The sequence below is a fragment of the Amblyomma americanum genome, chromosome 11 (genome assembly GCF_052857255.1).
Source record: "Amblyomma americanum isolate KBUSLIRL-KWMA chromosome 11, ASM5285725v1, whole genome shotgun sequence".
In the NCBI taxonomy this organism is placed as follows: Eukaryota; Metazoa; Arthropoda; class Arachnida; order Ixodida; family Ixodidae; genus Amblyomma; species Amblyomma americanum.
Genome location: NC_135507.1, coordinates 94,444,398 through 94,588,576, shown reverse-complemented (window position 1 = coordinate 94,588,576; position 144,179 = coordinate 94,444,398). Strand labels below are relative to the sequence as shown.

At 48.0% G+C, this 144,179-nt stretch overlaps 1 protein-coding gene across 1 annotated transcript; it reads right to left on the bottom strand.

The window, feature by feature from the left end:
* Positions 1-50,852: 50,852 nt before the first annotated feature.
* LOC144109808 (uncharacterized) lies at positions 50,853-118,980 on the bottom strand. The gene is made up of 5 exons (XM_077642596.1): positions 118,684-118,980; positions 111,467-111,692; positions 90,147-90,300; positions 55,131-55,246; positions 50,853-50,907 (listed from the first exon to the last, which is right to left on the bottom strand). Exons 1-5 carry the CDS (start codon positions 118,799-118,801, stop codon positions 50,853-50,855), a joined length of 669 nt encoding a protein of 222 aa, XP_077498722.1. The 5' UTR covers positions 118,802-118,980.
* Positions 118,981-144,179: the final 25,199 nt, after the last annotated feature.

Genomic DNA, 144,179 nt, shown 5'->3' with positions numbered 1-144,179 from the left:
TTGAACTCATATGGACCCCAGCTCACGCGGGGAATCCGGGAAATGAGGCTGCCCACCAACACACTCAAGAATTAGCCGGCCGAGCGGTGGCACAAAGTCGGGAAACGGTACCTTTCGGTGAGCCACTCATGTCGTGCCACGAACTCGCAGCACATCACAAAGCATTAAGAACACTCACACCACAGCATAAAACACTGACCAGACAACAACAGGTCATGTGGAGACAACTACAGATGGGGACCCTCCCCAACCCAAACTACATATCTAAATTCATAAATATGGATATTTATCCCTCCTGCCGCTATTGTGGTGACAAAATATAATTTCGACCATACAATCTTCCCCAGAATTATTGCCTGATCCCTCCAAAGAATCATAGGTTAAGCTAAGGTCCAGCGATGACCCCTTAAATCAGTCCAAGGCCGTCAAATGGGCCGGCGTCGTCAAAGGTCTCTATGGCCTGCGGCACGCTAGCTAACTTGTCTTAATCCCCTACGCTTGTGCGCAATAAAGTTTTGTCACCCTCAGCATCTCGTTTTCCTTCCCTTCAATTCGGCCGATCCCTCTTTCCGGGAAGGAGCGTCTCCTTCGCCCTCATCTCAGCGCCGGCGACTACAGCATTCCTCGGTCCCCTCCTTCCGCTCCCCCCCTTCCATGTTTCTTCCGAGAACGCGCAGTGCAGTCAGTGACTGTGTGACTCAGACAGTTCAAGGACATCCGGATTCCCACAAAGGGAAGATGTCGCAGTAGAGAGCGGCTAACCCAGAACACCCACTGCAGTCATACAGTTCAAAGGCGTCCGGGGTCCTATAAAGGGAAGGTGTCGCCGAAGATAATGGCCTTCTGAGAGCGAACTGTCACAACGGTGTCTACGCCAAAGCCAATTTACTGAATGAACGCCGACGGCCTATTGCTTCAGTGCCGCGTACCTGCCACAACGTTGCCAGCGCTAATGCATGCAGTGCATATATCTCACAACCGCCTCCTGGCTCAAAGCGCGATTGAGGTGTCCACTGACCCAGGGAGCCAGTTACGCGCGTTTCCTTTCCTTTCGTGACAATCTCAAAGGCTTACGACCACATGCGTATTTTGTGGGTCAGGAGGCTAGTAGTGCTTTTTGCGCACGGACAGAAGTTGATGAAGAAAACGACGTGCAATGCACAGCGCGAGAATGCGGCAATTAAACGCGAAGCGTGATTGGTTGCGGCGAAAGCATTGTACGGTCATGCAGTGGCCAGCGAAGCTGATCTGTCCGCGCCACCGCGGGTTCGGAACCCAGTCGCGGCAATAGTTATTTTACTTCTGCAGGTATCTGAGAGGTATCAAGGGTCAAAGGTAAAAGGTCGAGGCTCCAGTGACCCATTGGCTCTCAGAGCGACAGCTCTACTCAGTGCAAAACGCGAGTTTCAGTCCGGTGTGCGTGTAATACATTGAAGCGACCTTCGGACTTAACTATTCGATAGCAACAATCCTAAGTCAGATGCCGAAGCCTACTTCGACTATGGTCAATGCGATGGTGTCTCCACATTAAAAGCTGCTCGTTTTCAAAATGTTGCCCACGAAAACCCCCTCTCAAGCATACATTTAGCCCACCCCACCCCGAAATACGACCTTCATCGATTTGGACCAAAATCGATGTCCAGGCTAATTTTAATGCGCTAATTATTGTAGGTTAATGTAAGGTAAATTTAATGTAAGTTAAACCACTGTAATTTTTAGGATTGCTAGTGAAGTAGTGGTTTCGCACAAAAACCTCGTTAATTAGGAGTCCGATATTTCGACACACTGCGAAATTGAGGCTCACCATCCTGTTCCGTAAACGGTACGTATAATCTGTGGCGTGGCACTCTCGTTAATTCAGACTGATGGGGTAACTCACAGGTGCACAGGGCGGTGAAGATGGTGTTATGAGGATATGAGTAAGCGACTCAGAAGTGCTACCTGTACAGCACAAGCAGCTCTGATGTCCTACCGAGGTGTAAAGACGTGGTATACGCATAGATATGATCCCCAGTCGAGAAGATACGACGAAATGCTGTCTTGTTTTGTGCTGCGCTCCGCACTTTTCTTTCCTATCTTTGCTTCGCATCGCAGACCATGCTCTCAGCATCGTTCGTGTTATCGTGGAGACTGCAATCTGCTTTGCATTAAATCAAGTGTGTATATGCCAGTGTGCCTTTTGTTTCCCGAGGTGTGCATGCCTGTGTGTGTATGTGTCGGGAGGGGGAGGGGGACCTGTTGATGACCAGAGTGTCCTAGACAACATATAATTGTTTTTTTATTTGATACCTGAAATGCTCCTGTCATATATGGAGCATTTCGACGAGTTGCTCGCTGCGTTTACGAGCACAGTTACTGCCACGCAAATTTCACGGAGGAAGCTCTAAAAGATTCCATTTTCTGCATAAGGTTCAAGTGTGTCTCTTGATTATGTTTCTTTCTTCTAAACCCACTCTCGATAAATCGAAATTCAGTTATCTAGGAAATTTCGTGCGGCCCCATGAAGTCCGTATTAACCAGTGTTACTGTACCAAGATAAGGCACTCTAAGAGCACGTCCGCTATCCAGTACGAAAGGCAACTAAACACTGGCAGCAACACCACACTTTTTAGAACGAGTTACACTCGTCATTAGAAAAACAAATAAAAACGAAGTGCTATCATAAAGTGTAGTCGTACCTCAAAGACCAGCTCAGGTCGCGGGATTCAAGCCCCTCGCGAATGTACCGACCATTAGAGCAGCACTTTTGCTACAAGCTGAACAGGGTGGTATCACGCTTACGAGGTGGTGGGTTTGCATCTTCAGGAATAGTTGCATCACACAGCTAAGCCTAAGAGCGCTGACAGTGGCCCGCCTTATGGTGCGGCACCTGGTCGTTCCTGAACTGACCGTTTAGTGAGTTCGTCTCATACAGATACAATCTTGGCACCTGAGCTACCACTGTTCATATCCCGGAATAAACAGACAGATTGCAGCAGGGCCAATAGCATCGCTCCTACTTCGCGAGGCACCACCAGATAAAGCCCAACGGGCCACGACCCCTTTAGGACCATGGAGGGCCACCATCAAGAGCAGAGAAACTCCTTGGCTTCCGCTACGCTTGCATTTATTATTACCAAACAAAGCAATTTTAACTGGAAGGTGACTAGTTAAAAGCTATATATGTACTGGCCAAAGCGCGGCAAGTCGGCACGCGTGCAACACGCCTCTTAATTTGGGGTGTATAGTGTTCTTTCTTGCGCTTTTTCTTCAAGTGGATCCGATAGATAAATTTTCACGTCCACTCGCACCGCAGACCGGTCAGTTTACTCTCACAATGCCAAAAATTTCCACAAGCACAGCCCTAAATACGATCATGTCTCATTATTCACTGACAAAACATTTTATACCGCTAGCAGAAAACCAAGATCCATTCAAAGTGAATTTTGGTTGCAGAGCAAAAAATCACCCTAGAAAAACAGGTTTTTTTCCGTCTGGAGTAACCTTTTTCTAAGAAGACAGAACTGTACTTTTAAATAAGCACAGAAAAAAGTCAGCAGAAATTAAGAACAATAAAAACCGAAATGCAGTTCTTAGCTATCAGGCAAGCAAATGCCCGGGTTCCGTCGTGCATTCTACAACAGAGGTGTGAAGGCAAGGATTAAGGAAGGAGTACAAGGTCTGTATATAGCGAACCCTTATATTTAGCATTTATTGATTATGAGAAAGCATTCGACTCAGTGTAAACCTCAGCAGTCATACAGGCATGGCGGAATCAGGGTGTAGATGAGCCGTATGTCAAAATACTGGAAGATATATATAGGGACTGTAAAGCTACCATAGTCCTCCAGAAAGCCAGCAATAAAATTCCAATAAAGAAAGGCGTCAGGCAAAGGGACACGATCTCGCCAAAGCTATTCACCGTCTGCTTACACGAGACATTCGGAGGCCTGAATTGGGAACACGCGGGGACAAGAAATAATGAAGAATACCGAAAAATCTGCGATTTGCTCATGACATTGCCTTGCTGAGTCACTCAGGAGATGAACTGCAAATCATCATCAATAAGTTAGACAGACAGAGCAGCACGGTGGGTCTAGAAATTAACATGCAGAAAACCAAAGTAATGTTCAACAGTCTAGCCAGAGAAGAGCAGTTCACAATTGGCAATGAGGTGCTAGAAGTGGTAAAGGAATTCGTCTACTTAGTGCAGGTACTGACAGCTGATCCGGATCATGAGAGGGAAATAAATAGAATGATAAAAATGGGGTGGAGCGCATATGACAGATTACCTCAGGACATGAATAGCAGGTTAACAATATCCCTCAAGAGAAAAGTGTACAATAGCTGTACCTTACCGGTACTCACCTACGGGGCAGAAACGTGGAGGCTGACGAAAAGGGTTCAGCTCAAGTTAAGGACAACACAGCGAGCCATGGAAAGGAAAATGATAGGCGTAACGTTAAGAGACCGGAAGCGGGCAGAGTGGGTGAGAGAACAAACACGTGTTGATGACATCCTAGTCAAAATCAAGATGAAGAAATCACCGCCGGTCCTGAAGGGTAACGGAGGGGATTCCAAGAGAAGGCAAGCGTAGCAGGGGGTGGCAGAAGGTTAGGTGGGCGGATGAGATTAGGAGGCTTTCAGGCATAAGGTGGGCGCAGCTGGCAAAGGACAGGGTCAATTGAAGAGACATGGGAGAGGCTTTTGCCCTGCAGTGGGTGTAGTCAGGATGATGATGATGATGATGATGATGATGATGATGATGATGACAAGGTCTTGAGATTTTTAAAGAACTGATAATTTTTGTCCTTTCAATCACGGAATTTCGCAATTTACGCCAAAAGCTGTAGACGTCAATATTTACCGTGATGTATCTATGTTGAATTACAGTTGCGCCAAAGAAAATTAGTTTCTGTTCGATCTTTGATGCCGCCATTCTTCAATTCAAGATAACTAAACTTCTATTCAAGCACCGATTGGTTAAATTGAAGAAACACAAGAGGCGAAACTATGGGATACCACAATCGCACATATATCTTTTTGCCGTAATATACGTAAAAGATCAATCTAAACTGCAATAATTATCTAGAGAGCTTATCACATGCTTAGTGGGCCTCTTTCTAATATTTGGTGGCCAACAAGTAGATATGCTCTCTGCATGACTAGCTGCATGTCCATGGTAGAGAGAAGTTAGTCAGATAGTTCTTGATAAGGCAAGGTTCACCCTCCCCATCCTAACGCCATTCTTACTTTACACCCTCCTCCCCCTCACCGGGCCTTCCTCCTTGGAGTGAAGGCCCTATCTCCAGGATCTCTATGATCTCTACAAAGAAGACATGTTACACTATCCACACTTAATGATGATGTCTGGGTCCGCCCGAAATTTCCAAATAATTGTAAATTCCAGTCACTACAGCGTAATCTGCCATTTATTCTAAATAAGCATAAATGTGTGATGAGATGCGGCGTAAAACAACTGAGAATGTATTTTCTATTCAAAAAATGTATGGCTATGCGTGTTTACCTTTTCATTTGCAAGTGGTGTTTTTCATGAACATGTATGTATTCTATTTTTCTTTATATTTCTGTCTGCCTAAATTCTCTTGTTGGTATTGTGCTGTGTTCAAAACTATAAGTACATTTATTGTAGACACATTTTTTGGTTAATAATTTAATTGAATTTCTGCTAATGTATAACTCATTGTTCTTTGCATTTCTTGATGTCAATTAATATGGACACTACCTGTTGCTGTAAACCACTACTGCCTTGTAGAAGGGGTCATGGACCTAGTCAAGCTGTCGAGACAGCATTTAGCTCTTGACCCTTTCCAGGATCCATTATTTCTGGAAAAATAAAACAATTGAATTGAATTGAATTCAAACCTCGCCAATGATGAAAGCTTTGCCCAGACGAAGACAAGTCCTCTTGTCGAAACGCTGGCAAGCACCCTGAGGTTTTCCGTCCCTTGTTCACTCTGTGATCGACTACCCGCATGGTATTTCTCTTTATATAGCGTTTATAGGTTACCGGTTGAGGCAGGCGTTAAGAGTATTTAGCGCAGCTCTTGATACCAACCAGACCGCACGCGGTCACTGGCTGCAATGAATGCGTAATTAATCAGGCAGAAAAAAAATTAACCTTTTCTGCTAAAGTGTTCATGCATTCGAAGGTCACTGTTAGGTTCACGGTAGGTTTGTAGGAGTACACGGAAGCCACTTCTTTCTTATAGATGGCCGGAACAAACCCATCGTTGCAAAGCTGCAAAGAGAAGAGGGTTAAGAAAATCGGTTGCCACTCGGAAAAACTCCAGGGGCCTATTTTACACCCGCCGAAGCCAGGGTACTAAAGTCTATCGCTTCTTCTCGCAAACAAGTTTTTATCTTTCTTCGAGTGTCGAATAAAATCTCTTCAGAAAAAGGGCGAATATTTTTATTTCAGGCTGCGAATGTTGACAAATTTGTCTAATCGAGAGGCTCTTTTCTCAACTCGATCCTCATTGATCAGCCAGACGATACAAATTTCACACTAATGCTATTCTTTTTAGCACAGCGGCCGCTCTTGCTTTAGAGTAGAAGTGGCGATTTAGCCTCAGGATGCAACTTTACCTCTAACTGCAGGATCCTTACAAACGCTTTGGTTTCCTTATGGTGGTACTACGAAGGCGCTATCAGTATCCAAAATGCGCTGTGTCAACCGCTTGTCTTCAATGGCCAGTATGGTTTAGTATTAGCAGTTTTGGGAGAACAGTCGAAACGGCACATCTCCAAAGCATCAACGCAACGCCCCACGATATACACGAAGCGCGCTTCGATGTTCCGTTCGATGTTTCTTATCTTTAGCTATGTCTAATATTGTCCGGAGTGATGTCCCTAGCCCTTAGCATTTCCGTTCACTGTAGCCGCACTGTGTATGCGGGAAAATTTTCTTTATCTTGACAAAACATCAGAGCAGCTATTGACGGGCTATGAGCTCACAAAAATCGGGGAAGTACGACCACTGCTCATTGTACCAAAGCGAGAACCTCGTAATCAAGTGGGCTAATAAACTAAGTCGCCATATTTTGAAGGAAATTGTAAATTTTCAGGATTGACGTCCTGAACGGACACAGAGTGTTTAGGGACACCGTAGTGGAGGGCTCCAGAATAATTTAGACCACCCGTGGTTCTTTAACGTGCGTTGTGTGAGTGGGTGAGTGAATAAACTTTATTGCCATAATTATAATTACGAAAGCTTAGTGGGGCGGCCTCGTAGAGAACACGGGCGATTTTGTATTTGATCTTCAACGAAATTTGGCCACCGTGGCCGAGATCGCCCCCGCGACCTTGGGAGCGCCAGCCGAACGCCAAAGCTGCTTAGCCACCGCGGTGTGTCATATTCATAAAACTATGTATTTATGTTAAATGGGCCTATGTTCTGTCATGTGCGACGTGGTTGTAACGCATACGTGACAGCGTTGTTTTGCCTCGCATGATATGGTGAAATCCCAGCTAAATTTCCGCTCTTCCAGGAAACAAAATCTTCCGCTCCACATTTCAGATATATTTGCAAAATTAACAGGGTTTGTAATATTTTTTTTAGTGCCTAAGTAGAATATCCAGCTGCCAGACAGAACTTCCAGGCCCACGCGATGCCGAGCGCACTTTTGTTTTGATTTGCTGAAGCTGCAAAGAAGCGGCCGACAATATCTTGAAGGAGTCGGCAAGTTCCGCAGATCATTCACTATTTTCTGTCATTGTCCTATACTAGTATTCCACCGGACACACACAGTCAAAAATGACACCGTGTCACATCCCTGCCAACCTGGCATTCAGGAAAACGCTCGTGTGACACGTAAATTCATTGCAAGCATATTCCAACCATTGTTCTCCTCAGCATACTCTAGCATAAATACTCCTCAGCATAAATACGTGTGCCATATTTCCCGGTATTGCCGATAATCGCCTAATCACTTTTTGCCAGAGTGCAGTGCATGCCCTAAGGTGTAGTTTATGTATGCCTTCAATGGCAGTTTCTAAGGAAACGAAACTGCACCCAAGCGGCGAAATACAACCTGCTGAACTTTCAGGCGACGTCCAGACAAGCTACTTTAAGGCCACTCTAGGACGAATGTTTTTACTTTAAACACAGCTATATCCGGAATTCTGAATAACGCGGCAATTTAATGCATACATTTTGCGAGCATCCGAGATCAAACAGCCCAGTTACGAAGAGTGCTTTCGCATAGGTTTCGAAATGCTAGATTAACGATGAAACTGACCAGATAATTTCTTCATGATGAAAAAAAAATCTTTACTTGAGACCAATTTCAAGCCATATGGTACGTCAAGTGTTCTTGTATCCGGAATGGCTCCAAATGCACCAATCGCAGTAGTACAATGCGTAAAAAGCGAGCGTAGCTCCACTGACATCGAACAACCATATTGTAGTGAAGCTAAAATATGCAATATATATACTGATGCTCCAAAACCCAATAGCAAATTTATGACTTTTTGGTAATTTTGTACCCAGCAAGATGAAGAGAGTGGCGAGATCTGCACCATGGATAAACAGGCGTGTAATAAATTTAAAATGGAAAGCCAACGTATGCGATAAAAAACTGCGCCTAATGCCTTCAGCATAACTCTTTCTGACGCAATGAAACGCGCGAAATCTGCTTATTTTAGCACAACTCTTCGATGCTAAAAAATTTGAATTTCATGAAGGGAAGAATAAGCCCTGTGCAAGAAATATCTTTTTTACGGCACACTAAGAACTAGCCTCAAAAATATTGATCAGCCCTTTAATCGACAATTATAATGTTCTTTCCACGCCTTCTCGATCTTCATTTTCTAAACTTGCATTTTCCGCTTATCGGCTTGATCTTCTATGAATGAGTACATAGCATACTGCTTACCTTCAAAGCTAAATCTTTACTTGGACCTGAGTGCATACCAAGCGCATTCCTTCGGCCTTTCGCTGAACCATTGAGCAAGTTCATTGTCATCATTCCAGCTGCCTTGAAAACCCTGAATAATGGTGACCCGTTTTCTGTGTTCAGCAGCCAGCCCGTGTCTATATTACGTTCTTTTTGTTCATAGAACATATTGTAGCCAACTTCATTTTAAATTTTCTTTACTGAAAAAACATTTTGTTGATTAAGTTACAAAATCCTTTTAGACACTTAGATAGCCCTGATATCACTTTCTTGATTCTTTCGTGGAATATAAGCTTGCCAGGTAGACTTCTTTCTCTTGGGTTTCAGCAAGGCGTTCGACATTGTGCCTCAAGACAAATTGAGAAACACGAAAAGATTACACTACCTGCATTTCCTGTTCCTAGCGTGTGAGCTCGTTGAAACGGGTATAAGCAGTACGCAATTAGTAACAGCGAGGATTATTCAGGAGGATAGAACTTTCAGCTTTTTGGCCATTCTTGTTAAACGAAAGGAAACGCAACGTTAAACAGGAAGTCAGGAAAAAGACATAGACGGCTGGGGGCTACTACCAGTTCTGATGTTTAATGATAAATAACACGCAACAGGGAAAAAGTGTACACCTGCGCTTAGCGGTGCAATTACAGAAAAATTCAACATTTTACGTGAAAAAAGAAACACGAGACATTAACACGTGCAACATTAGAAAATGATATGGCAGCCAAATCAAATGAAGTTTCACATTGCTCATATAACAAAGGTTAACAGGCTTTCGTGAAAAACAGAACCGATGTGTCTGAAAAGCCAGCGTAGACTCAATAACACGAGTCTTGTCAGATTTTTCGAGTCGTTGCAGGCTCCAAAATGTCCTTGTCGTATACGCCTGCCCCTGCCGATGACTGAGCCCTCTTGAACTCGGGTATCACGCCCGCTTCTTGCAGCTTCTGTGATCTTACACGGCACTGCAAGACCAACAAGGAGCGTGGGTGCTACCGCGAGTTGGAGAGAACCATAGCCATCGGCTGGGAAAGAGAAGACTGGAGATGCAGCTCTTGGAGGCTGCAGCCATTCGAAAAATCGGATCACACTTTTGTATTGGCGAGCCAGAGGTGGCACTTAAAGATTAAGAGGCCCTGTTTTTTTCGACAGCGTGTTAACCGTTGCTTTCTGACCTTTGTTGAATTTCATCGCCTAGACTGCCATTTTATTTTCTAGTGTTGCACGGGCCATTGTCTTGTGCTCATTTTTTCTCTCTAATCATCATTCATTTTTCTGAAATTCTGATGTTCTGCGGAGGAGTGCACGTTATAGCTTCGGTGTGTTATTTCCATTAAGCACCAGAGTTGCGAGTAGCACTCGCCACATCTACATCTGTTTCCGCACCTCCTATCACTCGCTGGGACTGATGCTTAGGCTAGTTGGGATGCCATTTTCAAGAAGAACGTTACTGTTCTCTTCCTTCAATATGCGAACGGTCGTTCACTCTTTTCTTGATTCGCATGCAAGTCGATGACTGTATTCTCATTATTCTCGGAAAAGGCCTACTCTGAAACTCTCAAAAGGCTCTATATAAACTCTATAAAGAGAATAAAATTGATTTCATTTGCATGTTATATCACTTCGGTTTACAGCAAATTACTTGAAGTAACGGAACGTAGCCGGTGGGTAGTGGCAGAACAAAGAACGTTTATTGCCGGGTGTTGCTGGCTTATAAAGACCGGAAAGGTCACATGACACATGACTGGCATGATACGCGGCACGTGTGACAGTCTTGGCTCAAGCTATACATCAGCCTGCGTGCTTGATAACTTATCACGCGTACTTGATAATACTACATCCCTTCCCCCTAAGCTGGAGTAAGTGAGACGATCCGGTGGCTTCCATGGGCGTGTCGAGCGACGTGGTGGTTGGTCTTCAGCTTGAGAGCGGACTTCCCGTGTCTCCGTACCTTGATGATCTTCTGCCTCCTCAGAGCTACTTTGAGCTTCGTCAGGGGTCCGGACTGGGCTCGGCTTGCTAGGGGACGACCCCACGTCGAGCCGAGGCCTGAGTTGGTCCACGTGGCGGCGCTGCGATCCCTCCGGTGTTTCTAGAGTAACCATGCGCGCTCCCGTCGTGGACACCACAGTCGCAGGCATCCATTTCCGAGCAGACCGAAACTGGCGCGACCATACAGGCTTTCCTGGTTGATAACGTGTTGGTGATTTTGTCACTGCTGGCTCAGGTTCACCGGAATCATTTTCTGTGACCTTGATGTCCGTGAGTGAAGCCGTCAGCCTGGTTCTGGGACTGAAACCAAACAGCAGTTCCGCTGGCGATTTCCCTCGCTCCAAAGGTGTCGTTCTATAACGGAATAAAAATTTGATTAGTCGTTCTTGCAATGTCCCTGCTGAATTCTTTCGAAGCCCTTCTTTTACCGTCCGCACGGCCCGCTCCGCCAACCCATTTGACTGAGGCTGGTATGGGGCTGTTCGGACGTGTTTCACATGGCTTTCCTGCAAGAAACTAGACATGGTGGCACTTCTGAACTGTGGTCCGTTATCAGATACCAAGCAGTATGGTAGGCCAAACCGTGCGAAAATACCCTCAAGTACTTGAATGGTGGTCTCTGCTGTGGCGGTCTTTAAAGGTATGGCCTCCATCCACTTTGTCTCGGCGTCAACCAAAACGAAAATTTGGTAGCCATCGATGGGGCCTGCAAAATCCATATGCAACCTGTACCATGGTTTGTTGCTCGCTGGCCATGGAGACGGAACCTCAGCAGCTGGCATGGGCCAGCATTGAACACATTGAGGGCAACTTTGAACTAACAATTCGATGTCCCTATCTAGTCCAGGATACCAAAATAGCGCTCGAGCTGTGCGCTTCATGGCTGTGATACCGGGGTGACTGTTGTGCAGTTCCTTTAGCATGCTTCGCTGCGCCGCCCCCGGCAACACTACTCGATGGCCCCAGTATACCAGGTCGTGGCTGGCGGCGAGCTCGTTACGGCGAGAAAAGTACGGCATCAGGTGTTGCTGTGCTGCCGATAAGTGCCGTGGCCAGCCGCGTGAGATCCACCCCCTGATCCGCTGAAGCTTCTTGTCCGAGCGGCTTAGGTCCGCTAGTTGCCGAGCGGAAAAGGCCATGGAATTTAGGCCCCGTGTATAAAGCACGTATTCCATTGATTCTTGCCCTTCTCATTCACCCAAGCCCGGCAAGGGTAGGCGACTGAGCGCGTCTGCGTTAGCATTTAGGTGTCCTGGGCGGTACTCGAGATCATAATGGTAAGCCGACAGCAACAGGGCCCAGCGCTGGATTCTTCCCGCGGCCATGTGCGGAATTGGCCGTTCCCGGTGAAACAGCCCGGTCAGTGGCTTGTGATCCGTCACGAGAGTGAAATGATTTGCCAACAAGTAATCTCGAAACTTGGTAACGCCGAACACCAAGGCTAACGCTTCTTTTTCCAGTTGCGAATAATTCCGCTCAGCCGGCGTCAGAGTTCTCGAACGGAACGATATGGGGTGGTCCTTGTTCCCGATTCGGTGTGACAGCACCGCGCCGACCCCCACTGGTGAGGCGTCGCATTCAAGCCGCAACGGCTTTTCGGGGTCGTAGTGGACGAGAAGTTCCGCTTCCCCCATAGCGCGCTTGGCTGCCTGAAAGGATTTTTCGTGCTCGGCTGCCCATTGCCACCGTGCTCCTTTCGCCAACAGCCTATAGAGTGGAGCCAACGTGGTTGCAAGATTCGGCAAAAACTTTGCGTAATATGTGATCAAACCCAAAAAGGATTTTAGCTGGCTCACCGTCTCTGGTCTTGGTGCGGCGGTGATGGCTTCCATATTCTGAGGGGGGTGCAAGCCAGTTGCGTCGATCTTGTGGCCCAAGAACGTAACTTGCTTCTCGCGGAACCTGCATTTGTCAAGGTTCAACTTGAGTCCTTTGTCGCGCAGTCGCTCGAAGACTTGCCGGAGAGTTGAATCGTCGTTCTCCTTTTCAGCAATAATGATGTCGTCCAAGTACACCTTGACGCGAGGAAGACCTTGCAGAACGGATTCGAGGCGGCGCTGGAACAAAGCTGGAGCAGATGCGATGCCGAAAGCGAGGCGGTTGTATGCAAACAACCCTTTATGTGTGTTCAACACGGCCATTTTTCGTGCTTCGTCGTCCAGTGGAAGTTGATTATACGCGTGTCGTAAATCCAAAGTAGTGAACACCTCTCCGCCGTACAGAGATGTGAAGATGTCCTCAATTTTTTGCAACGGATACTGTTCCAGATGTGTCGCCAGATTCACGGTTAACTTGAAGTCTCCACACAGCCTAATATCCCCGTTTCGCTTCACTACGGGCACGACGGGCGTAGCCCACTCGGAAACTCTCACTGGTGAAAGCACTCCTTCTTGTACTTGGCGGTCGATTTCTGCAGACACCTTTTCCCGAAGCGCGTATGGCACCGGTCGAGCCTTGGGGAAGCGTGGTAGAGCGGCATCTTTTTTGTGTAGTTTCACGGGTGGTCCCTTACAGCAACCCAAACTCTGCTCGAAAACTTCTGGAAATTCCGTCAAAAGTTTCGCCGTCGTGGCGTCACCGTGTACTACATGTATGTTCGGCGACGCGCATTCTTCCAGTAGTGCCAGGCCAGCCTTACGGAAGGCCTGTATGGTGTTCTGGCCGCACAAAAGAGGCCCGTTGCAATCCACTACAACCAGCGAGCTGTCCACTTGCGTGTTACTGCATTCGACTTTCATGGCTACTCGGCCAAGAACCGGCAGCGGCCCCAGGAAGCACGTCAGGCGCAGTGAAGTCTTCTCCAGTGGCGGCCACCATTCGCGGTTATTATCGAATACCCTTCTTGGAATGACGCTGATAGTGGACCCTGTATCTACCAGCATGCGCAGGTTCCGGCCTTCCCAGATGAAATCCCTTTCAAATGGCCGTGCGGACAAGTTCCTACTGTCGTTGTGAGCCTCCAAAGCGTAGAGAATATCCTCGCTACTTCCGTCACTGCCGTCTAGCTCCTTCACCGCAAAGGTGCCTGAGCGGTTAGTACGACCGCTGGAGCACATCCTTGCCGGGTGACCCTTCATGCCGCCTCGTCTCCACTGAAGTAACGGAACGTAGCCGGTGGGAAGTGGCAGAACAAAGAACGTTTATTGCCGGGTGTTGCTGGCTTATAAAGACCGGAAAGGTCACATGACACATGACTGGCATGATACGCGGCACGTGTGACAGTCCTGGCTCAAGCTATACATCAGCCTGCGTGCTTGATAACTTATCACGCGTACTTGATAATACTACATTACTGATGTCAAGGAATTAAATACTGCGTGGAGGCAATAACGAGTAATTTATAAAAACTTGTTTCTCTTCCTTACAAAATTCGGTTCATTAGACCGTGAACAAAAAGATGCATCAGTTCAAGTTAAATGAAAAGGGTATGACACTTTTACAAGGGCTAAGCTACAACACGTGTGCATTGCCTTGGACCCGAATATTATCACTAACATAAACGTGCTTGAGAAAATAGCCCGACGCTGTCCGTTTCATTTTTTCCATATACAGTCGTACTGCTTGAATCTCAGTGTTACTACAATTGAATTGAAACCCACGCTACAGTCCGGCCGCGGACTTGTGTGATTGAAGTTTTTATATTTCTTATTGAGCATGAAGATGGATTGCATTCAACAATGATTCTAATATTACAGAGAATTCGACACCATCCGAAACTTTCACTCCCTTTCTTTCAAGGGAAGCTGAAGAACTTGTGGAAAAAAAAAAGGGTTCTCTACGTCATTTTAAAGCTTTTAGTCCGCTGAAAAAGAATAATCATTCATAAAGAGCGAGAATAAACGCAAAAAGCTGTTTTTTTAGAAGAAAACGCGCCCCATCGCCTCAGGGCGAACGCCGCTCTTGCCCGCGATTGGCCGGGACTGTCGTGACGTCATCCACGGGAATCTCCGGCCGGCACCGACGGCGTTGCTGCGTAACACGTTGCTTCACATGGCTTTTAAGGACTACGTTTTGGAAATTATGGATAATTCAAGGAGTGTTGAACAGTTTGGACTTTCACCATGCATGTTCGAGCCATCAGCAGCTTCAGAAAACGGCGGAACCAACGACGCCGCGGAGTGCGCCGGAAGCGAAAGTCAAGTCGCGACATTCTCATGTGTTGGAAATCACGACTGGATGGATGGATGAGTGACAGCTTTTATTTCCACCGGAAATGGAGATATCCCTTACTACTCACCGCCCCCGGAACGCAGGACTGGAGGGCGGGGGCCGGAGCCTCCATGAGTAAAGGCTAAAAAAGAGATTTTAACTCTTCGCGGTCTCAGCCACCAGGCGGATTGGCTTGTTTCTGCCGAGCGGGTTCTTCGCTGCGCAGCAGGGCTTCCCTGCTTTCTCTGCTATCAATATTTTCGTCGACTCCGCGGTAGTCAGCGCATTCCCATATTGTCTGCTTCCGGGTAACCGTACGTGGAACCGCCGAACTCTCGAAACCTGGACGAGCGCGCGCAAACCTATTCCGAAATCGTTGAGAACTGCAGACTAAACAGAAAACTGGTGCCACCGCAGAATAAGAAGATAAGTAACAGAGAAGCGACCGCATGGCGGCGCCTACAAGCCGGAAATTTCGTTAACCCAGTATGGGCCTTTCAATTCCTAGCAGGGTAACACAAAAACCAAATCTCGACTGATACGTATGTTTTCCGTGGGTGCATGCGAGTGCATATCTTTTCTGTAGCTGCACATGCAAGTGTCAATAAAAAAATGCAAATTTCGCCGAAAGAGAGAGAGAAAATCTTTATTTGGTCCATTAAGTGTTTAGCGTGCGGTCTTCGTCTGCATCGCTGCAGACTCTTGACCTTCAAAGCAGGGTTGGGCCCCTAGTCTAGGGCTCCACTGAGTCGCGCTGCTTCGCTTGCGTGCTGCACCATTGCCCTTTGGACGGCGAGCTCGCAGCTGGTGAGCCGGCTCTCCCACTGCTCCGCACTCGGGGTTTTGTGTTGGTGGAACGTGTAGTTTCGCTTACACTCCCAGGTTATATGGTAAAGCGTGGGCGTTGCCCCACACCACGGGCAAGTGTTCCTATACTGTGTAGGATACATCTTGCTAAGTATATGTAGGTTAAAGAATGTTCCCGTTTGCAGCCTCCGCCAACTAGATGCTTCTTGTTGTGATAGGCCCTTATGTGGCGGGGAGTATCTAATTATCCTGCCTCTTTGATAGTTTAGGTATTCTGAAAATCCGATCTCCACGGTAAAGTGCTGTCCCAGGGCGTATGGCCGCTCGGCTCGGTACGTGATCTCTCGAGCCAAGCTGTCTGCCCTTTCGTTTCCTTCTATCCCCGTGTGTGCCGGAATCCAGATTAATTTGTGGGTTGCTGTTTTTCTGAGGTGTACTGCTTCGCGGAGGATAGCTAAGGCAGCCCTGCAGATTCTACCTTTCGTATAGTTTCCGCGTGTCTCTTTTGAGTCCGTTAGGATGACCAATGATTCGTCTTTTCGATAGCCCTCAGCCGCTGCCAGCGCAACAGCGACCTCCTCCGCTTCCGCTATCCTGACGCTACGTGTAGTTGGGCAGGTGATTAGATTGCCTGCGTTATCAACTACCACCGAAGATGTCTTATAGTAGCTTTCGCGTCTATTCCATGGATACATGGTTGCATCCGTGAAGACTGTGTTTTCTAATTTGGCTAAGTACCTCTCCACATAATCTGCCCGCGCCTATCTCCTGGCCGCGTGCAGATTTGGGTCGATGTTTTTCGGAATGGGATTAACCTGCAGGGTTTTACGGATCTCGTCGGGTATATCGGCGGATCGATCGAGATGCCCCTTTGGGTCGCGACCCAACCTTGTCAGGAGCGCTCTTCCTGTAGCCATGTTTCTGAGTCATTGCAGCTGTGCTTCGTGTTGAGCTTCTGCCAGCTCCACAAAGGTGTTGCTGATTCCTAGCTGTAGCAGCTTCTCATTCGATGTGTTTCTTGGTAGGTGGAGTGAAGTCATGTATGTCTTCCTTAGGATTGTCTCTGCCTGTTCCGTTTCACTTTTGATTATGGGGTGGTATGGCAGCGAGTAGTAGACCCTACTGACTATGAGGCTTCGTACTAGTTTTAGCGTGTCTTCTTCTTTCATTCCATGTCTTCGGTTGGAGACTCTGGTTATCATTCTGCCTACCTTTTCGGCTGACTTGCCGAGCAGGCAGAGTGTGTGGCTGCACTTTCTGCTTGCTTGCAGCCACATCCCTAGGACTCTTATCATGTTTTTCTCCGGGATGTTTTGCCCCTCTAGTTTCACTTCGAGCGGAGCATCGGTGGGATGTCTTCCTACCCTCAGTAGTTCGGACTTTTGTGTAGAGCAGGCTAGTCTTCTTTTCTTCACGTATCTTTCAACGCATGTTGCTGCTCGTTGTAGCGGATCTTGCTTTTCCCCCAGGGATCCATGGTTCACCCAGACCGTGATGTCGTCTGCGTACATCGCGTGCTGGATGCCCTGGATTCTGCTGTCTTCTCGCTAGGCCGATCATCGCCACATTAAAGAGTATGATCGAGATGACCGAGTCTTGGGGTGTTCCTTTGCTTGGGGTGGTAAGAAGTCACTCCTCAGCTCCCCTAGTCCCACCGTGGCCGGTCTGTTGGTCAAGAAGTCTTTGACATAGTCATGGATTCTTCTCCCGCAGTTGGTGTTGTTTAGCCCCTCCATTATAGCGGTGTGGCCGACGTTGTCAAAGGCACCTTTTATGTCGAGTGCCATGACTACGCAAATTCGCCGAAACGTTGTTGTGTACCGCTGCTGCATACGAAGCCTGGCCACCAACTTCTTTCCGGCGACAGTCTGTGGGTGTCTTCTCCTGGTCCTGCGTCTTTTTTTCGCTGTTTTTTTTCTCTTGACCAACTTCTTGTGATGCCTGTAAACATGATTTAAAACATCTCAGGCACACTTACACGAGTCGCGCGAGGTAAAGCATTTGTTTGTTCATTTATTTATAGTAACTTGCCTAATTATTCCCGAAGGCCTTTTAGAACTACAAAAAAATGCCAAACTGGATGACTTGGAGTGGGTTCACTGTTGTATCGCAGCGCGAAGAGACGAGGCGACCGGGAGAAAGCTCCCCTGTGCGCTCTCCTTCTGTCGCATGTTCGAGCTACTCTTCAACCATGAAACTTCTGCACTTACCCCCATGCGTTGTTTTTTTTTGCATGCTGAACACGCTTTTGACCAATAATTATGGCTGCGTTTTGGTGCTCGCAGTGCCACTCATCAACACAAGTGTGCTGCGAGATAGAGTTGCTGCTGTTGCGTATCGAGATGACCAGCAGAATTACTTGTGGATAATATACATGTATGCGTAACGCGGCTGACAAGTTTGCCGTTCTGCCTCAAGGACAAAGTAGCATGAAATCTGCCGCCATTGTTGATTGTCGGCCATGACCAAGCGCTCATGAATGGAAATGTTTGCTTTGCTCAAGTATACTAGGCTTAAATAATCGATTTTTTCTTTAGTTAGGTGCAGCTTCGTGTGGTACGCGCTGATGAAAGATTAAGAGAACTGCTTGTGCTGCCATGAAGTGCAAGCAATCAGGAAAAAGCAAAAAGGCACACAGTGCGCAACGAGCTCAAAAGAGTTCAAGACTGTGTGCCTTAAAGACAGTGCTGGAAGTGGCCTTAGCTCAGCATGGATGTGAACCAGCTGGAAAAGGCAAAGAGTTTACGAACAGGTAAGAAAGTATTACAACGAAAAGGAGAAACATTGATGCACATACTTTGTGCAGGCAGTTTCGGCAGGCTGCGTACTACCAGATTGTCTGGTTAACATGGAAGAGGATGGGGGAGAACAACCAACGGATTCTACCAAGCCGTGTGCTGAGCGCTGTTCGAAAGAAGTGCCATACCAAAACTCGTTTATATACAGGCTTCAAGCATTACACGGAACGCACGAACAAGGGAAAGTAAACGGCACTGGCAGAAGATTACGTTGATCTGTGGCTCGCCAAAGCGCGGGCCTCAGCGGAGCAAGCGCAGCCGGACGGCCGGCCGACTCTACGTGAATGGCGTCACTTCCGCCAGTTCTCCCTCTCTGCCGTACCACCACCCGGCGCTTCCGGAAGCGACGAGGGTGTGCCGGCGGCTGGTTTTTAAGAAGCGATTGCAGCTCTGTTTGCGGACAGAATCGGGAAAAAATTTACACATGATTTTCAAGGTCTTTTCTTCCCAACCACAGCGTTTCGTACGATTTGAAAACCGTTTCAGCTTCCCTTTAATAATGGTAATGATTAGTAATATGTTGCATTACTAGTTATTCACTGTCACTGGCGCTATTGTTGCACTTCCTTTCTGGCTTTACGATATGTTTTTGTACCGTCCTTTTCATTGGGCCGTGAGGTGAAATGAATTACGGTTTATAGTTTCATCATCATCATTATCAGCCTGACTACGCCTGCTGCAAGGCAAAGGCCTCTCCCATGTTTCTCCAATTAACCCAGTCCTTTGTCAGCTGCGCCCACCCTATGCCAGCAGACTTCTTAATCTCATCCGCCCACCTAATTTTCTGCCGCCCCCTGCTACGCTTGGCTTCTCTTGGAATCCACTCCGTTACCCTTAAGGACCCGCTTTTATCTTGCCTTCGCACTACATGCTCTGCCCAAACCAATTTCTCTTTCTTGATTTCGACTACGATGTCATTAACACGCGTTTGTTTCTTCACCCGCTCCAACCGCTTCCGTTCTTTTAAGGTTACACGTCATTTTTCTTCTCATAGTTTGTTTAGTCGTCCTTAACTTGAACTGAACCCTTTTCGTTAGCATCCACGTTTCTTCCCCATAGGTGAGTAGGACATCCTTAACTGCAAACACAGGCGCTTTAAATATATATCACATCTCTCGATGTTTTCAATGCGTTTTCAATGTCCCGGATACTGATATAACTGACAAACGTTTTACACATGAATGTCGCAAATACTATCATGTTACCTCGAGCACTTTCTGGAAGGAGTCGCGTAGTTTGCACAGCCATTTATTAAAGTTCGACGTAACTTCACTTAAAATCAGGTGTCCCTCTCAGGGCACAGGTTTTTCAGCGCTCTTGTTCCTAATCTCCATCTACGATCTCCCATCTGCGACCTTCAAGAGACAATGAAGTCAGACAGGGTTTAACCGCTGTTATACCGAAAAGGGGCGAGCAATAGCTCTGGCAGACAAATGTCGGGGGTGCCCTGGGCCAATGTTTGGAAAGGACAAGGGCTAATTCAGGGGTCGCCAAAGTTTCGGCCATGGTCTATTATGATTGGACACCGATTTTTCTCTAAATCGGCCATGGTAAATCTGTCAAAGTCAATCTGTTGCTATACTGTGCTTTTCAAGGCTAAACCAAGGTCAAAACTAGCACATAATGGTGAACGACTTTTGCGCTGATTAGACCTAGCGCTCTAAAATAAATCGTTTTCTAGAGCGCCTAGCATTTTCAACGTCATCCGCGGTCGTGAAGACATCACCACGCTAAAAAATGACGTCGACAAATTTCTATTATGCTGTGCAAAATGAAATATTCTGCTTATTCTTTAGACAATGCCAGCCCGTGCCTTTCTTCAGTAAATACACCTTTAAAAAAAAAATACTCGGCACAGACACTTACGACTGCATACGTGTGCGAATACGAAAGCATTAATCCCTGGGTGCATTCACACCCACCCGCACACACCACTCACACAGTCATACGCGTATGACACCACCCGGAATGCTGAACGACGAATGGTTGCATCACAATTTTGAAATAAAAATTTGTTTTTGAGCAAAGGAAATGGCGCAGTTACTGCTCTACATCTCTGTGGATACCTCTACCGCGCCTTAAGGGAAGTGGTAAAGAGTCTGGAAAGGCATACAATTGAAGGTGCATATGTCGTCGGTTCGAATTGCTGTCACAAGCTAGCCTCCAACTTGACTAGCACATGTAAGCCATATGCGACGAGAAATCGTAAGACACCAAACTGAACGCTGTACGGCAAACGGTTGCGTCACGGGCTTGGTACGAATGTTGTCGGGAAAACTGTCGCCACATTGAGGTCGGCCAGTGGAGAATATATATAGACGAACGTCATTTATATGATTGTGAAAAAGTGGCGATGCTGGGGTTGATGTGTGCGTCGCCTGGCCGCTTGATGACGTCTCCCTATTTTAACGCGATAGCGTTAAGGGCCCTGTGTCGCAGAAAAACTGGTGTCGTCGGCGTCGGCCGTGAGCGAAAAATCCCAGAAGCAAAACCATAAAAAAATAGCGCGCAAGTAACGTCATCATGCGGCAAACACAGAAGACCCCCTCCTCGCAATGTACGGCGCTGCCCCGACAGATGGCGCGCCACTCGCCCGCTTCTCCCCTTGGTCTCGGTTGTGGTGATCGTGGTTGTTGCTGTGATGTGGGGAGGGGGAGAGAGATACTGGTCCCGACGTCTGCTGGCCCTTTGGGCATCACTCTTGGGGATCCCTTCATCTCGTGTGAGCGCATTGGGTCCGTGTGGGGACCGGTGCGAGGATGCCCCAATACCCTTGCGTGTGATAAGTTTTCTCGCTCTCTCCCCTTCCAGCGTGCGTCACTAGAACCCTCGTGTTTACGCGACGCGGCTCCTCTTTCCGCTCACAGCGCGATTCCTATGTGCAGCGTCCTATGCGGGACGCCTCTGACGTGATCGCTGTGCGGTAGCGCGTCGTGGTGGGAAAGCTTCCCCTGCGATGTGTGCCGTGCTGCTGGCGAGGAGTCATGCGCCTGCGCGGGGCTCACAAGCGAGATACAAGCGAGATAGAGGACGATTTCATCGAGGCGTCAGCCCCGTGACAGCGTCCGCTTTCATGGCATGTCGCGGCCCGGCTGTCCCTGCCGGTCACGACGTTTCGCTCGCGTAGATCGTATCTCCCTCCGAGGCACCGAGTTCCTTGGTTCGTTCCGCTTGCTCTATAGATGAAGCTGTGCTGTGGACTTAGAAGTGTTGTATTATGAAAACTGAGTCATTGTGCGACTCAAGAGCAAGCCGAGCGAATTAGTGGGCGGTGCTAACGGGGTGCGATAACGCTATCGCGTTCCACTCTTAAAGGCGTCCAACTTATTTGCCTCCATCGCCGAGATTTTCTGTGCCATCTGCGAATACAGATACACACACACACGCCACCGGCGTTTCTCGTAACGAGATCAGTAATGTTTTCGCATTAAAACAACGCATACATAATAAACACGAATCTGCCAGCATATCATTTTTAATAGGACCACCTCAAAATTTAACTCCCATGCTCAAAATATGCGTTTGCTTGCATGGGAATATATTTAGAATGCACTCGCATCAAAGTTTTTGCGGTATGTAAGTGGGTACAAAAACTACATTGTCTGGTTTCATTTGGTTATGAAACCGCGGTAAAAAATTCCGCTTAACTTCCCGCAAGAGTTTACTCAATGGGTCCTCATCAGGCATAGCTGCTTGAAGTTGGTTCCACCTTATTTACGCGTAAGTGTGAAAGGATCAGGAGCGCGCTTAACTAACCAACCACCAGGGTTTCCTCATCTGAGTGAAGACCCTATTCGAACCCCACCAGGGATGAACGCCTTGCCCCTTGTCGAAACGCTGTCGAAAAGATGCCTCTTGTCGAAACGCTAGTAAGCCCCCTGAGGCTTTCCTCTCCCTTGTTCACTTTGTGAGTGTAAACAACTGTTCTCGGCACGCTCATTCAAATACCTTACAACGCTTATAACGGTCTTGACAGCCTGGCTCATGTAGTTCGCACAGCCGTTTCATCACCGCGCCATTCCACCCTTATCCAAAAATCGCTCGAAAATCTCGCGAAACAACTACTCGGAGTTGACTGCTGCCTTCGCTTCACTCGGAACGCATCTGTGATATCTGGAATCCCAGCTATTAAGCAGTCCGCTTCATTTCCTCAGTGCGAGCCACCTACTAAGTATCGTCCCGGTATCGGACGGTTAGTAAAGCCTGCCATATTTGGTTGCATTTTTTTACTGGCGGCTTGGCTTCAGACTTGTCTTGACCTGTAGAGAGTGAGTGGTGTCTGGGACAATCAAATCATTCCTCTATTTTGTCGAACATTTAATTTCTAAGGCAAATTATTGTCTCACACGTCAGCCACAAAATAAACGCTTTTTCTATGAGGGTAGATTTTTACAGTATTTGGAGACTGTTTGTAGAAGGTGATGGGAATAAGCACTGAATTACTGGCGGGCTTGGGGCAGTAGTAGAGGAAAGAATAGAAAAATAAAATGAACTCGTTCTTTTCTTAGATTACATATATAGCGGAACGCCAGCATAGGGGATAGACCTGCCGCCGTGTCAGCTCGACGACTGCGCGCGCGTGGTCACGTGATTGAGCGGTTAGATTTTGCACGACGCTGTAGCAATTTGAGCACATGACAGGCCGCCATCTTGAAATCTCGAGCGGGCAAGAAACGTTCGAATGCGAGTAGTAAGAGCTAACGCTCTTTAAAAGTTGCCGACGTTAAAACGCAAATGCTTTCGCATTTTTAAGTACAGCATACTCCTGTGCTATAAAAAATTTGTGTTCAATGCTTAAAGCTTATTGACCAAAGGGTGTATGAACCCCACGGATGCAGTCGCTAATTTAAGATTTCATTCGTTCAAGCAACTACGGTGGCCCTCTTTACGAGCGATATCTGGCCCTTAGGATTTCTTTTGAGCAGGGCAGCCTCCCCCAGGTTAGGATCTGGGAATGTAATGGGGGATAGGACATCATTTTTCAGGCAGACCAATCGCATGTGGTAGCGATCGGCAATTTTCCCACAGTACCGATAATTTGGCCTGTAAACTTTGAGATAGCAGGCGCGTAGCCGGAAATGTGTATGTTTGTATCCTTCTTTGATGTGTTAATTTCTTCGTCCTTGGTTAATTCTTTCTCGGGTTGGGGAAATTCTGTTTGTTCTGCACTTTAGCTACTGTACCTGCCGCCGCTGATGGTTAACCGAAATTCACTAGGGAGAGGCAACTGTCGTGCAATGAACGTAGCTATGCTTACGATAATGACAACGATTACTTTCTAACCTTGCTTTTCGATGTCCAAGTTTTCACTTTTACAAACAGCGGCCCCACAATAAACGGATATGCTGGTGGCTGGGCGCACATGGTAAAATAAAAACCCACGAAAACACAGCGTTCGCAATTACCCACGAAGAAGTGAAAGAAAACAAAAATCGAACCATTTCCTTTCATCTGCCTTGGATTTTATGTAAACCGTCTTTACTCACCAGTGCTGGCGGAACGTCGAAAGTGGCGTTATTTTGTTCACAAGGCTGGTAGAATGAATAGTCTTCGTCGTTGGTACCAGTCACGTGCTTCGGTTTATAAAGACGGGACCTCATAGTAAGGGAGGCAGCGCCGCTTATGTTGAGGTCCCTTAATGCGTATGTAATTATAAACTCTGAATAATACTTGACAGGAAGAATGAAAACGGGAAAAGTTACGTAAAGACAGGATTTAGTATGCACTGCATTGTCACACCAAACTGAAATAAGTAGCATTGTATATGCTGTCCCTTTCTTAATTCAGCTCAGCCGTCCTTCCCCAACCCGCCGCGGTGGCTAAGTGGTTAAGGCGCTCGTCTACTGAGCCGGAGTACCAGATTGAGAACCCGACCCCGGCGGCCGCGTTTCGACGGAGGCGAAATTCAAAAGGCGCCCGGTGGTGGTGTAAACTTTATTACATACAGGGGAGTTTAGGACGCACAGGTCCTTGGGCCCCCGCACGGCCCCACTGCACTCAAACGTTCATGTCCCAGAGGCTCATGACGCTGGCAGCCCGGCCTGTGGCGATGGCTTGCTTGGCCGGGTCCTCGGAGCGCAGTAGGGTCTCCTAAGCCTCCAAGTGGTAAGGTGCTCCAGGCCCCGCGGGGGAGGATCCACCGGGCAGAGGAAAAGGATATGACCGAGAGTAGCTTTGGGGTGGTGGCAGAGGGTACAGGAGGGGCTTGTGGGGACTTGGTGATAGCGCGAGGGTAAGGTGCGTGTTTGGAGCCGCCTCCAAAGTGTCTGATGATAATTGTCGAGGCAGGGATGGGGTGGGGGTACAGCCGACGCTCGGCTTTGCAGGCCTGCGTCAGTTCACTGAAGGAATGCATGCGCTCCCGTGAAAACCCCAGATCAGAGGCCGCCGGTGCCCGGTTGAGAGAACCTCGGGCTAAAGCGTTGGCAGCCTCGTTTCCGGGATTCCCGGAGTGGGCAGGCACCCATATGAGATCCATGTGGCGGGGCGGGTGTGCGGCGAGGGAGTTCAATATGCGAAATGCAGGGACGTAAACTCTCCCGCGGGCGAAATTTAGTATGGCAGTTTTGGAGTCCGATAGTATATACCGGGCCTCCGTGCGCGTGATGGCTAGGGCAATAGCGGCCTCTTCAGCCTCCTCCGAAGTGGCAGTGGGGGATATGTGAAGGGTAGCAATCGGTTGAAGGGAGGGGTTCGTGATGGCTACAACCGCGTCCTCGCCTGTGCATGCGGCATCCACCCAAACGGCATCCGGTTCCATGCCATAGTTTTTGTGGAGCGCCCGTGCGCGAGCTCTGCGGCGGGGTTCATGGTAGGTGGGGTGCATGTTTTTAGGGAGAGGTTTAATAAGTAGTTCGCGGTGAATGTGGTGGGGTACCGGGAGCTGTGTGGGATCCGTGGCTGGTATCCTGATGCCGAGGGTGTGTAGGATGTGTGTGCCGGTGGTGGTTCTCGCGAGACGTATGTATTCTGCCTGTCGGTGGGCCTCGATAAGCTCACCTATCGTGTTGTGTAGGCCTAGCTGGACGAGTTTTTCGGTTGAGGTATTTAGGGGTAGGCGCAGTGCTGTCTTAAATGCTGTTCGGATCATGGCATCCAGGGTGGAGATTTCAGTGGCCTGGAGTTTCAGGTAGGGGAGCGTGAAGAGAAAGCGGCTGAGGACGAAGGCATGAATGAGACGACATATATAGGTCATGCTCCTTCATGCCCCGGTGGTGTCCGGAAACACGGCGGATTAGGTGGGATATCGACACCGCCGTCTGCTTCAGTTTCTGGATGGTGAGTGTTTTTTCCGTTGTTCTGGATGTGGAGGCCCAGTACCCGGAGAGTGTGTACCTCCGGGATAATAATAATAATAATAATAATTGGTTTTTTGGGGGAAAGGAAATGGCGCAGTATCTGTCTCATATATCGTTGGACACCTGAACCGCGCCGTAAGGGAAGTGATAAAGGAGGGAGTGAAAGAAGAAAGGAAGAAGAGGTGCCATAGTGGAGGGCTCCGGAATAATTTCGACCACCTGGGGATATTTAACGTGCAGTGACATCGCACAGCACATGGGTGCCTTAGCGTATTTCCTCCATAAAAACGCAGCCGCCGCGGTCGGGTTCGAACCCGGGAACTCCGGATCAGTAGTCGAGCGCCCTAACCACAGAGCCACCGCGGCGGGTCCGGGATGTACCGGTTTTCCAGTTTCACGGTTATGGGGCTTTGGGGCAGTTTCGGGTTGTGGGGCGGAGTGTGAGGAGCTCCGACTTCTCCGGAGAGCATGAGAGTCCGATACTGGGCGCATGTGTTTGGGTGAGGGTAGCTGCCGACTGCAGAGTATTCTCTATGTCTCCATCACTGCCATGGATGATCCATAGAGTGATATCATCAGCATAGGGTGTATGCCGAAGGTGAGGGATAGTTAGTAGTTTGTGGGCTAGGGGGATGAGTGTGACATTGAAGAGGAAAGGGGAGAGGACAGATCCCCGGGGGGTGCCAACCCCTCTAAGTGTGTATGGGCGGGATGTGTGGGGACCGAAGTGAATTTCGGCCGTGCGGTTAGTAAGGAATGCTTGAATATAGGTGTACATGCGTTCACCTATGTTCAAGGGAGAGAGCGCCGCCATGATCGCTTTATGGTCTAGGCGATGAAAGCCCTTGGAGAGATCCAAGGCGGAGACAGCTTTTGTGTGGCCCGGTATGAGGAGCCCGTGTGTGCTGTGAAATATCAGTGCACGTTAAAATGCCCATGTGGTCGAAATCATTCCGACAACCTCCACAACGGCACCTCTTTTTTCCTTTAAGATTTGAATCCTTCCTTCCTTATGGCGTGGTGAGGCTGTCCACCGAGATATGTGAGACAGTTACTGCGTCACTTCCTTTCCCCAAAAACTAATTTTCATTTTTCATTTCTTTCACCTCTGTGTTAGCGCTTAGCGCACAACAACTTGGAATGTGATAAATTCCAGCGGTAATGAAAATAACAAAAGGCTGGCCCGAGGAGCCCAAAAACGACGCGTGAATGCCTAGCGTCCACCAAAGAAATTATTTTACCTTTGACCTCTGGTTAGGGCGCTCGACTTCTGATCCGAAGTTTCCGGGTTCGAACCTGACCGCGGCGGCTGCGTTTTTATGGAGAAAAAACGTTAAGGCGCCCGTGTGCTGTGGGATGTCAGTGCACGTTAAAGATCCCCAGGTGTTTAAAGTTATTCCGGAGCCCTCCACTACGACACCTCCTTCTTCCTTTCTTCTTTAACTCCCTCCTTTATCCCTTCCCTTACGGCGCGGTTCGGGTGTCCAACGATATATGAGACAGATACTGCGCCATTTTCTTTCCCCAAGAACCAATTATAATATTTGTAACAATATTTTACCTCTGACAATATCAACCTTTTGCAGCCACTTCAGTGTGCAGGCGTCAGCGTGAATATATGGATGCCGGCATACTACATGTAACCTCTCGATTTTCTCATTTCAAATTGATGCGAGGCCTCAAAAGCCGACATTTTCTTCTGGAACCCGTTAATGTGCATTGAACCTCTCCGAATCCATTTCGTCTTAAGACCTTTTACTCGCATCATGCTGGGATTATTTGTGCCAAATATACTGCACATCTCGCCGTATTGCCCTTGTTTCAGGCCATAAAGCAATCTGCTTTTTCCATCGTCTTTGTGCTCCTACAAGAGCCGGCTTGTTTAGGTGATTATTCCAGCTTCGCGTGGAAGTTGCTGCGCTGAAGTGCAGCTTTGCATCAGGAGACGCGTGAACACATTGCGGTAGCTGAAGAACACAACAAAGCTTCGTCAGTACTAGGAACAACCGAAAGAAAGAAGCAGACCAAAGTGGAGGAACATGTTGTAAAAGTAAAACTCTTGTTTGGTCCGGTTGACTCATGCTTGAAGACGCAATGAAAACGGCGCGACGAAAGAGGACAAAAGTAGAACACAGGCGCTGGTCCTGTCCTGTGTGTTCAACTTTTGTCCACATTCCTCGCGCCGTTTTCATTACATGTTATAAATATCAGGCGCGCTGCGTCCCGTCTAAATGCCGCAGCAGACCCTGTCTTGACTTCATAGCTCTAAAGACAGCTAGGATCAATTTTAGAAGTTCAGCCATATATGCTATTCGATGCTGATGGACGCCGCTTGGGAAATTCCTAAGCCTTTAACAGCAAGAATTTTAGAGCGAAGGCTCTTGTCTTCGCACTACAACACCCAAGGTAAAGTTTGGTGCGCGCTTAACCTTGAGCCGACGGAGCGGAGGTGTAACAAGTGACGTCATACCACGTGACTAGCTGTGGAAAGGCGCCGCAGCTGCGCTCGCTCGGAGCCTCGCCGCTGCTGTACCACGTGACTAGCGGGGGTATAACAGCTGCATCCCAGACTCTCGGCCGCTCAGTCTGGCCATGTATGAGGTGCGTGCCAGATCTACTCTAGCGCCAAACCATGCGTAACCATGCTTAGCAGAGCTTTAGCTCGTATTACTAGGTTTAACCAGCGCTATATCTGTGCTGGTTTTTTCCATCGAGTTTTATAGAAGGGTTTTTGCCAGGAATCGCAGTTTACCCTTCCTTGTGTCCAAATCACCGCTGCTCCTCTCGTGACTCTCACCACGAATGTAAACTAGGCGAGTGCCCACCTGTCTCAAAGAGTGAAATGTCACCCTCCGAGTAAAGATGCTCCTTGATTTTTGCTTTTTCATTTATTCATTGACGCAGCCACATTTAGTCGCAGCGCACGGGACTCCCCGGGCTTTCCCCATGCTGACCTCTCGCTAGTCTCATCAGGACCGCTTTCGCATTAGCTTCTGTGCGACGTTCATGTCACAAGTATGCGTTTAAAACATATGCGCATGGACCAGTTATGCGAAAGGGAACTTAGCCTTAAAGAACGAGGATTTTTGACAAACCTTAAATTTATCGCCCTCTGCTCAGTAAGGATGTTAATTTTTCAGCCTTGATATCCCTCTTGATGAGAAACCGCGAACTAGGACAACCACAAAAGGAAAACGACTACACAAGCAACTTTCACAAGAGAAATATTTATTTCACACGCACCAATAATTATCAAACATCGAATAAAACAAGAAGCGAGTGCCAAAAGCTGTTAAAACCAAAAATCAATCTAGTCGTGCAGTTCTTGCTTTCTTCATTCTTCGTATGTTTAAAATTGCATGTTTTTCATGAATGGCAGTTCACAAACATCCCTCCAGAGAAAGGTATATAGTACAACAGCTGTGTCTTGCCAGTACTCAGCTATGGGGCAGAAATGTGGAGGCTAACCAAAGGGGTTCAGCTTAACTTAAGGACACCGCAGCGAGTCAGGGAAAGAAAAATGATAGGTGCAACGTCAAGACACCGGAAGCGGGCAGAGTGGGTGAGGAAACAAACGCGGGTTAATGACATCCGAGTCAAAATCACGAGGAAGAAATGGGCTTGGGTGAAGTCTAGAGTCTGACAGAAACCCGTCCGGTCGCGAGGGTACATCACGAAAGTAGATGGGATGATGTGGAACATGACGTTGATTGTGAACAAGGCTTCCGTGGGGAAGCCGAAACGTCATCCCATCCTTTCTTTTCGTCGGCGCCCTCTATTTTCGTAATGTACCCTCCCGTACCCCCCGTGATGTGCCCTCCGTCCTTTCATTAAATGGGCTTGGGCAGGGCATGCAATGCGAAGACAAGATAAGCGCTCGTGGATTCCAAGAGAAGGCAAGCGTAGCAGGGGGCGGCAGAAGGTTAGGTGGGCGGATGAGATTAAGAAGTTTGCGGGAATACGGTGGGCGCCAGTGGCAAAGTACAGGGTTAATTGGAGAGAGATGGGAGAGGAATTTGCCCTGCAGTGGGCGTGCTCAGGCTGACAATGGTGATGATCTTTTCAATAAAATAGTTTAGTTATGAAAAAAGGCTTCTGTCGTCTTTTTTCTTTTTGCCGGCCCCATCCTGATTTGCACTTTTTCCTCAAAGTGAAAAATGTACAACTCGATCAACTCTCAGTTTTCTGCTTTATGTTCATATTAACAAGACTTAACGAAGGGACGAGTTTTCTCACCGTCTTCAAAAAGTGTTACGAGCTCTTTTCATGGCCACCTCTTGTCCTTTATTTCAAAACATCCTTAGTGGATGGTTATCACGTTCATGCTCTTTTGTCCCAGTTTGTGCCTCAGGCGCACTCTTTTTGCGTTGCGAAAAAATAATTGTCAGCGGCTTAAGGGCACAGGGTAAGGTAAAATTAGAAAAAAATCGTTTTTTTTTCTTTTGGAATTTTAGAAGTTCAATTCTTTCTACACATGTTCCATGATCGCACTTTCCTCAGAAAGCCATATTTACGGCTGAAAAACGCTTTTTCCGAAACCAAGTAGTGAGCGGCCACGCCCCCTTTCAGGATTAACGTCAATTTTTTCAACCAAAAAGTCCACCACCTGATTTCAAAACTTGTCTAAAATCAGCTACATATAAAAAATTGTCTGGCAACTATTGTACAGCTCCTCTTTTTTAGCCAAGACAATCCTGAGACGCTTTGCACGTTTTTTCCACGTTTCTGCAACCTTCATGCAGCTGCGTCCGAGTGCTATCCCTTTCGATCAGTATTGTAAATTGTGCCGGTGTTGGTTGCTGCTGATAAGTTGAGATGCCCAGGGCAAAGAAGGCCTTCGTCAGGCGTGAATTTCACGGCAACCGCTACGCTCATCGTGAAAAAGCAAAAGGATGTCAACGACCGAATGAGATCCCGAACGCCGAACGCGCCAGCTCCTCGACATCGAAGCTTTCAAGATTTTCTCTGTGCTTCCAGGAAGAGGATGTGCTACAGAGCAGCAGCCAATATGCCTTAATGGACATGGACGGCATTTGTGCCGCAATTACACAGATTTGTGTGCGCAGAGAGTGCGGTAGAAGTGTTGAGCTCATCGAAATTGTGACAAAACGGGTAGGTGTTGCAAGCGTTTACCGTTTGAACTGTGAAGTGTGTAGTGCCGCACAACGATTTGAGACGTCGAAGAAAACTACTTCTGCCCTCTATGAAGCCAACCTCAGGTTAGTGTATGCCTTGAGGTCCATTGGTAAGGGAATGGCTGCAGGAAATATACTCTGTGCTATGCTAAACCTTCCTAAGCCGCCGACAAAGTTTGCGAAATACAATCAAGAGCTTCTAGGTCACATCGAAGCTGCTGCTCAGGAGTCGATGAAAAGGGCAGCTGACGAAGCTGTGCAGCTGAATGAGGGGGATAAAGACATCGGAGTTGCTCTTGATGGAAGCTGGCAGAAGCGAGGCCATACTTCCAATAACGGCATAGTCTCTGCGACCAGTGTAGACTCTGGGAAAGTGCTGGATGTGGAGGTTTTGTCTAAACGTTGTCCAAAGTGCAGCATCAAGGGTACAAACAGTGACCCCCTTCGTAGAGAGGTGTGCCAATTCAACTACCAAGGCACCAGCGGTAGAATAGAAGTCGCAGGAGCACTGAAAATTTTCGGCAGGAGTGAGGAGCTTCACGGCGTTCGATACGTCAAATACCTTGGGGATGGTGACAGCAAGGCTTTTATGGCTGTGAAGGCACAAATGCCATATGGTGATTCCGTTGAAATATCCAAGGTTGAGTGCATAGGGCACGTGCAAAAAAGGATGGGCACAAGGTTACGAAGGCTAAAAAAAGGAAACAAAGCAGGAAAACTCTCTGATGAAAAGAGCCTCTCGGGCCGAGGCCGACTGACTGATGCAGTAATAGACAAGCTCCAGACGTACTATGGTTTGGCCATCAGAATAAATGTAGGAAACCTGGATGAAATGCGAAAGGCCGTTTGGGCAACCTTCTTCCACTTATCGGCCACAGACGATGACCCATGCCATGGACTTTGCCCAAAGGGACCTGATACGTGGTGTGCCTTCAACAGAAGTCAGTCTGAGGGCAAGCCATTTTTCCACAAGGAGAGTTTGCCTGCATCTGTCTTGGAGGCTATCAAACCCATTTATAGAGAGCTATCGAAGGCTGAGCTCCTAGAGAAGTGCCTGCATGGGCGAACTCAAAATGCAAATGAGTCGTTCAACCATGTTGTTTGGGAACGCGCGCCAAAGAATGTGTTTGTTAGGCTTCGGACCCTACGGATGGCAACACTGGATGCTGTTCTTTCATTTAATGAGGGTAGCATCGCACGGGCCAACGTTTTGAAGGCGTGTGGATTGAACCCAGGGAGCAACACCATCAAGTGGCTGAGGGAAGCTGACCATAAGCGCATGTACTTTGCGGACCGAGCAACACGACAGCTTACAAAAGAGGCCCGACAGTCAAAACGACAAGCCGAAAAGCGAAAAAATGACGGCGACAGTGACTACGAAGCAGGGGGCTATTAAACCAATTACTATGGAGGCGTTTCTGTGAATAAAAAATGGTTTTTCACATCTTTTTTCTCTTTACGCTTTATTATCTCAAAACAGTGTTTTTTCTTACAAAGGTACCATTATTTCCAATGCCTTTCAAGACAGACGGCTGATTTTTTTTTTGCAATCATCTTCATAAGTGTTGCCAACTACTGAACTAGAATTAAGCAATTTCACTGAGCAGTTTTTCTGTTATGAATTTTGAAATGCGCAAAGAAAGGCCAGATTTGTGTACTACCGGAAAAAATTTTATTAAAAATTGAATTTTCAACACATTTCAAATATTCTAGTTCAGTAAAAAGAGCACAAAATTTGGCAAACAATGATATATGTATTATTAGGCTACTGTTATTAGTTAGTGAGAAACATGTACCTCAACATGGCCTAAAATGCATGGGAAGTATAGGGCTTACCCTGTGCCCTTAAAGCTTTTTCGCATTTTAGCACCAGGTGGCGGTTCATTTCAGTTTAGCGCCAGGAAAGATGCGCTGCGTGAGGCATGGTGTTCCAAATGCCGCTCCCGTGCCAACTCGACAGACTGACGCAGAAGGCCGGGAGCGCTAACTGCAATGGATCCAGACGAAAGTTGCCGGATTGCTAGTAGGCTCCGGCCTCGCTTTATAGTAGCAGTAAAGCCCACTGATAATGAAACTAGCCTCACTCTCCTGCACTCCCGCGCTTTCCTCTTCGATTATTCTCTCCCGCCGGCAGTGCACGCTGCGCACGGCACGCTTCAAAGCCATCGCGTACTCGCCTGCTTGATGTGTTCGGTAGCACACGTGAGCGTGCCTAAGTATGCATTTTTCCTTGCTCTATTTTTATACCCAAATACTAGAAAGGGAAGTGACATGCTTTACTCTACCACAAGCCACTTTCATCACTTTCGTGTTTGAGCAATGAAAGCATTAAACGTGAGCGCTTGCAGCATGAACACTCAAAGCATGAACACATGGAGCATGATGAAAACTCTACGTCCTCCTGAATACAGCAAAGTTTTTACTAACATAAGTTTTACGTCAAGTTAGTTTGTATGTTCGTCAATATTTCTCGGCACACTGACTCTCCACTAAATGCAGATTTCACCTAGCACTGCGTTTTCATTAAAATGCTATTGTTCGCGGCGCACTTCTTTGTAATCAAGTGAAGCAAAAAATACGGTAATTTAATTAGAGATCTGAATTTGGGCAACACGGTGACCGTTTTTGTTGAATTCACGGCGGGAAACAGACTCCACAGTTCATGTTCACTTCACACGCTCCCGTCCCTGCCGTGTTTCTTTCGTCCTGGTCTTTTTTGCGCTGTGAAGTCAACATGACAATTAAAGACGACACTTCATGAGCGAAGTTTAAGATACACTATAGTGGATGAAAAATGCGGGACATTTTCTTTAATTCGCGTTATGTATTTTTTAGCATTTTTAAGACCTAAAAATTTAAGCTTAGCCCCTCGGAGTGGTGCACATGCAGCGGCTTAATTGGCTGGTCAATACAAATTTCATGAATTCCTGAAAAAAAAAATAGTTTTATGCTCCAGGTTTCGTTTGTTTTTGTGCTGAATACTGCAGAATTGAGTCTGGCCAAGGGTTTGGCTTAAAATTTCTGGATGATTGCTGGTGCCAACCGATGATTAGATTAAGTAGAAGAAAGATGATGTTCCATCGATGACTTATCTAGGCTGGTTCCACGAAGGCATTTGAAGAGTGCTTCAAAGGCCCGTGGTGAATCAGTGTTCAGCCCTGTAAAGTACGACCAGAAACGATATAGCCATTCTGTGGCGGAGTCGGCTTCACGGAAAGAACTCGTACTATTTTATAAATTACCGACTCAAAGAATATAATCTTATTTTGAAAACATCATTCAATGGATGTGGCATATCATAAAGACTTCGCCTGTCATGAGTCAAAGCTCGCCCTAGAACGCATGTTTTCTGTGACTGAATTCTCACGTGGCGTTTGTCCTTGTAATCATGGTAGAGTTGCACGCATTCGCGACGGTCGAAGGAACGTTCTAATCGCTAAAAAAAATTAACATCCAGTATCAACAATCGTCAGGCAATGTTAAAACGTCATTAAAGCTACTACACTAGACCCCTGGGGCACACGGCAGAGAGACAGCTGTTTACGCTACGGAAATCAACATGTTTTCTTTTCAGCGCCAAATCAGACGTATTTGCAATCAAAAGAATGAACGTTGATGCATACGTTCTTCGCAGAAACCCATACTGAGGTACAAAAATTAAAGCGGTTATAATACGCGCATTATGTACACCAGCAATGGCGAATAGAACACACAGATTATCAGATGAAAAGGATACCGTGTGAAAATGCACACCACGATCAGTGAATTAAGCAAGACTGAGCTTCTTGATTATCTCGCAGGAAGTTTTGAGTATACGCGCTAGTTTAGGTACCAATAAATGCACCGTACCGTGCAGAGGACGGTGGCCTTTGTCGGAACGATGTCCTTAAAGGCGATATTTTGGATTCACTTTTTTCTTAAGCTGACGATGTTTTTTTCCTCGAGGAATCGCGAACAGTACGAAGTCATTTTCACGCCGGCTTCTGCACCGCGATGCGCCGCAACCGAGCATAACGCAGCACAAAAAGTAAACTCCGAATTGCCAGTGCGTAACTCAACGGAGCTCGACCCGCAGCAGAGGCAGACACCCTGTTTAATAAACTTTCAACTTCAACTTCAGCATGAAGCCGAAGAAAAGCAAAACGCAAGCAAAACGACCCTTTCGCGCTCTTTTCGATGGCGACATCTTAGAGGCCAATCATTAGCCTCGTAAACATGGGCCCGACGTTTCGGGTTGGGTCGGGGGTCGAGTTCAGCAAGGTCAACCCAAATCGATGACTGTGTGTTTGCGTGAAATCGATACTAGCGAGTCGACTCTCGCGGCACGCACTGCGAGGCGCGACCCCTCGAGTAGTAAATCGGCTCCCGCTTTTGTTCTCCCCTGCAGAAAATGCTTTCCCCAAGCGTGAAAAGAGGATTAGATGTGATTTGCGGAGAGGGCTGCTAGTCAACCCACCCTATGCATTCGGGCTGGCCCAGCCCCACACGACGGTCGCTTAGCTCCACACCCTAGCGGATATATGAGCCCGACAGCCGATTTCCAGTCAGACTACTCGACCTGACTTTTATCGTCTTCATGTAGACCCCAGATTATTCCGAAAGACGCCGAGTAAAGAGACGGGTGAGGAGGATGTGTGGAGATTTGCAGCGCGGCGTCAAAGTTCACAGCAAGGCACTACAATCAAGGCACTTAAAGTAGCAGTGGTGCTGAAAGGTCATTCGTATATATAGATGTATGCTGGGACGGACACCGCGTCAGCAAGAACGCGAAGATCACCTGCGAAGCGGAAAGGGGCGCTGCATGAGCCATGGTGTTCCAAATGCTGCTCCCGTGCCAACTAACGGTCTGTCGCTGAGACAGCCGCTTAAATTGCCAGTGCGATGGGATGTCAGGGTCAATGATGGTACGCAGAAGGCCGGCAGCACTAACAGCAGTAGTGGGTCCAGATAAAGTTGTACACCTAGTTCATCGTTTTGTTATCTGCTCGTGCAAATGATTTCGGCTCCTTTCGTGGCTTCTAACCCATTCTCCTAAACTATACTCTGCGCAGTTTCCTTGAGTATAAAAAACTTCTGAGGGCACTTAAGTCTGCTTGCGTGCAGGAATGCGAAAGCATGCAACTTTACAGAAGGTAGGTTTTTTTTTTCCACGGCGCCTGAAGGCATCGCATTTTTTTTTTTATGGGTTACGGGTTATGGGGGCTTAACGTCCCAAAGCGACACAGGCTATGAGGGACGCCGTAGTGAAGGGCACCGGAAATTTTCGACCACCTGGGGTTCTTTAACGTGCACTGCCATCGCACAGTACACGGGCCTCAAGAATTTCGCCTCCATCGAAATTCAGCCGCCACGGCCGGGATCAAACCCACGTCTTTCGGGTCAGCAGCCGATCGCCGTAACCACTCAGCCACCGCGGCGGATGTGTTGTTCATGGGTTACAGCAATTATTCCATTGAGGACGTCTTAGTGCGACAGGTTTCGCTGACTGACGGACATTGATGAGCCATTAAAGGTTTTCGCCTTAATAAACAAATAAAATTGCACATTTAATTCAAAGATGTAAACCGACTGTGCTTAGTTATAGGTAAGATAGGCACGCAGTAGAAGTACGTCATGAATAATTTTATAATTTTTAATTTATTTCCATAAATATAAACCAAACATTTGGTATTGGTGTGCGAGAGTGTAAAGAAGTTTCATTCGCAAAAGTGCTGTGGTTCTGCAAAATACTGCCGGTAAAAACTGCAGAAGGAAAAACTTCGTAATGTTTAATTCCAAAGATAACAGCGCTTAGGACCAAATTTCCTCAAACCATCGCGTAATGTTAGGACTGGAAGTCCGAAAGCAGTCCCCGTGAGCAACAATGCAATCATCTTTGAAGCCCTTGTCATTTCTGTCAATATTGCGCTACGTAATAAAAATTAGGTACACATGCCGCCTATAAACGGAATGCAGTACACATTATTCGGCTGTGGTGAGCAAATAGGGTGATTTAGGCCTGCAAGTAAAGCGTCCTCTGCAAGTCTCTGTTTGCAAACCGTTTCGAGGAAGTGCTGCTAAAGTCGCCGTACATTCTCGAAGAATAACTCTCGCACTTGAATCCACTCAGGAGGCACATGTGGTCTGCTGAGATCGCTTTTTCAGTAACCACGTTCTTCTTTCCTTCTATATTCCTTTTCGGAACGTTTAAGACATATAAGGGTGAGAAGAACTACAACAAGCAAGGCACACACCCGTATTCGCTCTTGAGTGCAGAGCTACCGCAATTTTATGTAAAAAGTAGGAGTGATTACACCGGGACTATGCGTTACGTGGCGCTGAGAAAGCAGAGAAACTAGTGGCAGAAGATTGGCTCCGGCAGTTTGGTTGGAAGTTCTTGTACGCATATGGCAAAACTGGCATAGACGACGCAGAACATACAGCACAGGTGCGCTCATGTATGTTCGGAGTAGTCTGCTTTTTTTGTGCTATGCATGCAAAAAATTACTGTTTATGGGGTTTAACGACCCATAGCGACTCAGATTATGAGGGACGCCGTAGTGGAGGGCTCCGGAATATTTCAACCACCTGGGGTTCTTTAACGTGCTCTCGCATTCTACATTACACAGGCCTCCAGAATTTCGCATCCATCGAAATTCGACCGCCACAGCCTGGGTCGAACCCACGTCATTGGGGACAACAGCCAAGCGCAATAACTACTTGGCCACCGCAATGCGGCACATACAAAAATAAAGTGAGAATAGAAGCACGCTTGCAAGCCACGTTTTCGCACAAAACATAGCAGCGTTAATTCCTGAAGGTTTGTTTGTCAGTAAGACGCACTGCCTTCGAGTACAACTTGACAAATTGTTTTCAAGGCTTAATTAGCGTTTAAAGTGCGCACTTTACAAAAACAAATAGAATCAAGCTTACCAAATTCGGCACACTGTCAATCCTGGCAAGAGTGTCGTTATCTGGTGTGCCACCCGTCGTTAAGGGCCATATGCGGTTCTCTCTGCTTCTTTTGCCCTCGAGGGTCATGTGGGACATGGAGATGTAGAGCGATGGCGAGAAGGTTCTCCTGCGAGTGAGAAATTATAAAATAAAGTAACTTTTCGGCGACGCTTGTGGTAAATGGCAATTTCATCTCGAACTGCACATGAAATCATGCCTAAAATATGTTGTAAGGGAACACTGCTTCCATGCATACTAATATGGGAGATTATAACAGTGACAATGCATGGATTTCTAGGCATATAATCATTAATTAAGAGGCCGTTAAAATTACCTACTCTGTAGTTGAACGACACAAGTATTACATGTGTAAGGTGGGAGTTTACTTGTAGAAGCTTAGGAACGGAATCAGGGGCAACAGCAGTTGCGGCTCGGGCCGCCGGAGATGCTTCAAGATGCGATTGGGGCCTTGTTATTTTGAGAGAAGTTTCCGGGAGAGGACCAGTGTACAAACAGATATCCACAGCCAGACAAGAGAGCCGGGCGGGAAATGCTGGATAGGTTCATCTTTGTCGTGACGGGTTTTTGTTTTCAGGGATTGGGTCGCTGCATTGAGCGATCGGGCGTTCTGGCGGCAATCCGCGGCGTGCCCGGCAGCTTGAAAAAAAGTGGTGCACTCAGATGTGTCGGGATGGTAGGGGGCCGTAAGGAAGGAAGAAAGAAGAAAACCCTGTTGTAGAATGTGTAGCAGTATTGCACGTGAACTTAACATAGGAGAGAATCAGTTCCTTGTTCGTGGGGTTCGAACCGATGTACATAGCCAGCATGTCGTTGTTAAAGCGTCCATTGAGGCTGTTTGTGAGGGCGGTAAGCAGCGCAAGTCCGATGGACGACGTTGCACTCGCGGACCAGAGCCTTGATGACGTCAGATGATGCCAGAAACGGTCTCTGTTGTTGAGGAGCTCACGAGGGGCAGCGTGTCTAAGGATGAACTGCCGCAGAAGAAGGGATATGCCGCATCCTGGGCTCTCGCAGCAGGGAGCGCAGCGGTTCAATTCAGCATACACTGTGAGGTGATCAACGACAGCAACAACCCATCGTTTGCCAGAAGCAGCATACGGGAGGGAACCATATCAATCAAAGCCAACGCGATCAAATGAACTCTTTGCGTTGTTCAGACGGCACTTCCCTGGTGGCGGGAGACGGCGTGGTGGCCTCGATTTCGCAGAGGCCAATGCACGGGGATTTATCACTGTTTCCGACGAGAGATGTAACTTGATTTACCTTGAGTGCTTCTAGCCACGTGAGGTTCATTCTACTTTGTTCGATGTTGTCTTAGACGATTACAGCGCCTCATCTCAAAACTTCATTGTCCGAATTAAAATGAGCTGGGCCCAGGGCTCCTATGTTGCAGTTCTTCATTTCTGGCTTGTAATTGGATGCTGGTGAAATAGCTCTGGCAGGACGCCGATGCCTTGTCTCGCTCCCCGCTACCAGCCTATATTGAGTAGAACATGTTGTGGGGCCAGTCGGTGCGTATCAAAAGAAAAAACTGGCGCCAAATCGGACAACACACAGCAAGAAAGACAGGACAGGCGCCTCTCGTCGGGGAGCACACGCCACTCGCCTCGCCAATTGCACGTATGCGTAGTAGAGGGAAAGGGGCTGTCGCAATATGTATATACATACGGTTCGGTGTAGCGGGAGGCGAGCCGCAGCGTTCGTTTGGCGTCGCGTCAGCGTCTCGTCTACCTGCGTCGCTCGCAGCCAGCAGCAGAGGGCGAACAACCACATGAGGGTACACGAACTGGCGTCTCCAGACGGAGGTGGAGAGACATCGTGGGTAAAGCCCTTCAATTATCCCGTGCACTTAGCTAATCATCCCATTCAGCGGCGACGGGAACCTTATGCGGGGGCGCTGCTGCCTTCGCAGAAACGGGCCGCGGCTTTTGGCCCCACCAAGCTCCACAGGCCACCGACAAAACTGCTCTGAACGTTATGACTACCGGGATGCCTTGTCTAGTCGGGATGCCTAGCTGGTAGTCATGACTGGTGATTTCAACAAAGATCCCAAGAGAGACCCTGTGTTTCTTCAAGCTGCTGAAGAACGATTTCAACTGGAGATGAACAAGATGCAACCTAGCACCACCACTCCTTGTAGGACCAACGTAGAATTGGTCCTTCAGCGAACCTTCGCCGAGTCAAACTACGCAATCAACGGTTTGGAAACAAAGTGTCACTTCTTTACTGACCACTTAAGCATATTCATTGGGATAAATAAAGTTGCAACCATTACTTAACCATGTATGTGTCCTTATCCAAGCATGGACAGAGATTAGCCAAGTAAATCATCAGTAGCAATACATCGCTTAACCACAGCGAAGCCTAGGCACAGTCATGGCCTCTAGCTCTCTTTACCTACCAGGTGTAACAAGAGCTAAACCACAGCCAATTTTTTTATTGAGACAGTGTGCCTGCTGGCATAAAGTATTATTTACAAATATAGGTACACAATGGATTCTTGAACAAAGTCCGGTAACATTCGGTGGTGTGGCCCAAAAATCCATTCTTCTCCATCTGGCGGACGTCCTAGGGGCTGTCCGCACTGGAGCAGATGCTTCAGCCGGATAGCGCGCAAAGAGGGGCAGATCCAAGGAAGTGTTTAGTGTTCGCCTCGCACACAAGAGCGAGACAGGATCGAGGCAGGAGTCACCGAAAGGGGAATGATACTGTTCCGGCCACAACCAGGTTATTGCTGGGGTGAGGGCGACACGGAAGCATAACCTTCGAAGCAAGACCTCTTTCCAGCGTGCAAGGCCGCTAGGGAGTTGGAGGTTGGTGCCATACGGTAGGAGAAGTGCTCGCGTGGCGCGCCAGAGATTTTCTTTTCTTGAAGGAGTATTGTCTCCAGAGAGGTGGGGGCCGCTTGAAGGGGACGTGGAGGTACTAACTCGCGACTTGAAGAAGCCATCGTACAGATACTTTGAGGGCGAATTTTTCAATTATGTCCTCAATTAGCTGTGCCAATAAATCGGTGTTCAGAACACGCCACAGACTACGGACGGCGCCTGGGGAGTCTGCGAGGATATCAAGGGCCTTGTAGATGACAACAGTGGACAGATAATGCTTAACGTGTCCCGAATGACCAACAGCTCTGCTGCGTCGATGGCCAGGCAGGGGAGTAAGCGTGTGAGCATGTCGGGATTGGTGGTAATAATGCTGGGGAAGCGATAGCCGTAGTCACGCGATCTTCACACACACTAGCGTCGACATACGCCACGTGTTGTCATAGTGAGGTTTCAATCGTAGACGAGAAGCCATCCGCTCCCGCACTAGACTCACTCAGGTGGGCAACGGGTCGTGAGTGTATGCCAGTCATAGGCCGATTGTCTGTAACTTGCAGGTAAAGCCACGGTGGTCGTGCCGGCAGGGAACGACAGGCAGCAGAGCCATCTTTCATATACCTTGTGAGAGCGGCGACTGCAGCAACACGGCGGCATTTTGTGCACCATGCTTGGCGAAGCTGGTGAATCAGTTCGTCAAGCGTGTTTATTTTCGACTCGGCCTAAAATTGAAAATTGGTTGTTGGGGAAAGGAAATGGCGCAGTATCTGTCTCACATCTCGGCGGATACCTGAATCGCGCCATAAGAGAAGGAGTGAAGGAGGGACTGAAAGAAGAAAGGAAGAGGTGCCGTAGTAGAGGGCTTCGGAATAATTTCGACCACCTGGGGATCATCAATGTGCACTGACATCGCACAGCACAAGGGGGGAGCCTTCGCGTTTCGCCTCCAGCAAAACACGGCCGCCGCGATCGGGTTCGTACCCGGGTACTCTTTGCCTGGAGGGCGTGAGTTGGGGCAATTTGTGGGAGGCCCGGAATACGCATTGCTGCTCGATTGATCGATTCCAATCAATCCCACTCTGCGCGTGTCATGTGCTGCAATTGAGCTTGGTAAAGCAATCATGGCTGTAGCACCGAACGTATGAGGAGGTGGGCGATGGTGGACGTGGCACCACCTGACTTCTGTGAAATACGCCGCATGAGACGCAGCATTTGGGACGCCTTATAGCATGCTGCGCGAAGCCAGGGGCTTGCAGAGCAGGAAGCATGCAGGTCAGGGCCGAGGACTCGTAGTGAGGTGACGAATGGAATTCCATTTCTGTTCAGATAAAGGCTGATAGGGGTGCTGTTAAACGCACGGCGGCCGCCTGCGTTCGCGATATCAAGTATAACCGTCTTCTGGGCGACAACTTGAGCCCTACAAATGAACATCCCTGATCTGTAATTGTCAGTGCGAGCTGTAAACTTATGGCCGGAGTTTGGATACATGAATGAACAGACCAGAAAGTATTGTCGCCCTCACATAAATGAGTGCGTGCAGGTCAGCAGTGACGCCCAAGCGCGATGCCAAGGGTAGGAGGCAAATGCTGAAAAATATTGGAGCTAGCACTGACCCTTGTGGTACACCACGATGTGGCCGAAAGGACCCCACATTTTCTTTGTTGATGCGGATGGTAAATTCTCGAGATGTAAGAAAGGTGTGAAGAAAGGTGCAGATGTTAGCGGGTAAGCGGATCCAGTGCAGCAGCTCAATGAGAGCAGCATGACTGATATGGCCATATGCCTTGCGCACATCGATGCCCAGAACTATCCGGATACGGGACGACCGGCAACCGGTCAGAATCATCGAGGATAAATGTTTTATGTCATCCTCAATGTGTACCAAGGTGAGGCCGAGAGTCTGTCTGTGACGAATGGTACCAGTGATGTACGTCTAGCCACCACAGCAGACAGTTCGCTAACATACGTTCTAATAATTTCCACACAGTAGACGTGATAGGAATTGGGCGTAGAGTGGATATGCTCTCAGGCTTTCCGGGCTTTGGGCAGGCGATGATACCTGCTTGCACCGATTGCTCGGGTACCTCTCCTGACTGCCAGGCTGTGTTTAATAAACCCAGGATAGCTTCGAGGGTAGCTTCATCTAGATTTTTAAGCTTTCCTTATGTCATGACGTCAGGACCAGCGCAGTCTTCAGTTTTGCTTGATCTATTTCAGTGATAAATGCAGCCACTGAGCGAAGACAGAATCCTGGAGATGACATTAAAGGTTGAAGTGCTCCTGCATTTGGCGAAAACATGAATGGGGCAGACACCACAGCTGACCACGTGTCACAGCTCGGAAAAAATTCTGAGGGCACTTAAGTCTGCTTATTTGGAGAAATGGGAAACATCATTTGAGGAAAGGAAACGTTTTTCAGAAAAGCAGAAGGCACAGTATATCTCATACATAGACATATCGGTGGACACCAACTCCGCTTTATGTTTTATAGCCCATTGTGTGACCCATGACTCGATACTTTTTGTGACCCATTTTTGACCCATGACTCCGCACTTTTTATGAACCATTTGGTGACCTATGACTAAGCACTTCCTAGTGTCCCATGAGTCAGGACATTCTTATGACCCATTCCGAGACCCATGACTCCGCACTTTTTATACCCATTCTGTGACCCACGACTGATTGATTTTTTTGTGATTCATGACTCGGCATTTTTGTGACGACTTCGTGACCAATAACTAAGCACTTGTGACCATGACTCAGCCCTTTTTGTGACCCATTTTGCGTCCATGACTTATAATAAACCATGACTTCGGCGACCGCAACTCAATTCCTTCCTCAGGCAGTGACTGGTCATGACTACATTGATTCTGATCCCGGTCACGACTAATGACTTCGGACTCATGGCTCAATTAGATTGACTCACATGACCATGACAACGATCTGACACCCTATCTATATTCCACTTGTCATACACATTCAATCATGACGACTATACACCAACTGATGGCATCATATCATGCGGCACATTTAGCTTTCACATTTTGCATCCACTTTTTGCGGACACGTCAGCTGCCGACATAGCCTAGGAATGCTATTGCATTAACAATACCTGTACCACGTCAAACGAAAATGCTTCTGTGGCGTTTCTCGACGCAAAGCACGCAATGGAAGCCGGCTCAGTGGAGCATATACTCCCGTTGCTCGAAAAGTTCTCCAGATGCAGGATGTACTCGTGCTTCAACCCAATGCAGAGCGCTACGCCAACCACCGTTGGCACGGAAGGCGACGTTCGTGACGTCTCGCGCCCGTTGTCAGCTGACGGTAGCGGAGCGGTGCCTCCATGGATTCCCGGTATCGGCTGGCGTGAACCTCTGCCTGGCGACGATGTGGCCAAAGCTGAAGAAGCCGAAGATCGAGTGCTGGACGAGATTCCTCAACCAATAATGATAAAGTGGCTTTGTCGACCACGGCTTGCAGCAGTTGGATCGGGTCGCGAACAATGTCGAGCACCTCCCATGCTAACAAGGCGCGAAACGCGTTCCATTGAATCACCCTGATCTGGCGACGGAGGCGGTGTAGTACGTGAAGAGCGAGGCAGAGCCGAATAGGATCGTGATCACTCCCCCAGCAGTCTGGTTCATGATTCCGAGCTGTGACACGTGATCAGCTGTGGTGTCTGCCCCATTCATGTTTTTGCCAAATGCAGGAGCCTTTTGACCTTTAATGTCATCTTGAGCCGCCAGGCCAGGTCCGGTGATTGCAGTGGCATGCGTGGGTGGATGCTTCGTCGTGAAGGCATGGATACGTCATTGAGCAAGGGATTCTGCGTCAGCTTATCGCGGGGGAAACGCCCACGTTCATGGAACACAGAGTAACCCTACTAACGGCGAAGGGCACTGAAATCTCCGGCAATGAGGATAAGGCAACGAGGATGATGACAACGAAAACAGGTGAGCCACTCCAGACGAAGACTGAGTGTCCGCCCCGAGTAGGGACGCACATAACTCGACACAAGCACAATTGCACACTGAGAGGGTTGCAACTTTACAGCCACCACCTCTTGCCACGCGGTGCACCATGTATAGCCGTCCGAACAAGAGAGGTGCGAACATAAATAGCAGCCTTGCCTGGTTTATGACTTGACAAACAAGTACGGCGATGTGGGATGTATGGTGTTGCGTAGCTATTAAATCTCGACATTCGTGGCGGAGAGTTTTGTTTTTGGAGGAGTAAGGCCCACGCTTGAAGTGAGCCCATGCGAATGCGTTCTCGGAACTCGTCAACCCTGTTTGCCAGTCCCCGGAAATTCCTCTGAATTACATATGGTTGCTGCTTGTAAGCCATTGTGGCTATCGTCCATAGTGGCTGAGGAATGAGGAGTGAGTGAGTTGCTGCACGACATGGCGCACAAGCGATGCCGGCTAAGTAGCCAGCCTACGGGTAGACATTTGTAGACGCAATGCCAAACGCGGATGCAGGTGAGGGCATTTCTGAGAAATTCGCATCGCTGCTGACCAATTTGTTGTCGACGAAGTGCGTGAACTGGCTAGGCGGATGCACCGGGAAGTGAATTTGAATAGCTCCGCTTGCATATTTACATCACGGCAATCAATATCGTCCATTTCCTTTTGAAAACCCTCCTTGCCCGAAGCTTCTGACGCCCGATGGCGGCGGCGATTAAGACAAGTGGCATTGCTGTAGCTTTGCTCATGAAGTGCCTCTACATTAGATAGTGGCGCGAAGTTAACATGATCATTTTCCTCGATGACTTCGTCACCTTCTGTGAGCGGAGCGTATCTGTTGGCGGCGTCAATCACGCAGCGCGCATGTTGGACAGGTCGAAAGGCGTGACGGCGAGTTTTTTCTTTGCGTTCTTCTTGGTTAAGAAAGCGCGGTCTGTTATTGCATAGTCATTTGATCTGCATAGACCATAAATGAATGCTCGAGATGCGTTTTGTGTATTTCCTGCCCCTGGGGCAGGGTTAGGGCATGATGCAGGCATGTGGCCCTGTTGCGGGCACTGGTAGCAATACAGTACACTCCAGCGATAGGCCGAGGTCGAAGAACGGCCCCGTTGTAGATGAAGCGTTCGGGTGGCGTAGCGGGTCTGGACACGGTAACAAGACATGTCCGTCCGGGGCCTAGGAGCGAGCTAACAACGCGTGATGAGTGTCAGAAGTCAAAGTATCATGTAGAGTTCCCAGAGTTTCATTGCGATCTACCCCTGTTATCACGCAGCGGAAAACGTCCGTGCCAGAACGCAAGTACGCTTGGACGGGAAGAATGCGTCCACTGGGAAGGGTGATTGCTGCCAGCGTGCATAGGGAAATGTACTTGCTGTAGTGACGCCACCCACACAGACACCGTGTTGAAGCTGCGATGATATGCGCAGTCAGTGAAGCCCGCTGCGGTGACAGAAGAGCCGAGCGTCTTCTGAATGGTTGTCGTAGGGATATCTTGTATACTGTAACCTTCTTCTGGGCGAATGGCAACTTTATAGGATCTTGAGGGGCTATTAGATGGGCGTTCCTGTAGAGTGTCCGGACTGAGTAGACAAGGTCGCTTCTGGGCAGGTACAGCACAGGGTCGAAGCACGGGAGACGCACTGGGTGATGTAGCGCCACACGCAGAAACGGACGCCCTCCCGGGTCATCTACCTCTGCTCCATCGTCTCATTTCTGGCGGCTGTCGCCTCAACGGCAGGGACAGGTGTCGTAATCTCCACGACAAGCTGCTGCCGCAGCTGCTCTTTCTTGCGTGGAGCTATTGCGGCTTGGCGGTATCGCAGTTCACGCGAGGATGAGGCTAGGCCTAAAGCGCCCTGACTCACTTTAGGCGACGCTTGCTTCCCCCGGGAGCATCCCCGGGGCCGCCGATAGCCCCGTGTAGTGCCAGCGGCAAACTTACGTTAAGGTGCAGCCAAGGGTTGCAGGATTTCACAGTTACAACGCGAAAAATCACTTCAAACAGCTGAGTTGCAGAAAAACACGTCGAACGGAAAAATCCAGTGGGGGGGGGGGGGGGGGGCCTTTGTTGATCTAAAGTGCGGTGAGGCGAAAGCCTTTAGCGCGGCGTTGCTACTTGTGTCACTGACGTGTGGTTACGATGTTAAGTACTTCCGTTTGCCCGCATTCTGAAACTCGATTCAAGCGTGCGCTAGGAGTGTGGTTGCGCCGCACCCGATTCGGTCGACCATAGAGTTTCTTGCTATTACCTAGAGGGAAAGCTGGCGCCCGCCTATGGGAGTTTGCATGGAGCTTCCTAGAGACCACCTGAGTCACCATGCGCGCTCTAAGCATCATGGGGCGGAGAGCTACCGACTGCAGAACTACAACTTTTGACCAAAAAATAATGAAAAAAAACGAACATTGTACGATAACCAAGATTGCCATAACATTCAATATCCTGTCTATAAATTGCAACAAAGGAGCAGAAAAGCATATAAATGTAAAGTTTGTCAAAATAAGCGATGGCATTCTCTCCTATTGGCCAAGCATTGCAGACAACAAAAGCCAATATTTCCTGATTAACAGGCGATTTTTTAGAAAGAAATATGTTGTTTGAAAAAATTTTGTCACTTCAACATTTTGAGAGCTTTTTTAATGGCACTTCGGAAACCAAAAACCATTTATTGGCGTCGTGTGCTGTTGTGTTTTCGCTACTATGGCTTTTGCGCACTAAGTTTGCGCCGAAGTCGTCTGCATCGTGGGCGGAACGGAATATTTCAGTAACGCCACTTTCTGTTCGTGAAGAAAACCGACTGTCCCGCACCAAGTAGCTCATCGCCCCATGATGCTTTGAGCGCCCATGGTGTCTCAGGTGCAGCGCCGCCAGCTTTCTCTCTAGATAATAGTAAGGAACTCTATGCGGTCGACAGCTGCGAGGCGTCTGGTGCGGGCGCGGCGAGCGCCGGTGGTGGGCCGCTATAAACGTTTGTTTCACTGTATTAGCAATTCAACCATAGAGTTTATTAATATTAACTAGAGGGAAAGAGGCGGCGCTGCACCTCAGCCACTATGGGCACTGAAAGCATCATTGGGCGATGAGCTACTTGGAGCGGGACAGTCGGTTTTTTTTTCAGGAACACAGCGTGGAGTTACTGAGACCCCGAGCGCAGACGACTTGGGCGCAAACGTAGTGCGCAAAAGCCATAGTAGCGAAAACGCAACAGCACACGACGCCAAAAAAAGGTTATTGTTTTCCGAAATTCCATGAAAAAAACCACTAAAAATGTTGAAGCGACAGTTTTTTTTAAACATATTTATTTTTATAAGTGCACTTGTTAAGCACGAAATATGGAATTTTGTAGTCTGCAATGCTTGGCCAATGGGAGAGCAAGCCATCGCTGATTTTGGGCAAACTTTTCATTTACGTGCTTTTCTGCTCGTTTGTTGAAATTTATAGACAAGATATTGAGGGTAAGGACATTCTTGATTATCGAACGGCGTTAGCTTTTGCATAATTTTTTTGGCCACAAGTTGTGGTTCCGCAGTCGGTAGCTCTCCGCCCAATGATGTTTTGAGCGCCCATGGTGGCTGAGCTGGTTTCGAGGAAGCTCCATGCAAAATCCCATAGGCGGGGTGCCAGCTTTTCTTCTAGTTAATAGTAAGAAACTCTATGAGCGCAACGGACGTACGGAGCATGAGCAATTAAAAGCTTTCGCCTTACGCTTTTGGAGCGCTCACTGCAAGCGAAAAAGAGGGTGAACGACGGACTTGTGGGGAAGGTGAGCGTCTGAACCCATAAGCATGCGGAGCAATCCCGGAGCTGGGTCGCTCATACCCAGGCGAGAAACGGCGGGGCAGTAGTCGTCCCAACGATCAACGTAGAAGGTGCAGGGGAGGATCAACGTTAGCTGCAGTGGCGCGAGAGGTGGCAAGGTGGCAGACACGCGAACACGTGAAACACATGGGCCGATTGCGACGGGTACACCACTCCGCAGGACTGCAATACCGGTAACGTGTCGTGAAGGTCTTGGCGGGCTTTGTGGTAGCCAGAACAGGTAGGACTGGTTGCGCACTGAGCGTTTTCACTGTGCGGCTAGAGAGCATTCCCGTGCTTGAAACCTCCTCGGGAACAAGGGCCCGGTCTGAGTAAGAGATATTGTTGTCAGCGTCTACCTGGGAAAAGCGGGGTGGAGGCAATAGGAGTCAGGGCCTCTAGTTCAAGGCGCACGATCTGAGCCATGTAATCATGGTTCGAAGGCTCCCGCAGGGCCGGCAGCCTTCGAACCCTCCCCTTCTTCTCCGTTGTGGAATTTGCCTTTGATAAAGAGCGGCTAGCGTACGGTAATTACTCAAGAGCGGCCTTGCTTCTCGATGAGAACGGCGCCTAGCCCTACGCTGCTTGTGTCCATGGGATTTTAGGTGGCGAAATTTCCTCGAAGTGTTCAAGCAAGGCTCCGGGTGCGTCAAGGGTCTGGCGATGCGGGAAAAGGTATTCGCAAATCCTCGGTAATACGCGCAGAACACCAGGAATCTCCTTACAGCTTTCTCGCCGGTCGGCTGTGGAAACTGCAGTAGCTCCGGTGTTCTACGGGTCCGGATTGATTCCATCGTTGCTTACCATGTGGCCCAGAAACAGCAGCTTCTCGTAAACGTTATGGCACTTCTCTGGCTTCTGGCTGAGCCCTAATGAGTTGATTAGCTCTAGCATGGCCCGAAGACTTTTTAGATGATAGCCAAGGGTTGACGAAAACAATACGACTTAATCTAATTATACGAGACAAATTTTCCACTAGCTCCGCTCTAATACAGTGTCCATTAGACGCTGGTACGTTCCTGGTAGAGAATAAAATTCACATGGCATTGCCTTGAACTCATAGACTCAGTCACGCGTGGCGAATGCGGTCTTCTCGCGGTTTTTTTCATCGACCCTGATTTTATCACTACCCGCTCTCTAATTCCATGGACGAGAAGTATTTGGCGTCACAGAGGTGGTCTAGTGTATCGTCGAAGCGGCTTAGGGGTAAACGTCTTTCTTCGTTACGTTGTTCAGTCGGTGGTAGTGGACGCAGAAGCGGAGATTACCGCCCTTCTTCAGGAGAACGACAGCGGTTTCCTGGAGTCTATTCGATGGCTGGATGACGTAGTAGCGAATAATTTCTTCCATTTCATCCCGGATGGCCTGGCATTATCGGAGACACATGACAGGGCTTTTGGCGGAGAAATCGGGCGTGCTGGTCGGTTACAATGCGATATTTCGGAATCGAAGTTTGTAGGTCCTTCGGCGATGCCGAGAACTCGGTGCAGGTTAGAAGCAGACTGCAGATCCGGTCTTCTCTGTTCCGGGGCAGGGCTGGACTTATGTCGGAGACGAGCTTGTATGCTCCTTAGATGAATTTTCTGGGATTCGGTCGGAGAGGGTGAAGGCGTCGCGAACATCCATAGTTCGTCTGAGAAAGTAATTGTCGTTTCTTTGTGACGTGGTGGTATTTGTCGCTGAAGCTCGTCAAAATGTGTGATGCCTCTTGCGATGCCGATTCCTTGGTCTAGAACTAACTCCGTGTTCCCTTGGTGATGGATTTTATGTTCTTGGCATCCGTAGCACCTTGATCAGAAGGGGGGGGGGGGGGGGGGGGGAGGACGCTTACTTGTGCATCCAGGACACTGAGGGGCAACCTGATGATACGCGGTTGTCATCGCAGGGATGGCTTTGACCGTCGAAAGCGCGATGAGCTTGAACTTCAATGATCGCCTGATGTTCATTAAGAAAATCCATGCCCAGTTATCTCGCCGTAGGAACATTGCTGCAGCACAGCGAAGACTGGAGGATACATGTGTGCCCTCGTGGTAACTCGTGCCTGCACCGGGCTCCTGGCGCAGACTAGCAGGATGCCTTTGGCTGCTCCCCACGGCGGCGTAAATCATGGCCTGGGGTTCCGTGGCCGTCAGAGTCGGGGTGCCAAGTACCTGTTGCACTTCTTCCCGTAATGAGTCGATGAGGGTAGCTGCTTGAAGCTGTGGGGAAGGTGGCAGTAGTCGTCGCAGTTACCCGCGGACGATTAGCGCATGGCTTCCGCCAAGTTCTCGCTGGCGATGGTCGTCGTGTCCGGGTGTCTGTCGGAGAAGACGTGTAGCTGCCAGTAGTACTGGCGAGATACAGCATCTGAGGTCATCTCTCTGGCAGCCGCATCCTTTGTGTATTCTACGCCGGTCTTCGGTGGACGGTGAACCAGACCAAATGAGACCGGAGCCGACACGGCCTCATTTGGATGTTGAATTTGTGGCTGCCGTAGAACCTTCACTCTTTCTTTCCGGACGACACTACAAGGTTTCTCAGGTCGTGAGGTAAAGCTCTTGATTTTCAAACCAGTTCTGGCAGGATCGTCTAAATAAGTTAAATTAAATTAGTTTTGGGTGAAAGGAAATGGCGCAGATTCTGTGTCGAATATTGACGGACACCTGAACAGCGCCGTATGTAAAGAGATAAAGGATAGACTAAGAGAAGAAAGGAATAAAGAGGTGGCGTAGCGGAGGGCTCCGGAATAATTTCGACCCCTGGGGGTCTTCAACGTGAAACAACATCGCACAGCAAACAGGCGCGTTAGCGTTTCGCCTCCAACGAAACGCGGCCGCCGTGGTCGGTTTGAACCCGGGAACTGTCTAATGGGAGGTAAAAGTTCCGAAGTCGAGCTTTGTCGTTCCAGGCGTTCAGCGCGGCAACACGGTCGTACACGCCCAGCCAGTTTTTGGCATCGTCGTGTTGTTGTCCATAGAAAGTCGGTGGCTCACGAGGCAGGCGAAGCACGACAGATTGTGCACCTGGGTTCATCTAGAGGGCACAGCAGTGCTGCAGATCGGCACCTCCACCAGATGACACGTAGTGGCGACGGCAGTCCGGCGAGCAGGAAGACAGCAAAAATGCTTCGAAACGAAACTCTATTGGGCTGGCTCGCGCCTGCAAAGAACTGAATGACTTGGTGGTGGCGTAGCAATAGGCGTGCTTGGCAGTAGTCGGACAGAGTGCGCGCCGCTCTCGGCTATGGCCAATTTAAAGCTGACAACGAACTTTCCAGATACGGAGTACAAGATACCCACAACAATCTGCAACAACGTAGAATCAGCTTCGCATGGGTGCAATGAAACGAGATAAGTCTGGTGGCGTCTTGCATCACAAACAAAGTGATAAAGCCATGTTCTGGCGCATTGAGCATGAAGAAATAAACATCACAAAGCTTTTGTGGCAATATACCGCATCTCTCCTCTCTTTCTAGAAGATTTTCCACAGACTGCCTTCAGTAGTACCATGCTTTCTTTTATGAGTGCGCTCGTATCACTCTGCACCAGAGGCTTATGTTCCACAATGAGCACACGTCGGCGGCTCAAACATTTATGTCAAATATAGTTCAGGCGAGTACGCATCTTCACTCACCTTCGTCTACACTGGGCGCTGCCGTGGAAGTTACACCCCGTTAACAAGAATATAACACTGAATTTTGTATTCGTGAAGGTGTGAGTGGGGCCCTAGGTAACCATCTGTGTTTACCCAATTCTGCACTCACTTGCGCATTGGGATTTAATTGAAGGAAACAATTATAAAAGGACTTTATTAAATTCAAATCAAATCAGTATTACTGGCACGAATACCGAGAAGATAGATGCGAATCATCTGGGCCCTCATCTTTGTCTACTATAGACTTCGGCTCGTGTAGAAGTGCAAAAAATCCTAGCGAGACAACGCGGCATTACGCGTCAATTTCATGCACTACAAAGTTATATGTCATAGATATATACAAAGAAAAGCGAAATACACAAGAGATCTTACAATAGTTACAAAAATAAGGAGTCATAGACTACACAAGCTTGTTTAAGAATGCCGGTCAAGAAAGAATGGAGCGGATTTTTCTTAGAATTTACAGTGCGTTATACGAAGAGCACTTTTTTGGAATATTAATATTTGATTTAAATACGTGTTAGACGCAAGTCCCCAGAACTCTATAAAGTAAGTCAAAAGCTTTAAAAAAGGCAACAAAACAAAGATTTATTCCACAAAATGAAAAAAAAAACCTTTCTCGATTTCATTAGAACAAACAGGTTTGTCTCAATTTACTGCTCAAAGACAATACGTGAAAATTCAAATTGAAAGTTACACCAAGATATACTGATTCTAGGAAGTTTATAGCTATTCGTAACTGTGTTAAGCTGTCTAAAGTTTTACACGGACCAGAGAAAACAATGTCCTGAATCTTTTGGCGTTTGTTGTAAATTTATTCTTTAAGATCCGTAGGTATAACACAAAAAGATCGCTATTAGTGCGTCTTTCGACCCTACTAAGATTCTTACCAGATAGATGAGATCTGTATCATCCGCATACATAATACTTCGAACGTATTAGGAGCATCTTGGAGATAATTTGTGTATAAAGAGAAGAGTAACGGTCCCAATACTCACCCCTCAAGCAAGCCACACATAATGAATTGAACACCGCATGGAGACTTATCAATGTTAACACATTGGTTTCGGCCAGAAAGATACCCGTTTGGAGAACTGCTTTGCTGCGCCTTCGAATCATGGTTAACAGTGTCGAGCTCTTTCCTTTAATGTCAATAATAATGTCAGTTGCATAACCTTTCGCTTTTTAATAATAAAAAAAACTCGCTCAAACAGTCTGCAGCAGTGGAAGGAGGTCTGTTTTTCTTACACCCATGGGGGTTGCCTACTGAGACGTTGAACGAATAAAAGGTATAACCAACAACGTCTGGAATGAAATGTAAAGGGCATTAAATACTGACAACGGCCGGTAGTCTTGAATGTCGTCCTTACTACCGGCTTTTATAAGGAAGCGATATGCGTTATTTTGAAAGTGCCTGGATATGTTTTCATATCCGAGGATTTGTTAAGAAATTTTGCTCTAGTCTCACTCAGTTCCTCAGTCTGCTGTTTAATGGCGAACAGAGAGATCTTATTTGTAGCCGGTGACTTCCTCCAATCGATGTTTTAACAGTAGAAATGGCTCCATTATAAGTAATGTCATCACAAACGAATGAAAGAAGTATAGGAGCTAGGATATAAGAGGCTTCACGCATAGTAAGTTCTCTTGCAGAAGCCGGCTGTATATTACAGAAGTATAGAGTAAAGTCTTCCGCAAGGCTTTGTGTGGTTCGAACTGAAGGGATAATCTCTTGTAATTACGATCATTCGTACGAATTGTAACCACTTAGGTACTTGCCACAATCTCAGGGCACATGTTTCGGTCTGTGCGCGCACCTGAATAGCGAACTTTACATTTCGCAGCATCATTCGTCTGTCTGCTATATGAGACTTCCTTTCATTCCAGCATGGTTCGCAGTCCACAGGAACATCGAGAGTCTCCAGTACCTTACGCCTGAAGAACACACAGAGCCTGGACATGAGGCTGTAACCTCCAGCGACCACAGGGAGAAAGCAGGTGGCGCTTTGGACGACGCCACACATCTTCCAGGCGGCCGCTGCGCAGGGCACCACTGGTAGGCATAGGTTCAACGACCTACACGTGGCCTGCGTAGCCTCTCTACGCCATTAAAACAGAGCCGCTAGCACTAGGGCGAAATCTCGTTAATTCGCTTAACTCGAGTTCCAGTTTATTCGAACTGCAGGTTTGGTTTTGTCAGTATCCCCTATTTTTGAGCTTTTCGCTATTTCAAGACCTTCACCTTAGACTTCGAATGATGTATATTAATATACATAATTCTATATGTATTCATATATAGTTATACTATAATTATAGTATGCTCCGAAAGAGAAGAAAATACAGAAACGTTACCACTATGTAACGCAAGATTCCGCGACATCTGCTTACGCGACTACTACTGTACGCCGCTAAGCCAAGTGAACAGGCATTTAATAGCGATCGCTGTAAAACAGCATTTCTAATCTGATATCGTCGGTTTGATCCGTTGTTGCACGCAGGTGTTGTGAGCAAATGCATTTCTGTGCAGAACCATGGTATGTGAGTGTAGCGCAAAACGTATGCTGGTTGCTTTCAACAACAGTAATAAGATAGCGCTTTTTGCATTTTATGAGTATAGAGCCAGAGCTTATACGGGACTCGATAGTAGCCATCTTCTTCGAAATACTTGTGCTTTCTGACCATTTTTCTTTTGTTTGTTTAGTGGACAACACCACAGTTGTAACCAAGAACATACTGGGTCACAATATAATTTTGCATCAAAGTCTCTTGAAAGAAGATGAGATAACATTAATTAGGATTTCAAACTCTAGTAATATTCTTGTTATTAGTTTTAATGTTGTGAGTGTGCCTGCTGTCAATATGTGCTCAACTTGAGAAATAATTTACTTGCCTGGCCTCGTCCGAAAACTTTATGCAGGAGTCCCAATAATTCTGGCACTGTGCAGCAATGACAGTGTAGCATCGACGCTTCGCAGTCATTTTGTAGGAAACACGGTGGTAGAGTTTCTGCAAAAAACATAATACGCAAATAATCTGAATGCGTGGAGTGTTAAAGCCTGGCCGTCTAAATGCTTTTCATCATGTATTTTTAGCCTTATAGTAATTTATTGTCACTATCTATGAAGAAATTCAAATTTCAGAAAGAGAAAACGAAGCTAGAACAATAGCTGGGATGATAAACAGGTCCAGATCCACCGGCCAGGTTGCACGGACGATGACCCTTGGTCTCTAAATGCAAACGATTGCCAGGAAGGTTTCTTGATAAAACTATTGCTACCTAATTTGCTGCTTCGCTACGAGAATTTCCGCACTCCTGCAAAGCCATTACAAGTACACAGCATCTGCAGGAGTAAGCACATTGCTGCAAAAAATCGCTTCATAGCAAGTGAGCAACCGAAATTTAAGCAAGGAAAGCTTACCCATCAAATGCCGCTGAATTTTTGTCTTTTCTGTCCTTCACACTGCCGCTATAGCGATATGTTCTGTTTTTGAATAGCATATATGCTGCACACTGAGTCTTGTGGATATGTACTTCTGTACACTTTCGAGACTCTAGCGGTTCAGATGGCCACTTATCGCGAATTGGTAACGCGTCCCCGACTTTCTCGAGGAGAACGCTATCGCGTGCAGATTTGAACAAGAGGACGTGAGAACAAAGAGATCAGAGAAAACAAAATGAAGCCGTATTTATAATTTAAAGGAAAAAGGGACAATAAGAAACAGAAACGAAAACAGAAAAAACACACACTCAACACGCGTACAACACTACAGAATAAAAGGAAAGAGTTCACCAGGTACTGAGCATCCCAGGTGAAGCGGGGATGCCTTGCAGACAGTGCGGACGCGGGTGGTTGTAGTGCGACGCATCGCTGGCGCTGCGTCGAAGGAACGACAAAAGGGAGCCAGGAGGTACTAGGAGCGGAGAGGAACACAGGGAGACGCAGGTAGTCTCCCGTCCAGAGCCCGAAGAACTTGGCAGCAGCAGGAAAAACGCAGCCAGGTACTGTCGACGGCGTCACGAAACAGCAGAGGATTAAAGCAGGCTATCCAATGGTGCCTTTAGGCAGCACGGGCCCTTAGTCCTTCTGCCGCTACCTCCACACTTGCAAAGAACGCATGAGGCTTACGTCGGTGATCCAGGGGAAATCACGGCAGCACGGACCCAACGTCCAACGGCTGCCACCCCCACGCTTGAATGACACGACCTCCGCTGCGCTGTCTCCCTTCACACCTCGGTTTTCTGACACGTCAGCTCTCCGCTCCTCGTGCTCGCGACGCTCCCTGTCGCCGTCGCCTCGCACTCGCCATTCGCACGTGCACACGCGCAACGCTGGGCTGGCACGCGCAGAGCTCCGCTGCCCGACGCACCACTGTCCACGGACCGCGTTAATAATAATAATTGGTTTTTGATGGAATGGAAATGGCGCAGTATCTGTCTCATATATCGTTGGACACCTGAACCGCGCCGTAAGGGAAGGGATAAAGGAGGGAGTGAAAGAAGATAGGAACGAATAGGTCCGTAGTGGAGGGCTCCGGAATAATTTCGACCGCCTGGGGATCTTTAACGTGCACTGACATCGCACAGCACACGGGCGCCTTAGCGTTTTTCCTCCATAAAAACGCAGCCGCCGCGGTCGGGTTCGAACCCGGGAACTCCGGATCAGTAGTCGAGCGCCCTAACCACTGAGCCACCACGGCGGGGCCCACGGACCGCGTTCAAAAATCCTCTGCAGACGTGTTGTGCACCTCACACCATTCTTCCATACACGACTGCCTGGTCAGAGCTGGCGCGACTGTTGGCTATTTTCGCAACCATTTTACAGAATTTACTTTTTTCTTTTCTGGGATTATTATTATTATTATTCAAATAAATATCATGCGCTGAAAGAGACAGACCCCACGCGCTTAATACAGGGTTTTGTACTGAGCCGCATTTTGTACGGCGCCACATACCTCGCGCTGAAAAAAAAAGTCAACACCTTCGTCAAAAAGGTATACAAGCAGGCATTGCCAGCACCACTAGAAACCACTGCTGAAAAGCTTCACGAACTAGGCATTAATCACTAGAAAACACAGTTTCACTGAATGGCTCAATACGAATGGCTGTCAAACACGACAGCCGGCAGGGGAGCTCCAGACTAGCTAGGTCCACTCCTGAGAGGGTTGAGAGGCAGGATGAGCCGCAAACTCCCAGAGAACAGATAATCGTCAACCCAGTACCAAGAAACATGCATCCGGTCTTTAATCAAATAAGATGAACAGAAAGGTCCGACGCGAAAAAATTCTGGACAGGCGCACTCTTGGAGCGCAGCTCATGAGGACTTGTTGGTGGGTTCAGCCGCGTCGCCGCCGTCAATGTAACCGACCTCACGCTGTGAATTGCATTTCGTCTTCATCAAACAATACTGCTATCGGCCTAATGTACCCATTCTCGCGCGCTGTTGATTGCACATCGTCGTCTTCATCAACTAACACTACTATGAAACTAATATATTTGCCAGGCGAGCCAACTACCCAGCAAAGCAGAACAGTGAGCTTACGAGCCTGAGAGCACTAGGCTATTACCGTAGCCGGTCCTGCCTCGTGTAAAACTGCAGCACACTCTCGCGCTGGGGATTGCACGTTGTCATCTTCATCAACTAATAGTAGCTGGCGCCAAGTTTTTCTCTCGCCTTGATGCGTACTCGGGCTTTCATCAAATCCCGTTAGATGAAGCTACATAAAGAGTCTGCACAATTGGCACGCCCTTTGGGCGCTACCGGTTTTTGAGACTTCCCGCTGGAATCGCTTCCGCGCCTGAGGTTTTTCAAAGAACTACGAATGAAATATTTTACAAAGCTGCGGGAGTCAGAATCTATATCGACGATATATTGATTTGGCGGAGCACAAGGGAAGAGCACGATGCCAGGATCCGCACAGTATTGCAGTTAGCCAAGAAAGCCGGCCAAACGCTTAATCCTATGAATTGCAAACTTCAGGTCTCCGAAATTGATTTTTGGGAGACGTCATAAACCAGCACGGAATACGACCTAATCCCGCAATTACTGCACCATTAAGCAAAATGCCGCTGCCAACGGACAAAGCAGGAGTCCACAGAATGCATGGCGTAGTCACCTACTTTGGGAAGTACATACCACATCTGGCAGAGAGAACGATGTGTCTACGAAGCCTCGTTAAAAAGGACACGCTCTTTGAATGGTCGGAAAACCACTCCAACGAATTGCAAGCGGTCTGCAGCATACTGAGTAGTGCGCCTTTACTAGCCATTTTTGATCCGGCCAGAGAAACCAAGGTCGTTTCTGATGCTTCAAAGAATGGGATCGGTTTTGGCTCTCCTTCAGAGCTTCGGCGGCAATTCGCGGCCGGTAGCCTAAGCATCGCGCACAATGACGGAGGCAGAGCAACGGTACGCACAAATCGAGAAAGAGACAATGGCCATCACTTTCGGGTGCGAGAAATGCTTTCACTTTGTTTACGGCTGCAAGTTCGTCGTCGAAACTGACCACAAACCATTGATAGCCATCGCTTCGAAAGCCATTGGGGAAATGCCACCACGACTGCAGCGTTTTTTTCTGCGTTTACTCAGATATGATTACGTCATTCGCTTTGTCCCAGGGAAACAACTGTTCCTGGCCGATATGCTATCTAGATTGTCGCCGGTCGGGCCAAGTGGTGCGGATGACTTCACGGATGACGTCGATGTTCATGCAGTTGGGGTCACTTCAGAGCTGGTAAGCAAGAAAATGTTTGATCGACTGGCTGAAGCAACCGCCAACGATTCTGACTTGCAAACGGTGTGGCGCTGCTTAAGGAATTGAGAAGAAATCAAAGGATGGATGAAATCATTCTGCCAAGGAGCTATCAGAAGTTCGCGGAATAGTGATGAAGGGAACAAAGTAGTCATCCCGAAGACAATGAGAGCGAAAATCCTCAGTCGCATTCATGAGTGTCACTTAGGCATAAATAAGTGCAAGGCAAGAGCCCGTCGCTTGGTATTCTGGTCTGGACTGAACGGGGACATCGAAAATGTGGTTACAAGTGGCGTAGTGTGCCAAAAATACGCATACAACAACAAAACGAACCACTGGTACCCAGGCCAACGCCAAACCATGCCTGGTAGAGAGTCGGTGTTGACATATTTATGTATGGCGGGAGCTCCTACTTGTGTGTGTTTGATGCTTTTTCAAATTGTCTTGAAGTAGAAAAACTTGGACACAACGTCAGGCACTGTTATAGGTAAACTTAGCTCAGTTTTTGCAAGATCCAGAATTCCATTAGAAGTTTGTACAGACAATGGTCCGCAGTTTTCATGTTATAAGTTTGCTTTGTTCGCATCCAGATATGACTTCACGCATGTGACGTCGAGCCCGAGATTCCCACAGTCCAATGATCTCGCCGAGAAAGGAGTACAAATCGTGAAAAAGAATCATGAAGAAAACAGGTGAAATGAAGGAGCACTTCTGGTTGGGTCTGCTTGGCTATCGCGCAACTCCACTGGACGAGGGCCGGTCCCCAGGAGAACTACTCCAGGGCAGGAAGTTGCGCATCCGGCTGCCGGACATCATGCCATGCCACAGTCGACAGTTGGCTATGCGCCAACGACGCCACCAAAGATGTTCTAAAGGGAAACCTCTGCCCGAATTGAAGAAAGATGGTGGGGAGAGTACGAAGGGACGTCTGGGATCGCAAGGCACGAGTCATGAACCTGGTAGCGCCAAGGTCATATCGTGTCCTTACAGAGGACATCCAGTTACTTCGAAGGAACAGACAGCATCTTCTAACCACACGTGAGTCTTTCCGAAGTGACGTTTCATAAGACTACTCCGACGGCGAAGACATCTCCCAAGCAACCCCAGGTGCATCACAGTCAACAACGCTGCCTACGCAACCGGTGCCTGGGCGATCCACCCGGCAAAGACGGCAACCAAACCGGCTTTATTAGAACCGGGATTTCAGTCAAGCGTCTCGTATCTTGTTCGCAGATTTTTAACTATTACACCGAGGGAGATGTATTGTATCAGTTGCGCATGCGCTCTTTGCACGGGCCCTCTGCCTCGCATGACCATGTTATCACTCAGCTGTCACCTGCTATATAATCGGCAAGCGGTCACGAATAAAGGTTCTTCTTGTTGCTTCCACGCTGCATTTTCATTGCTGGACGCCGGAACATATCGAACAAATACTTTTTTGCCAGACGTGCTAACACCCAGCAAAGCAAAACAGTGAGCCTACACAGACAGAGAGCACTAAGCTACCACCACAGTCGGTCCTGCCTCGTGCAGAACTGCAGGACACTCGCGCTGTGGACTGCACGTCGTCGTCTTCCTCAACTAACACTAATTCAGCGCCACCTTGTAGCGGCCGTAGCGACACGCGCGAAGAGGAGGAAGAACCTGAAGCGTGAGCCGAAGAGAACGCTCGGGACCTTGGCCAGGGCCGGACGCTGCCGCCGCCGCTCCGCTGCCGTCTCCTCTTCTGCAGCCCTCAGTAAATGTGGCCGCGGTCGCCTTTCTGGACGACCTCCACAATTTGGTGACCTCGGACAGCCCGAAAGCCCTGACAATTCCGGAGCACTGCAGCTGTAACTTCGAGTTCCTGCCTCACCATGGACTTGCCGCAAGATGAGTGGCGCCCGATCCCGCCTCAGGACCCATCCCGAGTACAGCTGTGGCCGTTCCACCCGCACAGCCCTGTTGCATGGTTCGCGCAAGTGGAGGCCCAGCTCTACGTCAACGGCGCGTCGCCCCTTATTTGGCGGTTCCTCCTCGTCAACTGGAAGCTGCCCGCCTGCGTTTTTGACCAGCTTGACCTTCCGCCGCCGGACGACCACATGTTCGATGGACTGAATTCAGGCAGCTTTTTTCCGTTTTTACGGCGCTCCGCTCCACCATCCTGCTGCCAACACTGCTCCACAGAGTTTGGCAACACTACTGTCGAACTAATATCTTTGCCAGGCATACCAACGATCCCGCAAAGCAAAACATTAAGCCTACAGAAACAGAGCACTAAGTTCCGCAGCCTGTCATGCTTCGTGTAAAACTGCAGCGCACTCACGTACTGTAGACTGCACGTCGTCGTCTTCATCAACTAATGCTGTCACGGGTCGGTCAGACGACGCGGGTCGAAGGGACACTGGGGAACCAGGACCACAGGAGCAGGGGCCAGAGGCAGGGCAAGCGGTCGCGGCGGGCTCACGAGCCTCTTCCTCTTTTCCGTCGATCGACAACCCGCTGGTTGAGGCTGACGTTGAGTAAGCGGATAACACACATGACACTGCTCCCTCCCGATGCGCAGCGAGGCAAAATTGAGGCTGAAAAACAAGTGTAGAGCGCCAAGAGCTAGGCCGCGTGCTCCGAGCGCTCACTGTATGCTTTGAGGCGTGCTACGTGAACAAATTCGGAGGCAGGCGGGTGGCTGGTGGGTCGCCGGCGTTACGATCGGCACCACTTCGTAGTTTAACTTGCCTATACGGCGAATCACTTCATACGGGCCAAAGTATCGTTTCAGCAGCATTTCGCGAAGACCACGGCGTGGAATTGGAGTCCACACCAATACTCGGTCCCCAGGATTGAACTCAACAGCACGGTGGGCTTGGTTGTATCGGCGAGCGTAGACTTGCTGGCGAGCTTGGATGTGAAAGCATGCCAACTGCCGAGCTTCTTCCGCGAGTTGTGCGACGAGTTGAACATCGGCATGAGTGGAGACGTCTGGCTGGTGGTACAGCATAGCATCGAGCATGGTAACGACTTCCCGGCCGTGAACCAGGCGGAATGGTGAAAATCTGGTAGTTTCTTGAACCGTGGTGCTGTACGCAAAAGTTACGTACGGTAACACTTCGTCCCAGGTTCGGTGCTCGATGTCGACATACACTGAGAGCATGTCAGCGAAAGTCTTGTTGAGGCACTCGGTGAGCCTGTTTGTTTGCGGGTGGTATGCGGTAGTTTTGCGGTGGGCGGTGTGGCTTGAGCTCAGTATCTGTGACATAAGTTGGGGCATAAATGCGGCACCACGATCAGTGATAAGAACCTTTAGGGTGCTATGTCGAAGAACGACTGACTCGACGAAAAACATTGCACATCCCAAGCCACTGATGAGGGCAGAGCGCGTGATTCGGCGTACCGTGTGATCTAGACCGTCGCAAAAGCGATCCATCGGTTTCCCGATTGCGAGTTAAGAAAAAGTCCGATTAGGTGCATACCAATCTGCCTTAACGGACTGAGCGGTGGCATGATGACTTGAAGGAGCCCCGCAGGCTTCATGGGTGGAGTCTTGCGCCGTTGACACTCGCGGCAGGCTCTGATGTAATGGTGAACGGTCTTGTCGAGTTGTGGCAAACAGTATTTCGAACGTATTCGCGCGAGCGTTCGACTGAACCCCAAATGTCCCGAGGAGGGGTCATCATTAGACGCTTCTATAATTTTGTCGCGTAGATACTCAGTGCACACAGCTAAAAGCCATGACCTCGGGCTCAGGGCATAGTTTTTATAAAGAACATTGTCTCGAAGGCATAAATTAGGCACTACGCGCACAAACAGACGTGGAAATACTCCTCCTTGACACTCAATGTGAAATCACGTCGCGAAGTTCGGAGTCGAGTCACTGCCGCGCCGCCATATCTACGGTACTTAGAGATCCTAGGAAGATGCCATAGTCGTCATCCGTTTCAGTTGGCGTGGATTCGACGGGAGCGCGGGAGAGGCAAAAATTAGGGTGGGCAAGTAAAAAAAAAGATTTCAGAATAATAGCGCCCAGCCCACACCGCTTAGAGCACAACGGCGCGGGAGAGGCAGTCAGCATCAGTGTGTCTGCGACCAGTCTTATAGACGATCGTAGCGTCAAATTCTTGCAGCCGAAGGGCCCACCGCGCAAGTCGGCCTGCAGGGTCCTTTGGATTAGTCACCCAGCACAGAGAGTGGTGGTCTCTGACCACCTAGAATGGGCGTCTATACAGACAGGGTCTGAACTTTGTGATCGCCCAAATTACTGCGAGGCATTCTTTTTCGGTAGTCGAGTAATTGGTTTCCGCCTTCGACAAGACACGACCGGCGTATGCGATGACACGTTCGGCGCCGTTCTGGTGCTGGATCAGGGCGGCCCCGAGGCCCGTGTTACTAGCTTCAGTGTGTACCGCAGTCGCGGCGTCCTGCTCAAAATGGCCTAGGACAGGGGAAGAATGCAGGCATCGTTTTAGATGGCCAAATGCAAGCTACTCTTCATTAGCCCACTGGAATGGGACGGACTACTTCGTGAGGCGAGTAAGCGGCGTGGCGATATCCGAAAAGTTGGGAACCAAGCGTCTGTGGTAAGCGCAGAGGCCCAGGAACCTCCGCATGGCGTTCTTGTCCGACGGCGTCGGGAAGGAAGCGACGGCGACTGTTTTATCGGGTGCAGGACGGACGCCCTCGTGACTGGAGACGTGACCGAGAAATTTCAGTTCGTCATAGGCAAACTGGCACTTCTTAGGCTTGACGTTGAGGCCGGCGTGTCTGATAGCCTGCAGGACCGCCTTTAGGCGAACAAGGTGCTCATCCCTCGCATTAAGAACCAGCGCTAAAAACACACACAGAGGACGAGACGAGACACACGGAATTCGCTGAATCAGCGCCTTCCGTGTGTCTCGTCTCGTCCTCTGTGTGTGTTTTTAGCGCTGGTTCATTCAGCCTTCCGTGTGTCTCGTCTCGTCCTCTGTGTGTGTTTTTAGCGCTGGTTCCTTCAGCCTTCCGTGTGTCTCGTCTCGTCCTCTGTGTGTGTTTTTAGCGCTGGTTCATTCAGCCTTCCGTGTGTCTCGTCTCGTCCTCTGTGTGTGTTTTTAGCGCTGGTTCATTCAGCGACTTCCGTGTGTCTCGTCTCGTCCTCTGTGTGTGTTTTTAGCGCTGGTTCTTAATGCTATGGATCACAACCAACTCGCCCAATCCTCAGTTCTTCTCCAAGATGTTCATGATACGTGCTTGAAAAAATGACATCATCAAGGTAGACAGAGTGTGTTTGTCATTTGATGCCGGTGAGCACGTTGTCCATAACGCGCTGGAAGGTCGCTGGAGCAGTAAAGAGTCCGAAGAACATCACCTTGAACGCATACAGTCTATCCGGGGTGATGAAAGCCGTTTTTTCCCTGTCGCGCTCATCGACTTGTATATGCCAATACCCACTTTTAAGGTCGATGGATGAAAAGCAAAGGGCATGGCGCTGGCGATCAAGCGCGTCATCGATGCGCGGAAGTGGATATATGTCCTTCTTTGTGACTCTGTTGAGGCGCCTGTAATCAACAAAAAAGCGAAGGGTGCCGTGTTTTTTCTTTACCAGCACCACCGGAGCAGCCCAAGGGCTGTGAGATGGTTGGATAATGTCATCGGCCAACATTTCGCGCAATTCATGTTGTATGGTTTCACGTTCTTTTAACAAAACCCGATAAGGTGACTGGCGAACAGGATGGACAGCGTCGACGCTAATCATTCTGTGCTTTGCTATTGGCGTCTGGCGAACCCCTGCAGATGTAGAAAAGCAGTCTTGCAACTCACCCAGCAGAGCGAGGAGATCGTCTCTCTCATGAGCGGAGAGTTCCAGTGCAATGCTGACACCTAAAAGAAGCACCGAGTGTTGGGGACGGGGTGGACAGGAAAGATCCGCGAACAGGGTCTCAGCATCGACAGGGGCGCTGAGGCGCTCGATGAGACCGATTACTTTGCCCTTGGTGAGGTGCTGCGGTGCGCTGCAAAAATTGGTGACGAGGACAAAGGCGCAGCCAGGGTAGAGCCGCGTGACACCTCTAGCAACACCGACACCCCTGTCAAGAAGCAGCTGTACACTGCCTTCAAGAAGAACTTCGCCAGAGACAGCATGTGCGGACTCAACCAGCAGGAACACGCTCGGGTCAGGCCGCAAAGTCACGTGGTCAGCTAAGATGCGCGCCTCGGAGAACGTTGGCTCTGAGCTCGGCGGGTGAAGGCAAGCTCGACGAAGGGTGAGGCGGCAGTCGGCGAGGTCGATAACAGCACTGATCTCGCTCAGAAAATACATACCGAGAATAAGATCTCTTGGGCAGCGCTGCAAGACGACGAAGGTAAAGGGACACGCGAGACCGTTAATCTCTACAGACAAGTGCAGCGACCGACTGGGGTCACGAGGTGAACTCTGGCGGTTCGGATTTGTGGGCCATCCCACTTCGTGAGTATATTGCGAAGGCGGCGGGACAGCACCCCACTCACAGCGGAGTAGTCGGCGCCGATGACGACGAGGGCTGTCGTGGCAGGGCCGTGGATAAGTACGTGGATATCATTGCACACCGGGCGAGAAGAGGCGGCGAAAGCATCGGCCGGATCGTCGTCGGTAGGTGAGGAGAAGCTGGACGTCGTACGTGGAGGCTCTTTTACAGATTCGTGGTCAGCAACGCCGCCTCCATGCTCTCCGGATTTAGTTTTCCCGACGAGGAGAAAGGCTTCCGCGGCGGTCGCGAAAAGGGAAATTGAGCCGGCGCGGCGGCGGCGTGCGAAACGCATGACGAGAAAGCCGCTCAGTTGGCGAAGAATGGCCCAGAAATTGCTCCACTTCACGGGGCTGCTCGCCGTACCTGGGGCGGGGCGCATCTCGCCGGAATCCGCGAAGACCGACCTCCCGATAAGGGCAGCGGCGATAGTGACGGTCCTCTCCGCAGTGGAAACATAGCTGACGGTCATTGGCTGTTCTCCACGCGTCGGCCTTGCTGGGTCCACGCTGTTGGAAACGAGGGGTGCCGGCAGGCGCAGGAGGCGGTGGGGGCGGTGGAGTCGGGTACGGCCGGTCGACCGTTGGCGGCGACGAGCGACAGACGACGGAGGCGTACGTCACGGTGGGCTGTGCAGGAGGAGGGGTGACGAGGCAGGATAACGGATATAAGGATAAAGCGCACGTTGCACTTCTCGGACGACCTCTGTGAAGGGGTACGAAGAAATGCTATCGGTGGGGTGGCAGATACTTCCGAAGTTCGTCCCTAACAACTTCGCGGATGACCTCGCGTAGGTGCATGGCATCGACGGGGTAAGCCAAGGCTGCCAGGGCGCTCTCTGCCCTGCCTGCCAGGGCTCTTGCTGCCAGGGTGCTGGATGTCAGTGGCCTCGGATATAAACCCGGACACGGTTGTGGGAGGAATCGGAGTGAGACCTCCGAAAATGTCAGATTTTACTCCTCGCATAACAATGTGCCCCTTCTTTTCCTCGGTGGCTCGGAGGTCGGCTCGGGCACTAAGCCGCAACACGTCTTCGACGAAACTGGTAATGGTTTCATCGGGGCCCTGGAACCTAGTTTGACAGAGGTCCTCTGCGTGTTGGCGGCGGTGCTGGTTAGCGAAAGTGTTTCGCTGCTGTGTCTTGCAGGTATCCCAGGATGTAAGGGTGTGCTCGTGGTTCTCGAGCCAGTGACGGGCAGTGCCCTCAATAGAGAAATACAAGTTCTGCAGGCAATGATCCGCAGTCCAGCCGTTGTGGCGGGCCACGCGTTGATAGTGTTGAAGCCAATAGTCGTTGTCTTCTGAGGCTTCGGCACAGAACGGCACAGCGGAACGAGGTGCGACAGTGAGGTGAACTACGGCCGGCACGGGTGAAAAATATGTCTGCTGGCGTTGGCTCAGAGTAGATCCAGCCATGTGCAGTGCCGGCACGGACCTTGCGGTAAGGTACGGCAAGAGGTATAATTCGGGGCCGAGTCCTTGAATTCGCCGGCCGGCACGGACCTCGTCCTCCTCAGCAGAGGGGCTGCGGCCCGGGCTGGGAATGGGACTCTGCGAAGCGTGCGGTAGGGGACGACGGTGCATTGGCTGCAGCGGTGGTCACGGCGACATCCCTGTGATAATTTTTTTCCCCAGTACTATCACAGATTTCCGCCGAAGCAAGTTACAATACTGTCTACAAAAGAAAAGAGCCGGTGTGTGCGCCCATGCCACGCCAAGTTCCACCGACGCAAGCTGCAACACCATCTCCGATAAAAAGAGCCGGTGCACGTGCTCTTCGTCACGCCCCAATTTGTTCATCACGACCAGAAATCATTGATCCGTTTGGCGGCGTTACTTTCAAAAGACCTGGGATAAAAATCCGCGCTGCGGCATCTCGGGACACATTGGCGACAGCGGGGGGTCACGGCGACCTCCATGTGATGCATTTATGCAGCGCAAGCTATGTAGCGTCCCTATCATCATCAGCAGTGCTGTGCCGCCTCGGCTTGTGACGTACGCTCGAGCTGGCTTTGTGGGACCACGTGCTGAGTAGAATAAAGAAATATGGTTCCTGGTTACCGGCCTGTTCGCTTCGTCCGCGTCGCGCTCCGTTAATTTGCAGAGGACTAATTCTCTGTCCCTCTACAAAGAGTATGGTGGAGCTGCCATAAAAAAACGTAAACCAATGAGCTCCTGCCTGTACCACTAAAGTATCACAGGCTTAAACCAATCGTAATATAAATGAAAAGGCCCGAAGGCAATGTTGTGCTTTTGCCACCCGAAGGTGGGAAAATAAAAAAATGGGGTAATGAACAGCTACATTGGCCACGAACTCGCAGTTTCGCCGTGCTCGCAGTCCCACCGTGGTCGCACCGCACAACATGACCAGCCGCGGCGCCGCGCCGCTGCTCCTCACCACGTGACCGACCACGTGGTTGGAGGCGGGAGCCACTGAAACACCCGCACACTCACTGAATAAAAAAAAACTTTCATGCCGAGGCTGGGAATCCAACCTGGGCATTTGGCGCCACAACGGCTCAAGGTTGATTTGTTTTTTATCGATTTATTCAAATATCTTAAGGGCTCATTTGGGGCATTACATAGGAGGGAACATAAGGCAGAGCACAATTTTCAAAAACGAAAAACCATTTTAGGTCGTTAATACGGCAAGTTGAGAAACAGCATAACGTTAACACCGTTACAAAAATGCTCAAATAACAAAGAAAGAGAACATATTGGTTTGCGAATAAATGATATAAAAAGCAAATCTTGTTATTAAACGCGCTGCGATTACACATAAGTCAGCAATTCGGACGGAAAGAAAGACAAACTGCGTTATAGTAGCAATACTGCTGGACAACTCATTCCATTCTTTTATTGACAAGGTTAAGAGAAAATTCCTGTACTTTTCCGTCCGAGCTAGGTACGGTTAACTTCGTAGACACGATCGGTGCGACGTTAAATATGAGGTGGCGGTAAATTATGCGACCGGGCAAATGATGTACTGCTGTGATAGGGAATGTGAAAAAAGCATAATCTGTCCAATTTTCTGCGCAATGCGAGTGGCGGCATGCTGAGCTCTTCCTTCAAAGAAGAAATGTTTTGGGATCTCGAGTATGATGACAAAATGAATCACGCGAATCATGAATAAAGGCGCATGTAGAGAATGCGCGCCTTTCATATTGCAGCGGACATTTGCAGTGTTTGTTGATTCTTCAAATCTGCCGCCACACAACTTTATCGCTTTGTTTGCGACACAAGACGCGACTAGATTTATCTCGATTGATCGCAGCCAGGCAGAGCTGATTATACGTTGTTCCGGAGTGTTCTTGTAACTTTGCAGGCTTTAGGTCGAAAGTTCGCTATCAGCTTTAAATTGAGCACGGCCGGCAGCGGCGGGCATTCTGTTCAACGACCGCCGAGCACGCTTGTCGCTTCGCCGCCGCCGAGTGATTTAGTCCGTTTTGGGCGCAAGTCTGCCCAATAAACAGTTCTTTTAGAAGACCCTTTCGTCCGTCTTTATCGCTGCTTCGACTGCCGTCACCACTACGTGACATCTGGTGGAGGTGCCGGGTAGCCTTCCATGTTCCGGACGCCCTCTTCAAGTCGTTAAGCCAGCCCTGAGCGCTTCGCACCCGAGTACGAGCCAGCAGCTCAGCGAGCCAGCCGACGTCTCCAGGGAGAGGAGGCTGAGTTCGGGAAACTGCCGGACAGCACAAGACAGCGAAAAGACGCGGCTACGAGCACCGCAACCTCGCCGAAGATGTCGACGCCGATCATACGGCAGCAGTCGCGGGTGCCGTCAACTTTCAATGGATCCCTAGGCGAAGACCCTGAAGAATGGTTGGACCAATTTGAGCGCGTGGCGTCATTCAACAAGTGGGATGATGCGGCAAAAATTGGACGCGTGTTTTTCTCATTGGATGGCTCCGCACGCACGTGGTACGAAAACTACGAGTCGTCTCTTACGACATGGGAGCTATTCAAGAGAGAACAGTATTCACCAGTGTCGTGAGGAAAGAAAGAGCCGAACGACTCCTCGAGTCCAGGATCCAGCTTCCGAATGAGCCCGTCCGCGGGTACGTCGAGGAGATGCGCCTATTTCGCCGCGCCGACCCCGAGGTGACCGAAGAAAAGAAAGTTCAGTTTTTAATGCGCGGCGTAAAAGAACAACTCTTTGGCAGCCTCGTCCGTCAGCCGCCAAAAACAGTCGAGGAATTCATGGAAGAACCCTGCTCGATTGAGAATACCTTCGACGTTCGAGCTCGACAGTACAATCGCCCATCCTCTGCCTGTGCAATCCGTTCGGACACGCCGGCCACCACCAGTGACAGCCTGCAGGAAGTTATCCGCGAAATCGTCCGAGAGGAGCTACGCCGATTACTGCCATTCTCCCCACAGCCACAAACCGCGACTCTGATGGATGTGGTACGGGAAGAAGTGCAACAGTCACTTGGCACCCCGACGGCCACAGAACCCCAGGCCATGACCTACGCCGCTGCAGTAATGACTCCTCAGCCCCAACGAAACCTCCATCCTGTCCGACATGAACAACTTCTTCCCGAACGCTACCTCCTTGCCCCCGCCCGCCCAGCCTACCTTCGACGCTCAAGCCCCAGGAAATGCGACGCCTGGAGGACTTCCGACAACCTGCCGTTGTGCTTCCATTGCGATGAGGCCGGCCATATTCTTCGTCACTGCCCGCACCGACGTATTGGTCTTCGAAAAATTTGCTGTTAACGCCCCACGACCACGCTTCGGCCAACGTCCGCAGGAAATCGACGAGTACCTACGTCGAGAGCAGTACACCCAGAACCGCCTTTCGCGCTCACCATCGCCGTCAACCTCGCGCTTTGCGTCGCCACGTCGCAGCTACACAGCCGCGGTACGAGGAAGGTCTTCCAGCACCCGTAGGGGAAACTAAAGACAGCAACCTCTGGAGGTGAGGTTGTTCACGAGCGAAACGCCGAAGATCCTCCACCGACCACGCCCATGAAGACGCTGCACCCGCGACGCCGCACGAAGAAGCTACACTCGCTGCACCAACGCCGCACAAAATGACAACCCCCAACACGAAGCGAACTGCCTTAAAAACGACGCCGCCACCCAGAAAAGCTTCGACCACACGCCCCACCCGCGACTCGCATACGCGACGAAGCCGTGACCCCACGCCGAGAGCGACATGCAATGCAAGAGCCAGGACCTCTGACTTAGAAGTGACTATCGACGGCCGGAAAGTTACCGCTCTAGTCGACACAGGAGCCGATGACTCGGTGATGAATGGAACATTCGCTGCGCAGCTGAGAAAAGTCACAACGGCTTGGGACGGCCCACAAATTCGCACCGCAGGGGGCCACCTCATTACGCCATCAGGACGATGCACAGCGCGAGTGACTGTCAAAGGACATACCTACCCTGCGACCTTTGTTGTGCTACCGCAATGCTCCCGGGAAGTGATCTTGGTTATGGATTTCTTTAATGAGCATCAGGCGATCATCGACCTGCGATCCAAGCTGATCACGCTTTCGACGGACAAAGCCATTGCTTCGAAGAAAACTCGGGAAAATCACGTTACCCTGAGTGTCCTGGAGGAAGCAGTGAGCGTCCCACCCCGTTCAAGCGTTATCGTGACCGTAGGCGCCACGAAAGCCATTAACGCTGAAGCCATCATCGAGATGAACATGCAGTTGCTTCTAGACCGAGGAATCAGCATCGCAAGAGGCATCGCACAATTCCGCAATGGCCACGCCGAAGTACTGCTGATTAACTTCAGCGAAGAATACCGGCACATTAACAGAGGAAGGACGATTGCTTTCTTCGACGAAATATCCGACGTACGAGACTCCTTCGCCCTCTCCGACCCCTCCGCAGAAGATTCGCCTGACCGAGAGAACTCGCCCACTTTCGACATCAACCCAGCCCTGCCCCGGAACAGACAAGACCAGATCCGCAATCTGCTTCGAAGCTACAGTGAGTGCTTTTCGACATCGCCGAAGGTCCGACAAACGCCAACTGCCAAGCATCGCATTATAACGGACCAACACGTCCGACCTCTCCGTCAAAGCCCCTACCGTTTTTCACCGCGAGAACGACAAGCCATCCGGGACCAAGTCGAAGAAATGCTTCGTGACGACGTCATTCAGCCTTCAAACAGCCCATGGGCGGCACTAGTAGTTCTAGTGAGAAACAAAGACGGCGCACTTCGATTCTGCGTTGATTACCGCCGCTTGAACAACATAACAAAGTAAGACGTCTACCCCCTCCCCCGCATCGACGACACATTGGACCGCCTCTGCAACTCCAAATATTTTCTCGTCCATGCACCTCAAGAGCGGCTACTGGCAAATTGAGGTCGATGAAAGAGATCGCGAGAAGACAGCATTCATCACTCCGGATGGGCTGTTTCAGTTCAAGGTGATGCCATTTGGTCTCTGTTCCGCACCAGCGATGTTTCAGCGAGTAATGGATGAATTGCTTGCAGGCCTGAAGTGTCAAATTTGTCTGGTATATTTAGATGATGTCGTTGTCTTCGCCTCGAACATTGAAGAGTACCTCAAAAGACTTCGAACAGTACTAGACGCCATCAAGTCGTCTGGCCTAATCTTGAAAGCAGAGAAGAGCCACTTTGCCTACGAAGAGCTGCTGTTTCTAGGCCACCTCGTTAGCAAGGAGGGAGTACGCCCAGACCCGCAGAAAACAGCTGCTATTGAACACTTTCCAGCGCCGGCCAATAAGAAAGCAGTGCGCAGATTTTTCCGACTGTGCGCATATTACCGACGATTTGTGAAAAACTTTTCGCGCATCGCCGAGCCCCTGACCCAACTGACGAAAGCAGACGTGCCGTTTAAATGGGAAGCGCCGCAAGCCTTTAATGAACTTCAGCGTCGTTTACAGTCCCCACCGATCCTTGCACATTTTCATGAAAACGCCGATACTGAAGCACATATCGACGCAAGCAGCGTGGGCTTAGCTGCCGATCTCGTTCAAAAAAACGACGGAGTGAATAAAGTCATCGCATACGCTAGCCGTTCCATTTGCAAGGCCGAGGCTAACTATTCGACAACTGAGTAGGAGTGCCTCATCATCAGCTGGGCTGCGCCAAAATTCCGCCCCTACCTGTACGGACAACCATTCAAGGTGGTCAGCGATCACCACGCGCTGTGCTGGCTCGCCAATTTGAAGGACCCCTCTGGCCGACTCGCTCAATGAAGTCTGCGTTTCCAGGAGTTTGACGTCACCGTCGTTTACAAGTTCGGACGCAAGCACTCTGACGCCGATTCCTCTCACGAGCCCCTGTAGATACACCGCAGCCGGACGACGATGAGTACGCCTTCCTGGGACCCATCAGCCCCAGCTCTTTTGCTCAGCAGTAACGCTCGGACCCCGGCCTAAAACACCTCACCGAGGACCTGGAAGGCAAGGTTTTTTCACCCCCGCTTCATTCAAGCGAGGACTGTCTTCCTTCTGTGTGCAGAATGAGGTCCTTGTGAAGAACTTTACAGCGAACAAAACAGCCTACCTCCTTGTTGTACCTACTTGTCTCCGCGAAGAAGTTCTACAGGCTTCACACGACGAGCCGACAGCTGGACATCTCGGGTTTACTCGCACCCTCCGCCGCATTCAAGACAAGTATTACTGGCCCCGACTGTCTGCCGATGTCGCACACTATGTGAAAATCTGCCGAGATTGACAGCGACGAAAGACTCCTCCCACACGACCAGCAGGATTTCTGAGCCCCATTGAACCTCCCTCAAGGCCCTTTCAGCAGATCGGCATGGATTTGCTTGGCCCTTTTCTAACGTCAACGTCTGGAAATAACTGGATCAACATAGCGACCGACTACCTGACCCACTACGCCGAGGCGAAAGCCCTACCGAACGTAACAGCACCAGAAGTCGCCAAATTTTACGTGGAGTGCATCCTTCTTCGACACGGCGTCCCCGATGTGCTCATCACGGACAGAGGAACAGCATTCACGGAGGAACTAACGCAAACCATCCTGCGCTACAGACAAACCAGCCACCGGAGGACAACTTCCCGCAGACCAACGGACTGACCGAGCGCCTGAACAAAACAATCGCCGATATGCTCGCCATGTATGTCGATGCGGAACACAAAACCTTGGATGTCATCCTGCCTTACGTCGTCTTCACCTACAACACCGCAGTGCAGGAGACCACTCAGATGACGCATTTTAGGCTCGTCCATGGCAGGGAGGCCACGACCATGCTAGACGCCATGCTGTCCAACGTTACAGAAGGAGAGAACGTCGACGTCGCCGCCTACCTTCAACGCGCAGAAGAAGCTCGAAGGCTTGCCCGCTTACGGATCAAAGACCAGCAGCGGACCGACACCAGACGCTACAACATACGAAGACGCAACGCGGAATACAAGCCAGGAGACCAAGTCTGGGTTTGGACGCCCATTCGCCGCCGTAGATTAAGTGAAAAGTTTTTGCGCCGCTATTACGGCCCGTACAAAGTTCTTCGTTGGCTAGGTGAACTGGATTATGAAGTCATCCCTAACGCAATGACTGCATCCCAGCGACGCCGCGTACGACCAGAAGTTGTCTATGTAGTCCGTCTGAAGCCGTATTATGCGCCAAAGGACGCTGCATTTCGATACTCTATTTTCTCAAGATCTGTTTTGTCTGTTACAAGTCTCATTATTTGTTTTAATGCATCGGGTCGATGCTTATTCGAGAGGGGAGCAATGCCGCGAATATTTGCAGTGTGTTCGTTTTTCAAATCTGCCGCCACAAAACTTTATCGCTTTGTTTGCGACGCAAGACGCGACTAGATTTATCTCGATTGATCGCAGCCAGGAAGAGCTGATTCTACGTTGTTCCGGAATGTTCTAGTAACTTTGCACGCTTGATCGCGAAAGTTCGCTATCAGCTTCACATTGAGCACGGCCGACAGCGGCAGGAATTCTGTTCGACGACCGCCGAGCACCCCACATCGTAGTCTTCATCTACTAATACTACTACCGAGCTAATATCTTTGCTAGACATGCCAACGACCCAGAAAAGCAAAACAAAGACCCTACAGGGACTGAGAGCACTAGGCTATCACCGCAGCCGGTCCTGCATCCTGTAACACAACAGCACACTCTCGCACTGCGAACTGCACATTGTCGTCATCAACTAACATTTCTATCGAACTAATATCTGTGCCAGACAGGCCAACGACCCAGCAAAGCAAAACAAAGACCCTACAGGGACTGAGAGCACAAGGCTATCGCCGCAGCCGGTTCTGCCGCGTGTGAATCTGCAGCACACTCTCGCGCAGTTAATTGCACATCTCCGTCTTCATCAACTAACATTACTATCAAAATAATATTGTGCAGACGTGCCAACGGCCCAGCAAGGCAAAGCGATTCACCTAGAGAGACGAGAGAACTAGGCTATTGCCGCAGCCGGTCTTGTCTCATGTAAAACTGCCGCACACTATCGCGCTGTGCATTGTACATCGTCGGCTTCTTTACCAACACTACTGTCGAACTATATACACATTCTCGCGTGCTATCCAGTGCCCATCGTCATCGATATTAGCGCACTAATATCGATGCCAGACGTCCCGACTACACAGCAAAAAAAGAAACAACGAGCCTTCTGAGCCTGAGACACCTAGAGAGCTTCGCCCTGTAGCTGTTCATAGCAGGTGTTCATAGCAGGTTGATTACAACGCTGCACCTGCAGAGCTTCGCTCAGTATGTGTAGCATTGTAATCATCCTGAGAATTGTTTTCAACAAGATATTTAAGGGAGCAATTTTTATCGCATATTGTAACATTGCACCCTACCACTATAAATATCCTGAGATCTCTCCTAGGGGCGCTTGTAGTTTTGCGCTAATTATATTCCAAAACGCACCTGATTAGTTGTCTGTGACAGTCCCAAATAGTCAGTGCGAGCACGGGACAAAGTTCAGAAGCACGGTTTTGCAAGGCATCGGAAGGTTGGACCATTCCCATCAATATCTTCATAACAGATTCTAAAGAAATGTCGGCTTTATATCGGTCCGACTGACCGTTGCATCAGTGAATGTTTGGGGGAGTATGCCCGAAAGTTAAGCGATTTAAAGGACAGGATGCGCACTTTAGTATGTGCAAAAGGTGCGTGGCTCGGTAGGAAGAGACAAATATCCTTGGCAAGAGTGCCCACAAGACCACGCGTGTCAGGTGGGAAGCGGGCCATATAAAAAAGTTCAGGAGGAAGTACTTTAGCATGCTGTCTTTATCAATCTTTGCCGCAGAGGTGGAATCTTTCGAAGCGGCCAACAATTCAGTTGTGTTTTATGTTGTGATTTTTTTGTTGTTTTCTTGAGCATGCGTTCTTCGATGCTGTTGTCATCATGAATCGCGTCGCTGTTATTCTTTTTCCCCATCCACTCCTTACGCTTATAAGGTGTCCCGCTTCCATGAATAAAATTCACTTTGTACCCAGCATCCAGTATTTCTTTTCTCGTTCGGTGCATGCATGTTTAGTTTGGTTTATGGTGGTCTAATATCCCAAGCGACTCATGCTATGAAAGATGCGGTAGTGGAGGTCTTCGGAAATATCGACCACCTGGGGTTCTTTACCGTGCACTGACATCGCACAATGCGCGGGCCTCTGGAATTTCGCCTCCAATAAAATTCGACCGCCACGGCTGGTATCAAACCCGCGTCTTTCGGGACCGCAGCCGAGCGCATTAACCATTGAGCCACCGCAGCGGCGTTTGTGGATGAATATTTTAGCGCCGTTATTTCTTTACAGTTAAGATATCCCAACTCGTTCAGAACGAATTTTTCATGTTCATAGCAATATCTCGCACTGTTACAGACTGGCGTTACAATTCATTTATATACAGGAAATGAGGCCAAGCAGGAGGGGCAAAAGATACGTAGAAAGAAACACGGAAAATTACACCGCAAAAATTAACAGATGGGTAACAGCGCATAATAAAAATAAGCAGCCACACAGAAACTCTGAAGCAATTTTGTCAGTGACGCTGATGCTCTTTATTATCTGAGGCGATAGTTCATTCATTAAATGTTATGTCCAAGAAAACTGAACTTGAAAGCGTTGCAGACCAAATCCGGGGTAGACTTTATTGGAGTTGCCAAATATAAGCATAGTCGACACATGACTGCGGTCGTCGTAGATAAGACGCAAAAATTCTAACAGGTGCTTCCCTCCACACTCAAAGAGTGCAGAGGAAGCGGACAAGGTGGCCGTTGTTCTATCTCTGGCTTCTAAGCAATCTCCGGTGATTGTTATGGATTCCAGGTCGTCTCAGAGCATGAATGGCAGTTTATCATTATCCCTCAAAGGAAAACTATACAACAGCTGTATCTTTCCGGTACTCACCTATGAGGAAGACACGCGGTGGCTAACGAAAACGGTTCACCCTATGTTAAGGACAACGCAGCGAGCTATGGAAAGAAAATTTATGGGCGTAAAGTTAAGAGAGAGTTAGCGGTAAGGGTAGGTGAGGGAACAAACGGCGGTTAATGACATCCTATCTGAAATCAAGAGGAAGAAATGGGAGCATGGGCAGGGCATATAATGCGAAGGCATGATAACCGCTGGTCCTTAAGGGTAACGGAGTGGATTCCAAGGAGAGGCAGGCGTAGCAGGGGCGGCAGCAATTGGGTGGGAGGATGCGATTAGGAAGTTTGCAGGCATAGGGTGGGCGCAGCTAGCAAAGGGCAGGGTTAATTAGAGAGACATGGGAGAGGCCTTTGCCCTGCAGTGGGCGTAGTCAGGCTAATGATGATGTCGATACCGAATTTTAAGACATCAGTAGGTGACACAAGTGAGCACGCGTGGGGCAGTCATGAGTAAGATATACCCGCAAGTTGATAATTTTTGTGAAGAAAAGAAACAATATATTTATCACCAAACTCCTGGTTGGAAGCAGCTAAAATTGATTACGTATTAGAAATTTAAAGGCGTGGTTAATGTTCTTGCTGGACACCTCAAAACCACAGTAAAGGAAGGTAGGGAGCTGGGAGTGAACGAAGAGTTCCCGTAGTGGAAGGGGGCTCCGGAATAACTTCGACTACTTGGAGATCTTTGACGTGCACTCGTATCGCGCATCACACAGGCGCATTTTGGGTTTCGCCTTTATCGAAAGCAGCTATAATAAAACACAACTAAAAAACTTGGAGGAGCACTTAAGTCACCTTGCTAAAACGAGCTTTTGGTCAATTTGGTTGCTTAGCTTTGGCATTACTGCAACGCGAAAAAGACGAACACAATGAAAGGAAAACCCTCACGTTACGGACAATCGCTGAATTTTGTTTTTACTTGATTAATACAGAAAGAAGGGCCCACTGTATAAGAAGTATGCTTTATTAAGATGAGCTTTCGGGCAAGTTGGTTGCTTAGCTTCGACATAAATGCAGCGCAAAAGAGACGAACACAATTGAAGGAAAACACTCAAGGCACGGACAATCACTGCTTTTTTTTTACTTAATACAGAAAGAAGGGCGCACTGTACAAGTAATATTGCCATGAAGTGGTAACTGCAATCCAGGGAGAAAAACGACAGGGAAAATGGCGTCTAAACAAAATTCTTTATTTGGGCTGACTTGCGCCAACAATGGACTGAATCACTCGGCGGCGGCGTAGCAACAAGAGTGTTCGGCGGTTGTCGAGAACAATTCCCGCTGCTCTCGGCCGTGCTCAATTTAAAGCTGATAGCGAACTTTCGAGACAAACCATGCAAAATTACTAGAACATCCTGGAAGAAGGTTGAATCGGCTCCGCCTGGACGCGAACAATCGAGATAAATCTGGTCGCGTCTTACATCCACAAACAAAGCGATAAAGCGGCGTGGCGCCAGCTTTCAAGAATGAACAAACATTACGCTGATTCGTGGCATTACTCCCCTCTCAGAGAAGCATCACCCGATACAAATAAGGCGACTAGCAACAAACAAAACGGATCGTACGAAAATGAACACAGAGCGTGGAAACACAGCGTCCTTTAGCGCCCATAATATGGCTCTAGACGAACGACATCGACCACTTCTGGTCGTACGTGGCATCGCTGGGATGCAGTCATTGCGGCAGGGACCACTTCATAATCCATTTCACCTACCCGACGAAGAACTTTGACCGGGCCGAAATAGCGGCGCAAAAGCTTTTCACTCAATCAACGGCAGCGAATGGGCGTCCAAACTCAACCTTGGTCTCCTGGCTTGTATTCCGCGTTGCGTCTTCGTAGGTTGTAGCGTCTGGTGTCGGCCCGCTGCTGGTCTTTGATCTTCAATCGGGATAGTCTTTGGGCTTCTTTTGTGCGCTGAAGGTAGGCAGCGACGTCGACGTTCTCTTCTTCGGTAACGTTGGGCAGCGTGGCCTCTAGTGTAATCGTGGCCTCCCCGCCATGGACGAGCCTAAAAGGCGTCATCTTGATGGTCTCCTACACTGGGGTGTTGTAGGTGAAAACGACGTCAGGCAGCATGACGTCCCAGGTCATGTTCTCGGCATCCACATACATGGCGAGCATATCGGCGATTGTTTTGTTCAGGAGCTCGGTCAGCCCGTTGGTCTGCGGATAGTATGCAGCTGTCCACCGTTGGCTGGTTTGGCTGTAACGCAGAATGGTTTTGTTAGTTCCACCGCGAATGCTATTCCTCTGTCCGTGATGAGCACATCGGGACACCGTGTCGCAGAAGAATGCACTCCACAAAATATTTTGCGACTCCTGCTCACGTTCCGTTCGTTAGGGCTTTTGCCTCGGCGTAGCGGGCCAGGTAGTCGGTCGCTATGATGATCCACTTATTTCCAGATGTTGACTTTGGGAAAGTGCCAAGCAAGTCCATGCCGGTCTGCTGACAGGGCCTTGAGGGGGGTTCAATGGGGTTCAGAAATCCTGCTGTTCGTATGGGAGGTGTCTTTCGTCGCTGATAATCTCGGCAGATTTTCACATAATGTGCTACATCGGCAGACAGCCGGGGCCAGTAATACATGTCTTGAATGCGCCGGAGGGTGCTAGAAAACCCGAGATGTCCAGCTGTCGGTTCGTCGTGTGAAGCCTGTAAAACTTCGCGGAGACTTGCAGGTACAACCAGGAGGTAGGCTGTTTTGCTTGCTGCGCAGTTTCTTTTACGAGGACATCATTCTGTAGAAAGAAGGAAGAGAGTCCTGGCCTGAATGATGCGGGGAGTGAGAAAACCTTGCCTTACAAGTACTTGAAGAGGCGTTTGCTGCTGTGTAAAAGAGCTGGAGCTGATCGTTCCCAGAAAGCGTCCTCATCGCCGTCCTGTGGCGATGTGTCCACAGGGGTTCGTGAGAAGGAATCGGCGTCGGAGTGCTTGCGTCCGGACTTGTAAACGACGCTGACGTCAAACCCCTGGGGGCGCAGACTATACCGAGCGAGGCGGCTGGAGGGATCCTTCAAATTGGCAAGTCAGCACAGTGCGTGGTGATCACTGATCGCCTTGAACGGTCGTCCGTACAGGTAGAGACGCAATTTCGACGTAGCCCAGTGATGGCAAGGCACTCCTCAAGTGTCGAATGGTTAGCCACGGCCATGGAAATGGAACGGCTAGCTTATGCGATGACTTCTCCAGCCTGTCGCTTTTCTGAACGAGGACGGCGCCTAGGCCCACGCTGCTTGCGTCGATATGAACTTCAGTATCGTCTGTTTCATCAAAATTCGCGAGGACTGGAGGGGACTATAAAAGACGATGAAGTTCCTTGAAGGCTTCTGCTTGCGGCGCTTCCCATTTAAATGGCACGCCTGCCTTTGTTAATTGGGTCTAAAGGCTCAGCGATCCACGAAACGTTATTCGCAAATCGTCGGTAATATGCGCACAGTCCAAAGAATCTGCGCACAGCTTTCTTATCCACCGGCGTTGGTGGCAGTGCCATAGCAGCTGTTTTCTGCGGGTCTGGGCGTACTCCCTCCATACTAACGATGAGGCCTGAAATAGCAGCTCTTCATAGGCAGAGTGGCACTTCTCTGCTTTCAAAGTTAGGCCGGACGACTTGATTGCCTCTAGTACTCTTAGAAGCCTTTTTAGATGTTCTTCAAAGTTTGAGGCGTAGACAACGACGTCATCTCAATATACTATAGAAATTTGCCACTTGAAGCTTGCCAGCACCGCATCCATTACTCGCTGAAACGTCGCTGGTGCGGAACAGAGACCAAATGGCATCACCTTGAACTCGAAGAGGCCATCCGGAGTGATGAATGCGGTCTTCTCGCGATCTCTTTCGTCGACCTCAATTAGTGAGTAGCCGCTCTTGAGGTCCATCGATGAACAATAATTGGCATCGCAGAGGCGGTCCAGTGTGTCGTCGATGAAGGGGGGGGGGGGGGGGGAAGCGGCGGTAATCGGCGCAGAATCGAAGTGAGCCGTCTTTATTCTTCACTAGATTAACCGGTGCCGCCCAGGGACTCTTCGATGGCTGAATGACGTCGTCCCGAGGCATTTCTCCCGCTTGGTCGCGGATGGCTTGTCTTTCTAGCGGCGATACACGCTAAGGGCTTTGACAGAGAGGTTGGACCTGCTGGTCGGTTATAATGCGATGCTTGGCAATTGGCGTTTGTCGGACCTTCGGCGATGAAGGAAAATACTCGCTGTAGCTTCGAAGCAGATTGCGGATCCGGTCTTGTCTGTTCCGGGGCAGGGCTGGGTTGATGTCGAAATTGGGCGAGTTCTCTTGGTCAGGCGAATCTTCTGCGGAGGGGCCGGAGAGGGCGAAGGAATACCGTACGTCGGATATTTCGTCCAAGAAAGCAGTCGTCGTTGCTCCTTTAATGTGCCGGTATTATTCGCTGAAGTTCGTGAGCAACACTTGAGCTTGTCCATTGCGGAATTGTGCAATGCGTCTTGCGATGCCGATTCCTCGCTCAAGAAGCAACGCCGTGTTCCCTTCAATGATTGTTTCCATGTTTTTGGCATCCGTGGCACCTACGGCGACCATGACGCTTGATCGGGGTGGGACGCTCACTTGTTCTTCCAGGATACTCAGGTCAACATACTGCTCCATGGTCGTAATTGAAGGGATGGCTTCGTCCGTCGAAACGTGATGAGCTTGGAACGTAGGTCGATGATCGCCATATGCTCATTAAGGAAATCCATTCCGGGTATCACGTCGCGTGAGCATTGCTGTAGTACTACGAAGATCGCACGATGGGTATTTCCCTTGACGGTCACTCGCGCTGTGCATCGCCCCGATGGCGTATGAGGTGGCTTCCGGAGGTGCAAATGGGTGGGCCATCCCATGCGGTCATGACTTTCCTAAGCTGCGCGGCGAATGTTCCATTCATCACCGATTAATCGGCTCCCGTGTCGCCTAAAGCGGTAACTTTCCGGCCGTTCATAGTTGTCACAAAATTCGGCGTATATTCGAAAAAACGGCGCTGCGCGTAAGCAATCGCGCCCGCGCGCGGTAAATTAAAAAAATAAAGCGGGAAATGATCCCCAGAGAGCGCGAAACTTGGTGTGTGCTGCTGCCCTTTCCACTCAGCGCGCCGGCGCGACGCCAAAGGAACATGGCCACGCGCGGCGGCGATTTCTCTAGAATGTCTCAGTTGTCTCTACTCATCGTGTACAGAGAGGGCATTACCTTGACTGCGATAAAGTGATACCTTCTCCCCTTTGCTCTCGCGGCGGCGACTTCGCATCGCGAGAAAGACCCAGTATCTTCCGGAAGGCGGTTTCCGCGCTCGACCAACGGGGTCGCGCGCCCTGCGCGAGAAGGAAATTGTGCAATTGATACTGCGTGTACGTGCGCGCCTGCCTTGGCGCGAATAACGAACAGACGTAGACTGCGCCTATAAATGAGGGCTTTAAACGGCGTCTGTTAGCCCGAGCCGCCGTTTAAGCTTCCGAGAAGCGCGCCCGCTCGACTCCCGGGGGAACACCACTCGCCGAGCCACGGACCAGCGAGGCGCCAGTCTGCGGATCGGCCCCGTCGTGTTACTCAGGTCGTCGGACTGTCGCAGTGCCCGGCGAACAAATTGTGTTTTGTTTTGTTTGTCTCTCTCTCTGTGTTAGTGCACTTTCGGTGCAAAGATTTTGTTGAATTGTAATCTCTCTCGATTGTTACTTCGCACCAGTTGCATTGTATTTGTAAATCACTTTGTATGGGCTCGTACGATTGATTCTGAAATCCTATGTATCGTCTCTTCGCTGTATAAACTTTGTTTTGTTTGTGAACCTTTGGCTCCGACCAATTCTCTGGCTTATGACCCGCGAACGCTCGGCATCAAACGACCAACCCCCTTGTCACTTGGTAGCTGGTCTCCGGCCTAGCTTGCCACGCTGAGTCGAGGGCATATCCTTTGTGACCGAAACCGCTACCCCCACACGCTCTAAGGGTGTCTGGGAGTGCACTCAAAAGTGCGCGAAGCGGTGACAATAGTCACTTCTAAATCGAATGTCCTGGCTCTTTCATTGCAAGTCTCCCTCGGCGCCGGCTCATGGCTTCGTCGCCTATACGAATCACGGTTGAGGCATGTCGTCAAAGCTTTTCTGTGTGGCGGCGTCATTTTGAAGGCATTTTGTGCGGCGTCGGTGCAGCGAGTGTAGGTTCTTCATGCAGCGTAGCGGGTGCAGCGTCTTCATGGGGCGTGGTCGGTGGAGGATCTTCGGCGTTTCGCTCGTGAGCAACCTCACCTCCAGATGTTGCTTTCTTTAGTTTCCCCTACTGGGGATGGGAGACCTTCCTCGTACCGCTGCTGCGTAGCTGCGGCTTGGCGACGCAAAGTGCGAGGTTGACGGCGATGGTGAGCGCGGAAGGCGGTTCGGCATGTACTCCTCTCGACGCAAGTACTCGTCGATTTCCTGCGAACGTTGGCCGAAGCGTGGTCGTGAGGCGTCAACGGCAGATCCTCGAAAACCGATACATCGGTACGGGCAGTGACGCAAAATATGGCCGGCCTCATCGCAATGGAACCACAACGGCCGGTTGACAGAACTCCTCCTGGCATCGCATTTATTTGGGGGGCTTGAGCGTCCCTCACAGGCTGGGCGGGCGGGGGCAGGGAGGCGGCGTTCGGGAACAAGTTGTTCATGTCGCAGAGGACGTAGGTGTTGTCGCTGGGGCTGAGGACTGCGTACTGAAGCGGCGTAGGTCATAGCCTGGGGTTCTGTTGTCGTCGGGGAGCCAAGTGCCTGTTGCACTTCTCGTACCACACCCATGAGAGTCGCTGCTTGCGGCTGTGGGAAGGATGGCAGCAATCGGCGTAGCTCCTCGCGGGCGATTTCGCGGATGACTTTCAGCAAGTTGTCGCTGGTGGTGGCCGTCGTGTCCGGACTAATTGCACAGACATAAGAAGGGCAGTTGTACTGCCGAGCCCGGACGTTGAGGGTATTCTTCTTCGTGCAGGCTTCTTGCATGAATTCGTCGACTGTTTTTGGCGGCTGGGGGACGAGGCTGGCAAAGAGTAGTTCTTTTACGGCCCGCATTAAAACTGAACTTTCTTTTCCTCGGCCATCTTGGGGTCGGCGCGGCGAAAGAGGCGCGCTTCATCTCTTCAACGTAACCACGGACGGACCCATTCGGAAGCTGGATTCTGGACTCGTGGAAACGGTCGGCTCTTTGTTTCCTCACGACATTAGTGAATACCTTCAAAAGTTTCTTCTTTAATAGTTCCCATGTCGTTAGGGACGGCTCGTTGTTTTCGTACCACGTGCGTGATGAGCCCTACAGTGAGAAAAATGCGTGTCCAATTTCTGGCGCATCATCCCACCCGTTGAATGATGCCACGCGCTCAAATTGGTCCAACCATTCTTCGGGGTCTTCGCCTATAGGCTTCCACTGAAAGTTGGCAGAACCAGCGGCTGTTGCACTATGATCGGGGTCGACATCTTTGGCGAGATTGTGGGGTTCGTAGCAGCGTCTTTTCGGTGTCAGGCGCAATCCGGCAGGATCCCGAACTAAGGTTTCTCTCCCTGAAGACGTCTACCGGCTCGGTTAACTGCTGGCTCGTCCTCCGGTGCGATGAGCAGAGGGCTGGTGTCACGGCTTGAAGGTGCGTCCGGAACACGCAAAGCTACCCTGCACCTCCACCAGATCTCACTAAGTGATGACTGTTCTCTGGATATTAAGGGCGCCTACTACAACGTTATTCAAGAGTATCTGTGGGACATACTGTGCACATTGGATGTGGAAGATTGAGTAATTAATCTTTTAAAAGATATATATAAAGGTAACAGAGTGCTTATAAAATGGGAAAAAATGTATCAGAGCCTGTAGAGGTACAGCAGGGGCTTAGGCAAGGATGCCTTCTGTCTCCTTTGTTGTTAATGTTGTACCTGCAAGGGTTAGAGACCAATCTAGAGAGGAGCGGACTAGGCTTCAACCTTTCTTTTTTCAAGCAAGGAGAATGGATTAAACAGTCATTACCGGGATTAGTATATGCTGATGATATAGTGGTTATGGCTGACGAAAAGGAAGATTTACAGAAGTTGATAGACATATGTAGTACAGAGGGAGATAGATTAGGCTTCAAGTTTAGTAAAAAAAAATCTGCAGTCATGATATTAAATGATGATGGAAGCGAGCATAGAATACAGGAGTTCACTATAGAAGTAGTGGATGAGTACAAGTATCTTGGGGTGTGGATAAATAACGGTGCTGAGTATCTGACAGAGCATAAAAAATATGTAATAAATCTAGTAGGAATGCTGCTGTCATGAAAAATAGGGCACTGTGAAATTACAATAGGTATGAAGTGGTAACAGGGATCTGGAAAGGGGTGAGGGTTCCTAGCATGACTTTCGGTAAGGCGATCCTGTGCATGAGACCAGATGTTCAAACAAGGTTAGAAATTAAACAACGTGGCATAGGGAGGCTAGCTTTTGGAGCACATGGCAATACACCAAATCAGGGGGTACAGGGTGATATGGGATGGTCGTCGTTCGAGAGCAGTGAAGCTAGCAGTAAGATAGCATTTGAGGGGCGATTGATAAAGATGGGGGAAAAGCAGTGGGCTAGGAAAGTTTTCAGATACCTGTATCTAAAGAATGTTGACACGAAATGGAGAAAGCGAACCTAGAAAATTGACAAGCAAATATCTGGACAGCAGTAGGGGGTGCAAAGCAGCAATTACCGGTTAAAAAAATCTTAAAGAAACATAGAGAGCTTTGTGGAAAAAAGAGATGCTGACGAAATCAGCACTGGGAACATACAAGATTTTTAAGCAGGAAATTGCCAAAGAAAATATCTATGATAATTGTAGGGTAAGCTCATTGTTGTTTGAGGCCAGGACGGGAGTTTTGCGGACTAAGGCAATAGAGTCAGGTACCACGAGATAGACACGTTGTGCGTTGCGTGCGGAGAGGAGGAGGAAACGGCTGAACACTTGATACTTTTCTGTAAAGGGCTTCACCCTACAGTGGCAAGCAGCGGGGCTGATTTATCCAAGTCATTGGGGTTTAATAACAGTGAAGGGAAAGTAGATTTTAAGTGGGTAGAAATAACCAAGCGAAGGTTATCTGATTGGTGGCTAAAATCAAGAGAAGAGTAAACTTTCATAAGTCATGGCTTGGTGGCTAGAGCCACCGCCCGATTTAAAGTGTTCAGCCGTATCCATCCATCTATACATACATAGTTCAGCATTATTCATCCATCTATCCATCTAATCCGAGGAGCAGAACGACAGCGAAGATGGCGTCTAAACAAAACATTATTCGGGGCTGACTTGCACCCACAATGGACTGAATCACTCGGCGGCCGTGTAGCAACAAAAGTGTTCGGCGGTCGACGAGAATGCCCGCTGCTCTCGGCCGTGCTCAATTTAAAGCTGATAGCGAAATTTCTGGATGAAGTGTGCAAAGATACTAGAACATCCTGGAACAAGGTAGAATCGGCTCCGCCTGTATGCGAACAATCGGGATAAATCTGATCGCGTCTTGAATCCATAAACAAAGCGATAAAGCGGCGTTGCGGCAGCTTTGAAGAATGAACAAACAAACATTACGCTGATTCGTGGCAATATGCTATAGTAAGACGAGCTTCTGGACAAGTTGGTTGCTTAGCTTCGACATAACTGCAACGCGAAAAAGGCAAACACAACGAAAGGAAACCACTCATGACATGGACAATCGCTGCATTGCTTGTTTACTTGATTAACACAGAAAAAAGGGCCAACTGTAGAAGATGATGATGATGATGGATTTTTATGGCGCAAGGGCATCTAAGGCCAAAGAGCGCCATGGCACAAGGTGTTTTTTCAAATTCTCAAGGTGGGGTCGAAGACCCATTTCCCAAGCATTTCACCCTAAATAAGCCGAGCACCAGACCAGGGGAAAGCTTGTACCCATTGTATCACCGGTGGGTACCCGGCGGCACTGGGGATCGAACCCCGCACCTCCCGCATGCGAGGCGGATGCTCAACCACTTGGCCACCGCTGCGGTGCCTGTAGAAGAAGTATGCATTAGTAAGATGAGCTTTTGGGTAAGTTGGTTGCTTAGCTTCGACATAAATGTAGCGCGAAAGAGACGAACACAATAGAAGGAAAACACTCAAGACAAGGAGTATCACTGCCCATCCATGTCGCGAGTGTTTTCCTTCCGTTGTGCTTGTATTTTTCGCGCTCCAGATATGTCGAAGACACCTTACGTCCATCAAGGCGAAAGCCTTTGTGTCGTCTTGTTGAGCTCTCTAGCTCAACACGATCGGCTCACGATTCTCGAAATAGTTTTTCGGTTTCAAGTCACGGCATACTGTACGTTCTTTATATCTTATGTGTTCGCTGTATCCGGTTTGAAGTTACTACATATGCCTTCTAAAATACTCTGGTACCTTCAGTCTAGGTGGCCGAGTGGCTAAGGCGATGGACTGTTAATCATTTAGGCTCTGCCGCGTGGGCTCAAACTCCATCCTTGACGAAATTTCTTTTTCTTTTATTTGATTGACAGGTGTAGCGGACACTTTCTGAGGACGCAAGGATTTCGCCTTAAATAAACAGCAGTTGGTAAAACTGGGCCGTGGTCGGCGGCGCTCTGTATAATTCTGATAGCCAACCGCAACAGTAAACAAAACAAGCTCTTTAATCTTTGAGTAAATTAACAAGCCAGGCATCAACATTCTAGACATTTATCATTTTTTCATGTGGTACGCATCTTGTTTAAGTAACTGGAAAAAATTATCAACCCCGGACTACTTTTCCGTAGTAACAGAATTCTGTGCGTCGGTCCTGAATGTGGGCGGAGCTTCCCTGCAGACTCAAGCTGTATCAGGCATGGCCGCCAAATTTGTCATGAACATATTCGAGATGCTGTTCAGCTCAGACCCCACCGTAGGGACGACAGCAGTGGACAAAGCCAGTGCTGCAGCAGAAGCCTGCGGGATCCTCCATGACCACACCACGAATAAGGTTTGTAATAAATGTGGTTTCTGTCTATCCCTCTGCGCTAATTACACTTTTAGTTGGACGTGCGCAGTAAGCTTGCGTACGCATCGAATACTAAGTTGCGTGCGCTGTAGCGTCCCTAAAGGGCACGTGTAAACAGTAGCGCCATCTATTGACAAGACGTAAAAGCACTTCAGTAGCACACGTTCTTGGGCAAGTTGGTTCATAGCTTGAGTAGATGAAGCGCACAAAAACACAGCACACAGGAAAGGAAGACACGAGACAGGCGCTGTCTCGTGTCTTCCTTTCCTGTGTGCTGTGTTTTTGTGCGCTTCAACTACTCAAACGTAAAAGCACATCAACGCACGGTTGAAGAACTTTTCATCCGTAATTGCTGGTAACGAAGGGGGTACATTGTTTCAAGAAGAAAAGCTAGGCATACAGAAGAAGTTCTAACCCCTGAGCCACTGACCCACCACGGCGACGAATGAAGGTTTACATTGCCGCCTAATATTTGAAATCTAAATGAACACAATAAACTAGTGCTTTGATTTAACTTTATTTTGTTGCGATGCGCGATAATGTGACTAACACATAGCTTCCAGTCAAAAATAAAAAAACAGACCATCGGTAAAAGACACATTTTGGCCATGGCAGGGAAATAGTTAAGTTGTAAAGATCTCAGTAGAAACTAACAATGTACTGCGACTAATGCACATTGGCGATCAATCTATTTTCCTCCCATTAGAAAGGACAAATGAATTTTGAGACGGACCTTATGCACAGCACCAATTTAACTGGGGCATTTAAAATTGAATTACCGGGACTTGGTAAAATGAACCAATTGCATATTATTCAGTAATTTGAAAAATAAAGCAATGTTACAGTAGCCAAAAACTGGTAAGGAAACTTAGCCCCCGCCTTAATGGAATGACATGGTAAGCGTAGTGGGTTAGGCTTTCCATTCTGAGCGCTTTGACACCTTTGAACGCGTCTTTCATTTTTTACAATGTTTCAGTTAATTAATTTATCAATTTGACTCGTCATTGCCTATAATACAGTAATCAGTCATAAATCACTAGAAGCACAAATTATCATGACACGATTTTTTTGCTCAGCCCTCGATTATTTCCGACACGCGGTGCCGACTACGCCGACGGCTTTTCGACCGAACGTGCTGTGTATGCTGTCGCGTAAAACTGGAAATTTTTGGAAAAGCGAACAAATGAACGGTCGGACAAATTTTGCCTTGCTGGTAAACTAGCGCCCAAAACCCAAAATTTACGGCTCCTGCGCCAGCTGTCAGATCCCGCAACAAGATCTGCGCCGCTAGCAGGGATGGCAACTCTATAAAACAAAACGAAACGTCTGCAGAAGTGAAAGAAACAGAAAAAAAGATTATGCAGTAGTGGCGATGTCAGCTCCAGCGAATGCAATAGGGCCTTTATATAACACCGAATAATGCATACCATCACTCACACTTCTCTTGCATCCTATTCTGCTGCTAAAATGTTATTATTTATTATTAATTTACTTTATTTAGTCACACTGTAGACCAGTACAGGCTCACAAAGGAACGAGTTGGTAAAAAACTACCAAGGTGCGTGCAGAGAAATTGAACAACAACAACAACGGTTATACAGCGCGAACGAAAACTACGAAAGGAAGCGCAACGTTTCATGTCTGAAATAAAAGTTCAATTTTTTCGATTAATACATCGAAGGACATAGTATTCACTATGTCAGCGTGAGGTGCACACAAATGTCTAACTGTATTACACTTTGAAGCAATGGGCCTAATAGACCTAAAACGTGGCGTAATCTGCTGGGTTCAAGAAGGGTGGTTAGCGTCCGACCATGTTGTTTATTATTTGGATGAAAAACAGCGCAGCAGACAGGACCAAGAAAAAAGACACAAACACTGGTGCTGTAGTTTGTGTTTGTGCAAGCGCCCATGTTTGCCTTCTTTTCTTAGTCTCGTCTGCTGCGCTCTTTTTCATGTTTTTCATGCAAAGAATGTACCAATTAGCCCGGCTTACTCCTTTGCTGATTATTATAAAGAGGAGTGACCCAACATTTCTTGTATTCGACCTTACCATCCCAACCTTTCCTTCGGAGTCCTACCAGTGTTACCTTATCGGTGAAGTTATCGCAGGTCTTATCAATACTATTTTTTTTTCTGAGGCATCTGGAAGGCCCCACAAAGTCAGCTACTTTTCCGTAGCACCAAGGTGCAGTGTTGAGCAGCTGAAGTAACCTTGCGTATGGGAGACGATTTTTGCTGCGCTTCCTACTAATACACTGCAACATTTTCAGTGGCAGGCAGTTGCAAACTTGTATCCTACCAGAAGCATCGCATGCAACCTGAAACAACCGAGCGCAAATGAGTGCAGCAGGCTTACATAGGCTGTTGTTACTTACCTGAAGAAGCTTCAACATCTTTTTCTGGATTTCGACAGTAGCATGTGCTCCTTGAAGGTCAAGAGCCCCAAAGTGTGACACTCCATGGTTCCACATGTGATCTATCGCATCAAAAAATTTGGGTGTCCCGGCTTCGATGAACACTGTATCATTTCTGTGAAATCGGGGCAAAATAGTAGAAATTCGGGACTCAGGTCAGGTGTCTATATAAATGGCAGAAATGTGTGGTATATGGCTGTAATTATTATGGCAATAGATATATAAACACAGATAGAGTAATGAAAGCTGTCTCTCGATTTAGCAGCTGTATTTGCGTTATAAATATGACATTTATCAACGTGGATACAAAATAATTGCTGTTTCCTTTCATTGTACAGTCTAGTTTTTGAATGAAGAGTTTTTGAATGGTTTAGCGGCATCTGGTCTTCCGCAGGTTCTTAAAGCGAACTTTATGTCGAACACTTCGCCCTTGAAGTCACCACTAGGTTAAGGGTATCTATTGCATTCCTGGGAATAGCACGCAATCAGAATTGTAAGGCCGCAATCTAAAATCATTGGACTTCGAACTTTTGGCGAACGGTGTCTGGAGTCAAATATGAATTTACGGTGTTCTTGAGAGGAAGTCACTCATTTTACCTCAGTGCTAAAATGGAAATACTTTTACTCACCCACTACTTACAGCAGCTTTTTTTTGTTTTTGGCAATTGGTGCACATCAACTCAACCTTATCAGGAAGCTGGGATACTATCGCGTAAACAGGAGATTCGAATGTTTCTTTATTTGCTCTTGTTTTTTTTTTCAGCATGTCCATTTGTTCGAGGTTGTCCCCAACCTTAAAGAGTAACGGACATCATCTATAAGAATTATTGAAGTTAGAAATTTACTTTTTTTCTTACAAAGGAGCAGTCTGGACCGAAATCTGTGACAACATGGTGACAAAAAATCCTGTCTGTTTCAGATATCTGACAGCTTAGGAGGACGGTGGCGGCTACACAGCATTGCATAATTTTGCAAAAGAAGGACTAACATGAACATACCGCATTTTCTTAAAATTACAAAGATACCAATCTTCTTTGGCAACAAAGTAACACTAAAAATCGAATTACAGCAGTCATTCCTGAAAATGCAGTTAAATGGGCAACACTCAGTTCACATATGCACATCAAGAAAAAGTTTGAAAATAATATATGACAGCAAAAATGTCACAAATAACCACTGGGAAAACAGAATGCAAATATTGCCGCGAACAATTAGCAAAAACATCGTATCAAATTCTCAGAGACAAACATTTTCCAAACAGTAGTTTTTTACCTTGCGAGGCGGTGCAGTGCGGACGTGCGTCGCGTGGGCTCCGTAGATTTTTACCAACCCGGACCTTTTCGACCCACTGGACCTCCAAACTTTTGGTTGGAGCTTAAAGAGGACCAGAAGCGGACCACTTGGACACCAAATTCAAGACGGTGGGACCATTTTTGGTTTTTTACCGGTCTTTGAATTTGCCACTTGGTCCGGCGAGCACTAAGCCTCGTTAGGCCTAGCACGACTACGGGCGCTCGCGGGCGCTCGCCGACCTCGCCCCGAGGGACGAGGCAGCCTGGAACAAACCCCCGCCCCGACAACAGACCCGATTTTACACGGACAATGGACGGACAACCCAGGGGCTTAATAGACGTTCAAGAAATGTAGGAAGATCACCTCGACGCCGCCGAACCCGGGCTTCTAGCGGGAAGGGGCAACGAGGAGGCCTCCCTGCACAAGACCAACAACGCGAAGAAAACCAAAACTGGGAATTAGCCATGACTAGACGCCAGAAGAAACGCCAGAGAGAAAACGAACGGAACAACCCCGGGAATTTTCCACCGGCCGCTCAAGGTGACCTCGGCGGAAAAAACCCGGCCACCGCTCCGATAAAAGCTGGCACGCCAGCTGCTGTGAAGCAGTAAGAGAGCGAGACGATGCGGCGGCCGAGACTGAGGCTGCCTCCGCTCCCGAAAGGAGACTTCAAGACAATTTTGAGACCCGAAAGGACGCATTGTGAGATCGCTGCAAACCCACCAAGTTGCCCGGGCCGTAGTGGCAGCAACAAACTCGAATTGTAAAGGTGAAGACTTGATTATCAGACTTCGCAATGGCTCGAACATCATTATTGTAAGCACGGATAACGAGGAAGCGGCCCAATACGTGAGACGCATCACCCATCTCGCGTTCGGGGAACGCACCCATGTAGTAAACGCTTAGGTAGCAGTCCCCGAGGACACCCAACGAAGAGTAATTCACGGCGTAGACCCCGGAACATCGCCGGAAGAACTCAAGGCCAACTTACGGGTGCAGACTCAAGGAGTCAAGATCCACAGCGCCCGCATGCTGGGAAAGTCAAAATCCGCCGTCATCACCTTCGATGGCCCCATAACCCAAAGCAACTCCTATACTACGGAGGAGAGATGTGGTGCTACCCATGCCGCCCGACGCGGCAGATTTGCTACATCTTCTGCCAGCAAGGACATCGATCGGACATTTGCCCGAACATGCAGACCAAGGCCTGCAAACTATGCGGGACGCAGAATCCGGCTGATGGACACCAATGCACACTCAAGTGCCTGCTTTGCGACGGCGATCACGCAACCGGCACGAAAGATTGCATGCTGCGAGGGCGACCCATGCAGAAAGGCCAGCGGCAGAGCCGGAGCCGGAGCCGAAGGCGACGCCCCAGTCCGGGGCGAACACCGAGTCCACCAGTAGAGCAGACCACACCACAATCAGAGGAACACAGTATTAGACATGAACTAAAAAGCTTCTTGCATACACTGCAGAATCAAATGCTACAAATGCAACAGAAAATAGCGTGGCAAGACCAAAACTTCCGCAGTTACGTCAAAAACCAACACACTCAGAGAACCACCAATGACGCCAGAGACAGGCTCTTTAACGAGAGAAGATACGGACCAGAAAGCCAAAGTAACAACAATAACAATACATCATGGCAGGACAAAACAAACTAGAAATATGGCAATGGAACTGTAGATGATACCTACGAAAGCAGGGGCTCTTACATCCGTACATAAACACTAGAGAGACACCACCAGACATTATTATGTTACAAGAAACTAATACAACGTCCACCCTGAAAAGATACACGTGCAAGGAGAGCGGACGCACCGCAACCGTCATTAGCAACAAGATAGTCGCCATAGCACACAAAGGAATTGAGGACACGAAAATCGAACACATAGTAACGGAGATCATATCCAAAAAGAAGCACAAAGCTATAAGCACATTTATAGTCAGTATATACACTCCCCCCAGGCAGAAAGACGGCGACTTCGGCAAACTCTTTGCAGAAAAACAAGCTAGCCAAATCAAACAACCTAATAATTGCGGGGGATTTCATTGCTAAAATCCCGTGCTGGGGATACCAGAAAATTGAAAAGAAGGGGCAGCAAATATGCATTGCGGCAGAAAACATAGGCTGCGACCTCTTAACGGACGAAAATCAGCCAACCCAGACACCTGCCCCGATCTAACATTTGTTAAAGGATCAAAACAGGCCCAGTGGGAGAACCTGCTGGAGAACCTAGGCAGCGATCATTATGTACTGAAAACTACAATCGAAGCGGAGTACGTAAAAACAAAAATCGGCACCACCCATTTCACAGATCGGAACGCCTTCGGTAAGCACAGCGAACAACTAAAAGGGGAAATCACCTCGATAGAAGAATGGAGCCAAAAACTAAAACAGATACAATAACTCTACACAAAGGAAATATATAGAACAGAACAGGCACCGGAGGTGGACCGGCGGCTACTCGGGCTATGGGAGGCAAGACGCGGGCTCACCAAACGCTCGAAGAGACAGAAGCTAAACAGGAAACTCAGGAAGAACATAGCAGAGATCACAAAGGAGGCAGAACAGTACGCAACACAGCTGACCAGGCAAGGGTGGCAGCAGTTCAGCAGCTCACTGAATGGCACGCCCAGCACAGCCAAGACGTGGTGCATACTAAAGGTCCTCATGGACCCAACTAAAGCGAAAACAGAAAGCGGCAAAGCAATCAAGAAACTGGTTCACCAGCACGAAGCCTCCGACGAGGAACTACTGGAGGCAGTGCGTGTAAAATGCTACGGCCAAGACAATCGCAAAGGCTACGACGGGGAGTATCTGGGGACAGAGAACCCCGACATGGATAGACCGATTACAAGAGAGGAAGTTTACGTGGCAATTAGAGCGACAGCCAAAAACACAGTCGCGGGCACCGACAGGATCAGAAACTCCCTAAAATGCAACCTCAACGACGAGGCGATATATCAGCTCACAGCATACCTCTATACACTGGTGGCAGAGGGCACGATACCAAAGGAATAGAAGCACGCTGTCGTGGTGATGATACCTAAGCCGGGCAAAAAGCTTCAGATTGAAAACCTGGGTCCCATTTACCTCAACTCGTGCCTCGGCAAACTCTACGAAAGAATTGTCACCAGAAGAATCTAACAACACCTAGAGAACAAGGAGCTTTACCCGCGCAGCATGTTTGGCTTCCGGGCGAACCTGTCCACACAGGACGTCCTCCTACTGATAAAAGAAGAAATCTTGAACACGTCACCCAGAGCAGACGAAAACGTTATCATGGCCCTAGATATCAAAGGGGCCTTCGACAACATTAGCCACGAAGCCATCATGGAAGGACTGAACAACGCCAACTGCAGCAAGATAATCCACGACTACGTGAGGGCCTTTCTGACCAAACGCTCGGCAATGGTGGGATTGGGGGATCTGCGAAGTGACGTCTTTACCACCCCACACAAAGGCACGCCGCAGGGCTCCGTGATCTCACCAATACTCTTCAACATCACAATGATCGGACTGGCTCGAAGACTCAGCAAGATTGATGGCATCCAGCAAGCAATGTATGCTGACGATATCATGGTGTGGGTCAATAGAGGCTCCCTTGGACAGAAGCAAGAAAAACTGCAGGAAGCGGCCAAGTGCATGGAAGAATGTCAGAGAAAGGAGCCTGGCATGCTACACAGAAAAATCAGAAATCCTGAGAGTGGGAAAAAAACCCCACCAAGGAAGACCTAATAATAAAACTAGAAGGACAAAACATACCTGAAAGGAGCATGATACGCATCCTAGGCATGTGGATTCAAGGAAGCAACAAATGCAGCCACAAAATCAGCTTACTCAAAAAATCGACAGAACAAGTAAGCCGAATGATAACGACGGTATCTCAAAGAAGAAGCGGAATGAGAGAAGGAGACACAATCAAGCTGGTCAGAAGCCTGGTGGTCAGCAGAGTCACGTACTCGCTCCGTACCACAACATGACCAAGAAAGAAAAAGAACAGATGGAAAGGCTACTAAGGAAAGCGTATAAGACGGCGCTACATCTGCCAAGAAACGCACCCAACGATAAACGGTTAGAAATGGGCCTAAGCAACACCTTCGAAGAACTCGCGGAGGCGCTGCTCAATGCACAGATAGCCAGGCTCCAGCAGACTGCCACCGGCCGCAAGCTCCTAAAGAGATTAGGGCGTAACAGAGACGGAATAGAGGATCGGGCAGCTGGCATCCCAGACAGCGTTCGCCAGACACTGGAGATTCATCCCCTAGCGAGAAACATGGACCCGAATCTACACGCCGCCAGAAGGCAGGCACGAGCATATTACGTGGAACGACACCTAGCCGCACTAGAAAACAGTATACACAGACGCGGTCCTATACCCATGGGACCGCAACACTAGAATGTTTAGAGTCGCGGCAGCAGTGGTAGACCACACGGGAGAACCAGTCAGCTGCGCCACACTGAGAAACTGCACGGTAATGGAGAGGGAAGAAGTCGCCGTAGCTCTAGCGGCGGCTGAAGGTTACCGCAGGAACAAATCTCCGATAATTCTAACAGACTCTAAAGCAACATGTAGGAACTACACACAAGGCAGAGTTAGTAAGGAAGCACTGATAATCCTCCTCTAAACAGAGCCTCCTAACAAAAACATAAAACACAGGATATTCTGGATACCGGCACACGCCGGGATAGAGGGCAACTCAACGGTGGACAGCCTAGTTCGCGAACTCACGCACCGAGCAGGGCAGTCGGAAACCCTGGAGGCCCCCTTAACGGTGGAGTCGACATGTGCTGAAATACTTAACCACTACAGAGGACGGAGACTTAAATACGCCCCAAACCACACATCGCTCACACAACACGAGGCAGTCAGCTGGCGAAGACTGCATGCAGGTACGTTTTTCAACCTGCTCACACTACACAAAATGTTCTCTACCCAGTAGAGGGATACATGTCCGCGGTGCGGGGCAACCCCCACGTTATACCGCATCACACGGGAATGGAAGCGTCATTTCGCATTCCATAGAGTAAATAACCCAACTGCGGAACAATGGGAGGGTCTGCTCACCAGCAGCGAGCTCGCAGCCCAACGGTCAATGTGCAGCACACCTGCGAGGCAGCAAGACTCAGCGGTGCCCTGGAATAGGGGCGCCGACCTTGTGAAGCGGCCAGGTCTCAAGACATGAAGACACCGGCCCACCGCGAATCTCTCTGAGATACAGAGCAATAAAGGTTTCCATTCCATTCCATTCTAAACAGTAATCTTGAATTAGGGGCTTCGATTTGCAGGTTATATCACGATTGTCCAGTCTTAGATTGTTTAACCAAAATTGTTTAACCAAATTTCCTGTGTTTTGTGTTCCGGCAGCTGATGTTTTATTTACGGAGCACAAGGAAAACGAAGGAATTAAGGGGTTGTATTAACATAAGTGAAATTTTTAACATAATAGAAGCCTGTCAGAATATAATGTTAATATTGAAAGAATATAAACCCTTATAAATATTTTTGTGTTAGACGGGAGGTAGTTGTATTTTATTTATATATTTATTTATTTATTTATTTATTTATTGTGGATTGCACACTAAGAGCCATAGGCCTTTCACAGTATTGCACTCAGAGCACCGAAAAACAAAAGAGCAATAAAAAAATCGAACAAATTGCAACAAAAAAGAGCAATGAACGTGACGAATCCATCAACAAAAACGATGAATGATAGAAACAGTTCCCAGACATAAAGTGTGAGAGCCCCAGTGAGCAGAGCAGGTTTGCTTGAAAGGTTTAAAATCCTGATGAAATACATCAGGACCGCACGATGCATTGGCGTTAGATGTACGCATGATTTGCACGATGTGACTCATTTTGAATAGTGACACGTCAAACACACGGCTTGGTCGCACTGACCATTTAGGCACCCGAAGATTGATCAAAGAAGCTATGCGCATACAGTCAATGTGTCCTGTTTGCCGATCTGTTTGCAGACCTGTTAACGCACCCGTGTATGCACAGCTCTTTTCTGAAGCAAATATAAGTTAGATTTCTTATGCCTCTTGTACCATAAACTATTGTACAATAATGAATGTTATAAAGTACTATTGCGTTATAAAAAAATTTTATTCTCATCACAAGAATGTATCTAATCCGCGCAAATATACGTATAGCTGACGTGGCCTTAGAACGATTGTATTCGACATCAGTATACAACGTTAATTTCTTCGAAAAGGTAGCTGGAAGTGTTTTCACGAACTCCACGAGCTCTATAGGTTCATTATTGAATACGTCTTAATATTTCTTTCCCTTTAGAGCGGTACATCATAATTTTTGTTCTTACCTAATTTCCTGGGAAAAAATTTACTTCTGCCATAGTTGGAATTGAACAAGTGCATTTTTTTTAGTTTTTCAACGCCTGCTTCATAGGTACATTTGACAAAAAATAGAATGTGACATCGGCATGCGACAGACCATACGCCCCACTCGTGCATGTAAATTAGGCCCAACTGCGCTTTCGTTCTGGACTACGGATTTTATGCCGGGGGCAGAAGAAGTTGCCGTATTTACACCTACTCACCTCTGTGCGACAAGTAAGATTTTAATAAAAGTGGCGCAACGCCAATGCACTATTTTATTTACTTAAATAGAATAGCACGATTGACGGGATCAAACACTTAGCAAAGCCGATATTAATGCCGATGTTGAGTTTATTTTGTTTGAATTCCTCGATCATAATTTCTTGCTGCGTTAGAAGCGCCCTTTCAGTAGGCCCTATGTTTCATAAAGCCATGCTGAAAAATATGGAATAAATTACTGCAAAATTATGAGGCTATTTTAATATCCATCATTTTCTCAATCTCCTTAGAAAAATTGGAAGTACGGCAAGCAGTAGGTAATTAACGAACAATTTTTTTTCTCCATGCCTAAATTTCGAGATAGGTCCGGTATTCAACATTTCCATAAGGAAAATTTCATAGGATAAAATCATGTTAAATTGTACGTGACACAGGGCAAAATATGCCAAAAACGGATTTGACGGGAATTATTTTCATACCATTCAAGTCCTGCGACTTGCTAGTCTTGATATTTACAGACAAGAACGCTTCAAATAGATCAGCTGAGCTAAAAAGAGGGTCTGCGTGCTATCCTTTCCTAGCACATACTGAGCGCAGTTCTGGCAGAGACTCTCATTTTTTTTCATTTTATTTACTAAAACGTGGAGTGGTTTCAAGCTCGTCTGCCAGTGAACCACCGGATACCAGTTTTATTGCATGCGTAAAGGCATCAAGAGTTGATGCATGAATGCCAGGTTCTAACAATGAGTTCACCTTCCACCAAGCCACATCTGGACGCTGCACTTGTTCATCACGGAACACGTTTATTAAGTAAGCATACTTAGTCTGCTTGAGTTTAGGCGCAAGTATATGTCGATAGGTCTTAAATTCTGAAAGTTGCTAAATAATAATAATAATAATTGGTTTCGGGGGAAAGGAAATGGCGCAATATCTGTCTCATATATCGTTGGACACCTGAACCGCGCCGTAAGGGAAGGGATAAAGGAGGGAGTGAGAGAAGAAAGGAAGGAAGAGGTGCCGTAGTGGAGGGCTCCGGAATAATTTCGACCACCTGGGGATCTTTAACGTGCACTGACATCGCACAGCACACGGGCGCCTTAGCGTTTTTCCTTCATAAAAACGCAGCCTCCGCGCTCGGGTTCAAACCCGGGAACTCCGGATCAGTAGTCGAGCACCCTAACCACTGAGCCACCGCGGCGGCTTGCTAAATATTTCGTTATCTGAAATTCGCCAAAGAACGCATTTTTATGCTTAGTCATACTCCATGCCTGTCGCGTTAACCAGTTTTCGCTCCTTTTCTCGGCTTCTTGTGCGAATGGAAAGTAGATGGTATATTTCTTTAAATACTTTAATAAATAGTTAACACAGCCCCGTAGATATCACACCTAAAGAAGAGTAAGTGCTCGCTTCTTGGCGCGTGCTTCCGCAGTACAGATGCACAAATGGGCACTGAGGAAAGACTGGTGTTTTTGTTTATAGACTTCCGCTTTCTAATGATAAATATCGTAATTTTGCTGAAAATAAAGTTTGGAGACTAGAAACGTCACGAAACGAAATGCGGGGACTGTCATGTCTTGCTGTTCTCTCAATAGAACTGTGGGGAGTACAAGCACGTTTTATGCGCGAAATCTTGAGGATTGGCTAAGCTGCCATTCATGTTCAGACAGGAATCGCGGAGATCTTTTCGTCCCTGGCTGGAAAATTTTAACCAATTGGCGGGAAAACTTAAAAATTCAATTTTCTCAGGACTGAAATGCACTGCTCCCTGCCGGACTAACAAGAACATTTCCAGGAAAGCCTACAAAATCAATTTTTATCGTACAAGAAATGCATGCAGAGACAGCTTAAAGTACATCTTCAGCCGATAATTGAGGTCCTGTAGAGCTATTTCTCTAAAGGAGATTTCCCTTTAACTAAGAGCTGGCTCGTGTGATTTTCAGTGTGACTTCACCACATCCAGACGTAGTCCCACTCTTATGTACCTAGCTACTGCATCTCCTCTTCATCACCTGCATCACTGGCTCCTGTGCTTCAACACGGCCGAATCGTAACATTTCCAGCGGTCTGAACCTCTCTGAAGAAGGCTTTGGAGCAAAATCAAAGAACTGATCCTCAATTATTTAAAGGCTTATGAAAGGATTTCGACAGACTTTCCAGGGTGTCTAACGAAGTAAGCAAGCAGTGAGAGAGGTATTACGTAACAATATATATAAGTGTTAAGCGCAACCCCGGCTGCTCGAAACAAAAGCCCTCCCATCTCTTAACAAGTATCGATTTCAGACATCGTGCTATAGGTGGACATCGAGGTTTTACTGAATATTTTTAAATGTTGAAATGCCATGGCAGGATGCCTGCACAGAAGTGCTATGCTATTATTGTTCTGCAGAAAAAGCAAATCTAAGGACAAAGGGCTCACGTTTTCTAAAATTGCTTCCGCGCGCACGTGTACAAGCACTGATATTTTGCCAGGTTTGATTGCGATTAAGGAGATCAAAGGAATTTGTAAGAAAATGTACGCAGCAGATCAATGGATGCAATAGAACACCCCAGCTTTTACGGCATATCATTTTTATTTTTCTAAAAATTTTCAAACATAGAGCAATGAAATTTTTGGCAACCTTGGAGTGTTTTAGTTGAACGAAAGTAAAATACGAAAGCAAACACCTAGCACGGCGCTCTTCAGATACTTCTATAAAAACCGACACAAAAGGCACTGCGTTTCTTGACGTGATAAGAAAAAACTGTTCACAAGCTTCACGAATCTACAGAACGAGAACTTTGGCAAGAGAAATAAAAAATTTTTTTATAAGTTTCATGTTGCCGCGAATCTTTGCAGTGTTTGTTCATTCTTCAAATCTGCCGCCACGCCGCTTTATCGCTTTCTTTGCGACGCAAGACGCGACTAGATTTATCTCGATTGATCGCAGCCAGGCAGAGCTAATTCTACGTTGTTCCAGAATGTTCTAGAAACTTTGCACGCTTTATCTAGAAAGTTCGCTATCAGCTTCAAATTGAGCACGGCCGACAGCGGTGGGGATTCTGTTCGACGACCGCCGAGCACGTTTGTTGGTTGGCCGCCGCTGAGTGATTCAGTCCATTGTGGGCGCAAGTCAGCCCTAATGAAGAGTTTTGTTTAGACACTATTTTCGCAGCCTTTCTGCTCTCCGGACTGCAGTCACCACTTCGTGACAATATTTTGTCCACAATTCATGATACAAATATTCATAAGCCCAAAAGCATGTTGTGCCGGCGCAGTACGTGGCTCTGTCGCTATGGGAAACCTGCGCTGAAGCTTGCGGTGCCGATTGCAGCGCCATAACACGCTGCCTAGCGAGAAGACCAAGCAGTATTGGGTAGTACTCTTAGTAGTTTTCCGCGCCACCTTCAGGAGCTTATTGGCGTGAGCCTCCGCGCTCTGTCGAAGGCGCACGTGCCGTGCGTCAGCTATCTGGGCTACGCCGAAAGAAGCTAGGCAATGAATGCTGCCAGCCAAACGCGGGTATCTAATCGCGCAGAATGTGTTTTCGCGTTTCCAGCGGCCCAAGCGGCTGACAAAAGCAGTTTTGAGTCACCGAATGGAACAATTGCAGTGGCACCTTGGCAGTGCAGGTTCCTCATGCGAAAACCTCGGCTGCGGGAGGTGGTTGGTTCGAAACCCATCGCCGGACACCCACCGGTAAAAATGGGTACAAGCCACCGCCGGCCCGGCGCCCGGCTTCTTCAGGGGTGTGTGCTTGGAGGGGGCTCCGCAAACCCCGCTGCGCCCCTTCGGAGGCAAACCCAGTTTCGAACAACTCAGCCTGCAAAGGTGGTTCGTTCCCCATGGGGAACCTGCGCTGCCAAGGTGGCACTGCAATTGTTCCATTCGGTGACTCAAAACTGCTTTTGACAGCCGCTTGGGCCGCTGCAAACGCGAGAACACATTCCGCGCGATTAGATACCCGCGTTTGGCTGATAGCATTCATTGCCTAGCTTCTCTCGACATAGCCCAGATAGCTGACGCACGGCACGTGCGCCTTCAACCGAGCGCGGAGGCTCACGCCAATAAGCGCCTGAAGGTGGCGCGGAAAAGTACTAAGAGTACTACCAAAAACTGCTTGCTCTCCTCGCTAGGCAGTGTGTTATGGCGCTGCAATCGGCACCGCAAACTTCAGCGCAAGTTCCCCTTAGTGCTCGGGTGCTGACCCTAAAGATGTGGGTTCGATCCCTGCTACGGTGGTCACATTTCGTTGGAGGCAAAATGCTAGCGACCCGTGTACAGTGCGTTGTCAGTGCACGGTGGAGAACACCAGGTGGTTTAAATTACCCGTAGTCATCCACTACGTCACCTTTCATAGCCTGTGTCGCTTTGTGACGTTAAATCCCAAACACTATAAACCAAGCCCTAAAACGTGGTGCATAACGTGGTGCATAATATTGCTCTTGCGGGAGGTACTGCATCTTTAAAATGACCCATTTTTAATTTGTGAAGTGTGAAGAAGAAGAATGCCATTAGCCCAGCGGCACTGCCATCGCTCAGAGCGAGAGCGTGTTAACCTTGACAGACCGGAGACTGTATCGCCGCCGCCTGAGCGCTGACATAAGACCCCGTTAGAAAAGTAATTTTCGCCAGCTTTGAATAAGGATAAAGATACATGCCTGAAAATTTTAACAGGATGTGATAGATGTCCGCAATCACGTCCACTTTTTCATTTCGTTTTTATAATTTTGTTCTATTTTTAAACATTCAGAAACTATAATCGTAAGAAGTTTTTTGCTTACTTTGACGGTGTCACTCTCAGAAAAGGAATAAATATATAGCCAAACTATAGCCATCTCATCTTTATATTCCCGTTTATAAAACATTACCTCTGCAACGTTACAAAACTCACTGATCTGTGCCGCTACAGAGGAGAGAATATAAATCCTCAAACTTTCAGAAACCAAGCAAAAAAAATCTTGAAAGATGTGTTTGTTGTTCTTAACTAGTGTGTAAAGATAGTTTTCAATAAATTACGAAGTGTATTGAAGACATGCAGACTGTTGCTTTTTGTTACTGCAGCCAAAGCAAGGTGCATGCGTTGCTGCTGACAGTAGGAGCGGCCCCGTACACAAAAATGACTTGGCCAGGAAATTGATGGGAGGGGGGGGGGGGGGAGCCTTATTACCGTCACGAGAATATACTAGGTCGCGCGGGCTTCGAATTGCTTCTAAAAGCCGTTGAAATGTTGAACTTTGAGCACACATGTTTTTGCCTTGCGTTTACGGCGGAAAAAAATGAAAATAGAGATATTTAAAAGAGCGAAGGCGGACTAGCGTATACGTATACCGGATTACCGGATGCTTCCTGCGCACGCGGGGTGGCAGTGGCGAGGATAGGTGGAGCCACTGCGCATGCGCAGCCGGCGTACGTAAATTTCGTAAACGTATACGCTAGTACGTCTCCGCTCTGCTAAATCTCTCCAATGTCTACACATATTTTGCGGTAAATTAAGCCTTGCTTCTGCGTCACGGCGATGCTTTTCCGCCGTTTTCGAGGCTTCACATGATTATTAATGCGTTTATTCTTCTATAAATTTCTTTCGAAAGAAAATACGTGTACGCTAGTACGTCTCCGCTCTGCTAAATCTCTCCAATGTCTACACAAGTTTTGCGGTAAATGAAGCCTTGCTTCTGCGTCACGGCGATGCTTTTCCGCCGTTTTCGAGGCTTCACATGATTATTAATGCGTTTATTCTTCTTTAAATTTCTTTCGAAAGAAAATACGTGTACGCTAGTACGTCTCCGCTCTGCTAAATCTCTCCAATGTCTACACATGTTTTGCGGTCAATGAAGCCTTGCTTCTGCGTCACTGCGATGCTTTTCCGCCGTTTTCGAGGCTTCACATGATTATTAATGCGTTTATTCTTCTTTAAATTTCTTTCGAAAGAAAATACGTATACGCTAGTACGTCTCCGCTCTGCTAAATCTCTCTAATGTCTACACATGTTTTTCGGTCAATGAAGCCTTGCTTCTGCGTCACGGCGATGCTTTTCCGCCGTTTTCGAGGCTTCACATGATTATTAATGCGTTTATTCTTCTTTAAATTTCTTTCGAAAGAAAATACGTGTACGCTAGTACGTCTCCGCTCTGCTAAATCTCTCCAATGTCTACACATGTTTTGCGGTCAATGAAGCATTGCTTCTGCGTCACGGCGATGCTTTTCCGCCGTTTTCGAGGCTTCACATGATTATTAATGCGTTTATTCTTCTTTAAATTTCTTTCGAAAGAAAATACGTGTACGCTAGTACGTCTCCGCTCTGCTAAATCTCTCCAATGTCTAGACATGTTTTTCGGTCAATGAAGCCTTGCTTCTGCGTCACGGCGATGCTTTTCCGCCGTTTTCGAGGCTTCACATGATTATTAATGTGTTTATTCTTCTTTAAATTTCTTTCGAAAGAAAATACGTGTACGCTAGTACGTCTCCGCTCTGCTAAATCTCTCCAATGTCTACACATGTTTTGCGGTCAATGAAGCCTTGCTTCTGCGTCACGGCGATGCTTTTCCGCCGTTTTCGAGGCTTCACATGATTATTAATGCGTTTATTCTTCTTTAAATTTCTTTCGAAAGAAAATACGTGTACGCTAGTACGTCTCCGCTCTGCTAAATCTCTCCAATGTCTACACATGTTTTGCGGTCAATGAAGCCTTGCTTCTGCGTCACGGCGATGCTTTTCCGCCGTTTTCGAGGCTTCACATGATTATTAATGCGTTTATTCTTCTTTAAATTTCTTTCGAAAGAAAATACGTGTACGCTAGTACGTCTCCGCTCTGCTAAATCTCTCCAATGTCTACACATGTTTTGCGGTCAATGAAGCCTTGCTTCTGCGTCACGGCGATGCTTTTCCGCCGTTTTCGAGGCTTCACATGATTATTATGCGTTTATTCTTCTATAAATTTCTTTCGAAAGAAAATACGTATACGCTAGTACGTCTCCGCTCTGCTAAATCTCTCCAATGTCTACACATGTTTTGCGGTCAATGAAGCCTTGCTTCTGCGTCACGGCGATGCTTTTCCGCCGTTTTCGAGGCTTCACATGATTATTAATGCGTTTATTCTTCTTTAAATTTCTTTCGAAAGAAAATACGTGTACGCTAGTACGTCTCCGCTCTGCTAAATCTCTCCAATGTCTAGACATGTTTTTCGGTCAATGAAGCCTTGCTTCTGCGTCACGGCGATGCTTTTCCGCCGTTTTCGAGGCTTCACATGATTATTAATGTGTTTATTCTTCTTTAAATTTCTTTCGAAAGAAAATACGTGTACGCTAGTACGTCTCCGCTCTGCTAAATCTCTCCAATGTCTACACATGTTTTGCGGTCAATGAAGCCTTGCTTCTGCGTCACGGCGATGCTTTTCCGCCGTTTTCGAGGCTTCACATGATTATTAATGCGTTTATTCTTCTTTAAATTTCTTTCGAAAGAAAATACGTGTACGCTAGTACGTCTCCGCTCTGCTAAATCTCTCCAATGTCTACACATGTTTTGCGGTCAATGAAGCCTTGCTTCTGCGTCACGGCGATGCTTTTCCGCCGTTTTCGAGGCTTCACATGATTATTAATGCGTTTATTCTTCTTTAAATTTCTTTCGAAAGAAAATACGTGTACGCTAGTACGTCTCCGCTCTGCTAAATCTCTCCAATGTCTACACATGTTTTGCGGTCAATGAAGCCTTGCTTCTGCGTCACGGCGATGCTTTTCCGCCGTTTTCGAGGCTTCACATGATTATTATGCGTTTATTCTTCTATAAATTTCTTTCGAAAGAAAATACGTATACGCTAGTACGTCTCCGCTCTGCTAAATCTCTCCAATGTCTACACATGTTTTGCGGTCAATGAAGCCTTGCTTCTGCGTCACGGCGATGCTTTTCCGCCGTTTTCGAGGCTTCACATGATTATTAATGCGTTTATTCTTCTTTAAATTTCTTTCGAAAGAAAATACGTGTACGCTAGTACGTCTCCGCTCTGCTAAATCTCCCCAATGTCTACACATGTTTTGCGGTCAATGAAGCCTTGCTTCTGCGTCACGGCGATGCTTTTCCGCCGTTTTCGAGGCTTCACATGATTATTAATGCGTTTATTCTTCTTTAAATTTCTTTCGAAAGAAAATACGTGTACGCTAGTACGTCTCCGCTCTGCTAAATCTCTCCAATGTCTACACATGTTTTTCGGTCAATGAAGCCTTGCTTCTGCGTCACGGCGATGCTTTTCCGCCGTTTTCGAGGCTTCACATGATTATTAATGTGTTTATTCTTCTTTAAATTTCTTTCGAAAGAAAATACGTGTACGCTAGTACGTCTCCGCTCTGCTAAATCTCTCCAATGTCTACACATGTTTTGCGGTCAATGAAGCCTTGCTTCTGCGTCACGGCGATGCTTTTCCGCCGTTTTCGAGGCTTCACATGATTATTAATGCGTTTATTCTTCTTTAAATTTCTTTCGAAAGAAAATACGTGTACGCTAGTACGTCTCCGCTCTGCTAAATCTCTCCAATGTCTACACATGTTTTGCGGTCAATGAAGCCTTGCTTCTGCGTCACGGCGATGCTTTTCCGCCGTTTTCGAGGCTTCACATGATTATTAATGCGTTTATTCTTCTATAAATTTCTTTCGAAAGAAAATACGTATACGCTAGTACGTCTCCGCTCTGCTAAATCTCTCCAATGTCTACACATGTTTTGCGGTCAATGAAGCCTTGCTTCTGCGTCACGGCGATGCTTTTCCGCCGCTTTCGAGGCTTCGCATGATTTTTTAATGCGTTTATTCTTCTTCAAATTTCTTTTGAAAGAACATAGTCGGCGATTTATGAACATTACAAACAAGGGTTTCTTCAGAGCTACAAGATGTGTGAAACCACGAAGAATCATAGCGCAATATGTGCTTAGACGTTCTTAAATTTTCAGCGAAAAGTATTTCTTTATCGACAAAATATATATGAGTAAATTTTAAACCCATCACTATATAGGTTTGCATGCAAGGGCATATTAATTATCCGCGGGTATCGATATTTTTTATATCGATGACGACCTCCAAACTTTAAGTCCTAAATGTTTGTAATCTTTTATACGAAAGAATAGATGTTTGTAACCTACAATAAGATTTGAGTGCAATCCCCGGTGAGTAAAAATCTTTCCTGAAGATTACCAGCCATGTTCTTGCAAGAAATTTGAAGTCGCACATGATTAAAGTGGGCAACAACCACACTTTCTCTAACGAGGGTCGTTAAGAGGTGCTTTATGTAATAAACCAGCACTATTATGCAAAATTCTTTATTGTTTATGATATTTCATTGTCTACAACATTTAGGCACAGCATAAAAACATCGAATTTTTTTAATTCGACATCCTAAATTCTTGTCCTTCATTTGCTTTTGTGAAGTTCGCACAGTACTAGTTTTATCAAAGGCAAGAAGGTAAATATTATATTACTTACTATAAAATCTCGTGAGCAATGTAGCAATAAGCATTTGCGGTAATTGGTCATTTCTTCAATTATACAATAAGACCGAAAGTAAACATGAAAACTTTCAGTGCGTCAATAATGAAATCTTACGGAAAATACTTAGAAGTCGTCTAAAAGATGTTGGCGCACCTTACTCCAGTAAAAAAGTTCGAATGAATGTCAGGCACATAGTAAAATATGTGTGTAAAAAATTTTTAAAGATAATTTTGTTTGTAATTCAGAAAACATCTGTTAAGAACACATCAACTGCCGCCGCGGTGGCTGAGTGGTTATGGCGCTCGGCTGCTGACCCGAAAGAGGCGGGTTCGATCCCGGACGCGGCAGTCGAATTTCGATGGAGGCGCAATTCTAGGGGCTCGTGTACTGTGCCATGTCAGTGCACGTTAAAGAACCCCAGGTTGTCAAAATTTCCGGAGCCCTTCACTACGGCGTCCCACATGGCTCGAGTTGCTTTGGGACTTAAAACCCTCAAAAACCATAAACCATAAAGACAAAAGAGAAAGCAGTTTACGAATAAAATAGACGTGTTCTGTACTTCTAGCAGTTCCACCTGAAGTACCAGTCACGCGGCTATCCGCTATAGAAAACTTTGCTTTGAAAATGCGGGTAACTCATCATAAATCAGCTTGTACATATTTAGAATAAAATTGCAAGCATTAGCGATTTTCTGCTTGGATCAACATGCATTTCGTATTGTGCTGACCCTTGTTTAGCTGGGGTACGGCAAGCTTCAATATGGTCCTTGCTGTACTTGCCGTACAGCACGAGCGTTTTCTGCATGCTTTTACCTGTGAAATTCTGAAAGAAGGTAAGCGGTGCCGATTGCGCACGTTTGGTGCGAATAATCTGCTGTACTTCTTTTTATGAGCAACCTGCTGCCAGGTTGTGATTTCAATGTGTACAGAACATGCGATCGTGCCGGATCGAATATGTGGCCGCCCGACACTAACAGCACGTCATGCACACGCGCACATCAGTCATTGTGGTTGTCATTTTTATGAGATCTTTCTTGCATTTTGCACACGCGCACTAGATGAAGACGCTATTTGGAAAGATCCCGGACTGTGAAACCATGCACTAAGACCGATCAATGCATGTACGCCCTCTTGTAGTAAAGGTTTGAGATGCGTGCAGCATGAAACCGAAAAAACAAGTGCATTGCGCTCGTTGCAGTACGCACGCCTTTGGCCGCTCTAACGACTGGAGGCAAGCGCTGACGCAGGGGTTGTCTACCGACAGTGCAGGGCGGCAGTACACGCCGAAGGGCTCAACGAAGCATACCGTGTTGCGCGGAATACGTACCGTAGTTACCGAAATTTTACGGAACCACCCCGCGCTTATGCCCAGAGCGCAAGTCACCCGCAGCGCAACGATTTCACCAGTAGCTTTTCGTATTCATCATACCTGACGCCTGCAGACGCGGGCACAAGAATCGAGCTAACGCTGAATGTGGGGTGATTTAATTAGCAAGATAAGCCTTATCAGTTGGATGTGACAAGTAAATTTTTAACCGTCCCTATTTTATACCTAATCCTGGTACCTGAGATAGCGGTTGCAACGGTCTACCTTGTTGGGTTCACACACTATTAAAAAGCCTCCCACGAATAAACTTTCACCTCGCTGCTTTGGGCCGCATTCTGTGATTATTTTATTATTATTATGCGAAGCATATTAACGTAGGTTTCGGGCCTTCGCGCGACGCCCGGCGGTGGCCACCATTGACCCTGAAGTGGGGTCACGTGACATGACGTCACGTGATGACGTCACAGAGGCTGCAGATGGGGCCTCATATCGCGCCGTCGGTCGCCTCGCGGCCTTCAAGTGACCTTCAAGTAGGTCACGTGACATGACGTCACGTGGTGACGTCATACCGGCTGCAGATGGGGCCTCATATCGCGCCGTCGGTCGCCTCCCGGCGGTGGCCACCATTGACCCTGGAGTGAGATCACATGATGTGACGTCGCGTGATGACGTCACACCGGCTGCACATGGGGCCTCATATCGCGCCGTCGGACGTCGCCCGGCGGAGGCCTCCACGCTTCGGTTCGCGCCGTCGCGCGCGAGCGGCGCCACCATCGCTGCATCACGTGATATGTGACGTCACGCCAGGGATGAAGCGGCGCGCGCCCGCCGTCGCGTCAGTCTCTGTGCCCGCAACCGTGCCAGCGTCTTTGCGCCGGGCGTGTATGCGGTCAAGATGCCTCCAAACGCTAAGGACGTTAATAATAGGAATGCAAAACGAAGGCTGCAGCGTGCTACGGAAACCGATGAAGAACGCGAAGAACGCCTAGCCAAGCGGCGCGCTCAATATGCGGCTCGACGACAACGCTCCGAGGGTGTATAACATGCTTCGCATCCACTGGGCTTAACCTTGATAAGCCTCCAATTTTTATTTATTATGGATTCAATATCTGCCTCAGGCGGTTTCGATATTTTTAGTAAGCCAATTTTAAGCCGGTGATTTCCTTCCAGGAGAGCGAAAAATTTATGGATTTTGGGCAACGGCACCAGGGAGCAGCTGCGAGGACCAGCCCTGCGTGGCGCCCTGAGCTCCGGTGCCAGTAATCCCACTTCGAAGCATGATGTTTTCAATGTATGCTTGGCTGTTTTCTTCGAAATAAGCATAGCTTTCACGGTTTTGCGTGGCATATTTCACGTATAACGGAGAATAAAAACAAAATAAAACACAAAAAATGATTTAACATAAAATATCCGTAAGACAAAATAGAAAATCCGGGAAAAAAACGAAGCGCGAAAATAGAAAACAGACTTTCCACAAATAATTTTTCCCTGCGAGAACAAAATATATTTAAAAAACAGAAAAGCTCAGAACACAAAAAGAACAAAATAGAGAATTTTAGTCAAAGCAGCTGCCACAAAATTTTTGTATTTTTCGGCAAATGTGTTTTAGTTCATTTCAATATCTTTGCAGTCGTTTGCAGCCAAAGTTGCCAAAAATCCAGTGCACTTAATGGTGGAGAGACATGTGTATGATTATGAATTTTTGTGCTTCGGAATACTTTCCTCAATAAAAACAACTGTGAATCATTTATTTTTACTTATCAAGGTGCAACACTTTCAGATATGAGGCAAATAAAGATGTAGTTCAAGAGTATACTGCGTGGTCTGATCTCCAATCGGCCCGTTGCATCATGTATCCCTGGTCATCGTCTGTCTCAGTGGTTAGGGCGCTCGGCTACTGATCCGGAAATTCCGGATTCGAACCCGACCGCGCCGGCTGCGTTTTTATGGAGGCAAAACGCAAAGGAGCCCGTCTGCTGTGCGATGTCAGTGCACGTTAAAGATCCCCAGGGGTCGAAATTATTCCGAATCCCTCCACTATGGCACCTCTTTCTTCCTTTCTTCTCTCACTCCCTTGTTTATTTCTTCCCTCACGATGCGGTTCAGGTGTCCGCCGATATGTGAGAAAGATACTGCACCATTTCCTTTCCCCAAAAACCATTTTTTTCTATCATAAATAAATACCATCAAAAGCTGCGTGTAATGCACCTCTGGCCAAAAATGCAGGGAATGTGTGCGTGTATGCACTTTCTGACTCTTTCTACACGCATAATGGGACCGAGTACATTTACCATTCTCTGCCGATCCCTACCCCACCGCTAAGTCCTTACCTCTTGCATGCAATCTTTAAAGCAAATTATGTAAAAATTCTGAACTTTCTTTCCAACCATAGCATGCGCGATGTAGTGGATATAGCCCAAATTTATCGTTGATCGTCTTTTCCAAGCAGTTTGAGAACTGCAACAAGCATTACTGTCCGTCACTTTGATTTCAATACATTCGGCCAACGACACGCGGGCGCCTTTGCTTCAAGTGACATTTCATTTCTGTACAAACCATTACATAAGCGGAATTTAAAGTACCATGCTCATGGTCTTTAACGCATCTTTCACGAAAACTTATTCAACTAATCAATTTAACTTACAGGGGAGAGAATGAAATACCCAGGGCGGTTTTCTTCATCTCCAAACCCTGCCTCAGGAAGTGCCTGAATCCGGCCCTGTGGGGTGGAGTCACGAAGTTCCTTTCGTCGTCGTAGAGAGACTCGAAGAAGAGGAAGTCGCATGTTCCGTCCTCTGGAACTAGGCTGTGCGCGGTGAACTTGCTGCTCACGGTGCACACCAGTGGAACAGCGGGCATTGCATCTGAACCTGCGAGTAGAGGAACACCTCGGTCCGCACAGTGCACGGCCAAACCACGCAAGAGTATTTTCTGCGGTTTCGTGCGCTGTGCTGCCGTATCTGTGTTGGAGGACTCGAAATTAATGTGCAGCTCTAGCAAGCACAAACAACGATAGCAAGAAAGATGAGGTATGGTGTGGATTTGTGCATAGTAAAAATGGAAAGTAGAAAAAATCAGGGGTCTCCGGTCAGGTGTTCCTCGAGGCACCGTACTAGGCCCCTACTTTTTTTAATTTATATTAACGAACTACCCAACAACATAACATCTAACATACCCATGTTAGCCGACGGTCGTGTGATATACTGTTCCGTAAATAACCTCTCTGATGTTACCGCCATACAGAATGATCTCCTCAAAGTGCAAGGGTGGTGCGACACCCGGCTCATGAAACTATCGGTCAATAGAACCTTTTTGATCTCTTTCCACCGCTGATGTAACTACTCATCTCCTAATTACTTCATCTACTGTTGTCCTATAACTCATACCGACACTATCAAGTATTTAGGTAGTCATATCTCCAGTGACCTATCTCGGATCAGCCATGTTACTCATATAGCTAACTCTGCCAATCGCGTCCTGGGCTACTTATGACGCACCATTGCCATAGCACCCCCTTCAGTCAAGCTAATCGCTTATGTATCGCTCGTCAGACCTTAACTAGGGTACGCATATTCTATATTCGATCCTCACCAAACTAACCTGTCTAATTTACTTGAATCTATTCAGAATCGTGCTTCACGATTTATAATTTCGAAATACTCTTATCGCACCACTCTAAACAAACAGAAATCATAACTTGAACTTACTTCATAATCTAGCATCCTGCCACACAATTGCCTTTCTCTTTATCATAAGTATTTTAACAGCTTGTCACCCTGCAGCGCGTTCATCCGCCCAGCCCATCCATTATCCCGTCATAGTCATTCGAAAGCAGTCTACTCCCCGCGCGCCCACACCACAACATTAAAAAAGTAATTTTTTCTCCATACTGTCCTGGACTGGAACGAGTTTCCCGGCCACATCGCTACTTTAACAGACATTCAACCATTCAAGGCTGTCATCGAAAACCATTTTTGTCATAACAGCCGTATTTCCCGCCCACCCATCATGTAATGTTGCTGAAATGGGTCCTTTGAGTACCTAACAAATAGATAAGTAAATAAAGAACGACACAACCGTTGGAAATGCTTCGTCTGCCGCCGCCGCTAAATGAACTGCCTAAGCAGCGGCTCAGCGCCGCCGCCCAGAGGATCTTGCTGTTCGCGCCGCCGAAGGAGAAACAGCTGCGCTCAAATTTTGCATTAAGGAGTACTGTAATCATCATTAGAATTTTTTCTGTTTTACTATGAGCACTGGTTCGCATGTTCTCAGCACAACTAAGCATTCCTTGCATTATTACGTGGCGTCTGTGGGGTTTCTAACAGTGGCTGTGACCGTGCACTTAAAGGCAAGACGCCCTCCCACTACCGCACTTTCGTCTTCGAAAAATTAAACATGAAGAACCAAAGCGCAGCCAGCAGGGATGCATTTTGAGACCAGCAAACCGGTGTCCTTCTTTGGTGGAGCAAGCACGGAGGTAGACAGCGCGCTAGCGCCAGGCAAGGACCGCCAGTCGTGGGCAGGAGTATATATTCACGACGAAGCATGCCCTGTCCTGGCACACATCCTGTTAGGGTTCCTCTATTGTTTTTGCCACCTCTCCTGTGCTTCCCAAATATCGGAGCTGTTTCTTAAGCGGAGCAGGTGTCTTCACCTGCATAAGGCCCATGTAATCTAGAGCGGTGCTGCGCCTGCGTCGCCTGCGCATATATCTACGGCCGGGATACACAGTTGATGTCACCAGGAGGAAATTCAGGAGGAAGGCATACCTTTTAAGCTTCAAGAAAGGGACCGACTGGACAGCTCTGCTAGTCTCGGACATCCGAAGGTAGGACTGCATCCGACGCCTTTTACCAATCGGCATGTTATCTGGTCGCGAAACTGCGCGCTTTTTTCTTCTTCTAATTGGTGTTATCCAACTGGCGCTTTCTGTACGCTGTATAGAAAGTCCATGTCACCGACAAGGAGGGCTTAGCCCAGGTCGGAAGGAACTGCCTGAGTACCCACGACCATGGTAAGGATGGCGACCGCGAAAGCTGGACCACATGTATACAAGCCACCGCGGTATCAGCTTGATCTAGAGTTAATGATAGAACTTAAAACCCTAAAGCTTCATTAAAAGGCGTGGGTTAGATAACATCATGAAGTAGTTCACTGCAGGAATTTGATGTCACCATCGTCTATAAATCCCGAAGAGAGCACAGTGATGCCGACAGTGTCGGGCGCTCCTGTACAGGACAACCGACTTGGCCCCGAAGACGATTCTGTTTTGTAGGCGCTATCTCGACGTCCATTTTCACAAAACAACAGTGAGACGACAGTGAACTACGGCCCCTCATTGACCATCTGGAAGGCATCACTCATTCCCCACCCCCACTTCAGGTCTTCTCGCGCGGAGTGTCGTCATTCCGTTTACGAGACAGCGTTCTGTATAACTACTAGGGCCCGACGAGAGCTGTCTATCTGCTAGTCATACCTACGACCTTTCGCTACGAAGCCCTGCAGGCGTGCCATGATGACATATCTTCCGGTCACCGGCGTTTTTCCGCACTTCGGCATGGATACGCCAAACGTACTACTCGCCCAGGGTTTCTGCAGTTGCCAAGCGTTACGTCAGAACCTGCCGCGGGTGCCGGCGTAGCAAGACGCCGCCGACCATGCCAGCCGGCCTACTGCAGCCTATTGATCGGCCACAAGCCCCTTTGCACCACGTCGGCATGGACTTACTCGGCCCATTTTCGGGGTCCTTGCTGTGTAATCGCTACATTATGGTCGGCCCCTACTACCTCAGCCGGTACTGTGAAGCTAAAGCTCTTCCCTGTGGTACCACTGACAAAATTGCGAACCCTTTGGATTCAAAACATTCTGCTTCGTCATGGCTCACCCACCATCGCTCTGACAGGAGGACGGCATTCACCTCGGCCCTTACGCAGGAGGTTGTGCGCTTTAGCGGCACAAGTCACCGCAAAACATCCGCTTTCCACCTTCAAAAGAACGGACTCACCGAACGGCTCAACAAGACGATCGCCGACATGATTTTAATGTATGTCGACGCGAACTGTCGGAATCGAAACTGGGATGCAATACTCCCTTACGTCGTCTTTGCATATAACACGGCGATTCATGAAACGCCGCGCTTCAGACCGTTTGGTTTAGGGCACGGTCACGAAGCCGCAATCATATTGGACGCAATGCTGCTTCCAGATCGTGATCACTTCTCTTTTTCTGGTGCCGACCAATTCGTTAGTGACGCTGAGGCCTCCCGCCAACTCACTCGACAGCGAATCCGGCACCAGCAAGCAAACGACGCTCACCGCTATAACCTCCGCTCTTAAGATGTCTCAACAGCCCATCAAACCAGTGTTCGTGTAGATTCTAATCCGCATGCGGGGACGCTCTGAAAAACTTCTTCGCCGATACTCTGGCCCGTGCAACGTCTTCCTCAAACTCAGCGAGGCCAACTACAAAGTTCTTCTCCAAGGCATAGTTCGCTCCTTTCCACGGCTGGCCTTCGAAGTTGTCAACCTCGCCAGGATGAAGCCGTACCACGCCCGCTAGCACTTCTCGCCTGTCTACACCAAGCGCCAGACACTTGCAACGTCCCCTCTGGTTCTGTTTCCCATCGCTCGGACTCTAACTGCAGCTCCGAGTTACTGCCCTTTATTGGGGGAGGGGGGGGGGGGGTGTTGAGTAATGCTACAATATAAAACTCTCAAGTGGCGCCGTCAAGAGGCCGAACCGTGTTATCTGGCATTTCGCAAGCCATGGTCATGCTAGGGGCTAGCGATTCTGTCTTCCTCGCTCGAGCTCCCTGTTGCCTGGCGTGTCCAGAACGTCTAAGTAAATCTCCCTGCGTACGTCAACCATTTGTCAGTGAAAATGTAGTATGCGCTGAAGGAGTCGACGCTAATAAATTTCCCTTCACCGAAATGTGGAATGGTCTTCCTGGCTGTAGATATATTGCAATAACAGATAAGCGCCTTTCGATGTCTGCAACAGCGCACGCGTATTCTGTGTCATTTTGTGGCTGAACATCAACCAAAAAATTGACATTTTATTACGGCAGTCGGTAATGCGAAAGCTGAGCGCAGCTCGGCACGGCTGGCAGGTGTCATGTTACGAATCTAGCCACCCTTCGAAATTTTGCCATGGCCGCTATCTTTCAGGTGGCGTTGTGCTCTGCTACTTGGACAACCGGTCATGCCGATGGCAGCGACTGGCAAGTGGCGTAATGTTACGCTACCAGCCACCGTCCGGAATCTTCACGTGGCAAACATGCTCCAGGAGGCGTCTCTCTGCTTCTTGGGCAGCTGGTTACGCCAACAACGCCAACGACTACGCCGACGTCGACGACGACGCGGAACGGAGGAACGGGCGACTAAGAGTTGCGCTCTAAAGCTGGAATGCCTTTGCGGAAATCTGGTAAGCGCTCGACGCCAACTGGTTGATCGGAATGATGAAATCGGCAGCCGCTCAGTCTGAAGTGTTTGTCTACGCACGACTCCGAAATGACCACGCATGAAAATTGGCACACTCGCACCAGCTGGCAGATGTGTGGTAGTTTTGGTCCCCATCCACGAGCATTACACTGAAATATTGCGCATGTGCGGATGCCTGTGCGGGTGGACAGCTCGGGTGAGGCGATTGTTGCAGAAGCTAGCTATATGGTTATTGCTCAGAAAAAAAAAGAACTCGCAGCTGTGAAGCGTAAGAGGCTGGCGTCAGCATGTCAACATATCTAGTGCAGGATTGCGCCTACTTATGTGGAACTTCTTGAAGAGGGGTCAGCGTGGACAAGGTTAGTTACGATTGAAATAGCATGGGAATCGGCATGAAAAAAAAACAACTTGTTCGCTGCTTCCATACTGCGGCCTTTCGAGAGTCCTCCTATAGCGCTGTTGCGTCCTAGGAGGCGGCTGTCAGAATGGCTTGTTGTCAAGACTTGCAGAGGTTGTCGGGGGGCATTGAAGATATGCTGACGAACACAAAGCTTGCTAAGACCTCTTTAAGCTGCCGGTGCGTGAGTCTTTATAGGGATTTTTTTTCTTTCAGATATAGATATTGGTGCGGATCCGGCGCAGACGTGAAAAGCATGCCTTAAATAGGCGTCGTGTCGCTTAGGCATTTTACACTTTATTAGCTACGCTGAGATAGCGACTGCGGTGGATTTCTTTTTAGGGCACCCTCTATATAATGCTAGTACTGAGCTGCTAAATTTTGCACAGCTAGATTAAGCTCTTGAGGCCTGTGTTAGCACAAGCCCACATTTGAAAGCGGACAAGCCAGTTCAGTGCTATGATACTTTACTAAGCTTCTTGCATTTGTAGCATTGTGTTGGTGACCTCATGTGTCTGTTCCGTTAAAGGCTAACTACTCAACCTGAGTGTACCTCGTTCTAGTAGTGACGAATCCCTTCGGATATCCTAAATAGCACAGCTCCGACGAAGCTCTCCAACATCGCCTCTGTCAACAGGCAAGATAAGCTCAGATGACGCCTCGGTCACGTTGGCGCTCTGGGATGTTTAGAGCGTAGCTCTAAATCGCCGAAAAAAAATGCCCCATGTATCCCGGGCTGTATCCATGTATCCATGTAGCCGTTGTCGGCGTAGTCGTCGGCGTAATCGGTTGCACCAGTATATAGTAGAGGGAAACTCCACATGGAAGATAGCTGCAACGGGGAAATCTCAGAGGGCTGCTATGGTGTCGGAGCCTTGTCGACGTAGTCGGTGTAACCGGTTGTCCAAGTAGCAGAGCCAAACGCCACCTGGTAGGTGGCTGCCGCGGGAAGATGCCGGCTAAAAGCGGAACACGCCACCTGCCAGCCGTGGAGAGCTGCGCTCGAACTTCGTATTACCGGCTGTCGTAATCGTCTGTCAGTGTTTTTGTTGGAACATGTGACGGCGGACGCTGTACGTTGGCTTAACTGGCATCACATGAGCAGGGCACGCGGGCCTCTACAGCCCCACCAGCCAATTAAGTGACTGCAAGCAGACGATTGGTGGCGGGAAGCGTACACATGGCAACCATCAGACTGCAATGTTTTTTTAGGTCGGTGAATGAAATTTTTTCCTAAGCCACTGCTACAACCACTGAAACCACGACATTGGGGTGGGCTGCACAGAGACTGCCTCCGTGCGCCATAATTTGGCGCTCGTCTCGTTTAAGGGAATGCAGTGCGGGACTTGAAAGAAGGGCTGCTGCCCTTTTCTGCCAGCAGTAGTGTGTATTGCTTTACGGAAATTTTGTCACGGCTGTGACAGGCATCTGCGAACGGATATTCAATGTTCTAAAGAATATTCTCATGCACTGTGGCTGCGCTCATATTTGGCAAAGTTTAGTGGCACTTAAATGTATTTAGGAGGCGCGTCGACCGGGCGGAAAAACATAATGAATCGTTTAAGTAGAGAAATGACGTATACTGATGTAAAAGAAAGCGATTGCGACGAATAGAGCTGCATAGCTAAATTAGGGGTCTCAATCGTGTCATTAGAAGCCACCGAATCCCCGCCATACTACATCGGTCTTATAGCTTTTCTTTCTGGGCGTTACGCTTTTGCCCTTTTTACGCGCATGCTTGCTGTGCGGTTTGTTTTCATATTTTTTGTTCTTCTACTGAAACGAAAGCGTCTACCTCATACTTCAGGTATTTTCTTCGAACTTTACATGCTTTATACTTCACTTATTTTCATTTCTTTATTCAAACCAGTGTACTATCCTGTTTCTTCGCTCATTTCTTATCTACAGCTTCGGCATCAAGCCTAAACATTATAAGTGATGATGATTGCGATAACCATTAGGTCCTGTACACTGGTCAGAGCTCGTGTATATACGGCGCTTTCACGCTATACCGAAGGTGCTTACGCTCCGGAAGACTTGTAGTCGTCGTCATCGTAGCAGTCAGCGTGCTGGAAACTGGCGCCTCTGTGCTGCTTGTTGTGGACGTTGTGGTCGTTGTCTGCGTTGTACGCAGAGGCGTCATTGTCGTCGTTGTCAGAAGAAGTGTCGAAAGTTGAGTCGTGCGCACAGTGGTCAGCTCTGTTTCAGATGTGCTAGGAGAAGCAACGCTTCCTGTAGTCGGTTGAACAGGATCTACAGGACGATCGCTGTCGACCTTGTTGCGTTCAGCACTGAAGTGTGTGGTTCAATCCTCGTCATAAGGTTCCCCTGTAGAAAAATGAAATAAAGCAGTTCTTGCACTTGAGCAAACATAACAATGCATAAAATAAAAATAGAAAAATTGTGAAAGGATTCGCGAATGCGAAATAAGAAGAGCTTTAGCTAAGGTGCTTTCAACTATGATTTCGACAAATTCTGATACCAACGTGTACTTCACGAAACGACGATTTGTTTGGTACCACCCGAATTTCTTTGCGACCACTGGCTCGCCCGCCACAGCCCTCCGAAGGTCGCCCCGATTACGGTTGCGAGGACCAAAGGTCATCGGTACGAATCCCTCACACGCGCCAGGCTTCAGCTCGACTAACGACTTTGTGCGCCGAAGAGTGCCGATTATTTATCACCACTCCGAACCCTCTGCGCTGAATAGGTGGGTCGCAATTTCGCTACCAATGGAGACCCCAAGCGGCTTCAGTCTCGACAACCACTTAGACAGTACATATATACAGCGGAACGCCAGCGGAAAGCCGGCCGCCGTGCCGCCCCGACTACTATGCGCGCGGTGGCGTGATGGAGGGTCACATTTTGCACGATGCTGCAGCAATTTATTTATTTATTTATTTATTTATTTATTTATTTATTTATTGTACTCCTCAGGGCCAGCGGATTACAGAGGGGGAGTGGAAAAAAACAAAAATAAAATAAGAAAACTTTAAGCAGAGAGAGAAATTTAAATAACACCTGAGTGTACAATGCTAACTATGGCTTTGCGGAGTGCCTCGTAATTATTAAGGTCGGCAATATCTGCATGAAGGTGATTCCAGTCGCGTGAGGTACACGGCAAGAATGAATGAGAAAAATATTTGGTATTACAAGAATCAAAACCGACTTTATGAAGACGATCAGTACGATGGGATACATAAAATGGTTTTGGGATAAGGTGACCGGCGCAGTAAGGGCTGATGGTTCAATTTACAAAACAAAGCTATACGAGACACTTTGCGACGAAGTGACAGCAGTGGAAGAGAAAAACTGGATTTCATTGAAGTTATGCTTGCAGTGCGGTTGTACTTAGTGAGAATGAAGCACACAGTTATTTTAAACAATCTCAAGAGCAGTAATATGACTGTCATAAGTAGGATCCCAGACTGATGTTGTGTACTCCAGTTTGGAGCGAATGAGTGTTTTATATAGCAAAAGCTTCAAAGAAGAAGGAACGTTGAAAAATTTGCGACGCAAGAAGCCTAGCATGCGATTAGCATCGTTGATTCGTGCTCGATAAGAAGAGACCAGCATAGGTTATCAGTGATGTAAATGTCAAGGTATTTATATGATGTTACACACTCTTAAGGAATGTTATTAATGTAATACGAAAGTGGGGCGGTAGATTTTGTTGAAACACGCATCACTTTGCATTTGTTAATATTTAGCTGCATTGACCATTCCTTGCCCCAGTTGGCTACAGTGGTAAGGTAAGACTGGAGTAGACAGCTGTCTTTAGCATCAGTTATTTCTCTAAAATTAACGCAATCATCCGTAAAAAGGAGGATATGAGAGTTAACAAGAGACACAAGATCATTAATGTAGATTAAGAACAAAAGAGGCCCAAGGACTAAGCCTTGAGGAACGCCCGAATGCACATCATAAAACCGGAATTAAAACTATTAGAGGTAACAAACTGTGAGCGATTAAGCAGAAAACACTCAATTCATTTCAGTGTATTAGAGTCAGTATTAAGGTTATGTAGTTTCAATAAGAGGAGTATATGACGTACCTTATCGAAAGCTTTAATAAAATCTAAGAATATACAGTCAGGTAGTGATTATTGGTCAAGTAAACGGTGTAATGCATGTGTAAAACATATTAGTTGAGTTTCGCATGAGTAAAATATTCTAAAACTGTATTGTGCGAATGAGAAGCAAGCGTTTGATTCAAGGAAATAAAAAGATTTGTTTAACATTATGTGTTCAAACATTTTGCAACAAGTGCTAGTTACAGATATGAGACGATAGTTGACGAGATATGTTCTGCTTCCCGACTTGTAGACTGGAATTACCTTCCTAATTTTCCACTCTTTCGGTAGGATAGATTGTTGGAAAATTTTTGTTAGCATAACGGAAACATAGGCTGAAATGTTTTTCAACAACTTCGCATTAATAAGATCACAACCTGGAGCGGAATAAAGATTGAGGTTATCAATGTTTAATGACACCAAAATTATCAAATAATATGACGATATAGTTGCATAGCGGTGATTATGAGTGGTAGGTATGTGTGCGACAGATATGACAGAAAAGTTCTCAGCAAATTAATGGTTAAGAATTGTGGCAACAAGTTCTGAAGGAACAGGGTCACCAGAGGAGTCGGTGGGGACGATATTTTCATCGGTCGTGGGATTAATCACGCGCCAAAATTTTCTAACATTTGTTGCGAGCATATACGCAAAATCTTCGAGTGAAAGTGTTTCTTTGCGTCTTTAATTGCCTGCACGTATGCCTCGAATCCAGCCGAGTACGAAGCCCATGTCTTCTTTTTATTAGATAAACGCTTGATATGACTGTTATACCAGGGAGCATTAGTGTCCTGGATGATGGTGCGTTGAGGAATGAACCATTCAGTGAGCTGGTTTACTTTGGTTTACTGTACTTTTGATCACGTTACCGGCCGCCGTTTTGAAATATCGAACGGACAAGAAACGTTCGAATGTGAGTAGTAAGGACTGACGCTCTTAAAATCCACCACAAAGTCGTACAGCTAATCATTGGACTACCACAAATCGCACTTGAGGTTGTTGACCTGGCCGGCCTCTTATTTTCATCTTCTTGCCCTCTTGCTGAACTTCTACTTGGCAGAGTGACTGACAAGAGTTAAAATCGCTATCGGTGATCAATGGCATCAGGCGTAGTGCAAGCCAAGTCGACGGACGAAGAATACAGCTGTTCTTGGTCCATAGTCTTTGTTTGCGCTCCTGTCATTCCATCGCAGAGTGACTTCCCTGGCAAGGCGACGGCCCTAGGTTCAACATGGTTAAATATTTTTTCAAGTACGAAGTTTCTCTAAAGGGAATTATAATGAATATTTACTGCGTTACCTGCGATCTGGTTCATATTTAAGCACTGCTAAAATAATGAAAACACTTCATGCATTTTGTACTGGCTGAATAGGTGCTCTAAACACGTCACACTTTACAAGTGCTACAGAAACTGTGGTTGCAGTGATTGCGTAGAAGTAGAGAATCCGCCTTGCGTGCAAGAGGACCCATGGGTTCGAATCCCGGTGCTGTGCAATTCTCCACCGTGTCAGTGGAATTAATTAACGAGGCCAGAGATGCGGCCTGATCTCGGTGACGAGAACCGCCAAAGCACTCCCTCACCAGAAGAGGATTTGACCACCCTGGTGTTGTACTTTGCCACCACCTCCTATATACGTAAATAAACCAATAAACCCTCGGTCTTCACTCTCCAACGCTTTAAAGCATCTTACCAAGGCGGAAATCAGACCTGTGACACAGCAGAAGGTGCTAAGAATCTCTGGCTACGGACAGGCCGCCATTAAAAAAGACAGGGTTAATGAAGAGATATGGGAGAGGCCTTTGCTCTGCAGTGGACATGGTGGGGTTTATGATGATGATCACATAAATTGTAGCGAAAAAAACGTAATAAATTTCACTCGTTTCAGGACATTTCTTTAAAGATGAATGGAAAATTACGAAATTTCTCTCCCAGAATACACAAAAATGTATTGGAATGGCTTCACTTGAATTATATGTTTAGTATTCTAATTACGTATTCAGATAATGGTACCGATACGTTTAAGATCAGTAACAGCATGTTGTCAAAACATGTTATTTAATCCCAAGTAAAAAATTTAATAATGAGCAAAACTAACACCAAAAAACTTCCATTCACTCCTTTAAATAAACCTCTAGCTCTCAGTCACTAGTTCTTGTTAAAACGAAGTATTCATCACCTCAAAGGCTCGAAAGAGCACAAAATATTATGTATTACTATCCCAAGTCAGTTTACGATGATTACATATGTTGAACAAATATCTAAACACTGTTCTCTGCTGTGGGCGCTCTATTTCGATCCCGGTGTCTTTACCCTATCAGTATTAGGCTGAAAATCTATCCTGCCCTTTTCGCTCGCACCTGGATTGTTGTATCTTGCTTTGGGAGACTGATATTAAACAAATTTTCTGCTGTGCTTCTGTCTTTCAAAAGAATAAAAAGCTATACGCTACGTAAAAAGGGTACGGGATATGTATCTTTCAAATGAGCTACCTCATCAGGATCAAAAAATCAATACTCAATCTATTTACAACTACCTTATACTTACCCTTACACTTCGTTAATGAAAACATTGGGAATTTCAAATGCATCTATCGAGGACAACATCACGATCTAAAATGTGTGTAACACGTGCCTCTGAAAAGTGGGCGATTCCACGCAGCAACTGAACTGCTTTTTGCACTATTTAACCTACTGTCTGCCGGTTCTGTAAAATGGGCTACAGTATTCTAATCTTCGCATTGCTACGTTACCGCGCAATTGTAATAAGGGAGTGAATGCACGTTAGCATCCACCCATGTGCATTCGTACAGTGCAAAAGACAGCTTCAAACTTCCATGCAGGTTTCCGCTAAACATTGAAGCAGCAGCGTTCCCAACTCGAGTTATTGTTGGTTCATTCGATCTCGCCCTACCGTATGCTAACCGTCCCGGTCAGCTCAGTTGGTAGAGCGACTTCACCCTGTGAGGCGGTGGTGCCTAGTTTGAACCCTGGACCAGGACGAATTTTTCTTCAACTACGATGTTTGCGAGGAAGCTGCATAGCTTTTCTTTGTAGCCGTATGGCCGCGTTTGGATGGATGGTAATGAGTAATTACTCCCGTATTACTAGTCAAACTTCGCCTTGAGGGTTTCCCCTAAACCTTAGACCAAACGATTTTTTCCGCTCTAGTTTCTACTCTGAACTTCCTTGTAGTGCAGTTTTCAGCTTAAAGTTGTACCATATGCAATTGGCCTAAAAATGATATCGTTTTGAGACAATTATGTGTTCATACTTGGTTTTCTGCATTCTGGCTTGTATTTGAAGGGTAGCTTTCTTCTTTATAATTTATTATGGAATGGCGTCACTGCTGCTTCAGGGCAGTGATTACTGATTGTTAACCACCCAAGCGCAGCCATACGGCTACAAAGGAAAGCTGTACAGCTGTCTCGGAAACTTCCCAGTTCCCCTAGGCTTCCCCTAAACATTTGCCCAACACTGTGCTTCACTTCGTTTATTTTGTACAAAAACATTATTTTCTCTTATTAGACACAATGACTGTATAAAATTACAATGTTTTTATAACTTTGTTCTTTTATTAGCAACATATAATTCTATACAGTTACTATATCGTTGTAACTGTTGCCTTTCGCCGGTTCCTTAACCTCGTCAAGCTGTCCTCACAACGAGTGGGGCAAAATTCTGGATGTTGAAAATGAAACTTACACTGGTCACGCTTAGAGCGGTCTGTGCATAGCCCAACAGCGTAGTGTATGTCCCATACACAGCCGCTAAAACGGCAGGACTTATAGTCCCCTGTTCAGTAATTAAGAATAAGGAGGAAGCCCAATCCACCTTGGAGGATAGTGAACACTGGATGTGATGACGGCTGGTATTATGCAACAAAGCACCTATTGTTTGCGGTAGATTTCATATGCGTGGACATTATATCTTCATCATCTTCACCATTTATTGAGTCTTAATGCCTCATAGGTTTGTTTATTACATAAGGTGGGGAGGGGAAGGAGATCAGTAATTTATTGCAGTGATCACTAGCATGAAATTAATTAGAGTAAGCAAGCAAGAAGTCAAAAGAAAAAGAGTTCTTGATATTACAATTTTAGCACTCTCGACAGAGTAAAAGCATAATGTGCCCTGAGTATCGAGAGAAAATAACGCAAAAGACAGAAAAGGAAACGATGCAGTAAGTCAAGAGCATTCTAAGACACATGCACACACGCACGCACGCACGCGCACGCACAAACACACACAAGGGACAGCTCTCAGAAGAGCGGTACAGTAAGAAATTCGATGCCGACACGGAAGCGTAGTTTTCAGTTCCTGAAATTCGCTGTGAGTAGCTGCAAACTTATTCGATCTCTTCCTGTTAATATGCCACGCCGTAGCAGTATGGTTGGCCCCGCCGCCGCAAGCTGCAGCAGAAACCTTCTGTCTCAGGCTTGCACGAGCAAACGTTAAAAAAATCTAATGTCAGTGTAAAAGTTGTGTCCCCCCAAAAAGCCACGGATGAACGCGTGTTATGCACAATCTCAAACCTTAAGTTTTATGGTGCGAGTTATATTGAAACGACTGCAGGAGATTAACAACACGCAGTGTTTTTAGTGGACTTATCTCGTAACAGAAAATTTGCGTCTGCATTTCGCATGCAGGCTAGGCATAACATCGTCTTTCGCGCCTAGCAGTATCAAGGTATGGCGAAAGAACCCAGTGGCAAATTACCTGCACCCCATGGCAACACGTTTTGAAGTTTACAAATTAATTCGTGCGGATTAAAGTTGTACCCTTCTTTCGAGAATTTCAAGCTGCGACCTCTAATGAATATGGTGAGGCTGAGAGAAAGCTTGTGTCCTGTGGTAACCCTAGTAGTTTCTCGGGATAAGTAATGAGTACTGAATATTACTATGTGGGCTCTCAAGAGAATCTAAAAATGATGGCAGAAGGCTCTAGACTGTTCGTAGCGGGAGTTGAATACATGCAAGTCCAGTTATAATAAAGGAAATGAGAAGTTTCCCCGCCCCACCTGTTGACAGCAGGGTGATTGCGATGATTGCAGATATGAGGAATCCGACAGAGATGGCGCAACAACAGGTGATGGCGCACACCTCCTGCTGTCGAGCTTCACTGCACGTGGAAGATTTGCATACTGGTAAATATGAAGAAAAAAAATGGCGGTGGTTTAGCTCTGGTTGAACCTGGAGTGACGCGATAGCTACAACTGGCCGAGTGGAACTTGGTCACGTGACCAACCACGTGATCAGCCATGGCGCCGCGCCACCGGCAGCTGCTCCACACCACGTGACCAACAACGTGACAGCGGGGCGGCGCCGCCACGCTGAAAGCTCGAAATGCTACCGCAATGAAGCTATCGCTACAAAAACATAGTCGGTCAGGCCTAATTTACACTTCCCTGCAAGACCCCAGTGGTTATGGTGCTCGACTGTTGACCCGAAAGACGCGGGTTCAATCCCGGCCGTGGCAGTCGCATTCCGATGGAGGAGGAATGCTGGAGTGCCGTTTGCTGCTCGACGTCGGTTATCGTTAAAGAACGCCAGATGGTGAAAATGATTCGAAGCTCTCCACTACGGCGTCCCTCATGGCCTGAGTCGCTTTGGGACGTTAAACCCCAATAACCATAATTTATAAATCCCTTCCCTGAAAAATCGTCAAACCAATCATGATCAGATGTGTTCTAATTTCTACAAATAGTAAAATGTCTTATATCATATTTACTCGCCTATAGGCGGACCTTTTTTTTTTTCCTTGAATTTCGCCTCCTCGAAATCGAAGGCTCACCAAAACGCGAATCCCGACAATGGCGACGCTAAAGCACGGCTACAGAAGCGACGAAAAAAGAAGCAGAGCGCGTCGACGATGCTGCAACGGATAGTTCTGCGCTGCGGCTGACATCGACGTTGGCAGCGAAGAGCCATCGTCAGCATGTCTTCAGATTGTCTCAGTCAAGATTCTCTGGCACAAGAATACTCTCAACTGACTCTAACTTGACCAATTTTTCAATGTAAAGCCCTAAAACAGCCCTAACGGGGCCAATTATTGGTTTGGTTTACATGGGTTTAACGTCCCAAAGCAACTCAGGCTATGAGAGACGCCGTAGTGAAGGGCTCCGGAAATTTCGACCACCTGGGGTTCTTTAACGTGCACTGACATCGCACAGCACACGGGCCTCTAGAATTTCGCCTCCATCGAAATTCAACCGCCGCGGCCAGGATCGAACCTGCGTCTTTCAGGCCAGCAGCCGAGCGCCATAACTACTCAGCCACCGCGGCGGCAAGGGACCAATTATTCAATGTACAGCCCTAAAGCAGTCCTAACTGGCTCCCATTTTCAATGTATAGCCCTGAAGCAGTGCTAAGTTGAGCAATTTTTCAATTTACAGCCCTAAAGTAGTTTTAACGGGGCCAATTTTTCAATTTACAGCCCTAAAGCAGTCATAACTGGAGGAATTTTTCAGTGTAAAATCCTAAAGAAGTCATAGCGGGGCCAATTTTCAAATGTACAGCCTTAATCTGAGAATGTTCACGAGAACAATTTTCAGGGCCTTTTCTCCACGGTTCCGGGACAAACTATAACACGTTTATTTAATGCTTTGAACGAATTTCAAGCAAGACTACGATTCGTGCTCGCTACGGCTAATACCAGACTACAAACATTTTTTTGCCTGTTTTCTGCAGTCCTGTCGCGTCTAAGTCTCTCATTCCTGAAATGTATAAATCGACCAGCTAAACAGTATGCTTCTGTCATGCTGAGTTTCTAAATTAAAAAAAAAACAGGCAGCGCTCTTAGCGCGAAAATTTCCGTCTAAAGCTGCTTTACTGAGCGCTGGGCTGGGCTGCTTTGCTTTTTATAGTATGTAGTATATAATATAGCGATGTGCAGCTACTTTATACAGAGGCGCGCTAACTTACAAAGGCCATATTTTGCATTTCTTGCCTTTCTTTACTGCTTTCGCGGTATAGGCAGTGGCTTGTCTGTGAAGGAATAGCCCTGATATTTAATGTATAGTTAGCTGAACAGAGGAATTATATCCATAGGCTTGAAATTCCTGTTCAAAGCAAACGTTTCCACGCCTTTCTGCATGGAAGCCCTCTTTGAATGTTTTAAAAGTTGCAGAGAAGCGCTAGATCGCATTATGCAATATATCACTCTTTGCTGCAACAATTGGGGCTTTTTGTAGCGCATACATCTTATACAACTCATTATTTGGCGTTAAGTGGGACTTAAAATTATTCATTCACAAAGGAAGTATTAACAAAAGTCTGAATGCTTACGTTAAAGTCTGTTCAGCTGGAAAAAATATACAGTGAATATCGGTGATCGCTGAAGCGGGAAACGAATTATGCATTTGTAAATGAGATCATCATCAAATTTCTTACGACCAGTGCTCCAGTGGTCTTCGGTCTCCTCTGTAGGGTAATTATTCTCATGAGTCAGCGTCAGGGCTCAGCAGAACGTATATTGATAAGCGTCGAGGGCAGTAGATAAAAATGTCGATCTCTTAACGTAGCCATACATGCACTGCTAAATGGGCCGTAAAGAGTACGTGGAGACAATACTTTGAGCCAGACACTCAGCCACAACCTTTTGGTTTAGAGAACGTGCTCGCATACTTCTGCCCATAGTTGCCGACCACATGCTAGGGAGTCAGGCCGCCCTTCGACAGCGCTGGCAGTGGTACTACCAAATGAGCCTCATAAATCAGCGCTGGTCAACTCCTTCTTAAGTCTTCCGGCATATTTTTTGTTGGCGCCCTTTCTGGACCCATCTGGACTGCTCCATCTCTCGTTAAGGCCCCCACCGCCATCAAGAGCATCATCAGCTTCCACTTAGCACTTGAGAAAGCCAGAACAACTCGAGCGCATTACCGAGGGACGCAGATTTTCTAGCGGCTGAACTCTTAACCACTCTTAGTACTGCAGAAAAGCACGAAAGGAAAGGCAAAATTGATACGGCCGGCACCCCCGACGCACGAACGCTCACATCTATGTTTTCTTCAATTGAATAAAATAAGAACTCTTGAATGAATTAGAAAGTTTATTGAGAGTTTTGGGAGGAGGGTATGTGGGGCACATCCCTAGTCTGGGAGTCAAGCGGCTGCCGCTGCCGTCTGTGCTCGAGCTACGAGGGCCTTTCGGGCCTCGAGTTCAAAGCTGGAAAGGGCGGCCTCCCACCCCTCAACTGTGACACTGCGCTGGAATCATCTGGTGGATTATTTGGGCAGGCCCACACCATACGAAGCAGGCCAGCCTACTCACCGCACAATGTACATTCGCACAATATGCATTAGGTTATACCGTTTTAGGGTCGCTGTACGCCCTGTGTTGATATCAAGGCTTCGCGCTAGACAATATTCGATCGCTTAAAAAATTATATTTTATTACGCTACTATATCAAGTCTGCATATGATCGCAAAGCCCAGCACGACAAAAAAATTATAACAAAAAAACTATTTCACAGATGGCTATCAAAAATCTCTATACGAATAAGAGGCATTGCATTTTCATACCCAGAAACTTTAAATAAATTTCTGTTAATCTGCATCCTTATCAAAACGTTAAAAACGCACCATTTTTTTTTTTCCGAAAAGCAACAAAGAAACATGGTTTGTTTGTCACCTAACAGTGGAGCCCTTACCGCATCCCTAAACACCAAAAGATCTTGAAAGGTGTCCACAAGGGTACCGTTTACCTTACACAGGTTAAAAGCTTATGTGCTGCCATAAGTGTGTCTCTAGATTGCCAAGAAACAAACCTCGCTGCTTGGTTACTTTCGGCCAGGACGGTAAAAAAGTATTGAAGTTGAAATTTGTGTCAAAGTCTAAGTCCTCGCAGTAGCCATCATAATTATTTCCCCAAATTTTGCAGAGGCAAAGCAGCCGATGAAAATGTTTCAAAGATTGCCAAACCTAAGTTCTCTAGGAAAAAATAAATGCAAATTTCTAAAAGCTTGCTTTTAGCGAGATATTAAGCCACCGATGCAACAGTGCGGTGATCCAAGTAAAAATTATGACAGCTAGTGCATTGCACAGCGCTATTCGATGGAATGCATTTATAGAACTCTAATCGACACTTCTTGCTTTAAAACAGAAAATAATTTTGCAAGTTGAGCACACACGGCCAACACGGGCATTGCTCAGGAGACCTATCCGGAGAACCACAGAAATACTACTGCATTTTAAACACTGGAAAGTTAAATAAAACAAATTCAGGGAGGCACTTTGTTGGCCTAAAGTGCGGTCAGGCGAAAGCCTTTAGCGCGGTGTTGCTGCTTGTGTCACTGATGTTTGGTTAAAATGTTGATTAAGTACACAATTGTTCGCGAATCTTAAATGTTGGAGACACTGGAGGGCGTTTGAGAGGAATCCGTCTGATTCTACGACTTTCTGCAAACACTCTCCAGTTTCCTAGACAAGGAGAACCACATATGCGTTGGCAGGAAGTAACGTAGTCGTTAGCACGCCCGGCTGCGGAACGGAACGATGGTGGTTCGGATCCCATCGTGCACAAAGATTTTTTTTCTTATCGAGTTGAAGAGCGCGACGGACGGACGGACGGTGAGACGTCACTTCCGTTGTGATGACTTCCGGTTGGCGATGTAACGGACGGACAAGATCTCGACCGGCAATATGAACCATTAAGAGCTTTCGTCTTAATAATCGTTGGTAAGTGCTAATTCAGCCATTGCTTTATGCATTCAAGGCGAAAAAATGACTGCGCGAAGATACGGGTCGTCTTCTCAAGCTTCTAAAACTTTTTGACAGGCTAAAAGAGGACGTCACATGGTAGTGGCTCAAAAAGTGTTAAGAATTTATAACTTTGCCTAGCAGGGAGTTGTTGTTTTTTTTGGCTTAGGGTACTTTACTTCTACGAAAGCGTTAATGACCTACGGCTTGTTCCTGCTCTTGTTTTTGTTAATGATGCGAGAGCATTAGACTGGTCTGTGCGAGCGGAAATGCGACCGCCGTCACACGTGCCCAGCAGCTTTTGCACGTGGTGACCTCGGATATAGCAAATATTAGGCCCAAGTTGCTGTTCCCAAGCAACCTCTCGTAATCAATATTATATTAACTTCCACATGCCACGGTGGGAAGTCACTAGTGACGTGGAATATGGTGCCAAACTTGTGACGTCATCGCAACTTACCCACCGTGGCAGGCTGGGAACTGACCACCGCATTATGAGTAAACTGCCCACTCTCACCACGAGACAGTTAAATCAGTTATTGGCCGGTGGAGGTGCCTCAAGGAGAGCAACAAGGGTCTCACAAGAGCCACCGGTGGCTGTGCTTGAAACATCCACCTGACGGGGTAGTGGCGCATCGCTTAACCGCTGCAGCACTGCTCCAGAAAGGGGTATGAGGACTGCCCGTGATTTAAGAATGCAAAAGTGCAAACTACAAGATGGCCAACGCTATCGCGTCATACTCTTAAGGCGGAGCTACAACAGAATCAGAACCAACGAAAAATGCTAACGCATTCAAACGATCCATCGAGGATCGCCTAGGAGTTTTTTCTTGCACATTAGGCATTTTCACGCGTATTATCAAGTACAAAGACGTGCTGTGTAAATTAATCGCGAAACCGCGCACACTAAAGTCAGTGATCTATAAAGTTTGGCAACACTTTGCCCAGCATGTATAAAGATGGGCGATGCGCTCCACCCGATGGGGTGGAGGGCATACGCAGGTTCTCTTAGAACATGAATGGCAATTTACCAATATCCTCCAAGAGAAAAGTACAAAACAGCTGTATCTTACCGGTACTCACCTACGGGGCAGAAACGTGGAGGCTAACGAAAAGGGTTCAGCTTAAGTTAAGAACAACAGAGCGAGTCATGGAAAGGAAAATGATAGGTGTAACTTGAAGAGACCGAAAGCGGGCAGAATGGGTGAGAGAACAAACGCGTGTTGATGACATGCAGCAGCAGACAAGCATTCAGCAGCAGCGGCACCGCAGGAGCTGCTATTCGGACACTAAAACATTCACCTTAAGTTGCAGGAGCCGATTCCGTACGCCTAGCCTGGATGAGCTACCGAAGAATGACTGGCTATCGGGAACGTGCCGTGGAAACTGGCTGCTAGTATCAACGTAGCTTCTGACGTAACCACCCAACAGCTATAAAAGTAGCGTGTCACCGAAGACCTGCTTCAGAAGCATTCAGCAGAAGCTGCCATCCGGACCCTAAAACCTTCACCTTAAATTGCAGGTTCGTTTTTCTTTTCAGTTTTTTTTAATCTTTTGCAATTTTTTTTCTGGTAGCCGCTGCTGCTGACCGCTCGGTCTGTCGTGACGATAGGAAAAATGACTGACACATGTATTGCATGCAATCAAGATCTTTCTGGGGATGAAGTGTTTGTAACGTGCTCGGAATGTCAGCAAATGTTTCATATTGGCACATGTTCCGGGGTAAATGAAGCCACATACAAAAAAGGCAGAAAGTGCAAAAAAAGCATGGAAATTCCCAGCATGTAAAACAGCGAAGTGTCGAAGCAACCAGAGTGGTAAGAAAACAAGCGAGGAACCGGAAGCAAATCTTGCAAGTGAAATTGCGGATATTCGTCTCGTGCTCACCGAAGTACTTGAGTTTAAGTCAAAAATCGACACGCTAAGAGGGGTAAAGGCCACTGTGGATGCTATTGAGCAGCTTATACAGGAAATGCCCACAAAATACGACGAAGTTTTGTCGAAAATGAAACAACAGGATGCAGACATATCTGCCCTCGGAAAGCGAGTGGAATAACTCGAGGCTCAGATAACAGAACAAGAAAACCAGGAATTAAGGCAACATATTAACGAACTAGAGCAGTACGGCAGACGTCAATATTTAGAAATACTTGGGCTGCCCCACCATGATAATGAAAACCTATCTTTATGTTCTTTAAACCCTACTGCGCAACACAGAATCATTCCAAACCATGTGCACCCACTACATATAGAATCATTAATGAAGCTAAGACCATAGTGTTTAGAAACCTAGTAGCAGAAACAAGCTGGGCAGATGTTCTTCAACTGTCGAACCCCGTCGCCGCATATTGCGTCTTTATTAATATAGTTACCGAGCTCTACAATCAAGCCTTCCCTACTCTATAATTCAAGAAGTGTAAAAAAGCCAGAAAGCCATGGATAAATGCCAACCTTCTGAAAAGAATTAGAGAGGTAATACAGAACGTGCTACGTTCGCCGCTATGGAAGAGGGTGTCGCTGGTAAACACTCTCAAGCCTCGTTTACACGCAATAAAACATAAATACCCACGAGAGCAGCAGACTGGACAGCCGTCGCCGTAGCTCAGTTGGTAGAGCACCGGACGCGATATTCGGAGGTCGTGGGTTCGGATCCCACCGGCAGCATGGTTGTTTTTCCTGCTGCTTGACAATTAACTTTCTTTAAGCAACAGATTAATCGAAAGCACCAAAAAATTAAAGCAGAAAATAGAAACATTCCCTGTGCACCGTGGTTTCGGTGACTGTTGGCTTCCTTCATATGTTTGTCAAACGAGCCCCTCATTTCGTTTACCTTTTCTGCTAATAGCTTAACGAGGGTCTCGGTTCTGGCAGTGTTGATGCCATAGGTAGCGTAAGAGGGCTCTCGCACAGTTGCCGCCCTCGCCGTTAGATGACGTTCTACGTCTCATTCGCGGTAATACAGGACGTGCTACGTTCGCCGCTATGGACGAGGGTGGCGCTGGTGAACACTCTCAAGGCTCGTTTACACGCAATAAACATAAATACCCACGAGAGCAGCAGACTGGACAGCAGCCGCAGTAGCTCAGTTGGTAGAGCACCGGACGCGATATTCGGAGGTCGTGGATTCGGATCCCACCGGCGGCATGGTTGTTTTTTCTGCTGCTTGATAATTAGCTTTCTTTAAGCAACAGATTAATCGAAAGCTCTAAAAAATTAAAGAAAACAATAGAAACATTCCCTGTGCACCATGGTTTCGGTGACTGTTGGCTTCCTTCATATGTTTGTCAAACGAGCCCCTCCTTTCGTTTACCATGTCTGTCTGCTAATATATATATATCTGGGCAGGTTACTTACCATATGTTGGGCAGGTAAGCAGCCTCCCCATCATTTCAGGCCGTAGCTCAATAAATCGTGAGAGCCTGCTCGGAAAGAGCAACATGGATCGCAACCTAACCCAAGCAACCCGAGTCCCACCGATGGCAGCACCTGCCATATAAGGGCAGTGGTGCATCACTTGACCGCTGCGACAGGAGTTGTACGAAGATTTCCAGGGATCTATGAATGTAGAGGATGACCAATTCTGCATATTGCCGCCAGGTGTCCCCGGGGGGCGCCTAGAGGATAAAGAAGTGAGAGACGCGCGTGCTCTTTCTGCTGGGACACTGCTTCACTACTTGCGACCTGTGTCTAGCCCTTTTGAAACCTCCACCACAAGATGTCACAAAACGGTTCCGGAACCAAAAGGGCTATGCACAGGACGCAAGCAGTAAAGCAATGTCCCAGCTGCAAGGGAACGCGCGTCTCTCGCTTCTTCGTCCTCTAAGCGCCGCCCGGGGACACCTGGCGGCAATATATGGATATTAACCCACTATCGCTATGCAAACAACTGCCATCCGGAAGCTCTGGATCTGAGCACCAGAGCCGCAGTGAAAGCCGAAATGCTAGTGCTACTAATTCACATTTGGCCTAAATACGCAAATCGATCCTCATTATATCCATTAAAAACCTCACCTAGTTTCGCAACAAGCGTTCGGTACCAAAGTCCCGACCTGGTAGCTCCGGTGGCAGGTGCAGTCTAACTTATGGAGCATTAAAGAACTGATTAAGTTATCCTCCACAGAAAACATGTCAAGCTGATCGCAAAACTCACTTTCTCTGTGTTCGGTATTTAATGCCAATCATTTAGTCAATGCAGAGAAGACATCCATCTGGGCCCCATATTAGCGAGGAGACAGCTTTCTAAGTACGGAACACCGTAAAGAAAACGAACAAGCCACATGCAGCTAATTCTCTAACTCACCCATGCGGCTCTCGATCTGGCTCATAATACAAAAGTTGTAGATGGCTCCAAACCTGAAAAAGATGGTATATGTAATACGCTGCGTTGACGGCACTTGTGTTTGCTATCTGTCTTTAAAAGTAACACATTCCGGTAATATCTCCGAGGTTTTGACTTCAGTGAAACAAACAACTTTCCTCCGTAAACTTTCGAGACTGATTTATTTTCTTCTCTAGAATGGATTCCCCAAAACAAATGTTGGTCCGTATGTGTAGCGCCGTCTTTTCGGGCTAACCTGTTTTTACGTTATTTGCTGTGGCAGCCGCTAGATGGCACTACATGTAGAAAAATGCTTTTTCACTAGTCGTCTACGCATTCAACTGTGAGTGAATGTGGAGAGATGGACATCCACCTCGAACAGCGTGTAAACATAAAATTCTGTGTGAAGCTTGGCAAGACAGCCACACAGACGTATGAGCTCCTTCTTGACGCTTACGGCAACGGGACATTATCGCGCACGCGAGTTATCGGGTGGCACAAGAGGTTCGTTTCGAGGAAAACGTCGGTGGAAGACGACACAAGGCAGGAACGCCCTTCCATGCCACGGAATGAAAACAACGTGGCTCGGATCAGGGAAATCGTACAGCAAGACCGCACCATTAGAGTCCGCATGCTAAAAGATGTTCTCGACGTTAGTAAGGCAACATGCCCCCAAATTTTGGATGAGAACTTGGGGAAACGAAAGCTGAATGCCAGGCTTGGGCCGTACACCCTCACACAGGACCAGAAGGACACACGGGCATCAGTGAGCGCCGATTTGGTCTCAGAGGCAGAGAAGAATGCTGAATTCGTTTACAACATCATTGCTGAAGATGAAACATAGTGTTTTCAATACGATCCTCAAACAAAGAGGTAGAGCGCCGAATGGTGGTGCACAAGCTCTCCGGCGTCGAGAAAGGTACGGCAAAAGAATACCGACAAAAAAAAGGATGCTGATAGTTTTTTCGATGCCAGAGGTGTCATACACCACGAGTTCGTCCCACAAGGGCAGACGGTGAATCAAGAGCTTGATATCCGCGTGCTCCAACACATGGGTGATGCAATGGGAAATCGAGCCTTCTTCACGATAACGCAAGGCCGCACACTGCTCTCAGCGTGACAAAATTTCTCGCCAAGCACAACATTACTGTACTTCCCTATCCGCCATACTCACCTGATCTCTCCCCATCTGATATTTTCCTGTTTCGTCTTGTGAAGTGTGCCCACAAGGTTACTGGATGGGGAGCGTGGAGGTCATTCAAGACACCACAACGAAGAAGCTGACAGCACTGTCAAATGAAGCGTTTTCCAACTGTTTCCAAGACCTCAAGAAGCGTTGGAAGCTGTGTATAGACAGCCATGGAGTCTATTTCAAAGGGGTACTGCCTAAATGATTCCAATGTTGAACGCATTTTTTTAATGGGCTCATTCTGGGAACTTTACGGACAAAGGTTGTATTTAGAGATACAACCTTTATTGAGAGGTTCAACAACGATGAAAACACTAAAGAGAATGCTCGAAACAGACTTCGCTTCACAAACGTGTAAAAGTTTATAGTTTAATTCAACATTTAAAACGATTTTAAATATTTTATTGATCCTAATCAAGTGGTAGGTATAAGTAAAGAAGCAGTAAAACATAAAACATTTTCTTCAGATTCAGATAACAAGCGGCACAGAGCAAAAGGGAGCATTACATGCGCACAAATCGTTCCAGGCAAATAATTCTTTGAGGTGAAAACGTCCTGTTGGAAACTATATTTTCTACCAGGAAACGAACTCCTGCACACAAGCCACCGACCCGCCGCGGTGGCTCAGTGGTTAGAGCGCCAGGCTACTGATCCGGAGTACCCGGGTTCAAACCCGACCGCGGCGGCTGCGTTTCGATGGAGGCGAAACGCAAAGGCGCCTGTGTGCTGTGCAATGTCAGTGCACGTTAAAGATCCCCAGGTGGTCGAAATTATTCCGGAGCCCTCCACTACGGCACCTGTTTCTTATGTCACTCCCTCCTTTAGCCTTTCCTTAAGCGCGGTTCAAGTGTCCGCCGAGATGTGACCGATACTGCGCCATTTCCTTTCTCCAAAAAAAAAATGGTTTTAAGGGAAAGGAAATGGCGCAGTATCTCTCTCACATATCGACGAACACCACCGCGCCGTAAGGAAAGAGATAACGGAGGGAGTGAAATATGAAAGGCAGAAAGAGATGCCGTAGAGGAGGGCTCAGGAATAATTTTGACCACCTGGGAATCTTTAACGTGCACTGACATCGCACAGCACACGGGTGCCTTTGCGTTTCGCCTTCATCGAAACGCGACCTCCGCGGTCGGATTCGAACCCAGCTGCCTATTTGTTATTTTGGTAAGTGCTACGCGTTCACCCCAAAGTTGAAAAGGTGGGGGTGACTTCCTGGCTCCACGGGGCTGGTATCTACGAGCTCTCACCAATGTGGCGAGGGCTCCTTGTCAACGGGTGTATCTGTTGCTAAACCATCGTCGTCGCTACAGATGACGCGGTTGTTGCGACGCGCGTCCTTTCTTTCAATCTTTCTTCTCACATCTCTTCAACTCTCCTATTGTCTGCATGTGGCAGCGGTTGTGGCTCAGCTTGAGCCAGTGGGCAGGCCCGTGCACCTTCCTTTTCATTCTTCCTTCAGTCGTAACAACAAGAAGTTGAGAAAAATCCTTTCCACGAATGAAAAGCAAGACAATTTACTGACACCAATTTTCACTAATTTACATTGTCATAATGTATGTGCCATCTACACATAGCCGCATAGTAGTAGCCGGAGCAACTATGCGGCACCAACATCACCTTTTTTGTTCATGTAAGTAAAAACTTGGCAGTGGCTTAGCTCGGCTATGCCAGGATATACGTAGCGAAAGGTACGTTTCCCTGGCTGAGCTTGTTATGGTCACTTCATTATTAGCAATGAGAGACATTGGGTGTACACATCTTTTATTCATTTTGCTTGAGAGACGAAGACTGCCTGATGATCTGTGAAGTAGCATGCCGCGGTCTCATTTTGTCTGTACAGTATTTCGATTTGGTACAGTCTCGTATACAAGGTATATAGTAGTTGTGTAGTCTGGACGTGAGTGTCCGAAGCTAAATTAAACTCAAACTTTTCTTTCATACACTAAGAGAGTCCTGTTTTCTGTTGCAATCACCCAAAGTGACACACAACTGTGAAACCGTGCCGTAGGCTGGTATACACATGGCAACCACATCAATAGTCTGCTTGACATATGTTCCCGGTGCCACGTATACACCTTGGATGATAATGCCGCTTTCCAGAAGCCGAAAACAGCAGGCTTCACCATTGTTCACCGCGATCAAAGGGAGATGACTGACAGCGGTGATAGCTTTATTCACTTATACACGAGGACTCCAGCATTCTTATTTGGTTCAAGCCAACTGCCAGGCGACAACCTCAGGATCGGAAGAGTTAATCTTCTCTTGTCTATACCGCCGTTTAGCAGCGGCTGGAGTCTACCTCTGTGCATGCATGTCAACCGTTGTGATACAGACGCCCGCTACATCTCCGCCTTTTATACGCAATCCTGCGCATGCGACGCGGGGTTCGGGTGACAGAGCGGCTTGCGGCGAGGCGGCGGCAAACAACGCGGCGCAACTGTGGGATCTCTGGTTACCATGGCATCGGCGCATGCGCACAACTGCTCAACCACGTGACGTCACACTTGGCTTTGACGGTGGAGCTGGCGCGCAGCCGTGGCGAGGGCGAAGCACACGCCGCACTTTGCTCCTCTTTGGTTGTATGGTAACGGCGCATGAACACAACTTTCCTCTCCCATGTACCACGAAATGCTCGACTGCTGGCCCAGTGTAGCTCTCGCTACAAAAAACCTCAACACTGTGTATGCATGCATGCATGCATGCTGTCTCGTCGCATGTTTAATGTTCACGATGGAAAATATGAGTACATCACTTCATATCATCAGGATACCCGCTAATGAAATTGTGGTCAGGGGACTTTTCGTTTTCCTCACTACTATTTTTCATTACTGCCAGAAAAGAATTTTTTTCTGCTTTGCATTTTTAGAGTTTCGACAATAAGGGATGTGCGCCCGGAGCGTTCTCCTGGAGAGATGTACTCCGATATTCCGCGTTTTGCAGTTTCCTTTCTTGCGCGGGTGCATGTAAACTTGCCCAACAACAGAGTATGGTGCAACGCGTTGCCCAAAATTAACACACCAGCTTGCCTTGCTAAGCATGCATTTCCGCACGAAACACATCGTGGAGGCCTTCCACGCACACACGCTACTACATTATAGCCTGCTTACCGCTGAAGGCCATACGTAGCGATTGAAAGTTTTATCACTCTTGCTGACCTGACGGTAGCTGCCGCGGAGTTTAGAATACAGTGGATTTCCGCAAACAGTTGCCAATGCTAAGGGGAATGCGAGCATTGTCCTCAGACAGGGACTTCTGACCTGCGCAGATTTAGGCTCCGTTTCAGACGCTACTTTACCAAAGGTGGCACCATTCCAAAAATCTAGCTATCAGGTGTTTCCTTTTCTGCGACGGACGAGATTACTTCTTTCGCCAAGAAAAGAGCCTTAACGTTTTCATTCCTGTATTCAACTGTGGCTGGTAAGCGAATGAGCGAAGCTGTCGTCGATCCTTATGAGGAGCAGTGCCACAGAGGCATCATGCCGGCCAAAGCTTTCGCTTTCCGCTCCTATTCGGCACGTACGCCTTTACGGATATCCTGACCCCGTTCCTGATGTTCGCCAGTTTCTCTGCGCAACAGTACGCACGCGTGTGACGCTGCTCGTGGCTCGCGGGCACGCCATCACTTCACCTCGACTGAAAAGTCGTCAAGGCCGCGCCCTCGCTCGCACCGCCGCATCGAACTCTTTGAATCCTTCGACAACCGGCTTGCGAGTCTTTCGCGGTGAATCATTACCGCTCGCCTTGTCCATATCTGCTGCCGGACGTCCGACCGCATCTATGTCATGACACGCAAGAGACCGCAACATAATTCACTCCCTCGAATTGCCGCTCGACGCTTATGCCCCGAAGATTGCAAGCAGAGTCTCAGCGCAAGCTCCCGGATAGGCGTTCTTTCTGGACCTGCCGCGGTGGCACACAGTGGTTAGGGCGCTCGTCTACTGATCCGGAGTTCCCGGGTTCGAAGCAGACCGCGGCGGCTGCGTTTCGATGGAGGCGAAACGCTTAGGCGCCCGCGTGCTGTGTGATGTCAGTGCAGGTTAAAGATCCCCAGGTGGTAGAAACTATTCCGAAGCACTCCACTACGGCACCTCTTTCTTCCTTTTTCCTTTTACTTCCTCCTTTATCCTTTTTCTTACAGCGCGGTTCAGGTGTCCGCCGATGTGTGAGATAGATACTGTGCCCTTTCCTTTCTCCAAAAACCAATTTTCATTTTTTTTTCTTTTTGGTACTTGGCTCCAATAGTGGCAGACGGCGGTATCTACAAGGAAAAAATAGCTATGCTAACTACAGAAATAACAGAACTTGGGCTGAGGCCGCACTCACAAAATGGTCTCAGCAGGTAGGAAAGATGAAGCAAAGGACAACCCGCAGGCCTTTGATGAGGACTTCAATCTGCCGACAGTGACGACCACACACTTCCTACTGCAAATCACGCTGCTCTTCTTCGTCGTTACAGTATTTGGCAGGCGGTAAGCGCTGATAGATGGCAACATTGAACGAATCTGCACGAAACGACAGCGCGGGATCCTAAAATGTGATTTCTCCTCTTTTGTATGGAAAATAGAGTAGTGGGCGCAAGCACAGCGCGGCGCGTTTGTTACATGACAGCTAGTGGACTCTCAGAGCTTGGCAATCTATATGGGAGCCTAAATATAATCCAGTCTTTAAAAAAGAAACAAAACTTCCAGGCTGTTTCGCAGAACAAAAAATGGGTTTTGAGGAAAGGAAATGCAACAGTGTCTCATGTATCTCGGCGGACACCTGAACCGCGTCGTAATGAAAAGGGTAAAGTAGGGACTAAGATAGGATGCGAAAAAAGAGTTGCCGTAGTGGAGGGCTGCGGAATAATTTCCACCACCTGGGGACCTTTAACGTGCACTGACATAGCACAGCACACCGGCGCCTTTTGCGTTTGAAAATGAAAACTGTCTTCTGGGAAAAACCTGCCGGGGTGGCTCACTGGTTAGAGCGCTCGGCTACTGATCCGGAGTTCCCGGGTTCGAACCCGACCGCGGCGGCTGCGTTTTTATGGAGGAAAAACGCTAAGGCGCCCGTGTGCTGTGCGATGTCAGTGCACGTTCCCAGGTGGTTGAAATTATTCCGGAGCCCTCCACTACGGCACCTCTTCTTTCACTCCCTCCTTTGTTCCTTCCCTTACTGCGTGGTTCAGGTGTCCGCCGATGTATGACAGATACTGCGCTATTTCCTTTCCCCGAAAAACCAATTATTATATTATTATTATTATTATTATTATTATTATTATTATTATTATTATTATTATTATTATTATTATTGGAAACGTAAGTGGCGCAGTACCTGTCTCACATCTCGGCGGACACCTGAACCGCGCCGTAAGGGAAAGGATAAGGGGGAGCTGAGGTGAGATAGAAAGAGGCGCCGTAATGGAGGGCTTCGGCATAATTTCTACAACCTGGGGATCTTTAACGTGCACTGACAACGCACAGCAAACCGGCGCCTTTGCGGTCCGCCTCCATCAAAACGCGGCAGCCGTGGTCGAACCCGGGTACTCCGGATCAGTAAACGAGCGCCTTAACCACTGAGCCACCGTTGTGGGTAGGGACCCAACCTCTGTAAGTTAGCCTACTAAGAAATTCCTAACACAAATTCTCACCAGGGTCACCCGGTTCTGGTTACTGAAAATGTTTTTTGCAGAAGTTGTGAATGCCGTGAAGAGAAACTGCATTTCTAATTCATAAACGCGACAGCGTTAATGAGCTCGTGTCGCAGAAAAGCCGTTGTCATCGGCGTCGGCCGTGAGCGAAAAAACTCCCTCGCAAGAGTGCATTCACTAGATGCGCCTTTATTCACGGTTAACGCTTGAGCCGTCGTGGCGGAGCGGTAGAGTCTCCACCTCAACGGCCAAAGGCCCTGGTTAGATTCCGAACCTCGGCGCAGGTTTTTTTTTATTCAGTGAGTGTGCGGGGGACTTTAGTGGCTCCCATAGATGCCGCCACTGAATACGTTGGTTAGCGGTTAAGCGCAGACTCTGCTAAGGTGCGTTTATACTCCGGCGTAACGCGCGCGCGCGCTGCACGGCGACGTCACGTCGGCCAAAGCGAGACCCTCTAATCTCCAACTGCGCTTGACCGCCGAGGCGTTCGGCGGCTTCAGCGCACTCTGACCGCACTGGCTGAGACTTGGATAATGTCTCTATTTCGCGCTGAGTGCGAAAACGCCGCCGGCCCGGCCAGACCGGTTCGACTCCGCGGGGAAGCGCGCGTTGTGATGTCATGTGCCTCCTCGGAGCACCGCCACGGCTAAATTGCAAGCTCGCGGCCAGCAAAGCTTTCGCTTTGAAATCCCTCCTCCTCCTCGCAATGTACGCCACTGCCCCAAGCGCGACCGCAGTGCAAGGAAAGGAAGGGACGCCTGTCACATATTTCGGTGGGCAACCCGGGTCGCGCCGCAAGGGAAGGAAAATGAAATGAAAATTGGTTTTACGGACAGGAAGTGAGGCCTGTCTCGCATATCTCTGTGGACACCCGAACCGCGCAGTAAGAAACAGAAAATGAAACGAATATTCATTTTAAGGAAAAGAAGTGACACGTATAAATACTCCTCCTCGGGCACAGTGGGGCCGTGCGGGCACGCAGGAATCACGCGGTGAGCGGCGAACAACGCAGCGCACATGCAAAGCGCGTTCATCACGAAGCTTGCTGCTTGCTGCCCGTCCGTTCGGCGCGGAAGCTATGCTGGAGTTCGTAGCATCGGGTTTGTCGAGAACGATGTGCCGACGAACTACAACTGCAACTTGAGTCCCGTGCGTTTCAGTAAGGCGCCTGGCAGCGCTTCTACGTGGTTTACCGCTCCGTGCGTCCGTTTCAGCGCACGTAGCAGAGCGATTTGTCTAACGGGCAGGGCATCACGCTGAACGGGCGATGGCGTTCCGTGGACTCCCTGGCAGTGCTGCAACACGCTGTCGCGTTCCACTTAATTTTTTCGCCATATAATTACTTTTACAATAAGTTCGGCATTTTTTACAGCGCAAAGCATACTTCAATGAAAAAGAACCATGTCCACTAGCTTGAGGAAGTACAAATATGCATATGTGCGGATCGCACGCTCTGGGAAAAAATAATAATAATAATAATAATTGGTTTTAGGGGAAAGGAAATGACGCAGTATCTGTCTCATATATCGTTGGACACCTGAACCGCGCCGTAAGGGAAGGGATAAAGGAGGGAGTGAAAGAAGAAAGGAAGAAGAGGTGCCGTAGTGGAGGGCTCCGGAATAATTTCGACCACCTGGGGATCTTTAACGTGCACTGACATCGCACAGCACACGGGCGCCTTAAATGAAAATTGGTTTTGGGGGAAGGAAATGGCTCAGTAGTTGTCTCATATATTGGTGGACACCGGAACCGCGCCGTAAGGGAAGAGAGGAAGGTGGGAGTGAAAGAATAAAGAGAGAAAGAAGTGCTGCAGTGGAGGAAAAATTAATAATAATAATTGGCTTTGGGCAAAAGGAAATGGCGCAATAGCTGTCTCATTTATCTTTGGACACCTGAACTGCGCCGTAAGGGAAGGGATAAAGGGCACTCGGCTACTGATCCGGATTTCCCGGGTTCGAACCCGACCGCAGCGGCTGCGTTTCGGTGGAGGCGAAACGCAAAGGCACCCGTGTGCTGTGCGGTGTCAGTTCACATTAAAAAGACTATGCAAAGAATAAAAAGTCACTTGTAAAAGTTTTAATGCTAAGAAGCATTCACACCTAGTATGAGGCTTCAGAACTGAGACGGCAATTTATTATGAACTTTTAAAAACCGTGTTTTTCAAAATTCGCTGGCCGATTGGTGTGCTCGTAGTGACCGATTTTGGAACTAAAATCGTGAAACAAAGACATCATACTACCCACGACATCGCCAGGCCAACACACGCTCTCATTTGCTGGAGCCAAGGCGGCCACGACGTAACGGGCACACTTCCGGTAGCCGTGAAAATCGTCTGCTCGTGCCGCCGCGCGACCCTCTCGGGCAAGCGCGAGCCAGGGCATTGCCTTCGCACATATGATTTCAATTTTCCTCTGCCGCCTCCTTCTGTCGGGAGTTCCGGAGCCACTCGCACGGCTCTTCGTGCGCACGCATAGGGCTCGATGCCCATCGCGGCCGTAAAAGCGAGCAGTCGCACTTCGAGGTCCGGGTTTATTACTGCTAATTACCACAGATGACAAGCAAAGAAACCGACGCGCGCCGCAATCCAGGAAGGCGAAGAGACCGGAGAGATGC

What these genes read in the sequence shown, in the direction of transcription:
- LOC144109808 (XM_077642596.1), bottom strand. Translation starts at nt 118,801, where the DNA reads ATGACGCCTCTGCGTACAACGCAGACAACGACCACAACGTCCACAACA. An exon ending in GACTACAAGTCTTCCGGAGC is followed by an intron (nt 111,693 to 118,683) that starts GTAAGCACCTTC and finishes CTCTACTCGCAG; the next exon opens with GTTCAGATGCAATGCCCGCT. An exon ending in AGATGTTGAAGCTTCTTCAG is followed by an intron (nt 55,247 to 90,146) that starts GTAAGTAACAAC and finishes TGTTTTTTGCAG; the next exon opens with AAACTCTACCACCGTGTTTC.